At 45.0% G+C, this 144,179-nt stretch overlaps 2 protein-coding genes and 1 long non-coding RNA gene across 9 annotated transcripts in view; 2 read left to right on the forward strand and 1 right to left on the reverse strand.

Moving 5' to 3' along the window:
• Positions 1 to 10,089: 10,089 nt before the first annotated feature.
• On the reverse strand, positions 10,090 to 73,162 carry CCDC158 (coiled-coil domain containing 158). Of its 7 annotated transcripts, none has more exons than XM_081960349.1 (26): positions 72,981 to 73,162; positions 65,628 to 65,664; positions 64,554 to 64,669; positions 63,522 to 63,769; positions 60,197 to 60,306; positions 57,147 to 57,474; positions 55,764 to 55,840; positions 53,831 to 53,941; positions 51,237 to 51,351; positions 50,586 to 50,705; positions 46,001 to 46,198; positions 42,272 to 42,754; positions 40,906 to 41,095; positions 37,703 to 37,861; positions 35,469 to 35,581; positions 32,542 to 32,700; positions 31,298 to 31,390; positions 28,873 to 28,989; positions 26,325 to 26,473; positions 21,509 to 21,559; positions 19,909 to 19,968; positions 18,906 to 18,973; positions 17,255 to 17,455; positions 16,171 to 16,194; positions 12,621 to 12,722; positions 10,090 to 10,271 (listed from the first exon to the last, which is right to left on the reverse strand). In XM_081960349.1, the coding sequence occupies exons 2-26, from the start codon at positions 65,651 to 65,653 to the stop codon at positions 10,195 to 10,197; spliced, it is 3,495 nt and encodes a 1,164-aa protein (XP_081816475.1). In that variant the 5' UTR covers positions 65,654 to 65,664; positions 72,981 to 73,162; the 3' UTR covers positions 10,090 to 10,194. The 7 variants fall into 7 exon arrangements, with proteins under 7 accessions (XP_081816475.1, XP_081816476.1, XP_081816477.1 ...); XM_081960350.1 differs by lacking the exon at positions 72,981 to 73,162 and adding an exon at positions 70,619 to 70,648; XM_081960351.1 differs by lacking the exon at positions 72,981 to 73,162 and adding an exon at positions 70,254 to 70,530 and having other exon boundaries at positions 37,709 to 37,861.
• On the forward strand, positions 19,690 to 49,278 carry LOC309395858. Its single transcript, XR_014175994.1, has 3 exons — positions 19,690 to 19,945; positions 47,502 to 47,610; positions 49,009 to 49,278. It is a non-coding gene; the product is annotated as an uncharacterized lncRNA (long non-coding RNA).
• A 29,317-nt stretch (positions 73,163 to 102,479) lies between the features above and the next one.
• Positions 102,480 to 144,179, forward strand: part of SHROOM3 (shroom family member 3) — a 191,286-nt gene continuing 149,586 nt past the window's right edge. The window contains exon 1 of the mRNA XM_081960338.1: positions 102,480 to 102,627. The gene's annotated coding sequence lies outside the window, so the exon portion shown is untranslated. The remainder of the gene's footprint in view (positions 102,628 to 144,179) is intronic.

The raw sequence follows: 144,179 nt of genomic DNA on the forward strand, positions 1-144,179 counted from the left end.
CTATTTAATCTGCAAAACGCAACATCAAAGTTTCATTTCCCCCCTCCCACCTCAAGCACAAAGTCCAATAGTGGTTTCCAAGTAGAAGATAACTGGCCTTTATATTTTGGGTACTAAAAAGGGGGTGGTCTTGATTTAAGTGCATTTTACCTGGGAGACCCTCCCTCTAAGTATCGCTGGAGGACACATATATCTGAAACTCGCTTGATTTTGGAAAAAGCTGCCCTTTACCACGTCTGTCCTGTGCCCAGCACAGTCTTAGGCATGATATTGATTCATTAAAATAGAACATATATAAAAGGCAGAAAATTCGGCTGCCACTGTTTTAATACTATTTTTTTACAACTGGGTTGCCAGTTCCTGGTTTTCTTATTGAAAAGGTTAGGTGGGATGACGATTAGGCAAAAACACTGTAATAAAGTTAAATAACTTTATTACAATTACACAAATACTATCATAAAGTTAAAGTTAACCTGGATGTATTTTTAAAATACCAAGTTTCTAAAAAAAATAACCTGGCTAATGCAATTATCTATACAAGGATTGTTAGTTTACGGTTAATAATTATAATGGATCCTTGCCCCCTGGAAAATACAAAGGAAAACAAATCTTCCTTTAGTTCATTGTAAGAAAAAAAGTTAAATTGATCCTAAAAATATTGTGACTTGCAATTTGGAAAAAAACCCTAAGATTCTGTACATGTATTTAGTAACTATATGATCTTCATACTTGTTATTTAAATTGACATGAATGGGAACTAACTCGCATACTTCCTGGGAATTGCTTTTTTTTATATAAAAAAAAATACAATTGCCAAACTCTAAACTAGGCCTTACTTGAAATTCCTGATTAGGAATTTCCCTCAAATATTGGAAGACTCCTATTCTGTCACCCCTAGTCCTTACAATAATACAATACAATACAATACAATAGTAGAGTTGGAAGGGACCTTGGAGGCCTTCTAGTCCAACCCCCTGCCTAGGCAGGAAACCCTATACTGTTTCAGACAGATGGCTATCCAACATCTTCTTAAAGACTTCCAGTGTTGGGGCATTCACAACTTCTGGAGGCAACTTCTGTTCCACTGATTAATTGTTCTCACTGTGAGGAAATTTCTCCTCAGTTCTAAGTTGCTTCTCTCCTTGATTAGTTTCCACCCATTGCTTCTTGTTCTACCCTCAGGTGCCTTGGAGAATAGTTTGACTCCCTCTTCTTTGTGGCAACCCCTGAGATATTGGAACAATGCTATCATGTCTCCCCTAGTCTATCTTTCTCTTAAGCTAGACATACCCAGTTCCTGCAACCATTCTTCCTATGTTTTAGTCTCCAGTCCCCTAATCATCTTTGTTGCTCTTCTCTGCACTCTTTCTAGAGTTTCCACATCTTTTTTACATCGTGGCGACCAGAACTGAATGCAGTATTCCAAGTGTGGCCTTACCAAGGCATTATAAAGTGGTATTAACACGTCACGTGATCTTGATTCTATCCCTCTGTTGATGCAGCCTAGAACTGTGTTGGCTTTTTTGGCAGCTGCTGCACACTGCTGGCTCATATTTAAATGGTTGTCCACTAGAACTCCAAGATCCCTCTCACAGTTACTACCACTGAGCAAGGTACCACCTATACCAGTGATGGCGAACCTTTTTTTGCTCCCGTGCCATAAGTGGGGGGAGCGCAGGGGGGTCGAGTGCAGGCGTGCCGCACACATAATGCAACGCGCGACCCCCCCCCACTGCGCATGCGCGCACAACGCGCGACCCCCCCATTTTTACATGGTTTTTTTGCCCTCCCCAGGCTCCAGGGGCTTTATAGGAGCCTGGGGAGGGCGAAAAGAGCCTCCCCCGACCCCCCGGAGGCCCTCTGGAGGCTTCAGGGACTGTCCGGAGGCTTCCCTGAAGCCTTTGGAACGCTTAAAACGACCCTCCGAACAAACCGGAAGTGACTTCCGGGTTGCTCGGAGGGTGGTTTTAAGCACTCCGAAGGCTTCAGGGACGGTCCCTGAAGCCTCCGGGGGGGCGGGGGAGGCCCTTTTTGCCCTCCCCAGGCTCCTATAAAGCCTCGCGTGCCCTGACAAATGGCTCCGCGTGCCACTTGTGGCACGCGTGCCATAGGTTCGCCATCACGGACCTATACTGTACCTGTGCATTCCGTTTTTGTTGCCTAAATGTAGAACCTTACTCTTTTCACCATTGAATTTCATTTTATTAGATAGTGCCCAATGTTCAAGTTTGTCATGATCCTTCTGTATCTTAAGTCTATCTTCTGGAGTGTTGGCTATTCCTGCCAGCTTGGTGTCATCTGCAAATTTGATGAGTTCCCCATTTATTCCCTCATCCAAATCATTGATGAAGATGTTGAAGAGTACTGGGCCTAAAACAGAGCCTTGGGGTACTCCACTGCATACTTCCCTCCATGTAGATGCAGTTCCATTGAGGACTACACGTTGAGTGCGGTTGGTCAGCCAGTTACGTATCCATCTGGTGGTGATGCTGTCTAACCCACATTCTTCTACTTTATCTAGTAGTAGGTTATGGTCTACCTTATCAAAAGCCTTACTGAAGTCCAAGTAAACTATATCAACGGCATTCCTCTGGTCCACTAATTTTGTCACATTATCAAAGAATGTAATAAGATTAGATCATCTGGCATGATCTGTTTTTGACAAACAGAAACTCTATGTGCCCAATTACTCTATGTGCCCAATTCCTGCAACTGTCCTTCATACGATTTAACTGCCTTTGTTGCTCTTTGCACTTCTAATGTCACTAGTAACGGTTTTAATATATTAACATGTATTAACATTTTTTTTAAAATTAGGGTTGAATGCTAACAATCCCTTTAAATATAAAATAGAAGGGCCAGAACTGAAAAAGAATTCTGTTTATATGTTTATTGGTTACCAAAATGTCAAGAAGGGGTCAGTTTTGTGTTTGATCAGTCCCTACACAGCCCGGTTTTGCTCCCAGGAGGTTGCAGGGGGGGGCTACTAGGCCCAAAAGGGGCGCGGGGAGGGGGAAGTGCTGCCGGTCACACTCCCTGGTGACACCCACCATGGCCACGCCCACCCAGCTGGTCAGTAGGATAGAGAACCACTTGTTAAATTATTTGACTCCCACCACTGTATTAACTGTATTTGTTTAGCTGATTTAGGCAGACCCTAATATATCTTTCATTTGAACAGCTCAAAGCCTGGTTCCTAGGGAAATGATTCTTGTACTGTACTTTACAACAGGTCGGGAACTTACTCTCAGCTTTGATAATACAGAATTTAGCAGGGAGCAGCAGAACGGAAGCTCAACCTTTGTCTCAGAATGGTGCACACACACTTATGATCACATAAGCCAGGGGAGGCGAACCTTTTCGGCGGTTGAGTGCCCTAAACAGAACACGCGTGAGCATGCCAGAATGCTGCAAGCCCGAAGACCAGCTGGCCGGCATGCTTGCAGTCCCCGGAAACCAGAAGAGCAGCATGTCCACAGAGAGGGCTCTGCGTGCCACCTCCGGCGTGCGTGCCGTACGTTCGCCATCGCGGACATAAGGCAAGTTTATCTAAAATATAGCAAAAAGTACATAAATAACCTCCACAAAAATCCTTTTCTTTGGATGTTGATTAGAATGCCTTCTTATTCCCAGGGGTGAATCTCACACTCTTTTCTAAACTGAGAACCAAGTGCATGGAACATTTCTAGCTACGTATGAAATGTATTTAGAAGTGAGGCAGAGCTAGGGGCATGCTTGTTGAGGTCGGTCAATGGAAGCTCTAAAGCAGGGGTGTCAAACTCAAGCTTCAATCTGGCCCACGGAAATAGCAAAGGACTGGAGACCCTAGACAGATGGCAGTCCAGTCTCTTCTTGGAAGCCTCCAGTGATGAAGCTCCCACAACCTCCGAAGGCAACTTCTGTTCCATCGGTTGATTGTTCTCACGGTCAGGAAATTTATCCTTATTTCCAGGTTGAATCTCTCCTTGTTCAGTTTCCATCCATTATTCCTTGCCTGGTCTTCATGGAAAATAGCTTGATCCCCTCCTCTCTGTGGCAGCCCCTCAAATATTGGAAGGCTGCTATCATGTCTCCCCTGGTCCTTCTCTTCACTAGACCAGCCATGCCCAGTTCCTGAAACTGTTCATCTATATTTTAGCCTCCAGGCCCCCCTCATCGTCTTGGTTGCTATTCTCTGCCCCTTTTCTAGAGTCTCAACGTATTTTTTAATAGTGGGATAAGAGTGCTCAAAAAGGCACAAATGCTATTGTTAGCACGCAATGCCGTTTCCAGCTGCTGGATTCTTGTTCAACCAATGATTAATATAATGCTGAGAGAGCCAACCCGGTCAACAGTGAGGTCAAGGATCCCTGGTTTAGTTTGAACAAGATCTACTCTGCGCCATGGGGTCATTCTTTAACCAGGAAGGCTTCCCTTATTACTGAAAGGCCCCAGCAGGAGTGTCTGCTCTCTCTTTCATCAAGGCGATTTCTCTGTCAGAAGCCAAGTTCACACTTTTTGTGTGTGTTGGGAGTACATTATAGCAGGGGTGTCAAACTCAAGGCCTACGGGCCACCTCCAGCCAGCAGGGTGCTTAAATCTGGCCCGAGGGGCTGCCCTGGAAACAGAAGGACTGGCCAACGGGTGCCTTTGCTAGCAAAAACGGAGCTCAGGAGGGTTGTCCTCCCGGGCTTCATTTTCGCAGGCAGAGGGCTAGCGAAACAAACTAAAGCCGAAGCAAAAGGGGGAAAGTTTCCCCTTTTGCATTTGAGTATGCATGCACGAAGAGAGAAAGAAAAAGAAAGAATATGGGAAGAGAACAAGGAAGGAAAAAGAAAGAAAGAGGAGAAGGAAGAAGAAAGGAGAATGAAGAGAGAGGTAGGGAAGGAAGGAAGGAGATTATAATGAGAGGGGAAGGGCCAGTCAGTGGTGGTATGTACTGGTTCTCCGACTTACTCAAAGTTTCCACTACTGGTTCTCCAGAACACCACGTCTGATTTAGGACTACTTGTATAGACATCTGAAAGACAGAATCTGGGTTTGATGGGCCATCGTCGTTTTCCATTTGCCTCTTTCGTTACTAAAATAGCACAGCCCTTGCCGTTCAACATCTGCCTGCCACATATAAAGAATACTTAAATCGCTTAGGGAGATATTTTATAATCAGATCCATGCTGACGGGAGCCTTTCCAATCTGGATGGCCTATTTTCGGTATGAGTCATCGGAAATTGAAATAGCCCTGCTTAGTTCAGTTTCATGACGGAAAGCGGGTAGTGGGTTTCCACAGAGGGATGGAGGGCACCTTCTGAAGCAGCACCCATTTCATTTGAGCTCATTTCGAATCTGCGTCTCTCCGGTGCAGGAGGCTTGGAGTAAAATAGGCCTAAGGCGAACAGTGAAACCCTGAGACTTTCGGTCGGGGCATGCCGTAGCTCGCTCTGAAACGTTTGGCATTTTAAATTGTTATTAATCCTGCTTTCATCTTACCAAGCGATGAACTAATGCTCAGGATAAGAAGATTCCAATATTGCAAAGGGGAATACTGGACATTTTAAGCAGAATAAGAGTTGGGAAGGGACCTTGGAGGTCTTCTAGTCCAGCCCCCTTGTTGAAGGGGGAAAACATTACACCATTTCAGACAAAGGGTTGTCCAATGTCTTCTTACGAATTTCCACTAATGGAGCACCAACAAGTTCTGGAGGAAAGTTGTTCTACTGGTTAATTGTTTTCACTGTTAGGAAGTTTCTTCTTAGTTCTAGGTTGATTCTCTCCTTGATTAGTTTCCACCCATTGCTTCTTGTCCTGCCTTTAGGTGCTTTGGAAAATAGCTTGACTCCCTCTTCTTTGGGGCAGCCCCTCAAATACTGGAAGACTGCTATTATGTCACTCCTAGTCCTTCTTTTCATTAGACTAGACATGCCCAATTCCTGCAACTGTTCTTCATATATTTTAGCCTACAGTCTCCTAATCATCTTTGTTGCTCCTCTCTGCACTCTTTCTAGAGTCTCAACTAGAGGTGATATTCAGCTGGTTCGGACCAGTTCGCCCAAACTGATAGTGGCGAACTGTGGGCAGTGGTGGGTTCTGGACGGTACGCCCTGGTACGGGTGTACCGGCATGGTGCTGCGGAGGGCCCACCTGCCCACCCGTTCTCCTTACCTCTATTTGAGCCGACCAGAGCATATGTGCACGCTTACGAGGTGTACGGTGCCTGCGTGACGCTCTGCCGAGCAGCTGGAGCATCGCAGTGCAGTGGTGCACTGGTTGTGACGGGATCTGGAACCCACTACTGACTGTGGGGAGGCCACCCACTCGCTCCGACTTCAAACACCCTATGTAGCCTTGTTTTCAACACCACGTGCATACGGGCATAACGCATGTGCGAGCAAAGTGCATGCGCGGAAGGCACACGCACGATGCAAGCGGGCTCATAGTTGCAAACCAGTGGTAAACCTAAGTGATTCCCATCACTGGTCTCCACATCAATACAATAATACAATACAATACAATACAATAGCAGAGTTGGAAGGGACCTTGGAGGTCTTCTAGTCCAACCCCCTGCCTAGGCAGGAAACCCTATACCGTTTCAGACAGATGGCTATCCAACATCTCCTTAAAGACTTCCAGTGTTGGGGCATTCACAACTTCTGGAGGCAACTTCTGTTCCACTGATTAATTGTTCTAACGGTCAGGAAGTTTCTCCTCAGTTCTAAGTTGCTTCTCTCCTTGATTAGTTTCCACCCATTGCTTCTTGTTCTACCCTCAGGTGTCTTGGAGAATAGCTTGACTCCCTCTTCTTTGTGGCAACCGCTTAGATATTAGAACAATGCTATCATGTCTCCCCTAGTCTATCTTTCTCTTAAGCTAGACATACCCAGTTCCTGCAACCGTTCTTCCTATGTTTTAGTCTCCAGTCCCCTAATCATCTTTGTTGCTCTTCTCTGCACTCTTTCTAGAGTCTCCGCATCTTTTTTACATCGTGGCGACCAGAACTGAATGCAGGATTCCAAGTGTGGCCTTACCAAGGCTTTATAAAGTGGTATTAACACTTCACGTGATCTTGATTCTTTTTTTTATATCATGGCGTCCAAAATTGAATGCAACATTTCAAGCACGCATAAACACAGCAGAGACAGATGTCTGCAGGAGAGGCGTGCATATACTATATCAGACCGTGCTAAACATTTTTGGACTTATTTTTAAACTACTGATGCAAAGTTTCCTGCACTGGTGTTTGAACAGATGGCTGGGATTTCATTAGGCTGTTTTTGCATGACAAGCCAATCACAAAAATGGGGAGAGAATAACTGAATTTATAACTTATAACTATATTAATGTCACTTAGGTGACCATATCATTATTGCAAGGAAACTAGGATGAACATTGTTCTCCTGGCCTAGACCTGAACTATAAGGTGAGGCTCTGAAAAAGGACACTGTTTACCTTAGGTGAGGTTTATAAAAGCACCGAGAAAGCTAACTAAGAGTCCAAAGTCTGAATAAGTACTGAGTGTGCATGTGTATAGTAAGGAGGTCTTTCACAATGGAGAAAAAAAACACCCAGATCAAATGTAAACTTGGTGAGTGAAGCAACGAAGAATATTCCTAATCAGAGGTAAGGAAACTGCAGCTTGGATGATGTCACATTCAACCCTGTCATCTGCTAATTCTCCGTGTTGGCTGGGACCAGTGCCTGAAGTTCAGCATCTGGAGAGACACAAATTCCTTGCCCTGCTTCCAGTGGTGGGTTCCGTAGCCTGTTGCAACTGGTATGGTTGCAACGGGGCCCGGCATCCACCACATGAACGCACGCAGCACGCGCACATGCGTCCTTACCTCTTATGACACCTCCGCGACGCTCCAGCTGCTTGGCGAAGTGTCGCACAGGCGCCATGTGCTCCGTGCACAGAAGCACCGAAGAGCTCAAATACAGGTAAGGAGCTCGGGCGGGCAGGTGGACCTTCCGGAGCACCGTACCAAAACGGTACCCAGTGCTCCGGGCAGGCACAGGTACGCCTGTCCTGGGGCGTACCACCTGCAACCCACCACTGCCTTCTTCCTTGCAATTTTATGTTATTTCTGTAACAATGAATCAGTGGAACAACTTGCCTCCAGAAGTTGTGAATGCTCCAACACTGGAAGTTTTTAAGAAGATGTTGGATAACCAACGGGGACGACTGTCTAATTGTATTGTCATGCAATTTATTCATTTAATGATTTGGTCCCGGGAAATTTTAACGTGTCCATTGGCTCCCCTTTCATGCAGATCTGATCCTTTGCGACCGTCCCATGTTCCATTCAGGTTCAAATTGAAAATATTTCATGTACCTTCATGTAAACCTGAGATATTGGAACACTGGATAGCAGTGTTCCAATATCTCAGGATTTGCCGCAAAGAAGAGGGAGTCAAACTATTCTCCAAGGCACCTGAGGGTAGAACAAGAAGCAATGGGTGGAAACTAATCAAGGAGAGAAGCAACTTAGAACTAAGGAGAATTTTCCTGACAGTTAGAACAATTAATCAGCGGAACAGAAGTTGCCTCCAGAAGTTGTGAATGCTCCAACACTGGAAGTCTTTAAGAAGATGTTGGATAGCCATTTGTCTGAAACGGTATAGGGTTTCCTGCCTAGGCAGGGGTTGGACTAGAAGACCTCCAAGGTCCCTTCCAACTCTATTATTCTATTCTATCCACAACATAGAACAGGGGACTCCAAACCTGGCCACTTTAAGACTTGTGGACTTCAACTTGCAGGCCACAAGTCTTCAAGTTGTCAAGGCAGGACCCATCTGCTCCGGCTGGCTGATGAATTGTGGGAGCGCGTCCTCACATGTGCAAACCTGTAGGGAAAGTAAGTGAATCCCACCCCTGCTCCAACATATCTGTCGTATTGTGGTGACCAGAACTGGACACAGTATTCCAAATGTGATCTCAGCATTGCAAGCGGTACTATGCCTTCATCACGAGATTTGGAAAATATCCCCCTTTTAATGTAACCTAGGACTGCAGAGTTGTATCACACCTGTTGGGCCTATGTAGAGAGTGAGTTTTGCACAACAGCAAAGCAAAGAGCTGTGCGCCGTTACCTCACTGACACTACAAAGATTGCAAATGGCTCCTCAAAGGCAGTTCGCGCAGCTGTTTTGCTTTCCTGAATGGCAACTCATGATATTGCAACCCCACGGGATGGTGTTGTGGCCCTCCGGTAGCCAGTGGAGCTGACAGCAGAATCTGAGGTTGGGGAGAAGCAGGGGCCAGTCCTGGAAGCTGGGGAAGGCTCTGACAAGGGCTCTGCGTCGGAGGTAGAAATGGGGCCAAGGCCATCTGGCAGTTCTCAGCTGCCTTCGGAGCTAGACAGCAGTGAGGCAGAGGAACAGCTGGAGCCTGTTCCCAGGCTTGTGCAGAGCTGCCAGAAGAAAAGAACAGCTAAGAAATCAGGGTCGACTTGAGAGTAAAGCCACAGGTGGACGGTGAATGGCCCCTCCCATAGGAAATAAAAGAGGAGCGAAAGGGGAGTGGGCTTTAGCAGGAAACAATTCGTTCGTTCATTCATTTGTTTCAGGAGTGTGAAGATCTGTCCGTGAATCTCAGAGACTCTGTGCCAAGTCTTTCCTTGAACAGCACTGCGTTTGGACAATATTTACCTGGCAGCTTTCCAAGCTAGATAAGGTCTGTGGTCATAAATCCACCTTTGAAAGACTGTTTGCCAGGCCTTGGCTGAATGCGAATGAGAGGAATTCACATGAGTTTAATAAAAGGGATTTTGTCGGGGACCAGGAATCTGCTTCGTGCGTTTTGGGGAAGCCTAGATCAGAACATGATCAGAACAGATGGAATGACAACCCAGAGTATCTGCCTCTTCACTGCACACGGCCCTCTGCTAAACTGGATCCCTGCACCTGCTGGAATCTGGCCACGGATCAGCTCCTGCCTTTCAGAGCCGATGCATTTAAGCCAAACTGGAAATTCCTGAAAGAATAAAAGTGCATCCTGGCACAGGGCGAATTCTCTCAGGGCCTTTGGGCCATTTCCTGGTCATGGAGAAGTTGACAGCCTTGGTCTGGGGTTTTTTTTTTCCTTCCTAAGCCAAAGGACAGATTACAAAACTATGTCAACTTTTATTATTAACAAGAACTGGAGGCTTAGAATACATTCGACTCGGCGAGATGCAATCTGGATACCTCTTTTGAGGGATTGAAAACCGTGCCCGGTGTATTCATTTGGAGAGCTTCTTCTCTTTTTCCTTGGCTTGCTCTATTTTCTTTTCCTGACATCTGATCATAGTGGACATTGCTAGAAGAAAAGGGACAGGGTTGTTTACACCACATTGGTCTGGAAGACAAATGGCATCTCTTTCGCGTCGCAGGTTCTGTAAAAATGGCTCCTGGGCTGGTTAAGGAGCCAGGTTACAAACCAGGAGTCAGTGAGTTCTAGTCCCGCCTTAGGTATGAAAGCCAGTTGAGTGAATTTGGGTAAATCCCCAGGAGACTTGAGTTCTAGTCCTGCCTTAGGCATGAAAACCATTTGAGTGACTTTGGGCCAATTTCCAGGAGATTGTGAGTTATGGTCCTGCCTTAGGCATGAAAGCTCGCTGGGTGACTTTCGGCCAATCAATAGGAGACTGGGAATTCTAGTCCCGTTTTAGGCATGAAAGCCTGCTATGTGACTTTGGGCCAATCACCAGGAGACTGGGAATTCTAGTCCTGCCTTAGGCATGAAAGCTCGCTGTGTGACTTTGGGCCAATCAACAGGAGACTGGGAATTCTAGTCCCGCCTTAGGCATGAAATTCAAATGAGTGACTTTGGGCCAATTTCCAGGAGACTATGAGTTCTAGTCCTGCCTTAGGCATGAAAGCCGGCTGGGTGACTTTGGGGCCAGTCTCTTTCTCTTAGCCCTACCCATTTCACAATTGTTGTTACAAAAATAGGTGGAAAAAGTAGCATTAGGTATGTTCACCCCCTTGAGTTATTTATAAAAATAATAAAGGGGGAGGGGGATACACATAGATAAATAAAAATAAAAGGCCAGCGCCCTCTGCAGGATCTCCTCTCATCCAGAGCATCCTTCTTCCAGATGTAAGAACTAACCTTCCTCCATTTAACATTCAGGAAGCTTTTAAAAATGTGCTTTTTTCAGGAAGCAGCATGGGACTCAAGCAATAAGGGGTTAAAGGCACCTGAGCACACCATGCTTTAATATTTGTGATACCAGAACTGTTGATTGAATTTTGCCATGTAATACGCTGATGTTTTGATAGCTGTGTTATGCCTTTGCATGATGAGCTTGTAAGATGCTTTAAATCAGGGATGTCAAACCCAAGGCCCGTGGGGCGGATCTGGCACACGGGCCGCTTAGAATTGGCCCACGGGGCGGCCCTGGAAACGACAAAGGACAGGCCCGCAATGCCTCTGCCAGCAAAAACACGTTTTCACTGGCAGAAGATTGCAGGAGGCAGTCGCAGCCGAAAACGGAGCTTGGGACCCCGTTTTTGCTGGCAGAGGGCTTGGGCCACAGGCGCCCCTGACATAAGTGACCTCAAGCTGGCCACGCCCAACCTGCCAAGCCCCCCCCCCCCCGGGGTGGGTTCCTGCTTCTTCTACTGCCAGTTTGCTGAGGGACGCACTTCGGGCATGCATACGCTTTGGGCGCATGCGCCGTAGGTGAAATGTGCACGTGCAGAGGCAAAAAACAAGATGGCAGCAGCTATGGCATTGCTGATAGAATTGGTTTGGGGGCATGGCCAGCCATGTTACTACCGACTCAGCTGAACCGGTCTGAACCAGTAGTAACCCACCTCTGCCCCCCCCGCCCCCAAGGTCAAACACAACTCTGATGCGGCCCTCAATGAAATCAAGTTTGACACCCCTGTTTAATTTAAATCCAACGAGAGAAATGGCAGAAAAGGACTTGTGATATATAAATACATTTCTGAAGTAGACTTTTGTCAGCTACAGACAGAGGCCAGAGTGGTCCCTTTTAGCAGAGGTCAAGAATAGCCATTTGAGGAGGTGGCCGGATACTCTTTTGTAGTGTAAAAGCACCATGGATACTACAATTGAGCCCAATATTTTGGTTGCTAAGTGAGACATTTGTTAAATAAAGTTTGCCCCATTTCATGACTTTTCTTGCCACGGTTGTTAAGCGAATCACTGCAGTTGTTAAGTTAGAAACACAGTTGTTAAGTGAATCTGGCTTCCCCAGTTGATCTTGTTTGTCAGAAGGTCGCAAAAAGGGGATCACATGATCCTGGGACATTGCAACCGTCACAAATATGAATCAGTTGCCAAGCATCCGAATTTTGATCATGTGACTATGGGAATGCTGCAACCGTCTAAGTATGAAAAACGGTGTGAAGTCACTGTTCTCAGTGCTGTTGCAAATGCAAACGGTCACTAAACTAATGGTTGTAAGTCGAGAACTACCTGCATTAGTTAGGGCCAGCCTTCCCCAGGGTAATTGTGTCTAGTGAAAGCGGCTGCAAAAGGACATTCTCCAGAAAGTGGCGCAATTTCCATTTATCTTTTCTCACGAAGCCAATCAAGACGTTTCTAAACTCCTCAAGGGGTGATTTCCCGCGTCACAATACCAAAAGGACCTCACAACATCGTAAATGTGCAAGGACAAAGCTCCAATGCCCCTACCTTGGTTTTTCAACTGCATGGTTTCCACGAGGTTTTGTAGATTCTCCATCTTATTCTGTAATTTCCTGCAAGCATTTTCTCTGGATTCCCCCGTTTGAATCGCTAGGGATAAAATAGCCAGTCATGTAAACTATCGCAGATATTAAAAAAGTACACACATCCAGAGCAGTGGTGAAATTCAATTTTTTTTACTACCGGTTCTGTGGGCGTGGCTTGGTGGGTGTGGTATGGTGGGCGTGGCAGGGGAAGGATACTGAAAAAATTTCCATTCCCACCCAACTCTGGGGCCAGCCAGAAGTGGTATTTGCTGGTTCTCCAAACTACTCAAAATTTCCGCTACCGGTTCTCCAGAACCTGTCAGAACCTGCTGGATTTCACCCCTGATCCAGAGGCAGGACTGCCAGCGATAAAGGAAAAGGCCCCAGTCAGCTCATACAGTTCAGTGTATTATGAGCAACACGTTATTGACGCTGCTCAATGGTTGTTGGGTTGATCTACAACAGGGATGTCAAACCAGTGATGGTATTCAGCCGGTTCGGACCGGTTCAGGTAGGCCCGTCCACCTGCCACGGTGCTATGTCATCCTATTTAGCCATGTTTTCTAAGTCGCACACATGCGTGCAAGCCACGCGCATGAGCAAAGCGCATGCGCGGACGGCTGCCCGCATGCTCACAGTTCCTGTGTGCGGCGAACCGGTGGTAAAATTATGTGAAACCCACCTCTGTGTCAAACTGGGTGTCTTCGAGGGCTGGATCAGCATTGAAGTTCTCTGCGGGCCAGCCAGGTGTGGGGGCGGCAGAGAGACGGGATGGACGCCTCCTGCAGCACCCTGCTGGCCAAACCAGCGTGCAGGGGGGGACTGTGCGCGGCCCTCCCGCGGTCCATTTTGGGCCAGCAGAGTGCTGCAGGAAGCTGTGGAGGCCGAAAATGGGCTGCCGGGGGCTGCATACGATCCCCCCCTCCCGTGCCCTGATTTGGCCAGTAGAAGCACCACTGGCCAGTCTTTTGATATTGCCAGACTGGCCCTGTGGACCAGATCTAGGCACCCCGCGGGCCAGTTCCGGCCCTCCGTTTGACACCTCTGATCTACAACATTACATTATCATTTACAAAGCCGTGATTGCTTCAGAGCCAAACTAAATTGCTGGGACTGGCAGAGCTGCTCACGAAAACAAAGTTCATGGATTCTGAATACATAGTCCCCGACTTATGACCGCAATAGGGATCAGAATTGCCACTGCTAAACAAGGCGGTTGTTAAGCGAGCCACACCTAATTTTACTCGTTTTTTTTTTTTTTGCCAAAGTTGTTGGGAACCGTCGTTCGCAGTTAAGCGAGGAAGCGTCAAGCAAATCACTGCAGGCGTTAAGTGAGTCACACAGTCCTTAAGCGAATCTGGCTTCCTCCATTGACTTGGCTTGTCGAAAGCCGGCTGGGAAAGCTGCAAACGGAGATCGTGGGACTCCAGGATGCCGCAACCGTCACAGATAGATGCTGGTTGCCAAGGCGGCTGAATTTTGACCGTGGGAATGCTTACCATGGTTGTAAGCACGAAGACCGGTCCTAAATCATTTTTTTTTCCAGACTGCCATTGTAATTTTGAAAGGTCTGTAAACGGGTGGTTGTAAACCGAGGACTATCTAAATGCATTGCTCCTTCCATGAAAAAGGAGTGTGAACATTTCCACTGCCCCTTTAAGGACTGAGGCTGCTTCATGTTATCCGCTAAGGGAGAAGAAGGCAACGTAAGCAGTGATGCTTGTCTCTGTCCATCTGTCTGTCATTGTGGGTGCTTCATCCCTGGAGGTTTTTAAGAAGAGACTGGAGAGCCACCTGTCTGAAATGGCATAGGGTCTCCTGCTTGAGCAGGGGGCTGGACTAGAACACCTCCAAGGTCCCTTCGAGCTCTGTTCTGATTCTTTTTATGCAGACCAGTGTTTCTCACCCTTGGCTGCTTGAAGATGGGTGGATGTCAACTCCCAGAATTCCCAGCTGGCTGGGGAATTCTGGGAGTTGAAGTCCACCCATCTTCAAGCGGCAGAGGTTGAGAAAAACAGTAGCCAAAGCTCCCCTTATCATGTGTACTCAAATTTGCATTGCTTCTTCTTTTAACCAAAGAACGTAGGCAAAACAGCTAGGTCTACATGAAGGTACATGAAATATTTTCAATTTGAACCCGAATGGAACACGGGATGGCCGCAAAGGATCAGATCTGCATGAAAGGGGAGCCAACGGACACGTTAAAATTTCCCGGGACTAAATCCCTTTCATTAAATGAATAAATTCCATGACAAAACAATTAGACAGTCTCTCCCCCCACCCACGCCTTCGTTTTTGCGAAAAATGCCCCATTCTTTGCCGGTTTTTTGCAAAGACAGGGGCATTTTTCCCTTCCCCCAGCCCTGCTGAAGCCTGCAGAGTGCTTCTGGAGGCTGGGGGAAGGCAAAAACGCCCCCGTTTTTTTGCGAAAAATGGCCCATCTCTGCAACCTCTCTGGGAGTGACATCCGCACACCATTTATGAAAAAGGGAGGGGGAGGGAAATTACATTTTTTTCAATGAAGATTGTTCTGGGCATGTGCAGAACAGAAAATAAAGATGGCGGCGCCCAGTATAGAACCGGTACAGTCAAATGTCTGGCCGCATTACTACCCCCCCCCCCCCATTTGACTTTGTGCCTATAGTCAAAAGGCCATAAACATGAACCAGTTGCCAAGCATCTGAATTTTGATCACATGACCCTGGGGAGGCCGCAACGGTCGTAACTGTGAAAAACGGTCGTAAGCCCACTTTTTCAGGGCTGTTCTAACATTGGTCAGCACATGAACCGTTGTAAGTCGAGGACCACCTGATCAAAATTCAGATGCTTAGCAGCTGCCTCGTATTTATGACGGTCGCAGTGTCCCAAGATCCCCTTTTGCGGGGAAGCCACTTAACAATCGTGTTACTCACTTAGCAGTTGCAGTGATCCACTTAACAGCTGTGGCAAGAAAGGATGTAAAATGGGGCAAAACTCACTTAACCGCTGTCTCACTTAGCAACATAAATTGTGGGCTCAACTGTAGACAGAGGTGGGTTGCTACCGGTTCGGCCCACTTCATCCCAACCGGTAGTGGAATTCAAGCCTGGGTCGCAGAACCGGCTGCGACCCAGGCCTGACACGCCCCGGAATTGGTTCCCTCGCTGCCGCTTGGGTGCCGCCATTTTGGATTTTAGTGACTTTGCGTACGCCGTTCACTGTAAATTGTTCTGTGCATGGGCGCAGAACAATTTACATTGAACAGTGCACATCTGGCACATATTGTGCGCGAGTTGTGAACTGGCAGTAACGCCGTCAGCAAGCCACCTCTAATTATAGTTGTAAGTCCAGGACTATGTATATTTTGTTTGCCTTGTTGTGTTGTACCAACCTGGACTATACCATATTTATTTTCTCATTATTTCTGGGCATCGGGAAAGGGAAAACATGCCAATTTTTCAGTACTGAAACAGCTTTATCAGTCACCAGCAATGCAGTGGGAAGTTAGGTGAAAAAAATACGAATATACTTACAAGTAGAGGTGCTGAAAGAAACACCTGTTTGAAAAGAAAAGAAAACCACCGTGTGATGTTTCCATTGACAGAAAAAAAAACCATATTCACAGCACTAAAAACTGCTCCTTCATTCCTCCCTCTATGAATTCTTACGCATATTAATTACAACATGGTATAAACCAGTGGTGGGATTCATTTTTTTTTTTACTATCGGTTCTGTGGGCGTGACTTGGTGGGTGTGGCAGGGGAAGGATACTGTAAAATCTCCATTTCCTCCCGATCTGCTGGGACTCGGGAGGCAGAGAAGAGATGGGGCAGGGCCAGCCAGAGGAGGTATTTACCAGTTCTCCAAACTACTCAAAATTTCCGCTACCGGTTCTCTAGAACCTGCTAAATACCACCTCTGGTATAAACCCAGGGATGAAATTCAGCAGGTTCTGACAGGTTCTGGAGAACCAATAGTGGAAATTTTGAGTAGTTCGGAGAACCGGCAAATACCATCTCTGGCTGGCCCTAGACTGGGGTGGAAATGAAGATTTTACAGTGTCCTTCTCCTGGAGTGGGGAGAGAATGGAGATTTTACAGTATCCTTCCCCTGCCATGCCCACCAAGCCACACCCACAGAACTGGCATTAAAAGAAAATTGAATTTCATCACTGTATAAACCAGTCTTTTTAAAAATTTGGCAGCTTTTAAACTTGTGGACTTCAACTCCCTGAATTCCCTATCCACCCGACACAACAATCAAATCAAACCACTTGATGGGCTCCATATCACTCTGGGCTCCCCAGGGCTGTTGAACAAAACCATAGAGTCTTTTGAAAGAGTGTCACAGCGTGGACCAGTCTTATTCCCGCAGGGTAGATACTCTACAGGGAGGGAGCCACCACAGAGAAGTCCCTTCTTCTTAGTCCCACTAGATTAGGGGTCCCCAACAAGTGGGCCGTGGCCTACTACCAGGCCGTGACCTAATTGCCACCGGGACATGTCAGGGGCCGGTGCCCACACGCCCATATGAGTATTATCGGGGGCGCTCACGGTCTCACACAGGAAGAGCTGATGGTGTCCATAAAGATCCTTTGTGATTACTTTGCAGACTTACTTCGACTGGTGGTCGTAGTTGTGGCTTCTGGGGGGGAGGTGTTCTTCTTCAGACTGGACCGTCGTTCGAAGCAAGGTGCAGGAGCCGCCTTAAGGTCATCCAAAGGAGCCGTTAGCAAGGAGTGCACAGGAGACCTATCTTTGTATCGGTCCTCAAAAGAGGGTTTCTTGGAAGAGGTATAGCGAGCGGAGAGTTGGGACACTACAGGGAGCAAAGACAAGGGGCGTTAAAAGCAACCTGGAGAGAAGCAACTTAGAACTGAGGAGAAATGTCCTGACAGTTAGAACAATTAATCAGTGGAATAACTTGCCTCCAGAGGTTCTGAATGCCCCAACACTGGAGGCTTTTAAGATGTTGGATAACCATTTGTCTGAAGTGCTGTAGGGTTTCCTGCCCAAACAGGGGGTTGGACTAGAAGATCTCCAAGGTCCCTTCCAACTCTGTTTTTCTATTCTGTTCTGTTCTGTTCTGTTCTGTTCTATTCTATTCTATTCTATTCTATTCTATTCTAACAATTTGTCTGAAGTGGTGTAGGGTCTCCTGCCTAAGCAGGGGGTTGGACTAGAAGACCTCCGAGGTCCCTTCCAACTCTGTTATTCTATTCTATTCTATTCTATTCTATTCTATTCTATTCTATTCTAAAAGGGAGTGTTTCAAGAGACCCCAAGGTGTGTTTTTTTGCCTTCTTTTTCTTTTACAAACGTGAGCCACGATTTCCCATGCTGACATTGTACTTCCGTAAGAAAATGTCTGCGGAGATTCTCAGCCGTCCAGTTCATGGTTGTCCCAAAGATGCTTTTTCAGGAGGCAACTGGACTTTTTTATTTTTTTTAAAGACGTTTCGCTTCTCATCCAAGAAGCTTCTTCATCTCTGACTGGATGGTGCGGAATGGAAGGATTTATACTCCTTGCAGACTGCTGGTCATTTGCATCCATTTAGAGGGTCGTTGAAGCCCTTGGAGGTTTATCTCTGTCCTCAGGGTCCCCTGAGGGGTGCAAATGGTTCCTGCAGTCTGCAATTTCTTTCCCCTCTGGAAATCCCTTCTTCCTCCCACACCATTCCAAGGGTCTTCATCCCAAATTGTATAGCTAAAAGTCTGTAGAGATTCTCAGCCATCCAGGACATGGTTGTCCCAAAGGGGCTTTTTCAAGAGGCAACTGGATTTTCTGGTTTTTTTTTTCTTGTGAAGACCTTTAGCTCCTCATCCAAGAAGCTTCTTCAGCTCTGACTGGATGGTGGGGAATGGAAGGATTTATACACCTTGCAGACAGCTGGTCATTTGCATCCTTTTAGAGCAGGGATGTCCAAACTTGGCAACTTTAAGACTTGTGGACTTCAACTCCCAGAATTCCCCAGCCAGCTCTGCTGGCTGGGGAATTCTGGGAATTGAAGTCCACAAGTCTTAAAGTTGCCAAGTTTGGACACCCCTGTTTTAGAGGATCGTTGAGGCCACTTGGAGGTTTATCTCTGTCCTCAGGGTCACCTGAGTGGTGCTCTGGGCCCTGAGAAGTGCTACTCAGGTGATCCTGAGGACACAGATTAACCTCCAAGTTCCCACCTGCGATTTCCACTCCCAGTTTGGGTGAACTGGTTCGAACTGGTTGAATAGCACCTCTGGTTCCCTCATTTAATGTCCAAGAGGAAGCTCACCACTGGATGTAAAAGGGAAAGTTGATTCTTGACCTTCAAGATCTGCAGTATGTAAGGTTAAGGCATCCCTGTGAATAAAACAAAAAAGAAATCCCAGTTGTCTCTCTGTTACTCAAGAGCCACATACGAGATGTGGAATACGGCCCAACATTATAATCAAAATAAATAATTGGAGGTAGTCCCCGGCTTACAACCATTTGAAGTTACAACGGCACTGAAAAAAAGTGAGGAAAGGGAAGGGGAGCACATTCATGGAATACTTTCGGCTAGAGTCGGATCTCAGATTACCGCAGCAGACTTCGGAGGGGTGCACCTCATTGGAGAATGTGATTTATGATACAGACTGAGGGGAGGGAAGGAACAGGGGTAAAGTTCAGCCATAATTCAAATGAGGCTCAGATCTGACTGCAATAGGTATTGCCAAAATGGTGCTCCTAATAAATGACTGTTTTTCTTTTGAAACTTGGCTCAAGGCTCATGAATCAATTAGGGCATCTTTCGGAAACCTGACAGCAATGGTCGTAAATAGGAAAAAACAGTCATAAGACACTTTTTTCTGTGCCATTTTAACTTTGGTCACTAAATGAATGGTTGTAAGTCGAGGAGTCGACGGAAGGGTGCACCTCATTAGGGAATGTGATTTATGATGCAGACTGAGGGGAGGGAAGGAATAGGGGTAAACTTCAGCTATAATTCAAATAAGGCTAAGATCTGACTGTAAAAAGATCTTGCCAAAATAAATCTCCTAATAAATGACTAATTTTCTTTTGAAGTTTGGCCCGAGACTCATGAATCAATTAGGGCATTTTTTGGAAACCTGACAGCACCCTCTTTCCAATCAACCCCCAGCCTCCATTTTGTCTCCTGGGCCTTTCTCCTGGCTTCAAACTGTACCAGATGGACGTTTCTTCCAACAACGAGGTAGCCATGTTAGAATTCTACCCTTAAGGACAAGGCGATGCCTTTGCCATGTCAAAGGACCAAATCAAGCATCACTTCTCACCTGCTATATGCTTCTTGCCCCCTGGTCACCTCTGAAGGTAAGTCTCTGACCGCAGACTCCCTGTATCGAGAGACAGAACTCTGTGAAAGCCATCAAAGAAGGTTATTATTGATGAAATCAACGTATGATAACGATGACAAAACAATCAAAGAAGCTCCTTTGAGGAAAATGAGGATGTTCATGGAATCCCAGGACTGGTCCAGTCTCCTGGTTGTAAAAAAAAATCTGAACCAAACCAAGCCAGTTTCTGAAAGAATCTTGCTTAGAATGTCTTTAACCAAGACAGTTTCCTTTCCCTAATTATTTCTTTAACCAGCAGGGACCAGATGCTAAAAGCACTGCACAGCAAGATGTTTCTGAATTTTCCATTTTAGAATAAAATAGACTTGGTAGTGGAGAATTTTATAATTTTTTGTCTTTGCCTGGGGAATGATGCTTCCTTAAAATGGATCATTTTGGGGGAAATATTTCTGGAACAAGCTTTCCTTTCATTGGGGGAGAAATTCTACTATCTTAGAAAGAGTGTGAGATGTATCCAGTGGTGGTTTCTTACTGGTTTGGCCCAGTTCGGCTGAACTGGTAGTGGTTTGGTGGCCTGGGTCGTTGGAACCGGCAGTGACCCAAGTCTACCACACCCACAAACTCCAGTTGGCGCCATTGGCATTGCCATCTTGTTTTTTGGCTCTGCGCATGCGCAGAATTTTTTTTTATTGTACTGTGTATGCACGACTATTGTACATGAAGCACATACGCAACTTGCCCACAACTGAACCAGCAGTAGTGGCTGCCGAAACCCACACCTGGATGTATCTATAACTGTGACAAAAGAACATTCAAAGCTCAAGGTTGAACTGTGGGGTCCTAGGTGCTCTCTGTCTGTCACTTTCAGAAGTTTTATTACCAAACTAGGTAACATCCTCAGGGCTAGCTGAGTTTGGTAATGAAATGTCTGCAAGAAAACCATCATGCTCAGAGAGCACCAAGGAAGCCACAGTATCCAGAACTGTAATCTTAACGTGGGACAAGGGAAGGCTAAAGAGAATGTTTTTTTTTTTAAATTGTCTCTCTAACTGCATTCTGGATAGGTCATGAAGGTTCAAAGATGCTTGATACACCCATAAAAATACATAAAAAATATGCAGTGCTAAAAGGTAAAGGTTCCCCTTGCACATATGTGCTAGTCGTTCCCGACTCTATGGGGCGGTGCTCATCTCTGTTTCAAAGCCGAAGAGCCAGCGCTGTCCGGAGACATCTCCGTGGTCATGTGGCCGGCATGAATGTTTAATCAGGTGAATGGAACGCTGTTACCTTCCCACCAAAGGTGGCTCCTATTTTTCTACTTGCATTTTTACGTGCTTCAAACTGCTAAATTGACAGAAGCTGGGACAAGTAACAGGAGCTCACTCCGTTATGCGGCACTAGGGATTTGAACCGCTGAACTGCTGACTTCTGATCGACAAGCTCAGCATCTTAGCCACCGCCTCCCTTTACGCAGTGCTAGAAATAATAATAATAGAAACACCCACACACACACACATTTTCTCCTATCGGGCTCAATTAGAATATTTTGATCTTCCAGGTCAAAATTTCAGAGCCTCACCTGCAGGGGCCATATGATCTTCTGTCCATGTTTTCTCTGCTAGGGAATTCTCTGAATGGGGCGGTAAAAATGCAGGCACCAAGTAATACATCATATTATTTACACAGTTTTTGGGTAGTCACAGGGGTGGGTTCCTGCCAGTTCTAACCTCTTCTATAGAAGAGGTTCCACAAATCTACAATGCTGTTTAGAACCGGTTCCAGTTCCCTTCCCCCGCCCGTCCACACATCATCAAGATGAAGAGCGAAAGGAGGAATTCTGGGAGTTGAAGTCCACAAGTCTTAAAGCTGTTAAGTTTGAACACCCCTGGTGTATTTTTCTTAAGGGTTAGGGGTGCAAAGGTCTTGTAACTTGACAGCTTTAAGACTTGCACACTTCAATGCCAGAGTTCCTGAGCCAACGTGACTGGTGGAGGAATTCTGGGAGTTGAAGTCCATAAGTCTTAAAGCTGTCAAGTTTGAACACCCCTGGGGTTCTTTTTCTAAAGGGTTAGCGGTGCCAGGGTCTTGTAACTTGACAGCTTTAAGACTTGCATACTTCAAATGCCAGAGTTCCTGAGCCAACATTTTGGTTGCTAAGCAAGAGCGTTGTTAAATGAGTTCCACCACATTTTACAAGTTGGGCCATGCCCACCCAGTCACATGTCTGCCAACTCCTCCCACCCGGTCACATGGCCAGCAAGCCACTCCGACCCAGTCACATGGCTGGCAAGCCACTCCCACAAAGCAGGCCACACCTACAGAAGAGGTTCTAAAAAAAATTGAAACCCACCACTGGGTAGTCATTAACGGTCTTAGGCAAAGTGGGATTCCTGATTGGGAAAAGAAACATGGCTGAGTGGCAGCTTCATTAGAGCATAGTGTATCAAGATGTCGGTTAGCAAAAACGAAACTGGCATAAAGCGGGGCAAGTGAAGGAAAGTGATGGGTGGACTCCTTTGGCTTTGTTTTCCCTTCCCCCAAACTCGTCCAATAGTGGGGCAAAGCCCACCAGCCAATCACCGTATTCTTCTTTGCATGGCATAGAGATGGGCAAGGACAGACACGTGCATGGAACAAGAGGCTTAGCCACACCTCAAATTTTCCAAGGAGATGGAGGCAGATGGCGAGGTGATCAATGCTCATGAAGTGACAGTGTTCTTCTTTTTCTAATGTTATTAACCAGTGGAACAGCTTTGCCTTCAGAAACGTGGGCACTCCATCACTGGAGGTTTTTTAAGAAGAGACTGGACAGTCACTTGTCTGAGATGGTACAGGTTCTCCTGCTTGAGAAGGGGGCTGGACTAGAAGACCTCCGAGGTTCCTTCCAGCTCTAATCTATTCTGTTCTGTTCTGTTCCACTCCACTCCATTCCATTCTCTATTCTATTCTATGCCATTCCACTCCATTCTCTATTCTATTCTATTCCATTCCACTCCACTCCATTCTATTCCACTTCACTCCATTCTCTATTCTATTCTATTCTATTCTATTCTATTCTATTCTATTCTATTCTACTCCACTCCACTATCTATTCTATTCCATTCCATTCCATTCCACTCCACTCCACTCTCTATTCCATTCCACTCCACTCCACTCCACTCCACTATCTATTCTATTCTATTCTATTCTATTCTATTCTATTCTATTCCATTCCATTCCATTCCATTCCACTCCACTCCACTCTCTATTCCATTCCACTCCACTCCATTATCTATTCTATTCTATTTTATTCCATTCCATTCTTCTAAGTTTGCAGATTTTTTTTTTAAAAAGCATGCAAATTAAAGAGGCAAGAAGAAAACCAAAAAGAAAGAGAAAGACAGGAAGCAAGATTTTTTTAAAAAAAGAACAAGTAAAGAAGAAAGAAATAGAATGACTTCTGACTTCCTTTGCTACTGATATAAATAAAAGAGACTACATCAAGCTCTTCCTCTAAAATAGCTACATTATTACCATCATCCCATAGAACTCTAATTATCAAATCCTCAAATCCAAAATTTCATTTCTCCCATTTTTCGCAAACATTTTTCCTTTTGTTCTGTTTTTAGTTTGTTTTGCTAGCCCTCTGCCTGGGCTCCGTTTTTGCTGGCAGAGACAGGAGGCTGTCGCGGCCAAAAATGGCCCCTCCCGAGCTCCGTTTTTGCTGGCAGAAGCACGGCGGGCTGGTCCTTCCCTCTTTCCCTACGGGCCAGATTTAAGCACCCCGGGGGCCAGATTCAGCCCATGGGCCTTGAGTCTGATGCCCCTGCTCTAAAGTTAATTCAAAAACGGTCCAAGCTCCAGCTGATGTCACAGATGTACAATGACGCAAAAGGGAACAATCAATAACAAGCAAGAGCCTTCTCCAATTAAAAAGACTTGGAGGGGGGGATTGGAACTTTGATGTTATATATGTTGTGGGCACCACGATTACTTTATGCACAAAAACGGAAGGACATTTTGATTCCCACCTTGGACGAATGGCTGCAAGAGTTGACGGGAGTTAGCAAAAATGACTACATTGATTGCTTTGATCAAAGAACAAAACACAATTGTTAGATACTAGCTTCAGCTATAATGGTTTCCACCAAGGTCCTCTGTTCCGGCGGGAACAGAGGTTTAATCTCATTCGTTGAAGGGTCTGACAGCTCCTTATAAAAGGGCTGCTGTCAGACTGAACTTTCGCTGGATTGTTCTTACTTGTTGTGTTATAATAAAGAGCTGTTGTTACTGTTAGCCTGTGTGTGCCTGTCCATTACCCAATCTAACAACAATTATTTTAGTTTCCATTTGGAAACCACTTCTGGACTTTGTGCTCGAGGTGGGTGGGGGGAATGAAAGTTGGATTTGGGGGTTTACTGATTAGATAGGTTTGTCGTTACAGAAATGGCTAGTTTCTATTATTATGTAAAAGTAAAAAGTGAAAAGATAGTTGGAAGTCAATGCCTTTTCTTTGTCCCCCCCCCTCTTTTCTACACTTTTCCCCTCCTCTATTTTTCCTATTATTTTCTTTTGGAATCTTGCATTTTATATTATAAAATATTGTGCTTGCTTCGGCAACACATATACTAAAATTGGAAGGATACAGAGAAGATTAGCATAATACAAATTAATAAAAAGATCCTTCCTCAATTATTGCTGCAAGAGGGAAAAAAAACTGAATAGCAAGGACCAATAGCATCTGGAAGTAGGCCACGTAGACAAAAGGCAAATAATAGGTTGAAATGACTTCCCACAGCTATAAAAATGGAAACACAAGACTCCTTGTCAACAGGAGTAGAACACCTGTAATATATGCACAGGTAGCAGAATTTGCATCTTTTCTCGGTTTAGCTTGACTTTCTGTGTGGTGCAGGTGCTTTGTCTCTGAATTCATTGCTATGGCTTCCGGCAAGGCATAATGGAAAATATAAGTTCAACCTCCTATTCTATTCCAGGGGTGTCCAACCTTGGCAGTTTCTGGTCTTCATCCCCTAGAATTCCCCAGTCATCATGGGAATTCTGGGAGTTGAAGTCCACAGGTCTTAAAGTTGCCAATGTTGGATAATCCTGCCCTACTCCATGGTCTGCTACTACTCATCTGAGAAGTTTAAACAAACTGTTCCATGAAACCACCCTTATCGTCAGTATGATAATATGAATTTCTCCTATATTGGATCACACCATGCCTTCACCTAGCCAGATTTCTGTTCAATGTGGAAAGTAGATCGCACAGTTTTGAGAGTTTCTCAGCACTGACACCAAAATTCCTTCAAAGGGAGATCTTGGTTATTAAACCTTGTTTGTGCGCTTGTGAATATACAGTACCTTTCTCTCCCTCCCTCCCTCCATCCACCCACCCATCCATCCTGGTAGGATGTAACACCTAGCTATCTTGATTTATCTCAGAAGGCTATGCAAGCTTGGATCTGGTTAATACAGGCAGTCCTCGACTTGCGACCACAAGAGAGCCCCGAATTTCTGTTGCTAAGTGAGTCATTTGTTAAGTGGCTTTGGGGCCATTTTATGAGCCTTTTTTTTTGGTCATATTTGTTAAGTGAATCATTGCAGTTGTTAAATTAGTAACACGGTGTGTTAAGTCAATCTGATTCCCCCGTTGACTTTAGCACTAGCAATAGCACTTGGACTTATATGCCACTTCTCAGTGCTTTTACAGCCCTCTCTAAGCAGTTTACAGAGTCAGCATCTTGCCTCCCCCAACAATCTGGGTCCTCATTTTACCCACCTCGGAAGGGTGGAAGGCTGAGTCAACCTTGAGCCTGGTGAGATTTGAACTGCCAAATTGCAGGCAGTCAGCAGAAGTAGCCTGCAGTACTGCACTCTCACCACTGCGCCACCTTGGCTCTCGACTTCGCTTGTCAGGCGGTCATAAAAAATGATCGTATGGGATGCTGCAACCGTCATAAATATGAGTCAGTTGCCAAGCACCTGAATTTTGATCACATGACTATAGGGATGCCGCAACAGTTATAAGTATGAAAAATGGTTATCGGTCACTTTTTCCAGTGTCGTAACTTTCAACGGTCACTAAATGAACTGTTGTAAGCCGAGGACTACCTGTACTTGGCTGAGAGACCCATGAAAAATACTAGGGCATTGCAAAAACATCCCAATGGCAAGTCATCCTTCAACTGTTGCTAAGAAGAACAACATGGGCGTGTCCAGGAAGTAAAGACAGACCGAGCTCAATTTGGAAAATTTAATCTCAATGGATTCACACAAACTCAGCATAGGTGAGATGTCCATTGATGTCTGTGATTATCTTTGGCAAAGGATATCCCCTTTGCCTATAGACCACTCATTTCCAAAATGAGAATCCTAAACACAGAAGTTACCAATATTTTGCATATCCTTACAGCGTACTGCTCAACTCAGGATCGCTGTCACTTTCTGTTTTGGGGAGAATTGCAGAAGGTATTTCATCAATGGTACTCCGTAGCTCTTGAAGGAGTTGTTTCAAATCTCGCAGCGGATCCTCCTTGGCGTACTTAAGCTTGGATGGCATCTGTATGGAAAGATGGGTTTTGAAAAGACTCGTGAGGACTGGTGAAACACACAAGTACAAAGGCCCTCTTCCCTAAAGCACTATTGTCAGGTTTCCGAAAGATGCCCTGATTGATTCATGAGCCTCGAGCCAAGTTTCGAAAGAAAACCAGTCATTTATTAGAAGCACCATTTCGGCAATACCCTAATGCAGTCAGATCTAAGCCTCATTTGAATTATGGTGGAACTTTACTCCTGTTCCTTCCCTCCCCTCGGTCTGTGTCATAAATCACATTCTCCAACGAGATGCCCCCTCCCAAGCCTGCTGTAGTAACTTAAGATCTGACTCTAGCCGAAGGTATGCGTGCAATGCGCTTCCCTCCCCCCCCCCTTTCCTCACCATGGCAACTTTATGAGTTGACAACTATTTCCCCTGATAGTGACAAGAAAAAGTTTAGGGTTTCATCAAGTATTTTCTATAGGAATCTGGAGATCTGACCAACTATGTAGTTGCATATCCTGTTTCCCCAAAAATAAGACCTCCATGGATAATAAACTCCATCGGGCTTTTGAGCGCATGCGCTAAAATAAGCCCTCCCCTAAAATATTTGCATGCATGCACAGCCAGTCCCTGATATTTCCTGGAGGGGGAGAGGGGGGACATGCCCCACACACCCCACGGGCACCTGCCATCCAGAACGGCCTCATGGAGGCAGGTCCTGCAAACCCTTCTCTTAGTTGTGGCCGCAAAAAGAGCAGCAGGCCCAGTGATGGTAGGGCTGGCAAGAGCGTGCCAGAAACAGAGACAGAACTTCTGGCCCTCTCTGGATCAGCTGATCTGCAGGCCGGGGACCGAGGTTAAGGGGCCTCCTGCACCTCAAAAATAATAAGACCTCCCCAAAAATAAGGCCAAGCACTTATTTTGGGGGTCAAAGCACGGTACTATTTATCCCCTTAGGAACTCCAAGTTCATAGTAGCACAGATCTAAAGAAGATAATTCCCTGTTTATAATTACAGGTAGTCCTCAATGTATAGGGTTTCCTGCCTAGGCAGGGGGTTGGACTAGAAGACCTCCCTTCCAACTCTACTATTGTATTGTATTGTATGACCACAACTGAGCCCAGCATTTCTGTTGCTAAAAAGTCAGAAATTTGTTAAGTGAGTTTTGTCCCATTTTACGACGTTTCTCGGCCATATTCATTAAGTTAGAATTACTGAAGCAGTTAAATTAATAACATGGTTGCTAAGTGAATCTGGGCTTCCCCATTGCCTTTGCTTGTCAGAAGGTCACAAAATGGGATCGCATGACTCCGGGACACTGCAACCATCGTAAGTATGAATCAGTGGTCCGAAATCTGAAATCTGATCACATGACCATGAGGCCATGGTCGTAAGTGTGAAAAATGAGGCCATGGTCGTAAGTGTGAAAAATGAGGCCATGGTCGTAAGTGTGAAAAATGGTCACAAGTCACTTTTCTTTAGTGCCGTTGTAACTTTGAGTGGTCCCTTCGTGAACTGTGGTAAGTCAACGACTATAAAAGTGGTAGTATCTTTTGTATAGTCTATAGATGGTTTTTGTGTCTGTATTTCTTCTAATGGCTGATTTGTCAGACTTAAAACCTGTACTTAACATCTGCAATGAGTCACTTAACAACTGCAGCTTAAGAAAAGTCATTAAATGGGGCAAAATTTGTGTAGCAAATACTTCGCTTAGCAACAGAAAAGGTACTTTCCTAAGAAAAAAGGGAGCACATTCCAGAAAGAGGAAGGTGGGGGAGAGACAAGAGGCAGCCCAGACCAGAGCTGGATAGGAAACGGAGGAATAGAGTTAAGATGGCTGCCATAATGTGTCCGGAAATGGGATTCAGCCAGTTCGGACAGGTTCATGCGAACTGGATGCTAATTTTACATCTAGTTTGCTGAACTGGTAGTTGCAAGGACTGGCTGGCCACGCCCCTCCCGCCCCTCCCAGGAGTCTCCACACGGCTCGCTTTGGATGCCAGATAAATGCAGGGCCTGCATGGAGGGTCTTTGAGGGTGAAAAACAGGCCTCCCGGAAGTTCCAGAAATGGACCCGTTTCTGGCTTCCGGAGCCTAGGGGAGGCCATTTTCACCCTCCCGGAACTCAAGGGAAGCCTCCGGAGCCTGGGGAGGCTGAAAAACGAGCCTCCCAAAAGTTTCTAAATGGGCCCGTTTCCAGGCTCTGGAGCGCCTCTGGGGCCTGGGAGAGGCCGTTTTGACCCTCCTAGACGCTCGAGGGAAGCCTCCAGAGTGTGTGGAGGGCGAAACTCCCCCCCCCCCCATGGTGCAGGAGGCCGAGTAGGTCACGCCCACCCAGCAACTGGGCAGAGAACCGGTTGCTACCATTTTTGAATCCCACCCCTGAATGTTTCATCTTCCAGAGCAGACACAGTACTTACATGAGAGATGTGGCCTGCGAACGTTTGACATGACGGTGCGCTGGATGAGTGAGGCAAGGATGAATAGCGCTGCTTCAGTGAGGAGGAACCCACAGCGTGCCCTGGTCCCTGCAGCTCCTTGGGGAGAGGAGATGTTTATGAATAGCAATAGCAACAGCACTTAGACTTTATTATTATTATTATTCTCATTTTTGTTTTTATTATATAAAATGCAAAGAAGTAAAGAACATAAGAAAAGGGGGCGTGAGATAGAAGAGGGAAGAGAAAAAGAAAGCAAAGCGGGCATTGACATCCAGCTCTTCCTAGCACAGTACACGGTAAACACATTCCAGCCTCAACGTTTTTGCTTTAACCCATTCATATATAACTAGCCATTTCTATAACACCCAATCTTTCTAATCAACAAAACCAAGATCAAAGTTTCATATATGTGTGTGTGTGTGTGTGTGTGTGTGTGTGTGTGTGTGTATTTGTGTTACAACCCCTGGTATGCCCAAATATGGGAGGGAGCTCACTCCTCCCTCTTTCTGTCCTTTCGCTCATCACAGAAAACCATCCAGGCAGAAAACCCATATTTTTATTTTTAATGTTGCCTTTTTATATTTGTGTTGTACGCAGTAAGGGTATGGCTAGCTGATGAGAGCTAAATAGCTTGAAATGGATCCATACTAGTCTCCCTTTATTTATTTATCAGCACAAATATAAAAAAAGGCAACATTAAAAATAAAAATATGGGTTTCTGCCTGCATGGTTTTCTGTGATGAGCCGAAGGACAGAAAGAGGGAGGAGTGAGCTCCCTCCCATATTTGGGCATACCAGGGGTTGTAACACAAATACATACCTATTTCCCTGGCTTAGCTGATAAAGGAGGAGAGCCTGTGGTGTAGTGGCTAACAAATCTGCCTAATATGTAACACATCCCAGGTTCAAATCCCAGTAAGGGTATGGCTAGCTGATCTCCCTTTATTTATTTATCAGCACAAATACAACACACACACACACACACACACACACACACACTTCTTTCAGTAAGGCCAAAGGATTTGAAAGAATACCATAAATCTTGTGAATAAACATGGTGACAGCTCACAAAGATTACTAGGTGCAAATAGAAATACACATTATTTCCACAGCAAGGAAGATAAAGCAGGAATGGCTAAGTTGATTGTTTTATTTAAAGAGGAAAATAGGGTCTTTTGGGGGTATCACTTCTGGAATTTATATTTGGGAAGAATAGCATTTAGATTTATATACCGCTTCTGGTAGCAGATTTTTAAATTATTTTTTCCCTTCTACAACACCTTACTGTCATTATAACAACATTGTTATGTCATCATATCTGTGCATGTATATTATATTTCACTTCTATATTTACACACCTTTATACACAGTTCTATATATATATTTATATATATTGTTTTTCGGCTTAATTAATTTTATTCTTGTTTTGCAGTCATTTGTACCAATTGTTCCAAATTTCATAATATTCTGACTCTTCTTTACCTTTTAATTTCAGTGTTAATTTGTCCATCTCTGCACAATCCAAAGGTTTTTTTTTATCACTAATTCATCTGAGGGGGTATTATTTTGTTTCCAGCATTGGGCAAATGCTATTCTAGCTGCAGTTAGCAGATGTGTTAATATGTACTTAATTTTCTTTGTATATTTCCCTTTCATAATCAAAGGGAGAGTTATATACCGCTTCATGGTGCTCTACAGCCCAACAATTTGGGTCCCCATTTTACTGACCTCGGAAAGATGGAAGGCTGAGTCAATCTTGAGCTGATCAGGATCGAACTCCTGGCAGTTGAAATGCAGAGTTAACCTGCAATACTGCATTCTAATCACTATGCCATCCCTCTTATATTATAGCATAGGATAGGATAAGGTAGGGTAGATCAAACTCCTGGCAACGGGCAGAGTCAGCCTGCAATACCGCATTCTAACCACTGCGCCACCACGAAATATTGAATAAGTGCAATATTACTACTATATTTGTGCAATATTTGTGTGGGGAGTACCAAAGCACTTCTGGATTGGAAGGAAGGATTAGCCAGTGATATGATCCTTGCCCAGGGGGATGCCCAGCTGGGCGCTCTTTTCATCTCCCTGTTAAATTGCCTTCTGAAGTGGTACCCATTTAGCTACTTGCAGTCACCCACTTCTGAATTGCTGGTTTGGCAGGAGCTGGAGGGAGAGTGACCGTCATAAATACGAATCAGCTGACAAGCACCTGAAGTTTGATCACATGATCATGGGGATTCTGCGTGGAGGGGGAGGGCGTAAGTGTGAAAAACGGTCATAAGTCACTTTTTTCCGGTGCCGTCGTAACCCCAAAACATCACTAAACAAACTGTTCTAAGTCAAGGACTACCTGTAACGGTTCTGACATATTTCGAAAGTATCGGTGAAGCAGAAGACTTACTTTCACGTCTAACGTGTGCTGAAGCTTGTAGCGCATAACTTCTTGTTCCTGCCGCTGAATAATGCACTGGCACTCTGCAAACTGTAGAGACGCCTGGATAAAATCGGGAGGGAGTTATTTACTATTTGGGACATGATTTACGTCCAGTATTATCAGTCGCATTTAAGCCCGTTTCCAGCTGTCTAGAAGAGTTTTTGAGAAAACAAGGAACTCTACTTGGGAATCCAACTATGTCTTCTGTGGTTTCTAGCTCTCTCTCAAACAGACGGCAAATTCCATCCCATTTATTTAAGCACCTTGTACCAATTCCGCAACATTAATAGCGGTATATTTTAATATTAGAATAGGGTGCACACATGAAGATGGTTCAGCGGCCTTTTCCCTTTAATTTATCGTTCACTTTATTGTCATTGCACATTGTACAACGGAATTAAATGCCACCTTCAGTGTGCATTAGAAACTGTAAAAATAAAAATACAAACATTTAACTATGCCTTCTGTACATTAGAACATTACACGTAGCTTCGGATGGTCTTCCCTAGCTTGCACATGACAGTTAGAACCAGGAGTTTTCACCCGGTTTTTGCCCCCCCCCCCGAAGCAATAAGCAGACCAAAATCAGGCAAAAATGATTCATTTTGGGGGCAAGAACCGGCCGTTTCCATCCAGTTTTTGGCCTCCTTCCCCACCCACCTCTCCCCGAAGCAATAAGCAGACCAAAACCTGAAGGGCAGGCAGCCTTTGGCAGAGGCAGGAGGAGGTAGTGGATGCATGTGGCGAAGGCGAGGCAGAGAGAGTGTCCGAGCAGGCAGACCGGTTCCAGGGTGTGGCTAGTCAGCCGTCACTATTGTTTCTGCGAGCCAGGCCGGCATACCACTATTGGTTCAGCCGAACTGGTCCAAACTGGTAGGAACCCTCCTCTGCCCTAGTCCTTCTTTTCATTAACTAGACATACCCAGTTCATGCAATATGTTTTAGCCTCCAGTCCCCTAATCCTCTTTGTTGCTCTTCTCTGCACTCTTTCTAGAGTCTCCACATCTTTTCTACATTGTGGCGACCAAAACTGAATTCAGTATTCCAAGTGTGGCCTTACCAAGTGGTATTAACCCTTCACCTGATCTTGATTCTATCCCTCTGTTTTTATTAAAAAATAACTTCTCTCGGGGGCCGTGGTAATTTCAAACAGTCACTAAATGAATGGTTGTAAGCCGAAGACTGTACGTCGATGGGTTAAGGAAACTTACTTTATCTAGAGCGGTTTCCATTGTCACCAGTTTGTCTTTCAAACGCTTGTCCTGGGACTTTAGGATTTCCAACTCTCCAGCCAATTTGTTGTTTAAAGCAGCCATGGAGCTCAGCTCTTGGCTTAATCGGTTCCTATCTTCTTTCAAGTAATGTTTTTCCTGTAGAGGCAAAATAAGGGGGTGGGGGGGTGGGGGTGGGGAGACACAAAGCCAGGTTTCAAATTTTTTAACAAGGGACAGCATCTACCACACTGCTTTTGATTTCAAACTGTAGGAAGTTAGCACCCTCCCCTCTCTTAGGAAAATGAGATTTTAGGAAATATGAAAAGGGCAGAATATTTCCCCTAAAAGGGAGGTAGAAACTCAGCATCACCAACCCCCCCCCCCCCCCCCCCCGGCCTTTGTCAATGGGCCATTAAGGCCTGAGCCAGTCTGTTCTACATAACAAAGATCTACCTCCTTCAGGCGGAGCCATAATAGGAATCCCCAAAGCCTTTTCATTACATCATCACCCAGCAAGGTTCAACCAAGCCTGGGACTCAGGACAACCTACAGAGTTGCCCCTGCATGGCCCCATGGGAGTCAGACAACCAATCAGAATACAAGGTCCAATTCAAAAGCCCAGAGAGGGCATAAAACTCAGGAACTCTCAGCATCTCTTCTCTTTTTTTTCTCCTTCACCTGACATCTTCAAGCCACGTGATCCTGTCCACCATTAAACCATCTTTCCAAGCAGCCTCCGTGTTTCCAGTGTCTTTTTCCCCACTTGGAGTTGAACCCAGAGGAACATTTGTTCCAACAAAACGATAAAGTATCACAAAAAATGTCCACAAAAAAATTGACAAGAGGGTGGCAACAGAAGTGCGAACAAAGATCCCTTTCTTTTTGATGTGTGCGGTGCCAATTTTGATTTTTTTTAACCTCGTAAATATCCCCAATCTTGAAGGACTTAGATCAGGGGTGTCCAAACTTGGGTACTTTAAGACTTGTGGACTTCAACTCCCAGAATTCCCCAGCCAGCCATGGCTGGCTGGGGAATTCTGGGAGTTGAAGTCCACAAGTCTTAAAGTTCCCAAGTTTGGACACCCCTGACTTAAATTAAGTGGTGATGAAATGGGCACTTGACTTTTGCTCTGTGGGGATCCGGAGAAACCGCCTTGCGTTTTGTGATTGAAAGCTATTTTCAGAGATGAAATATATGAAGAGGGTGCTTCTTAAAGAGTTTGCTCCAATTATCCTTTTTCCCATTCTGGAATAATGCCATTACCCCCAGTAAAAATAGCCAGATTGTAGTTTTACAGAAGCACCTCAATGGGAGCAGCTCCAAACTGGGGTTTTGAATCACAAACGGACAATTACAAATTGCTCCATTAATCCCAAAATATTTATTTGGCTTTCTCCTGCCTTTATTATGTTTATAAATAGCTCAAGGCAGCAAACATATCTTATGCTCCTCCTCCTCTTCTTCCCCCACAACAACAACCCTGTGAGGTGGGTTAGACTGAGAGAGAGTAACTAGTCCAAATTTACCTCCCTGGCTTTCATGCCTAAACTGGGACTAGAACTCACTGTCCTCCTGGTGATTGGCCCAAAGTCACCCAGCTGGCTTTCATGCCTAAGGTGGGACTAGAACTCACAGTCTCCTCGTGATTTGCCCAGTCATCCGGCTGGCTCTCATGCCTAAACTGGGACTAGAACTCACTGTCCTCCTGGTGATTGGCCCAAAGTCACCCAGCTGGTTTTCATGCCTAAAGTGGGACTAGAACTCACTGTCCTCCTGGTGATCAGCCCAAAGTCACTCAGCTGGCTTTCATCCCTAAGGTGGGACTAGAACTCACAGTCTTCTAGTTTTTGGCTGAAAGTCACCTAGCTGGCATTCATGCCTAAAGCAGGACTAGAACTCACTGTCCTCCTGGTGATTGGACCAAAGTCACCCAGCCAGTTTTCCTGCCTAAAGCAGAACTAAAACTCACTGTGGTGATTGGCCCAAAGTCCCCCAAGAGACTTTCATGCCTAAAATGGGACTAGAACTCACAGTCTCCAGCAACCAGGCAGAGAACTGGTTGCAAACGTTTTTCAATCCCACCCGATTCAAAGGCTTGTAAAAATGTTACGCTTCAAATCTTCGGTTAAGTCTCGGGGGTCCATGGCCGTAGTCCGTGGACACAATAGGTATTCAAAGGGGGGCCGTGGTGAAGAAGAGATTCAGAACCACTCATTGAGGTCTTTAGGGAAAAGCTATATTCACTGCATAGGGCCGTGATGGCATGCGTGCGCTGGTCAGCTGATTTCAGCCTTGATTTTCGGCCATTTTTCTCCCTCTGGAGGCTTCAGGGAAGCCGCCTGAAGCCTCCGGAGGGAGAAAAACGGCCCAACGGGCAACCCAGAAGTCCGTTCCCGAACTTCCGGTTTGCGCGTTGGGCTGTTTTTTATCCTCTGGAGGCTTCAGGAGGTAGAAAAACGGCCCAACACGCAAACTGGAAAGTCGAAAAATAGGCTGTTTCCAGCCTCTGGGGGCAGGAGAGGCTGTTTTCGCCCTCCCCAAGCTCCTAGAAAGCCTGGGGAGGGCAAAAAACAGGTCCACTGTGCCATCACATGCCAAAAGCGGGGGGAGGGCGGGGATTCACGCACATGCATTGGGGGGGTTGCGTGTGCATGTGTGTGTGGGAGGGCGCATAGAATTATGGGCGTGGGAACACGCACGCATGACCCCCCCTCGCACTTTTGGCACACAATGGCAAAAAGGTTAGCCATCCCTGGCATAGAGGCTGTGTTAAATACTCCTGGCAATTAACTAAGCGCTCGATATGTTTCATCCTTTCAATCATATTGTACACAAATTTGCACCCGTAGCCATCTTTCAACGTTTGGCTTGAAGATTGGACTGGGCTACGTTTATCGCAGTTCAATAATTCAGCAATTTGGACCTTAGTTGCATTCGTCATGGCTTCCTCCAGGAATTTAATCTTGCTCTGCAAGGCATCGATCTGGCCTCGTTTGGCTGTAATTTGCTTCTGCATCCCCATCGCGACTTTCATGGCTGTCAAAGAGAAGACGTCCAAGGCGTTAGTGGAACTTTGACTGTTCTTGGCGCGATCATGTTTCACGAAGGAAGGCGAATGTACGCGTCCCAGGATAAAGGTGCAGGACACAGTCTGGGTCGGTCACTTAATGTCTTAAGTGAGACATTGGTTAGGTAAGTTTTGCCCCATTTACTGTATTTTTCAGAGTATAAGACGCACCTTTCCCCCCCTAAAAGAGGGTGAAAATTTGGGTGTGTCTTATACACTGAATGTAGCCCCACCCACCCACCGCCCCCCACCCTTTGGCCTCTGCCTCCCAGCAATTTACCTCTTTGCAGCAAATGGGGAAAATGGGGCTTGCGGAGGCTGCAATAGGCTATCACAACCCCTGCAGCCTGAAACAGCTGATGATTGGGAAAAATTGAAAGTGAAACTTGCTGTTTGCTCCAGGAGGCAAATTGCTGGGAGGCAGAGGCAGATTTTTTCTTCTTCTAATCAGGCTAAACTGAAACAGGCTGTTTGCTGCAAAGAGGTAAGTCAATAACTATAAATGCCTTTAGAATGTTCAAATTATTAGACTTATTTTTTTAAAGACTGCATTATTGTTGTTCTAGACAGCTTAACAAAATGAGGAAGCTTTTTAAAAGAAATGCTTGATCTGAAGAGGCCCTGTGCTATTGTATTTTCTTTTAAATAGCAGAGAATAACTATACTTCCAGAAAGCACATCAATTTTAACAGCATCTGTACAAGTATAGTCTGAAATGTAACACCACAAACAGTGTATATTTTCTGTACTGTTTGCTGTTTGTTGCAAGGAGGCAAAATGCTGGGAGGCAGAGGCAGATATTTTTCCCTTGCTTTCCTCCCCCAAAGCTAGGCGCCTCTTATACTTTGGTGCGTCTGATACTCCGAAAAATACGGTAACCTCCTTTCTTGCCTCAGTTGTTAAGTGAATTGCTGCAGTTGATAATTTTTAACCCAATTGTTCATTCTGGCTACCCTAATGGCTTTGCTTGCCAGAAGGTTCGAGAAAAGGGATCACGTAACCTTGGGACACAGCGACGGTCACAAATGCGAACCAGTGCCAAGTGTCTGAATTTCGATCACATGATCGTGGGGAGGCTGCCAAGGTCATAACTGTGTAAACACGGTCCTATGTCAGTGCTGTTCTAACTTTGAACCGTCACTAAATGAACTGTTATAAGTCGAAGATTAACTGTACAGGCCTACTACACATGGGTAAATGTCCTTAGACAATAATCAGTGCTGTGGGAATTAGGGTTAGGGTTAGGGTTGATGGCCCAAGGGAGAAAACCATCTTTGTATCTAAATATATAAATCTTTCCATTCCCTATTGTGGCCCGCCAGGGGCCAGAGGAGCTGGCAGCAGATTCGGACAGTGAGGAGGTTGGGGAGGAACCTGGGCCAGTCCTGGAGTCTGGGGAAGGATCGGACGAGGGCTCTGTATCGGAGGCAGAGAGGAGGCCAGAGCCATATGCCAGTTTTCAGCTGCCTTCGGAGTCAGACATCAGTGAGGCAGAAGAACAGCTGGAGCCTGTTCCCAGTGTGCGCATGCGCAGAGCTGCCAGACAAAGGGAACAGCTAAAGAACGGCCGTCAACTTGGGAGTAAGGCCACAGGTGGACAATGAATGGCCCCTCCCAGAGGAAACAAAAGAGGAGTGAAGGGGAGTGGAGTTTGCAGGAGACCATTAGTTCATTCCTGCATTCTTGCCAAGTATTGCGGCATCTGAACGATATCGGCCTGGCCACTTTCCAAGCCTGATAAAAGTTGGTAATTGTGAACTATCTTGAAAGACTGTGGGAGAGGGAAGACTTTGCGGGAGTGGAATTCACTGTAAGTTAAATAAAATGGGTTTATCGGGACGAGGACTCGGCTTGGTGCTGCTGGGGAAGCCTAGGTCAGAAAATTCCCCATCATTCAGTCAGAGCCGAAGAAACTTCTTGGATGAGAAGCAAAACGTCTTCAAAGGAAAAAAAAACCAAGTCCAGTTGCCTCTTAAAGGAGCACCTTTGGGACAACCCTGGCCTGGACGATGGAGAATCTCCATGGACCTGACCTGAGAATCTCCTCCACGGACAAAGAAAAAAAGAATTCTATACAACGAAGCTCGCACCATTACCATGTCCATCAGAGCCCTCCATGGTCTTCAGAGTGGCCCTGGTTTGCTCCAGTTCCATCTGAGAAGATTTCAGCTGCATTTTCAATTTGCTCACAATGGTTTCCATGTCTTCGTTCTTCTCTTGGTAATTATTCTTGATTATTTCTGCTTCCTCTGCAGCGAAAGAGAAACAAACCGAATCAAATCACGCCGTTGCTTGGGTTATGCTCTATCCGTGGTAAATAAAACCCAGCACGAATTCAGTTCAGGAGCAGAGAGACTCGCTGGGATGTTGGTTGGAAGGGCCTCCTGGGACCAAAAAGGGGCTACAGGGGGGCACTGCGCTCCCCCCGCCCCTGCGCATGTGCGCACATCTCCCGCATGTGCGGCAGAGACCCCCAAAAACCAGCTGGCCGCCATGAGTGGTGCAGTTGAACTGGGCGACGGTTCATGTGCCCGCAGAAAGGGCTACATGTGCCAACTGTGGCATACGTGCCATGGGTTAGGCATCACACACCTATGTTGTTACAATGTACCTCTGCCAGCGACGTCCCCCTCCCCGCCAGCTCCATTTTTACTACCCCCCCCCCCAGGTCAAACACAACCCTCAAAGAAACTGAGTTTGACACATCTGATCTAGTGAATTGGGGAAGCAAAAGTTTGAAACAGTGAAGCTAATGTAGTGGGAGTATTTTATTTTTATTTCGTGCACTGGGACTGGATAAATTTGGGGTTGGGTGTGGGGATATGTGTATTTGAAAGAGCCAGTCCCTGGTTTAACTGTGACTTTGCTTTTACTTTTTACCTTTCAACTTTCTTTCTTCATCTCTGTCCTTGTTATATACAGTATAATAAGGATTTAACTTCTTAATGGGGCTTATTCTGAAAAAGGAAAGCCTTTAGCACAGGTCAGACGGCTGAAGGGAGACGGTATGCCTCTTGAGTGAACTGATGGTGGGCCCCTCCCTAACTGGTGATCTCCAGGAAGTGCAGGAAGGGTAGAGCAGGGTTATGAGAGAAGGATTTGCAGATGGAAATCCCAAGTCAATTATTTAGAAGATGTCAATCAAAGCAAGGAAAGAATGGACAGGAAAAGGGAATTTGAACCGATAAAGAGCTGCAAATGAGAGGAGAGAGGGGGGGGAGAGGGGGAGGGAGGGAGGGAGAGGGAGGGAGAGATCTCAACAATTTGATGTTTGATAAAATCAGAATTCCACACCCTGGTAACAGGACAATTTGATAACATTAGCAATAACACTTAGACCAGGTGTCGGCAACCTTAAACACTCAAAATGCCATAAAGGTCCTAACCAGAAGCCCCCCCCCTTCAATTCTGGAGCTGACTGGAAGTCTGGTTCCCCCACCATAGAGTCTCCTCCTAGCCTGGCATCCTTTTTCCTCTGCTTACCTGAAGTCTGGTTCCCCCCCCACCATAGAGTCTCCTCCTAGCGTGGCATCCTTTTTCCTCTGCTGACCGGAAGTCTGGTTCCCCCACCATAGAGTCTCCTCCTAGCGTGGCATCCTTTTTCCTCTGCTTACCCGAAGTCTGGTTTCCCCCCCCACCATAGATTCTCCTCCTAGCGTGGCATCCTTTTTCCTCTGCTGACCGGAAGTCTGGTTCCCCCACCATAGAGTCTCCTCCTAGCATGGCATCCGTTTTCCTCTGCTGACCGGAAGTCTGGTTCCCCCCCCATCATAGAGTCTCCTCCTAGCATGGCATTCTTTTTCCTCTGCTTACCAGAAGTCTGGTTTCCCCCCACCACCACCATAGAGTCTCCTCCTAGCGTGGCATCCTTTTTCCTCTGCTGCCCCGAAGTCTGGTTTCCCCCACCACCACCATAGAGTCTCCTCCTAGCGTGGCATCCTTTTTCCTCTGCTGACCCGAAGTCTGGTTCCCCCACCATAGAGTCTCCTCCTAGCGTGGCATCCTTTTTCCTCTGCTGCCCCGAAGTCTGGTTTCCCCCACCACCACCATAGAGTCTCCTCCTAGCTTGGCATCCTTTTTCCTCTGCTGACCCGAAGTCTGGTTCCCCCACCATAGAGTCTCCTCCTAGCGTGGCATCCTTTTTCCTCTGCTGCCCCGAAGTCTGGTTTCCCCCACCACCACCATAGAGTCTCCTCCTCGCGTGGCATCCTTTTTCCTCTGCTGACCCGAAGTCTGGTTTCCCCCCAGCATAGAGTCTCCTCCTAGTGCAGCGCCCCCTTTTCCTCTACCTGTCCTAACCGAAAGTCCCATCAATGGTGGAGCCAACCGGTGACAGGGAGCCGCAGCAGAGGGATGAAAGAGCCACATGCGGCTCCATACCACTCCATTTATAGCTTTTACAGTGCTCTCTGAGCGGTTTGCAATGTCAGCATATTGCCCCCAACAATCCGGGTCCTCATTTTATCAATCTCAGAAGGATGGAAGGCTTAGTCAAGCTCAGGATCGAACTCCAGACGGTGGGCCGAGTTAGCCTGCAATACCGCCTTCTAATCACTGCCAATTGGATGCCTCCACGAAAGCACAATTCCACAATTTTTTCTCCTGGGTTCACATTGACGTTTGGGAAATATAAACCCCACAATCCCAAGCACACCAGTGGTGCAATTCAGCCGGTTCAATCCGGTTCGGGCGAACTAGTAGCAGTGGTGTCGGGAGGCTCCACCCAACCTCCCGGACGTCATCATGTCCCGTTTTTGATAATCTGCGCATGTACGGTAGGTCCTGCCCGTGCGAGCTCCCATTTGCAAACCGGTAGCGAAAGTAAGTTGATTTTACCCCTGTAAGCACCCCTAGGGAGATGTTTCTCAACCCGGGGGTGGACTTTGACTCCCAGAATTCCCACAGCTGGCTCAAGAATTTGGGAGGCTGAAATCTGTACATCTTAAAGCTTGCTGAGGTTTGGAAACATTGGTCTCAGGAACAGAGGTGGGTATTCAGCAGGTTCTGACCAGTTCTCGAGAACCGGTAGTGGAAACTTTGAGTAGTTCGGAGAACCAGTAAATACCACCTCTGATTAGCCCCCCCACCCCCAATCTATTCTCTGCCTCCCGAGTCCCAGCTGATTGGGAGGAAATGGGGATTTTGCAGTATCCTTCCCCTGCCACGCCCACCAAGCCACGCCCACCAAGCCATGCTCACAGAACCGGTAGTAAAAAAAAAAATTGAATCCCACCGCTGCGCGGGGATCTGAGAATAAAGAACTCAAAGAAACAGAGGCGGAACGGGCGAATACCTGCGAGAGCACTGAGCTCAATGCGGTTGGCTTTGATTTCATTCACAAGTTCTTCTCGCTCCAGTTTCATCTCTTTCAATACCCGCAGCCTTTCCGAGCACACGTTCATCAGTTTCACCTTTTCTAATTCCATGTCGCTCAGGCTGGCCTCCAACTCACGAATATGGCTCTCCTTTTTGTCTTGTGAAACCTAGGTTGGGGGGGGAAAAAAACCCACGAAAGAAACCCAGGTCCTGTTAAGCTGATTGAGTGCTACAAAAAAAAAAGCCTATGCACGGGAATCAGCTTTCAAGGGGGGGGGGGTGTTTGGACTTAGTTTGCTTGCAATTATGTAGGGATTCTAGTCTGATCGCTCATTTCACTCTACCTCCAGATTCTGCCCTTCCTTTTCTCACATATCAGTATTTGTTCTGAATACCCTGTTTCCCCCCCAAAAAAAGACCTCCCCCAAAAATAAGACCTCCCCCAAAAATAAGACCTCCCCAAAAATAAGACCTCCCCAAAATGAGCCCCCCCAAAAAATAAGACCTCCCCCCAAAATAAGACCTCCCCCAAAATATTTAAATGTATACGCAGCTGGTCCCACCATTTCCTGGAGCAGGGAAAGGGGGAACATGCCCTACGCACCCCACATGCACCTGCCAACCACGCGGAATGGCCTCGCGGAGGCCACTCCCGCAAACCCTACCTCCTGCGCCCTTTCTCTTAGTGGTAGCCACAAAAAGAGCGGCAGGCCCAGCGACGCTAGGGCTGGCAAAAGTGTGCCAGAAACAGAGGCGGAACATCTGGCCCTCTCTGGATCAGCTGATCCGCGGGCCAAGGTTAAGGGGTGTCCTGCACCTCAAAAAGAATAAGATCTCCCTGAAAATAAGCGCTTATTTCGGGGGTCAGGGAAACACGGTAATTGCCAGGTGGCTGTTTTCAAGAATGAGAATAGTGAAAGGCTTACAGATAGTCCTCGACTTACAACAGTTCATTTAGTGACTGTTCAAAGTTACAACAGCCCTGAAAAAAGTGACGGGCAACCAGTTTTCCCAGGTAGGACCTTTGTGGCATCCCCGGGATTATGTGATCAAAATCCAGATCCTTGGCAATTGGTTCATACTTATGACCGTTGCTGTGTCCCCGGGGTTGTGTGATCCCCTTTTGCGATTTTCTGACAAGCCAAGTCAACGGGGATGCCCGATTCCCTTAACCACTGTGGTGTCAAGAAAGGTTGTAAAATGAGGCGACGGTGATTTAAAAACTGCCTCGCTTAGCAACAAGAAATGCCAGGCTTGATTATGGCCATAAGTCAAGGACTACCTGGGACCCAAAACAAAAATGCATCTTTTAAGAAGAGGCAATAGAGGAAAAAGTTAGGCACCTTCAGTTCTTGGAGTTCGACCTTCTTCTCGTTGACTTCTTTTATGAGCTGAGACTTCTCTGTCTCTATGGCGCCAGCGGTCCGGCCATGTTGGCTTACGACCTCAGTCATGCCCTCGATTTGCTTCTGGAGGATCTCGATCACCTTCTCCTTCTCCACCAGCTGCACCTTCAGGGACTCGCAGTCAGACTGCACGCTCCGCAACAGCTCGCTCTCATTCTTCAGCTGCTGGAACTCCTGCCGCTTGCTGTCCACCCGTCCCCGCAGCTTCTCGATCTCGCCGTTGGTGCGCTCGATGACTCTTTCCTTCTCCAGATGAGAACATTTGAGTTCAGCGATGACCCTCTCTGCAGAATCCAGGCTCAATTTCCGTTCGCCCAGCTCTTGGGCAGCTTTATGGAGCTTTTCCTTGGTTGAATTCAGCTGGGCCAAGATACAAGATTCCCTCTCTAGGCTGTCGTTCCTCTCTTTAATTGCGGACATCTGGAAAAGGAAAGATATACTGTTTTTCCCATGGCTTTCAACATATCGAAGGAGATTATTCCCAAATGGAACTAGGAAGGAGAACAGCTTAAGATGAACCTGGTGTAATGACTTAGGCTTCCCAAGAGCATGAAGCACATTTCTTGTCCTGAATAAAAACCTCTTTTATTAATTGACTGTGAATTCTGCTCATTCACATCCAGCAAAGTCTTTCAAGGGAGGATTTACGGTCACAGACCTTATCTGGCTTGGAGAGCTGCCAGGCCGATCTCTGCAAAACTTGGCAAGGAGTCTCGGAGAGTCACGAACCAATTACGCGAACTAATGGTCTCCTGCAAACTCCACTCCCCTTTCGTTTCTCTTTTTATTTCCTCTGGGAGGGCCATTCATCGTCTACATGTGACCTTACTTCCAAGTCGACCCCTGTTCTTGAGCTGTTCCCTTCGTCTGGCAGCTCTGTGCATGTGCACACTGGGAACAGGCCCCAGCTGTTTATCTGCCTCACTGATGTCTGACTCTGAAGGCAGCTGATAACTGGCATACGGCTCTGGCCCCCTCTCTGCCTCCGACACAGAGCCCTCGTCCGAACCATCCCCAGACTCCAGGACTGGCCCATCTTCCTCCTCAACCTCCTCACTGTCCGAATCTGCTGCCAGCTCTGCTGGCATGCCACAATTCCTGGTTTCTGCCCTATTATTCTGACCTAGGTTTCAAAAAATCACAAAGCAGACTCCTTGTCCCGACAAAACCCCTTTTTATTAAGCGAATGTGAATTCCTCTCATTCACATCCAGCAAAGTCCCGGCAAACAGTCTTTCAAGGGTGAATTGACAACCACAGACCTTATCAGGCTAATAATCAGGGGACTGGTAGCATCTTTTCCAACTCACAAAAACTCACTGATGTCTTTTAATAAACGTGTCTGGAGGACTCTTCCTGATTCTCCTATCATGCCAGCACAGGTAGTCCTCGACTTATAACCATTCATTTAGTGACCGTTCAAAGTTACGATGGTACGGAAAAAAAGGGACTTATGGCCGTTATTTCACCCTTATGACTGTGGCAGCATCCCTGTGGACACGTGATCAAAGGCGTGTGGCAACTGGTTTATATTTATGACGGTTACAGTGTCCCGGGGGAGGTGTCACACGATCCTCTTTTGCGACCTTCCCGCAAGCAAAGTCAAAGGGGAAGCCAGATTCACTTAACAACAATGCTATTCACTTAACACTGCAGTGATTTGCTTAACAACCATGGGGAGGAAGATCATAAAACGGGGAAAAACTCACTAAACAAATGTTTCAGCTAGCAACATTAGTTTTGGGCTCAATGATAAGTGCATGAGAAGTATTTTTGCTGTAAATGTAGAGAGATGCTGCCCACTGCAGGTCGTTGAGAATACAACTGCATGATGTGTTCCACCCAGTGGAAGTGGCCCTTTAAGGTAAAGGTTCCCCTCTCACATATGTGCTAGTCGTTCCCGACTCTAGGGGGCGGTGCTCATCTCCGTTTCAAAGCCGAAGAGCCAGCGCTGTCAAAAGACGTCTCCATGGTCATGTGACCGGCATGACTAAACGCCGAAGGAGCATGGAACGCTGTTCCCTTCCCACCAAAGGTGGTCCCTATTTTTTCTACTTGCATTTTTTACGTGCTGTCGAACTGGTAGGTTGGCAGAAGCTGGGACAAGTAACGGGAGCTCACTCCGTTACGCGGCGCTAGGGATTCGAACTGCCGACCTTTCTGATCGACAAGCTCAGCGTCCCTTTATAATGGGACAATCCTCTGCTTTTGCTTAGTCTTGTCTTGCTGCAAGTAGGACCCCTTCCAAAATTTCCTATTTCTTTCCTCCGTCTTCACAAGGACTTTCATTCCAAGACAAAGGAATCCTGGTTTGAACAGCAGCAATATTTAATAATAATAATAATAATAATAATAATAATAATAATAACAACAACAACAACAACAACAACAACAACAACAACAACAACAACAGAAGGCAGCAGCCCTCAACCATTTGGGCACGAGGGACTGGTTTTCACAGTTACGACCTTGGCAGCGTTTCCCCATGGCCACGTGATCAAAATTCAGATGCTTGGCAACTGGTTCGCATTTATGACCATCCCTGTGTCCCAAGGTCACACGATCCCCTTTCTCGAACTTCGGGCAAGCCATGTTCATGGGGAAACCAGATTCACTTAACAACTAAGGCAAGACAAGTGGTACTATGGGGCAAAACTCACTTAACAAATGTCTCACTTAACCACATAAGTTGTGGTCGTCAGTCAAGGACTACCTCTATTCGTATCCTTCTCATCTTCACTACTACCTGTTCTGACCTAGGCTTCCCCAAAAAGCATGAAGCAGATTCCTGGTCCTAGCAAAACCTCTTTTATTCAACGAATGTGAATTCCTCTCATTCCCCTTCAGCAAAGGCCTGGCAAACAGTCTTTCAAAGGTATATTTATGACTACAGACCTTATCTAGCTTGGAATGCTGCCATGTAAATATTTTCCAAAGGAGGTGCTGTGCAAGGAAAGACTGAGATTCACGGACAGATCTTCACACTCCTGAAACGAATCTAACGACTGACCGAATGAATTGTTTCCTGCAAAAGCCCTCTCCCCTTTCGCTCCTCTTTTATTTCCTATGGGAGGCGCCAATCACTTTCCACCGGTGACTTTACTCCCGAGTCGACCCTGATTTCTTAGCTGTTCTTTTCTTCTGGCAGCCCTGCGCATGCGCACACTGGGAACAGGCTCCAGCTGTTCCTCTGCCTCACTGCTGTCAAGCTCCGAAGGCAGTTGAGAACTGCCAGGCGGCCTTGCTCCTATCTCTGCCTCCGATGCAGAGCCCTCCTCCAAACCTTCCCCAGCCTCCAGGACTGGCCCATGTTCCTCCCCAACCTCCTTACTTTCCGACTCTGCTGGCCACTGGCTGCTAACAGGCCATACTACCTCCTCTGGGGCAAAACTCACTTAATGTCTCGCTTAGAACATAAATTGTGGCTGTAAGTCGAGGACTACCTGTATTACTAGTATCCTTCCCATCTTGTCTACTCCCTCCTCTTATTGGTGTCCTATGACGATTATTAATATCCGGTTGCTTTGCATGGATATACGGAGAACTTCTGCACCGGAGACAAAATTCCTTGTGTGCCTAATCACGTTTGGCCAAATTCTAGAAGTTTGGAAAATGCTCCAGATCTGGGATTCGTCCAGGTCTGATGGGAGCTTCCCCCTTTCCTGACCTGACGCTGAACTTGTCCTTCGCACTCCATCTGCAAGGACCGGACGATGGAGTCTAAGCGCTGCAGCTCCATGTTCTTGTTGTCCAGCTCCCTCCGCAGGTTGTCAATGGTGATGCTGCTGCCCGTGTCTCGATCCCAGAGCCTCTTGTTCTGCTCCTTTTCCAGATTCAGTTCTACGTCTCTCTTGTGGAGCTCAGCCTACAAGGCAAGGCAACCCATTAAGCAAGGCTTCACCGTTTCTGAACACGGAGGGGGGACGGGACATAAAACCCTTTCAATAAAGCCTGAAAGATGGGCAGGTAGTCCTCGGCTTACGACCCCGATTGAGCCCGACATTGCTGTTGCTAAACGAGATGTTTGCTTAGTGAGTTTTGTTCCATTGTACGACGTTCCTTGCCACAGTAGTTAAGCCCGTGATGGCGAACCTATGGGACGGGTGCCAGAGGTGGCATGCAGAGCCCCCTCTCTGTGGGCTGCTGGAAACGGCATGAAAACAGCCAAAGACGCCCCAAAAACGGTGTTTTGGGCTGTTTTCTGGCTGTTTTTGGCCATTTTTAGGCTGTTTTTTGGTGCTCTGGCGGAAGAACAAAAAACAGCCTGAAAACGCCCCCAAAATGGCCTGAAAACAGCCCAAAAAACGGCCCCCAAACCAGTCAAAAAACAGGCATGTGCGTGCCAGCCAGCTGGTCTTTGGGTTTCCAGCGCTCTGGCGCATGTGCATGCATGCGCAGTCTGGTTTGGGCACTCGGTGCTGAAAAGGTTCGCCATCACTGCGTTAAGCGAATCCACCGTCGTTAAATTAGTCACACAGTCGTTAAGTGAATCTGCCGTCCTGAAGTGCCAAAGTTCCTTTTTTTCAAAGAGGCCACTGGATTTTCTGGTGTTTTCTTTGAAGACGTTTCGCTTCTCATCCAAGAAGCTTCTTCAGCTCCGACGGGATGGTGGGGAATTCCAGTCAGAGCTGAAGAAGCTTCTTGGATGAGAAGCGAAACATCTTCAAAGAAAACACCAGAAAATCCAGTGGCCTCTTTGAAAAAAAGCACCTTTGGGGACAACCTGGAGGACTGAGAATCTCCATAGACATCTGCCGTTGTTAAATTAGCCACACGGTTGTTAAGTGAATCCGGCTTCCCCATTGACTTTGCTTGGCAGACCGCTGCCCCCGAAAAGTTAATCTCATGACCCCGGGACATTGCAACCGTCATAAATGTGAATCCGTTGCCAAACGTCTGGATTTTGATCACGTGACCACGGGGAAGTTGCAACGGTGGTAACCATGAAAAACGGTCCTCAGTCACTTTTTTCCCAGCACCGTCGCAACTGCGAACGGTCACTGACTGAACTGTCGTAAGTCGAGGACTATGTCAGGCCTGCAGCCATCGTTCCTTTTGGATCTTTGGCCTGCCACACTTTCTATTATTCTGCTATGCATTTTCTATTGTGGGGAAATGGGATTGTACGGAGTTAGATGATATGTAGCCATAACAAAATTCTTTTCTAGAAAGCCAAGGTCATCCTTTGTCTCTGCACCTCTGCACCTGACCGGAACTGGATGGGTGAAACTCCCAGCATGGGAGATTGGACCATGTGATGGAGTTGTGGGTGTGGAGGTAAGATCATGAACTTTCAACTAGGTGGGGAAAACCGGGAAGCTTTCAGATTCGGGTTTTCCCAGATGTGCCAACATGGCTCTCTTCATCAATTGGAACTTTGAGCAATACTTTGCTTTGGATTCTGATTTAATTTTGGATGCTATTTGCAATGCTGACAGACTATCTGCAATGCAGGAACAGCCAATCCTAAGCAAACTAAACATTTTCACGCTCAAGTTAAGCTCAGCCAATGAAATAAAGCTCAAAGGAAAAATCAGTATGATTTACAATCTACTGGTACTAAGCAAAATATCTGATTGCCTGCCTAGTCTGGGAGGTGGAAATTGTTTAGCTCAACGGTCACTAACTGGGGGTCTGTGGACCACTGGTGGTCCATGAGAAAATTTTGGTGGTCTGCAGAAAAATTATTTGCATTTTTTAATATTGCACTAAATCAGGGGTCCTCAAACTATGGCCCCTGCGCCGGATACGTGCAATGAATGTTTCTGTTGCTGCAGAGAGTCTCCCCTTCGGGGTCTTTTCCTGCAAGTCGGAGGGGGGCAGAAATTAGGGTCTGCTTCAGCCTCCTGGTGTAAGGTTTTGGGCAAGGGCTGGAGGGAAGCGCTACTGGTGGTGAAGAGCAGGAGGGCCTCATGGCCTGGAACTGGCTGACCATCTCAGCCCAGTGAGCCTCCAGGCGCCGGCGCCGGCACCTGGCCTTGCACTCCCACAGGTATTCCCTCTGCTTGGAAAGCTTATGCTCCTAGTCCTCAGTGAGGTGCTTCTGCTGAGCCTCTTCTCAGCCAGATCCAATTTGAACTGAGCTGTTTTGCCAACTCTTTCTTATGGTGGCTGCTTAGCTCCAGCAACTGCTTCCTGTTGGGGCCCCAAGGAGCCCGGGCGGGCAGGCGAGGAGTGGCTGGGAGGGGAGGGGCGAGTAGAGGCTGGCAAGGCAACCCTTGACGTGAGTGACATCGAGTTGGCCACACCCACCCAGTCACATGACCACCTAGCCACACCCACCCAGCCGGGCATTAGGCAGATCATATTAATGGTCCACGGGGTTTAAAATTATGAATTTAGTGGTCCCTGAGGTCCGAAAGGTTGGTGACCCCTGGTTTATCTGCGTAGTTCCAGAAACATCTCTTGGGATTAGATCCAAAATGTCTTTTTTCTCCCGAGGGTCCTCTTATCTCCAAATTGATGGTTCTGAAGCTATAACCTCAATATGGAATTGGATTGGATTGAACTGCATTGCTTAGATTAGTATGCCTTTTTCCATAGTGAAACTAAACAATGGTTAGCAGGGGAAAAAAGTAAGAAAAGATGTTTTCAGCGGGAAAAATGCAAAAGATGTAAAGATAACGGGTTCTTTTCTCTCTTGCTGCTCATCTCTTTTACCATCTTTCTTTTCAGGTCCCAAACTAGGCTTCTGCTTCAGACTGCTGGCTGACCTTCCTTCCTTCCTTCCTTCCTTCCTTCCTTCCTTCCTTCCTTCCTTCCTTCCTTCCTTCCTTCCTTCCTTCCTCCCTCCCTCCCTCCCTCCCTCCTTCCTCACTTTCTTCTTCCCTTCTTCCTTCCTTCCTTCCTTCCTTCCTTCCTTCCTTCCTTCCTTCCTTCCTTCCTTCCATCCATCTATGTCTCTATCTCTATCATCTCTATCTCTACCTCTATGTCTATCTCTATCTAACTACCTACCTACCCACCCACCTACCTATCTATTTTCCTATCACATGAGTATCTGTTGGATTGAATACAGTCCAAAATATAAACTTGAAATATTCTCAATATTTCTCTCATTGGACCTGACAGTGTATTTTAAGCCTTTTAAATGTGGTAGAAGAAATGTTTCCTGTGTGCAAGAAAATTATTTGTCTATCTATCTATCATCTACCTACCTACCTACCTACCTACCTACCTACCTACCTACCTACCTATACACATGCACACAAACACACACACACAAAATATAGTACACCCACCCACCCATCCATCCCCACACACAAAGTCATATATGAATATAAAGCATTGATCAACTCACAAAAAATAGATTTATTTAACAACAGTCTCTATAGAGATAAGTAAAGTACTTAACTAGCTACATCGTACTAAGAGGTGCCTTGGGTGAGATGGACAGCATACAAGTTTGATAAATAAATAAAAACAAAAGTATAATGAAGAACATGTACTCCATGCACATATGCCAGGGAAGAAAGGCAGAAGGTAGCAATTATAGATTCATAATCTCTTAGGCAACAAGCAATGTGACAAAGGAAGTGAGGGAGAATAAATTTGCAACTCTTTACCTACATCCAGGGGTGGGATTCAGCTGGTTCAGACCGGTTTGGATGAAGTGGATGCTAATTTTGCATCCAGTTCACCGAACCGGTTGTTGGAAGGACTGGCTGGCTCCGTCCACCCTGCCCTGGCTCCTCCTAGGAGTCTCCATGTGGTCCGTTAATCATGCCGAATAAGTACAGGATCCGCATGGAGGGTCTGGGAGGGCAAAAAACGGGCCTTCCGGAAGTTTCGGAAGTGCAGAAACGGTCTTGTTTCCGGCTTCCAGAGGGCCTCCAGAGTACAGGAGAGGAATTTTTTGCCCTTCCGGAGGCTCGAAGAAAGCCTCCAGAATCTGGGGAGGGTGAAAACTCCCCCCTGCCGTGGTGCAGGAGGCTGAGTAGGCCACGCCCACCATGGTGGCGTCCACCCAGCAACTAGGCAGAGAACTGGTTGCTAACATTTTTGAATCCCACCACTGCCTACACCCCACTGACACTTGGTCAGTAGGCTGAGAGGCGCTCAAGGGTCAGGGCCGCTGAAGTTGAAAGTATGAATGCATGGCATTATCACGAAGATGAGTTTGGTCATCTAATGGCCTGAGTTCTTCATAAAGTCATGGAATTTGACCGACTCAGCTAGATTACGAACCCCCGAGATTCACAAAAGGCTTTTTAAAAAAAATTGAAGCTGTGTGACCTGCGCCAGATTCCTACCAACAATTGCTGAACCTCATCATCTAAGTTTCCAGACTCTTGGCTGTATTGATCCCTTTCAATCTGAGCTTCAGTCATCTCAGAGTGAACCAGGTGCAGCTGCTTCTCCAGATCTTCTATCTAAAGCATTAACACAAAAACACACTCAGAAATGGCCCTCAAGGTGGGGGGGGGGCACAGAACGCAGGTGCCTAAGAGTCTCAAGTGTTTTCCTTTTTTAACTTCACTTTGTAGCCCGGCTCAAGAAGGTGGCAACGCTTCGCTGGCCTTGGTTGAGTTGCAAAAACTAAGCCTGGCCAGATCTAGTTAAGAGCTGGATGAGAAACCACCAGGAAAAAAATATCATAGAAGGCAGTGAAGTTAAAACCCACCCCTCTCCTAGAAAAATGAAATGTCCTGGGAAATATTGAAAAGGCAGAATATTATATATAAAGGCAGAGTCGGACGTGGCCACGGGAAAAGCCGCAACGGTCCTAAGTGTGGGAAACAGTCATAAGTCACTTTTTTTCAGGGCTGTTGTAACTTTGAACAGTCACTAAATGAACTGTTGTAAGTCGAGGACTACCTGTAGTCAGGAAATGAGCTGAGTTTACAATCGCCAAGGTAAATTTCCCCCCAAATTTCAAAGGTCGCCAACACTCTTAAGCTCACCTTATCCTGGGACATCCTCATGGCTTCCCGTAGCTCAGAGCGCAGTTGAGAAATTGTGCCTTCCAGCTGGCTGATTTGGCGCGTATACAAAGATTTCTGATTTTTGGCTTGTTCTCTGAGAATAAAGAGAGGGAATTAAACCCAAATGAGAATCCAAAATATTCAGGAGCAGACAGCGTAGTTATAAAGGTGAGAATAATGCTTGAAATCTAAGTAGACAATGAGACGTGACAAATCACTGCCCAAAGTGCAGTTTTGCAGTTATCATTACCTTATTTTAACAACCCCATAATCAGGGGTGGGATTCAGCCGGTTCAGACACCATAATCAGGGATGGAATTCAGCCGGTTCGGACCGGTTTGGACAACATAATCAGGGGTAGGATTCAGCCGGTTTGGACCGGTTCACACACCATAATCAGGGGTAGGATTCAGCCGGTTCAGACACCATAATCAGGGGTAGGATTCAGCCAGTTCGGACCGGTTTGGATACCATAATCAGGGGTAGGATTCAGCCGGTTTGGACCGGTTCAGACACCATAATCAGGGGTGGGATTCAGCTGGTTTGGACCGGTTTGGACACCATAATCAGGGGTAGGATTCAGCCGGTTCAGGCACCATAATCAGGGGTAGGATTCAGCCGGTTTGAACCGGTTCGGACACCATAATCAGGGGTAGGATTCAGCCGGTTTGGACCGGTTAGGACACCATAATCAGGGGTAGGATTCAGCTGGTTTGGACCGGTTCGGACACCATAATCAGGGGTAGGATTCAGCTGGTTCGGACTGGTTTGGACATCATAATCAGGGGTAGGATTCAGCCGATTTGGACCTGTTCGGGCAAACCGGATGTTAATTTTACATCTGGTTCACCGAACCAGTAGTTCCAAGAACTGGCTGGCCACGCCCACCCTGCTCCACCCCTCCCAGGAGTCTCCACATGGCCCGTTCCTCATGCCAGGTAAGTGCAGGGCCCGTGTGGAGGCTCTGGGAGAGTGAAAAACGGGCCTCCTGGAAGTCCAGAAACTGGTCCATTTCCGGCCTCCTGAGGGTCTCCTGAGCCCAGGGAGGCCGTTTTCATCCTCTCGGAGGCTCAAAGAACACGTCTGGAGCCTGGGGAGGGTGAAAATGTCCCTCCCGCTGTAGTGCAGAAGCCCGAGTAGGCCACGCCCACCATGGCCATGCCCACTCGGCAACCAGGCAGAGAACTGGTTGCTAAAAAAATTTAATCCCACCCGTGCCCATAATTCCTTGTGGGTGGAGTCTGGACAACTGAATGGAGCTAGTAGAGTGTTTTATTGGCCAGATGCTCTTCCTGTCGCCAATGTGGAGTTTTTGTTTGGCAGATATGTTCTCAGTGTGCCCAGAGAGAGAGTAATATCTGGCCTCTACCTAGGATTGAACTCACAGCCTCCTGATTGTGAGGCGAGAGCTACCCCTCTGGCCCACTGCAACGCTCCTGCAGTTTTGCAGCCATGGCAAATAAACACTATATGTGCAATTTGAAGAGCCAGATAAATGTTTGGGAAGGGCGGGGGGGGGGAAACAGGTTTGTCAATTCGTACAGGCCATTGTGCATTGGTCTTCTCTGCCTCCGAGGGCCAGGAGCATGAGACAAAAAACCAGAATGAAGGTCCTCATGCTCTATTTAAGGCTTTCTCTTTAATTCTTTGGCTGGAATTCCTGAACCTAGAGTTCCGATGGGTGTCTTACATTCTCAGCTGATGTCTATGGAGATTGTCAATCATCCAGGTCACAGTTGTCCCGAAGGTGTTTTTCCCAAAAAAAGGCAACTGGAGTTTCTTGGCTTTCTCCCTTTGAAAAAAATGTGTGAAGGTGTTCTGACTGAGGCTTCCCAAGAGCCTGAAGCAAACTCCTGGTCCCAACAAAGACCCATTTTATTAATTTCCTGTGAATTCTGCTCATTCCCATCCAGCAAAGACTTTCAAGGGAGGATTTACAGTCACAGACCTTATCAGGCTTGGAGAGCTGACAGGTTGATCTCTGCAAAACTTAGCAAGGAGCCTCGGAGAGTCACGAACCAATTAAGGGAACTTATGGTCTCCTGCAAACTCCACTCCCCTTTTGCTCCTCTTTTATTTCCTCTGGGAGGGGCCATTCATTGTCCACCTGTGGCCTTACTCCTATCGACCTCTGTTCTTTAGCTGTTCCCTTCGTCTGGCAACTCTGTGCATGCGCACACTGGGAACAGGCTCCAGCTGTTCTTCTGCCTCACTGATGTCTGACTCCGAAGGCAGCTGATAACTGGCATACGGCACAGAGCCCTCATCAGAGTCTTCCCCAGACTCCAGGACTGGCCCATCTTCCTCCCCGACCTCCTCACGGTCCAAATCTGTGGGCCCCAACAGAAGGAGCTTCTTGGATGAGAAGCAAAACGTTTTCAAATGAAAAAACAAACCAACAAACAAGAAAGTCCAGTTGCCTTTTGGAAATAGCACCTTTGGGGCATTTGCTTTAGATGTGCTGTCTGGGGAATTCTGGGAGTTGAAGTCCACAGGTCTTAAAAGTGGCGGAGTTTCATGAAACGCCGCTTGGGAACGTTTGCCGGGACGCCCTTCGGAAGAGTGTTACGTACTGAATGATTTCCATCTGGCTTTGAATATTGTTGGCGTGGCTGTGGGAAGCCTTCGCTGCCTCCCTCAGTACTTCCAGATCCTGCTCATGTTCACCGATCAGCCTCTCAACGCTGTTATTGAAACAAAACAAAACAAAACAAAACAAAACACACCATAAATAGCGATAAGGCATCTGTGGCCTCATGTGCCGATTATCTCTCGTCAAGCTTTAACAGGATCAAGTTAGAAATCTAGGATAAAACACGGCAAATCGGAAAAGAGTTTGCCGTGAGGATATATGTCCTCGACTTACAACAGTTCGTTTAGTGAACGTTTGAAGTTACGACACTGAAAAATGGGACTTTAAAAAAAATCATTTTTTAAAAAATACAAATAATACATAGACATATACATCTAAATACAAAAAGATAAAAGAAAAAAAAGAAAAGAAAAAGGGGAAAAAAATATTATAGTGCACGCCCATCCGCCAGAGACCCTGTTTTTTTCCCCGCTTTATATATGGGACATGACCATTTTTTATAGTTACAACCTTTGCGGCATCCCCGTGACCGTGTGTCCAAAATCCAGACGCTTGGCGATTGCTTCATATTTATGACCTTTGATTCGCTTAACCACTGGGTTACTAACTTATAAACCGCAGTGGTCCGGTTAACGGCGGTGGCAAGAAAAGCCGTAAAATGGGGCAAATCTCACTTTCACAAATGTCACATTTAACAACAGGAATCTTGGGCTCAATGGTGGTCGTATGTCGAGGACTAACTGCACTTCCCATTCAGGGTTGTTCTAATCTTGCTCCAATCTTGGCAATTTTAAGACTTGTGGACCTGGCTGGGGAATTCTGGGCATTGAAGTCCACAGGTCTTAAGAATTACTGAGCGAAAAATAGAACTCAAACCCGAAGCATTCTTACTAGGACTACTGGATCAAAAAAATGGACAAACAATCTCAATACATAATCATACATATACTCACAGCAGCCAGGATTGCCTTCGCACAAAATTGGGGAAAAAAACTAATACACCCTCAGACGAAACTACAATCAGGAAAATACTTGAGTGTGCAGAAATGGACAAAATGACAATAGAACTAAAAGAAAGAGAAGAATCGGACGTCTATAATGTTTGGAATAAAATATGCAAGTGGCTAGAAATCAAAAGCCAAAACAGGAAATAGAGAATACAAATAGATGGAGATACAAATAATGAATATTGCTGTAAGCGTTTATACTATGCTTGTTACATCATAGGACAAGGCTATAGTAATAGGAAGGCAATGCAGAAGGGAGAATTATAAAAGCTAGGCAGGAAAGCCGATATTGAAAGCTGTAAAATTACTCTATATTGTTATGTACGTTCCGTGTTTTGTTTTGTTTTATTGTGCTTTTTTTCCCTTGTTGTGTCTTTTTTACTGTTTTTAAAGATTAAAACATTCAATAAAAATTATTTAAAAAATAAATAAAGCTGCCATGGTTGGACACCCATTGTTCTAAACTCTTCCTTCTTCCTTTCTCTTGTAACAATGAATGGCTGATGTACATGCCTTCACTAGAACAATTATTTGGAAGCCGTCTCTTTGGGGAAATCTCTGGTTCTTAATTTTATTAAGCAGCCTAGGAATGGAATATCTTTTATGACACACCTTCCCCTGATTCCCCAAAATTTTTGATGAGGTTCTTCTTCATCTTTTATGGGGGGGGGGGGGGGGTAGTATGGCATAGCCGTGAGCAAACCGGCAGTGATGACTGCCAGAACTCACCCCTGCCTCTGTGCCATGCCCTGGGTCATCACACTGCCTTTCTTGGCAATGGAACGGCTGCGCCCCCATTGTGGTTGTAAGACAAGGACTGTAATCTGTAATCGGCTGTGGGAAACGTTTCTTGATGAGTGACACGCAAATAATCTGAAATGCCTTTAAAACGAAGAAACGGCCTACCTGTCCTGATGTTGCTGAAGCAAAATTTCAGTTTTCGACTGCGATTCTCTTTGCAACGTTTCTATTTGCTCTTCCAGCTGATAAAACATCACAAGTTGTGATTAGTTACAGATTATTCGAATGCAAGCAATTATATTGTGTAAACGACAAAGAATTTCCCTCAGTAGTCAGAGCACCGTGGCCATTTTATGAAACATGGTGCTAAGACAGATAAGGGGAAAAACCTCAAGTTTGTTGAGTATCTGTTTTTACACTTACATCTTCCACACACATATATATATATATATATAATGGCTCTGTGTGTGTGTGTGTGTGTGTGTGTGTGTGTGTGTGTGTGTGTGTGTTCTAGCATAACTCTGGAACTCCTTGAGCAATTTCAACTAAACTTGGTACGCAGATGACTTACTCTCTGGAAACAAATACTGTGGAGGTAAGATATCCTTAACATGCCTCAGGGTGTGTGTTCTGTTAAGATACAGTCTGTTGTGGCTTTAAATGGCTTCTACTGTACTGCCGTAAAATGGCTTCTACTGTACAGTGCAGTGGAGTTGTCATGGTAAGGGGGAAAATCCAACATTAGAAATTACGTTTGGTCCGGACATTTTCCCCCTATAAATAAATATCCGGACAACACCGGTTATCAATAATTTTCTTGATGAGTGACACAAAAATGATCTAAACATTTAAAATGAAGGAACAATTTAAAATGAAGACAATAATTTTCATTCTGCCTCAGTCAATATTGCCTTTATCCTACTGTGAGGGCTGATAACATGTTTTTGAGGAATTCCATCTACATTTCCATAAGATAGCATAAGACAGTCCTTTACTCCTCTTTCCTCGGACTACAAGTGGTCCTCGGATTACAACGGTTCACTCAGCGAGCGTTCAAAGTTACAATGGCACTTACAAAAAAGTGACTTATGGCCATTTTTCACACTTATGACCGTCGCAGCATCCCCATGGTCATCTGATCAAAATTCACGTGCTTGGAAACAGACTCATATTTATGACGGTTGCAGTGTCCCAGGATCATGCGATTCCCTTTTACGACCTTCTGACAAGCCAGGTCAATGGGGAAGCCAGATTCACTTAACAACCGTGTTCCTAACTTAACAACTGCAGGCGGTAAACGGGGCACAATTTCACTTAACTGCTGTCTCGCTTAGCAGCAGAAACGTTGGGCTCAATCGTGGTCATAAGCCGAGGGCAGTTTCCCAGCAGCCACAGTCATAAAATGGGACCAAATTCACTTAACGACTGTCTCGCATAGCAACATCAGTGTTCGGCACAGTTGTGGTCGTACGTCAAGGGCTACCTGTACATTTTTCAAATTTGGGGTGAAGATAAGCAACTGAAAAGGAGGGGGAAAAAATCACGTACTGGGACAAACTTGCTTTTCAAACGCAACACCTCCGTTTCGAAGTCCTGGAGAATCCTGGCGAAAGCAGTGGGCAAGTAGGAGACGCGGACACTGGCAGCGGTTTCATATCCATACATCTTCTGGTCCGGACTACCTTCATAGTGCAGGAGAAGACTGCGGAGCTGTTCGAACACATCGTCATGGCCCTGGACAACCTTTTTGAGATAGTCAATCTGGCTACTGGATTCCTTCAGCATCTCCTCCTGGAGCAGGCTGGCCGTCTGCAACTCATCCACCGTGGCCCTTAGCCGGCTATTGTGGCCTTCTTGCGAGTAAGATTCCTTCCGTCTGTTGATCAGGCAAGGGAGAATCCAACCCAAAGAAGAAAAAAGCAACAAAGATACAATACAATACAATAGTAGAGTTGGAAGGACCTTGGAGGTCTTCTAGTCCAACCCCCTGCCTAGGCAGGAAACCCTATACCGTTTCAGACAAATGGCTATCCAACATCTTCTTAAAGACTTCCAGTGTTGGGGCATTCACAACTTCTGGAGGCAAGCTGTTCCACGGATTAATTGTTCTAACTGTCAGGAAATTTCTCCTCAGTTCTAAGTTGCTTCTCTCCTTGATTAGTTTCCACCCATTGCTTCTTGTTCTACCCTCAGGTGCTTTGGGGAATAGCTCGACTCCCTCTTCTTTGTGGCAACCCCTGAGATATTGGAACACTGCTATCATGATTAGAGGGGGCTGGAGGTTAAAACCAGGGGTCGGTTCTGACCAGTTCGGGAGAACTGGTAGGGAAATTTTGAATATTTATTTATTTTTATTTATTTCTTAGATTTTTAGACCGCCCCTCTCCCAAAAAGGGACTCGGGGCGGTGTACAGTCAATATAATAAAATCATTCATAATAATTAAATACATTTAAACTACATTTAAGATACATTTGGAGGGGGAAATAGGCTGTACTAAGAAATAAATAATTCTAATCTTAAAACATCACAATTAAAACCCCAAACCCTAAAATAAAATAAATCCCTGGGAGGTAAAAACTAAGAAAGTGCCAGGCCAGCTGATTGAAACAGGTGAGTCTTTAACTTTTGCCGGAAGGAACGGAGGTCGGTGGTAGTTCGAATGTCTGGGGGGAGGTCATTCCAGAGGGTTGGGCCCATCACAGAGAAGGATCTACTCCTAGGTGTCGCCCGCTGGCATTGACTAGCAGACGGCACCAGGAGGAGCCCCTCTCTGTGTGAGCGGATAGGTCGCAGGGACGTGTGTGGTAGGATGCGATCCTGCAGGTAACTAGGTCCTCTGCCATGGAGCGCTTTAAAGATGGTGATCAATACCTTGAAACGCACCCGAAAGGCCACAGGTAGCCAGTGCAGCTCGCGCAGGAGAGGTGTTACGTGGGAGTAACGTGTACTTCCCATAATAACCCGCGCGGCTGCGTTCTGAACTAGCTGCAGTCTCCGGATGCGTCCCAAGGGAAGCCCTATGTAGAGGGCATTGCAGTAGTCCAGGCGAGACGTCACCAGCGCATGAGTTCCGAGAACCGGCAAATACCACCTCTGGCTGGCCCCGCCCCCATCTATTCTCTGCCCCCCCGAGTCCCAATTGATCGGCGTCCCAGCCGATCGGCTGGGTCAATTTCTGTTGCCCTGCACAGGAGAACGGAGCTGGAAAGCAGGTTAGTGGAGTGGGAAGGGAATGGGGATTTCCCAGTATCCTTCCCTTGGAACAGGGGTGAAATGCTACTGGTTGGTCACAGGAACCGGTAGCAAAAATTTCCAGGGTTCCAGCAGACTGGTAGTAAAAAAAAAAGCTTCCCATGATCGGGCAGCTCAGCTGTGAGGCATGCGATCCTCAGAAGCTTTTTTTTAATTTACTTTTTAAAAGCCTTTTCTCCCTGCCGGTTCGCCTGAAAGAAAGAACGAAAGAAAGAGAGAGAGGAAGGGAAGGGAGAAAGAAAGGGAAAGAAAAAGAAAGAAAGAGTGAGGTGTTAGAAGGAAAAAAATCAGGACTCCCTTTTCAGCCACTTTTCGCTTGGCAAAGAAGAAAAACACGCTTTAAATCAGGACTCTCCAAACTTAGCTGCATGGCTGGCTGGGGATTCTGGGAGTTGAAGCCCACAAGTCTTAATGTTGCAAACTTTGGAGACTCCTGCTTTAAATAGAAAAGCCTTTGGAAACTGCCCAGAAGGAGGTTTTTAATTGCAGAAGCGAAGTGACATTCAGCAGTTCGTTTCTGGGTCAGCTGCCAGAAGATTTACCTTGGTGCCTCTCCACCTCTCATATTTTTATCATATTTTTACCATATTTTTATTCCCATAACACCAGAAAAACAAACAAACACAATAGAATAATAAACCAACACCTTTTGCCATTCCTCTCCCCCCCTCTATTCCCCAGGTGGCTGCAGGAAAGAGGGAGGACTCTTAATGAGCTGCCTGGGCGTTCAGCCAAAAGCATTTCACACCTCCTAAAAGTGTAGCAAAGCTGAATCAACAAACCGGTCCACTGCCTGCCTAGAGGGAACCTTTGAGAAAATTCAAGACAATCTAGCTGATAGAAAACTCCTGCCTTCCACTAAATCAGTGGGTCTCAACCTTCCTAATGCCAAGACCCTTTAATACAGTTCCTCATGTTGTGGTGACCCCCAACCATAACATTATTTTATGTTTTCTGTATTTTTTCAAAAATATGTGTTTTCCAATGGTCTTAAGGCGACCCCTGTGAAAGGGTCGTTCGACCTCCAAAGGGCTCCCGACCCACAGGTTGAGAACCACTGCACTTAAAAGGATCAGTTCCAAAAAAATAGAAATCACATAGTGGCTAATGTGGCTTATTCAGTAAAGTTTGTATTCTTAGTAAAATAATATCCCAGGAGTTTCTTTTTTTCTGGATTAGCCAACTGGACATTTGACAGTGAGTTAGAAAGAAAGAAAGACTCATCTGCCTTTGAAATCATTTCCCACTTCAATCATTTTGGAGCCAACCCAGAAAAAGTAATCACCAAGAAATATTTACTTGGGATTGGTGACTCCGTTTGGTTCAGGCTATGAGGGGACTCACCTTAATTCACTTAGGGATTCTTTCTCTCTCATTGCATTTTCTAGACTGTTCTGCAACTCAATAATTGATTGCCGTAAAGCGAATTTCTGTTGCTCATGTTGTTCTGTATTCTACGAGAGATGAAATGAGATAATTAAATAAATGTTGGGAGAATAGGACAGAAGAAACCGCAGAGAGAGAAACAGGGGAGGCATTTTCTGGAACACAGCAATGGAAAGAAAGCGTTCCTTAGGGAACTAATTCACTTGGAGCTTTTCTGCTACAGATTAGTCCTTGAATTACAACCATTTGTTTAGTGACTGAGGTTACAGCGGCACTGCAGCTACTGAAATCTCTAAACTAGAAATGGTCCTGGCCTCCATTTATTGAGAAAGATATAATGTATTAAAGATCACGTGTATTGCAATATTGCAAAGCCAAAACTGAGAATCGCGTACCCAAATCCCTATTGTTCTGATTGAGGCTTCTCAAGAGCATGAAACAAACTCCATGTCCCAGCAAAAAAAAAAAAAAAACCCTTTTATTAATTGACTGTGAATTCTGCTCATTCACATCCAGCAAAGTCTTTCAAGGGAGGATTTACAGTCACAGACCTCATCTGGCTTGGAGAGCTGCCAGGCCGAGATCTGCAAAACTTGGCCAGGAGTCTTGGAGAGTCACGAACCAATTAAGCGAACTAATTGTCTCCTGCAAACTCCACTCCTCTTTTATTTCCTTTGGGAGGGGCCATTCATCTTCCACCTGTGGCCTTACTCCCAAGTCGACCTTTATTCTTTAGCTGTTCCCTTCGTCTGGCAGCTCTGCACATGCACACACTGGGAACAGGCTCCAGCTGTTCCTCTGCCTCACTGATGTCTGACTCTGAAGGCAGCTGATAACTGGCATACGGCCCTGGCCCCCTCTCTACCTCCAACACAGAGCCCTCATCCGAGCCTTCCCCAGACTCCAGGACTGGCCCAGGTTCCTCCCCAACCTTCCTCACTGTCCAACTCTGCTGCCAGCTCTGCTTGCCACTGGCGGGCCACAACACCTACATTCGACTTTTCTCTCTCTTAACTATCTCTCATTACCCACCCCAGTTTCATCAATCAAGTCCCGGCAAGGTATTTTCATAATGGTCAGACAAAGCGCAGTCTGGTATATGGCCCCCTCCTTTTCCCAGCTGGGTGACCTTGAGGCAGTGTCTCGAGCAGATACAAAGCTTACTTTCATTTCCCCAAGCAATTCCCCACTTCATTTTCCCTCTCTCCATTTCATGGCTGTCTGTCACTACATGGCAGCGAAGGCACGGGCAAACATAAAGTGGCAACTGACGTGACTCTTTTTTTAACCCCAAAACAAATCTATTAAGGAGGAAAGAGACATTTTGTTTTAATTGGCAGATTGCAAAGCTATCCATTTTCGAGCTGCAGTTTCTCCCCACAGTAGCAGAAGCAAAACAAAGAAGGTAAATTAAACATACGTGTGGCCTAATCTATATGCAGCACAATTCAGCTTTTACAATACAATACAATAGCAGAGTTGGAAGGGACCTTGGAGGTCTTCTAGTCCAACCCCCTGCCTAGGCAGGAAACCCTATACTGTTTCAGACAAATAGCTATCCAACATCTTCTTAAAGACTTCCAGTGTTGGAACATTCACAACTTCTGGAGGCAACTTCTGTTCCACTGATTAATTGTTCTAACTGTCAGGAAATTTCCCCTGAGTTCTAAGTTGCTTCTCTCCTTGATTAGTTTCCACCCATTGCTTCTTGTTCTACCCTCAGATGCTTTAGAGAATAGCTTGACTCCCTCTTCTTTGGGGCAACCCCTGAGATATTGGAAGACTGCTATCATGTCTCCCCTAGTCCTTCTTTTCATTAAACTAGACATATCTAGTTCCTGCAACCGTTCTTCATATGTTTTAGCCTCCTGTCCCCTAATCATCTTTGTTGCTCTTCTCTGCACTCTTTCTAGAGTCTCCACATCTTTTTTACATTGTGGCGACCAGAACTGAATGCAGTATTCCAAGTGTGGCCTTACCAAGGCATTATAAAGTGGTATTAACACTTCACGTGATCTTGATTCTATCCCTCTGTTGATGCAGCCTAGAACTGTGTTGGCTTTTCTGGCAGCTGCTGCACACGGCTGGCTTCTATTTAAATGGTTGTCCACTAGGACTCCAAGATCCCTCTCACAGTTACTACTATTGAGCGAGGTACCACCTATACTGTACCTGTGCATTTCGTTTTTGTTGCCTAAATGTAGAACCTTACTCTTTGCACCATTGAATTTCATTTTATTTTATTATTTGTTATTTTATTATTATTTATTATTTTATTATTTTATTGGCACGGATGTTAAACTGAAGTTACTTTTCTGTTTTTCCTGGTTCCCCCCCCCTTTTTTTTTTATAACATACTAAAGTTCCAGCCTGGACAATAACGTCTGTTGTCTCTAGTTGCCTGAGAATATTCAGTTACAGGACAGTAGTCCTCAACCTATGACCAGGGCCGGATTTTCCTATAGCAGGGGTGTCCAAACTTGGGAACTTTAAGACTTGTGGACTTCAACTGGCTGGCTGGGGAATTCTGGGAGTTGAAGTCCACAAGTCTTGAAGTTCCCAAGTTTGGACACCCCTGTCCTATAGGCTAACTAGGCTTCAGCCTAGGGCCTCAAGATCAAGAGGGGCCTATTATTTTTATTTATTATCCGTGCCACATTTTTTATAAAGGTTAGTACCAATTGCAACATGTTTCATTTAATATATTGATATATATCACAGTAATGATGTATTTTATTATCTCTCATGTAATTTACAAACTTAAAAATGGGAGGTGAAAGGGCCCCATAAGTGGAATAGCCTAGGGCCTCTTTTCATCTAAATCCGGCCCTGCCTGTGACCATAACTGAGCCCAAAATTTCTATCCCTAAAGTGAATTTTGCCCCATTTTACAACCTTCCTTGGCAAATCACTGAAGTTTTTTTAGTTAGTAACATGGTTGTTAAGTGAATCTGGCTTCCCCAGTAGCTTTGCTGGTCACAAGAGATCGCAAATGGAGGTCACATGACCCCACGACACTGCAACCGTCATAAATACATGTCAGTTGCCAAGCGTCTGAATTTTGAGCACGGGACTCGTTGCGATGGTCGTAAGTGTGAAAACAGATCGTAAGGCTTTTCAGTGCCATTGTAACTTCAGTCACGAAACAAATGGTCGTAAGTCGAATTACCTGTCTGGGTAATTATACAGAGTCGCCCCAAAGAGCGAGATGGGCAGCCTCTAAATTTAATCAACCGATAAAATTTTAGCATAAAGTAAAATTCAGGACAAACTTGATACATACTTCGCTTAGCTTCTTCTGCAAATCTCTCACTTGTTGCGCATATTCTTCCATGATGCTTTCCACCTGCTCTTTCCCCGAAAAGTTAACTGATTTTTTCGGGCTCACGATCTCCAGTTCATATTTGGAAGGAAGGCTCTTAGGAGGGCTGCTGTGTGAACTAGGAATACTGTACGAGGTGCTGTCCAGGACCGTACTGCCGTGCTTGCTTGAACTTAGCGAGGATTTGGAGTTGGCCATCTTGTGAGCCCCTAAAACACACATATGGACCAAGAATGTGGCAGCAGTTGAAGAAAACAAAGAATGATACAATGGTGGGGGAAATGCTAATCTCGATAAAATTCTCATTAACGGTCTTTATATTTTATCTTTTGTATTATTATTCTGTATGCTACTCAGAGTCGCTCCCACAGTCAGATCAATTTAATGAAGAAATTGTTGGAGGAAATGTCCTTCTGGGTTCAGCTCCAAGTGGGGAAAAAGACACTGAAAACATGGAGGCTGCTTGGAAAGATGGTTTATTGGTGGACAGGACTGCATGGCTTGAGCTCCTGAACAGAAAAGGGGGATCCCAGGCTTCCAGATGTTGGGTGAAGAAGAAAAGAGGCAGAGATGCTGAAAGATGCGATGTAGCCATAACAAAATTCTTTCTAGATTGCCAAGGTCATCCTTTGTCTTTGCACCTCTGCACCTGACCGGAACTGGATGGGTGGAAGCTGCCAGCATGGCAGTGGGAGATTGGACCATGGGATGGACTTGTGGGTGTGGGGAAAAGATCTTGAACTTTCAACTGGGTGGGGAAAACTGGGCAGCTTTCAAATTCGGGTTTTCCCAGATGTGCCAACATGGCTCTCTTAATCAATTGGAACTTTTGAGCAATACTTTGCCTTGGACTCTGATTTACTTTTGGATGCTATTTGGAACCCTAACATGCTTTAGGGAAGTCAGACCTTAACCACAGCGATCTGAAAATATTTGTGTTTACCTGCAGCAAAAAGGCCAAGTATAATTTGCATACATGCTAATTAAACGTACCTGCGGCACTGGAAGGAGAAGACATTCCTTCTCGACGTGCAGTGGATTCCGAAGAGAACTTGGTTGCTTCTTCCTGAAGCTTCAGGGTTTCTTGTGATTTTTTCTGTAATGCTTCCCTGTACAATTAAGTGGTACATCGTCAATGCAATCGGTACTGGATTCTAGCCACTGAGCCACCGCGAGACGTGCTATGTTCATGCAAATTCCAATTCTGAATGAATCCTTCTGAACAATTTCCAAATTGGGCACAGCCCTAGTATATACTGTAGTTAACAGTGATGTGCGGTGAGGTTTATAGCTGGTGAGGCAGCAATTTTTTTAGACTTGTGGACTTCAACTCCCAGAATTCCACAGTCAGGCATGCTCAGTTGCGACCTGCCGCCCTCCGCCCTGGGATTCGGCCACGGCACTGCCTGCCAGAGCTGCGCGGAATTCGGGGCGCGCTTGTCGGGCGAGGGCAGCGCAGGTGGGGAGCGGACAGAGCGGAGGAAGCCTCTCCCCTCCCGCTTCCCGCGCCCGAAAGAACAAAGGGAACCTCTGCCGCCGCCCGGGCAATCTGTCCGGCCTCTCTCGTGGCGGCTCTCTGGTGCCGAGCTTGGGAGTCCCTGGAGGAGCTGGCGGGGGCTGCAAGCACCACAGGCTGGACTGGAGCCTCGAGTCTAGGGCAGCGAGTCATTCGATAGGAAACTTGCCTCTTGGAAGGAATGACTTGGCTTGGCTCCTGCTTTGTCTCTCCTGCCTCTTCGCTTCTCCGTTCGGTCGTTGGTCAGCAGATCGAAAACGGGAGCCAAGCTGGGTCATTCCTCCCAAAAGGCAAGTTTCCCATCGAATGACTCACTGCCCTGATGATGAGAGGTTAGCTGTGCCTCACTTGCCTCACCTGACTGCACGTCACTAGTAGTTAACACATTTCCTAAATGTAAAGTGAAAAGCATCAATGCCTTTTACACTTAAAACATGTTCAGAGGTTTTGTATTGTCCAGAGAAATGCTAACAACACTTATTTAGAGAAAATATTTTATTATTATAGTATCCCAATTGAAATGTCTGTAATAGTATAAAAGCAGGTACTACCTTAGCTCATTAATATTCTTACTCATTCTTTTAAAGCCTGCAAAAAAACAACAATTATTTTATTGCAATATTATAAATCAACTTCATAAATGTTTTGACAAATCATGTCAATAAAAAGACATTACAAAATACTTGTCGTTTATATTAGATTGTTAGGGGCAATATTGTAACAATGCAAGTCACACCAAGTGTTGGGGCTTCCAAGTGCATATAAAAGTTATGTTTACCCTATGCTCCAGTCAATTAGCAATCGCAATAAGTTTATCAGTCCTGCTGTCAAGCGAAACCAAGCATTTAATAGTTTGCGCCATACCATGTGCACGAATCAAACAAGTGGCAAGAAAGTAGGGGCAGCCAGGCACAATACAGGCTATGTAGACAGGAAACACAGGGTCAATCAAAAAGGACTCAAATGTCCATGCACCAGTGCACAGAGCATGGGGAATAAACAGGGTGATTTAGAAATTCAAGTAAACGAGGACAGATACGATATTGTTGCCATTATAGAAACTTGGTGGGATGAAACCCACAAATGGAACATACAGCTAGAAGGATTTAAATTATTTAAAAGAAATAGACCAAGTAAAAGAGGTGATGGAGTTGCACTATTTATGAGAAATAACGACATCTCTACAGAAATAGAGCACAAGGATGAAAATTATCTTGAATGTATTTGGGTCAATATTAAAAGGAGGGGGAATGACATTGCCATAGGTCTATACTATAGGCCACCCAACCAAACAGATGAAGTAGATGAACTTTTTGCTAATCAGCTCACTGAGGTATGTAGGAAGCACACAGTAGTAGGTTTCAAAATTCTTTAGAACCTCTTCTGTAGGTGTGGCCTGCTTTGTGGGAGTGGCTTGCCGGCCATGTGACCGGGTGTGAGTGGCTCGCCAGCCATGTGACTGGGTAGGAGTGGCTTGCCAGCCATGTGACTAGGTAGGCGTGGCCAACTTGTAAAATGTGGTGAAACTCACTTAACATCGCTCTTGCTTAGCAACCAAAATGTTGGCTTAGAAACTCTGGCATTCGAAGCACAGAAGTCTTAAAGCTGTCAAGTTACAAGACCCTTGCACCCCTAACCCTTTAGAAAAAAAAACCCAGGGGTGTTCAAACTTGACAGCTTTAAGACTTGTGGACTTCAACTCCCAGAATTCCTTCTCCAGTCATGTTGTCTCAGGAACTCTGGCATTGAAGTGTGCAAGTCTTAAAGCTGTCAAGTTACAAGACCCTTGCACCCTTAACCCTTTAGAAAAAAAAACCCCAAGGGTGTTCAAACTTGACAGCTTTAAGACTTGTGGACTTCAACTCCCAGAATTCCTTCTCCAGTCATGTTGTCTCAGGAACTCTGGCATTGAAGTGTGCAAGTCTTAAAGCTGTCAAGTTACAAGACCCTTGCACCCTTAACCCTTTAGAAAAAAAAAACCCCAAGGGTGTTCAAACTTGACAGCTTTAAGACTTGTGGACTTCAACTCCCAGAATTCCTCCTTTCACTCTTCATCTTGATGATGTATGTACGGGCAGTGGGGGGGAGGGAGCTGGTTCTAAACAGCACTGTAGATTTGTGGAACCTCTTCTATAGAAGAGGTTAGAACTGGCAGGAACCCACCCCTGGAAGCACATCACAATAGTAATGGGGGATTTTAACTATCCTGACATCAACTGGGAAACTAACTCTGCACCAAGTGGAAAATCCAACAGGTTCATAACAAACCTAGCAGACAATTGTGTTTCCCAAAAAGTAGAGAAGGGAACAAGGGGATCAGCTATATTGGACTTAATTCTCACTAACAGAGAGGAAATGATAGAAGGTGTTGAAGCTACAGGAATCTTGGGGGGCAAGTGATCATGCAATATCTCTCTGGGCTTTTGTCCCCAACAATCTGGCTCCTCACTTGACTGACCTTGGAAGGATGGAAGACTGAGCCAACCTTGAGCCCCATCAGGATCAAACTCCTGACAGTGGGCAGAGTCAGCCTGCAATCCTGCATTCTAACCACTGCGCCACCACAGCAACTAAGTGTGCAAAAAGACAATGTCAACTATCTTCTTTTAACGACCCCATAATCCCTTGCGGGGTGGAATCTGGGCAACTGAATGGAGCTAGGAGAGTGTTTTAATGGCCTGATGCCTTTCCTGTCGCCAATGCGGAGTTTTGCAGATATATATTCAGCAGATATATTCTCAGGGTGCCCAGAGAGAGAAATATCTGCCACTACCTAGGATCGAACTAACACCCTCCTGATTGTGAGGCAAGAGCTCTACCTCTAGGCCACTGTACCACTCCTAAAAAGACAATGCAAATGCCTTAATTAAATAACAATAATTTAAAAAATTATCTATCATAATCTGTGCTTTCAGCAAATTGCAATCTTTTTTTGCTTGCGGAGGATTTCTGAAGCGATAGCAATAGCACTTAAGACTTATATACCGCTTCATAGTGCTTTTACAGCCCTCTCTAAGTGGTTTACAGAGTCAGCAACCTGCCTCCCCCAACAATCTGGGTCCTCATTTTACCCACCTTGGAAGGAGGGAAGGCTAAGTCAACCTTGAGCCTGGTGAGATTCGAACTGCTGAACTGCAGCTAGCAGTCAGCTGAAGTAGCCTGCAGTACTGCACTCTAACCACAAGCACAACGAAGCAAAACATGATAATACAAAGTAAACCTGTAATCCAAAGGCATCACTGGAAATTTACAAGAATTCCTTACACTTTTAAGCATCTCTGTGTTATAGTAGAACAATCATTAACCATTAAACTTTCAAGCAACCTTTTAATCATTAATGTGCAATAGAAGACCCGTTGGCCTTCTTTTCCTAGCTTATGTACACTTATATATATATGAATATTCACATCATTGCCTAGGGTTACTTCAGCGACTGGGGTGTTGTGCGTCAGTAAATGAATATAGGTAGTCCTTGACTTACAACAGTTCATTTAGTGACTCTTCCAAGTTACAATGGCACTGAAAAAAAATGACTTATGATCAATTTTCACACTTACGACCGTTGCCGCTTCCTCCTGGTCACGTGATCGAAATCCAGAAGCTTGGCAACTGACTCATATTTATGATGGTTGCAGTGTCCCAGAGTCACGCCATCCCCTTTTGCGACCTTCTGACCAGCAAAGTCGATGGGGAAGCCAGATTCACTTAAGGACCGTGTCATTACCTTAATAACCGCAGTGATTCACTTTACAACTGCGGCAAGAAAGGTCGTAAAATGGGGCAAATTCATTGAACCACGGTCCTGCTTAGCAACAGAAACGTTGGGCTCCATTGTGGTCGTAAGTCGAGGACTACCTGCACATATCCTACTTATAAAAGCCAGGAGATAAGAAACAAGAAAGTTGCCGAGGTTTTTTTTTTAATGTATTTGTAAGCACCCCGAATCTATGGGAATGGAGGCTATAATAAATTTAAATAAATCATCAACAACAACAACAACAATAATAATAATAATAATAATAGTTGAAAATGGTAACTGAACAATAGGAGGTGAATGTTGAAAGTGGCTGTGGTTGGTTAAGGGGGAGAAAAGGTTATCCCTGGAGTTCATATCTAAGGAGGTAGCAGAAATGGCTGAGTTTTTGGCCAACTGATTAGCTGCTATCTGGATGTATGAACAGGTTTGTCTTATCATTTGAAGGCATTTTCTAATTTCAGAAAGTCATTTTTCAAGGCATCACCTATTAACAATGAATTAACAATGAATTCAGAACCTGTCCTGAAGTGGAATCATCTTGGGTGCTAGAGAGAAGGCTGGCAATGATTCAAGAGTCCCCTTTGCATTTATTTATTTATTTTACTTTATTTATTACATTTCTATGCCGTTCTTCTCCCCTATAAGGTGGCTCCAGGCAGCTATTGTCCCTCACAATTTTAATCTCACAGGGCACTCACTTTTGTTCTGCTCAGTTCTTTAGCTTCACACCACAGGCCGAACCGTTAGTTAACCACATAAACTGGGATCCAAACTCAGCTACACCAAAGTGACACTGGCTAATTTGTGAATCACTCAACGCCTCTGAGACATTCAGTTATTCATAACAGGAGCTTAGAACTTAGATAAGAGAACTAAGAGGAAAAGAAACTTATTCTGGTGTTAAGAATATTCTTATTTGTGTGTTTTTCATCAATTGGCGTGGTTATTCAGCCTTTTGGCTTGCCTGGGCTGCACTGGGCCGCATATAAACTATAGTTGATGTATATAAATAGCAAACTTCCTTCATTTATTTATTTAATACAATCATATGGGGCCATACTGCTAGCTGTTTGGGGCCAAATGTACCCCATGGGCTGTAAGTTGGACACACCTGCTTTAGAAGGTCTTCGTAGTCTAAAAATGAGAAGACGGAGCAATATCTAGATTAAGGGATCCATTTAGGATTCATCTAAGGATATAATTACACCTTAGTTTTTCTCTTTTCCCCAGATATTTTTTTTCTCCTTCACGATCTCTTTGTACTCCTCATTGAAATGATGAGCACAAATTTTTTTTTTTCACCATACCATCTGTGACATATATTAATTTTCGCTCGGCTCGTGCTGCTTTTCTCTCATTCAAATGTGTTGGCTTATTGATAGAAATATATATATAGATCTCGTACAAAATCCCGACTTACGGAGAGCGATCTGTCGGACTCCCCCTTTCAAATCCCAGTCAGGAGCCCTTCGGGGCTTCCCCGGCTAAGACGGCTGGGCGCCTGGAAAGCTTCACCCATCTGCTGGGCCTGGATGGCACCCGTGGGGGTCCAACCCCTTCAAAGGGCTCGAACGGTCCCTGATCCTGGGGGGTGGCTTGGACTACCCATGGCACCCAGGTGAGGCTGGCTCGCCCCACCTTGAGAGCATCTCCCTTCAACACAGCCCAGAGGTTTGGCAGCCTCGAAGGCACAAGGATCCTGGGGGACGCTGGGGAGAGCCTGCTCCCCCGAGGCCCAAGGTGTGTCCCACCTGCTGCAGGTTGCCCCGCCCCCTGGCAACTCACCTGGGAAGGACCAGTGGGCTGAGAAATAGACTGGACAGATCACCAGCGGCCTGCGGAACCACAGTGGCCTCTGCTGTTGGGAGGTGATACTGCAGGGGCTGGGATGGAGGGCCAAGAATAGCCTGGAGAAACGGTTTACAGATTAATAGAGTTGGAAGTGACCTTGTAGGTCATCTAGCCCAACCCCCTGCTCAAGCAGGAGACACTACACACCATTTCTGACAAATCCAATCACTTCTTGAAAGTCTCAAGTGATGAAGCTCCCACAACTTCCGAAGGCAACTTCTGTTCCATGGGTGGATTGTTCTCACTGTCAGGAAATTCCTCCTAATTTCTAGGTTGAATCTCTCCTTGGTCAGTTTCCATCCGTTGTTTCTTGTCTGGCCTTCAGGTGCTTTGGAAAATAGTTTGACCTCCTCCTCTGTGACACCCTCCTACAGGTGGTCCTCGGCTTACGACCACAATGGAGCCCACCATCTAGGTTGCTAAGTGAGAAATAGGTTAAGAGACGTTTTGTCCCTTTTGACGATCTTTCTTCTTGCCACATTTGTTGAATGAATTGCTGCAGTTTTTGTTTCAACAACGACATTGGCCAAAATATGCTTGGATCCAGGGATTTTCTCCCTCAATACAATACAATACAATAGTAGAGTTGGAAGGGACCTTGGAGGTCTTCTAGTCCAACCCCCTGCCTAGGCAGGAAACCCTATACCGTTTCAGACAGATGGCTATCCAACATCTTCTTAAAGACTTCCAGTGTTGGGGCATTCACAACCTCTGGAGGCAAGCTGTTCCACTGATTAATTGTTCTAACTGTCAGGAAGTTTATCCTCAGTTCTAAGTTGCTTCTCTCCTTGATTAGTTTCCACCCATTGCTTCTTGTTCTACCCTCAGGTGTCTTGGAGAATAGCTTGACTCCCTCTTCTTTGTGGCAACCGCTTAGATATTAGAACACTGCTATCATGTCTCCCCTAGTCCTTCTTTCTCTAAAGCTAGACATACCCAGTTCCTGCAACCGTTCTTCATATGTTTTAGACTCCAGTCCCCTAATTCTCTTTGTTGCTCTTCTCTGCACTCTTTCTAGAGTCTCCACATCTTTTTTACATCGTGGCGACCAGAACTGAATGCAGGATTCCAAGTGTGGCCTTACCAAGGCTTTATAAAGTGGTATTAACACTTCACGTGATCTTGATTCTATCCCTCTGTTGATGCAGCCTAGAACTGTGTTGGCTTTTTTGGCAGCTGCTGCACACGGCTGGCTCCTATTTAAATGGTTGTCCACTAGAACTCCAAGATCCCTCTCACAGTTACTACTATTGAGCACGGTACCACCTATACTGTACCTGTGCATTCCTCATATAAGTATGAGGGAGAAATTAGGCTTGCAAGGTGTACGGATTCTATTCGAGCCTAGCTCAAGACAGCTACTTCAATGCTTCTCAACACAGGCAGCTTTAATTCATTTATTTCAAATGCATTTATTTATATAACGTCTTTATTGTTTTTAGGAAATAACTCCCTCCTCCTCCTATTTTCCCCAGAACAACAACCCTGTGGGGTGGGGTGGGCTGAGAGAAGGACTGGCCCAAAGTCACAAAGCGAGCTTTCTTGTCTAAGACGGGACTAGAACTCACCATCTCCTGGTGATTGGTGATTCATTTTAATCACCCCTCTGGAATGCAATTTTCTCTCATGAAAACTACATTCATCTTCTTTTTTTAAAAAATCCATCTTTTGGGCCAATCATCAGGAGACAAGAAATTCTAGTTCTGTCTTAGGCATGAAAACCAGCTGGATGACTTTGAGCTAGTCACTCTGCCTTAGCCCAACTCACCTGTTGTAGGAAAAAATAGGTGGAGGAAAGTGTTTGGGATACCTTCGCTGCCTTGAGTTATTTGTAAAGAATAATGAAAGCGGGACAACCAACAAATAAACCAATTTACACCATAACTTCTTCTGTTGATTCTATTCACATGCACTTGTGTATCAGGTTGCAAAGCGGCTGCTGATAGGTTGAGTGGGTTTTCATCCCATCCTTATCCCTACGTACTTATTTGCTAAAATATTACAACTGTTTTTATCCCATTCTTCTAAATCTCTCTGCTTCACTTTGATCCTAAGGTTTACATCTAAACACAGACTTCTCTCCTGTAACATTCCGCGATGCAACAGCCCTGTTTCTGCAAACTGGCTAAAGAAGAGAGAAGATTTTTTTCCCCACAACAAAATAATTGTGTGCGAGGAAGCACACAATTATTGTGCTGCATTAGAATCTGGGGGCTCCCCAAAGTTTAAACAAAGCCAGACATTGTGAAGCAAAGAAAACCCCCACACAGCCCGTCCCAAGCAATGAGACACCTACCTCTGACGCGCCACTGACGAAATTCTGTTTTTATGTCGTACTTTGCAAATATAAGCACTTCTCGTGCCAGTTCTGCTGTGGAACTGGCTCATGCAGTGACCTTGCTGTGTGCATCCAAGGGGAGAAGGGGACTTCGACGGGTGCCCTGGGGTTCATGCTTCACTCTTCTTTATGCACATAGCACACTGGGAAGCACTGAACGCCAAAGAGAGCTGGTGAGGTGCAAAACCGCGGGATCAGTAGCAGCCGGTGTCCTGCCTTTGTCTGGTGGGGTCACCTAGGCAACAAGCTCCACCTCTGATAAGAGCTATGTGCTTGTGTGGGAACCACACTCAACAACTTCGGGTGTCCGCTTTCGCTACCAAAGAGGGCCTGTTCAACTGCTGTAGAAAAAGGACCCATCCTTGCTTTTTGTCATGCTTCACAAGCCGTGCCACAAACCTTGTAGATCGGGGTGTCCAACTTTGGCAGTTTTAAAGACCTGTGGACTTCAACTCCCAGAATTGCCCAGCTCTTTAAGACCTGTGGACTTCAACTCCCAGAATTCCCCAGCTCTTTATGACCTGTGAACTTCAACTCCCAGAATTCCCCAGCTCTTTAAGACCTGGGGACTTCAACTCCCAGAATTCCTCAGCTCTTTAAGACCTGGGGACTTCAACTCCCAGAATTCCCCAGCTCTTTATGAACTGTGGACTTCAACTCCCAGAATTCCTCAGCTTTTTAAGACCTGTGGACTTCAACTCCTAGAATTCCCCAGCTCTTTAAGACCTGGGGACTTCGACTCCCAGAATTGCCCAGCTTTTTAAGACCTGTGGACTTCAACTCCCAGAATTCCCCAGCTCTTTAAGACCTGGGGACTTCAACTCCCAGAATTCCTCAGCTCTTTAAGACCTGTGGACTTCAACTCCCAGAATTCCCCAGCTCTTTATGACCCGTGGACTTCAACTCCCAGAATTCCTCAGCTTCAAATCTGGGAGCTGAAGTCTACAGATGTTAAAGCTGCCAAGGTTGGACAAATTGTTATAGGTGATCTTCCCTACTGGTGAGTCTGAATCTAGAAGTTCATGAGAAAAAGGAAAAAACGTTTCAGCCACATAATAGAATTCCCTGGGGAAATTCCAGCTCACAATACTGTAATACTGTATTCCTGGATAATTTTGTGGCCCGCAAGCACAGCTGGCGGCAGATTCGGACAGTAAGGAGGTTGGGGAGGAACATGGGCCAGTCCTGGAGTCTGGGGAAGGCTCTGATGAGGGCTCTATGTCGGAGGCAGAGAGGAGGCCAGGGCTGTCTGACAGTTATCAGCTGCCTTCAGAGTCAGACATCAGTGAGGCAGAAGAACAGCTGGAGCCTGTTCCCAGTGTGCGCATGCACAGAGTTGCCAGGCGAAGGGAACGGCTAAAGAACAGGGGTTGACTTGGGAGTAAGGCCACAGGTGGACGATGAATGGTCCCTCCCAGAGGAAATAAAAGAGGAGCGAAAGGGGAATGGAGTTTGCAGGAGACCATTAGTTCACGGAGCAACATAAATGTTGGGCTCAATTGTGGTTAAACCTCAAGGACTAGCTGTATAGTATTTTTTTCTTATGAATGTGGGCAGCCAAAAATGTACCTGCTATCACCAGTTGAATTAAGATATAATGGAACTATTACTTCCCATAATATGGGATTAGGATGTTAGACTGAATTTGCCTTTCCTTTTGACTCAACATTTCTTATATTTGGGTTGTGATCAGCTACAATTCCAAAATACTTTACAAGTATAACATTATCAAAACCAAGCACCATTTATCCTGTAACTGTGCACTTGATGTCATTCTTGCCTGTGAAGAACCTTATCTTTTATTAAATTTCATTCCATTTATCTTGTAACTGTGGGTTTGATCTCTCTTTTGTTGGTGGAGAAACCTAATTTGTTTTTGTTTTTTTTATTAAATTTTGTTCTGTTATTTTCTGCAGGCTGTCAGATTACTGTTGAATTTTGTTCCTGCCTTTTAGAGCATTGTTATTTTTATGCTGATAAAAGACCATTTTAAATTTTAAGATGCTCCCCTCAGAAAATTCATCCTGGACAAAGCCTGTCTAGGAGGCCACGGAGTGTCAACGACAACCTGACAACAGTTAATCCATCAATCCTCAGAAAATGAATAATAAGGGGGGGGGGAAATGTATTGAGTTGAGCCAAAGAGCCACATGCCGGGGAGGGGGTTTCTAATGAAAATGAAAATAAAAAGAATATTTGTGGAAGAATTGTGTACAGGTACATATCTATAGTATGTGTGACAGTAGCTTGCGTGAGACAAAAGTCAGTATATTGAGATATGAGAATAATTTTATTAATGGGGTGCCTTATTTTACAAGGAATTTAATTTGAATTTGTAAGTCTTTCCTTACTTAGTTCCTGCCTCCCTCCCTCCTTCCTTCCCACCTCTCTCTCCCTCCCTCCCTTCCTTCCCACCTCTCTCTCTCCCTCCCTCCCTTCCTTCCCACCTCTCTCTCTCCCTCCCTCCCTCCCTTCTTTCCCAACTCTCTCTCTCCCTCCCTCCCTTCTTTCCCAACTCTCTCTCTCACTCACTCCCTACCTTCCCACTTCTCTCTCTCCCTCCCTCCCTTCTTTCCCAACTCTCTCTCCCTCCCTCCCTTCTTTCCCAACTCTCTCTCCCTCCCTCCTTTCTTTCCCAACTCTCTCCCTCCCTCCCTCCCTTCCCACTTCTCTCTCCCTCCTTCCCTTCCTTCCCACTTTTCTCTCTCCCTCCCTCCCTCCCTTCTTCCCCAACTCTCTCTCCCTTCCTCCCTTCCCATCTCTCTCTCTCTCCCCCAACTCTCCCCTCTCTCTCCTCTCTTCCCCTCCCACCCTGTCTGGCTGTGTGTACACTCACAAACAAATATCAAATAAATCTTTTCAATGTCATCTTTTATCTTCGCCAGGAGTAAGAAAACGCCCAATCCTGACCTGGAAATTATTGTGGAAACTTCTTGTTATGCCCGCCATCTTCTTCCTGTTCTTTTAACTATTTACTGATCCCGAAGAATACCTGTAAGAAACAGGTGGTTTTATTCATTGTCTTTTCCCCTTAGATTATGGATTTTTTTTTATAGCAATCATCACTTTGTCGAAAAGAATTTTAAATCATCCTGACATAATGAACTTCTGCTAACTGATCCAGCCCAAACTGGTAATCAGGTCAGAGAATAATGTACCCAAGTGCATTCTAGATCTCTGAAACAGATATTATGGATTAAAACATTTCACAGAATCTGGTTTTCTGTTGACCCCTAGAGGTCTTTTCTTTTAATTACATTAAATGTCTAGAAGCTGGACTGCGCTTAAAATATAGTTTTCCCCACGAGATGTAATAAATACATATCAGCAGACACGTTGTACAATCTATTTTGATATCAGAATGAATTTGTCTTATTTGGAATGTTGTTTTCATCTTCCATTTGTTTCTCTCTCCTTTCTTTGAAAATGCTGGGTATTTGGTAGCTGGACTGGATTATAAATTAAGAACCTGGAGTATTTCATTCTGTAACTATGAGATCTAATGCAGTTGAGCGTTCTTGGTATGTTTTCACTTTTGCATTTTGAAAAAAAAATGATTCTGAAGAAAGTTGAAAAGACAGATAGGTTGTTTATTTTTGATTTGGTGCAATAAGCAAATCTTTTCACAATGTTCTTTTCATGCTGGTATCCACCTATCATGGTATGAAGTCAGACAAACATAACATTAAGGGTTTAAGTCTGTTCTACAGGCTGGCCTACACATTCTCTTAATTTAATATATTTAATAGAGTAACAGAGTTGGAAGGGACCTTGGAGGTCTTCTAGTCCAATCTCTGCTCAAGCAGGGCACCCTACACCATTCCAGACAAGTGTTTGGCCAATATTTTCTTAAAAACCTCCAGTGTTGGGGCATTCACAACTTCTGGAGTCAAGTTGTTCCACAGGTTAATTGTTCTCACTGTCAGGAAATTTCTCCTTCGTTCTAGGTTACTTTTCTCCTTGATTAGTTTCCATTCATTGTTTCTTGTCTTGCCTTCTGGGGGCTTTGGAAAATAGGTTGATATTCCCCCGTCTTCTTTGTGGCAGCCCCTCAAATATTGGAATGCTGCTATCGTGTTGTCTCTAGTGGGCATCAAATTATTCTGGAGGCCATCCGAGATTTGAAGTTTGTAGAGTTTCATTTCCAGCACAGCCGTTGTGTGGAAATGACCGCTATCAACTTTATATTGCATACACTTTTAGTCAATTGCAGCTAGCAGCTTCTGGAGTCCTTAACAAATCACTCCTCTCTCTCTCTCTCTCTCTGTTGCTGCCTCTCTGGGCTGAACGCTCTCCTTCAACAACAGAAGGCTTGAGAACAGAGGCAGCGGAGTGGGAAAAGCTGAAAAGAGCGAAGCTATCTCCTTCACATTTTGCAAGGGATTAATTTCACCTGCCTTTCCTGTTTTCCTGGCACAGTCTCCTTCCCCCTTTATAAATTCAACTGGGCAAGTCGTTCGACATCCAAACTCTACAGAGCAAGTGGAAAAGAAGGAAGGAAGGAAGGAAGGAAGGAAGGAAGGAAGAAAGAAGGAAAGAAAGAAAGAAAGAAAGAAAGAAAGAAGGAAGAAAAAAGGAAGGAAAGTCTGGGCTTTGCTCCCCCTCCCACCCTCCTTTTCTGTCCTGCTGCTTCTGACAAGCCACAAAACAGTGAAGTTAGTAGAAAAAGCCTGTTGAAGAACAGCAGAAGATGCTTTCATTCTTCAGATGCAATGAACTGAGGAAAAACCAGCCATTGTAATGGTAAATTGCCGAGGGACTGGGAGAGAGGGCCGATCATCAATCAAAGACGAAGCACTGGGAGCTCATTTAAAGAGTTTGCTCCTCAACAGATTGAAATGTCTTACTTTCTCTCTATCTCCTTGGTCCTTTTCTTTCTTTCTTTCGCTTTCTTCCCGGTCCTGACGCCGTGAAGAAGGCCCAGCTTGGGGCAATGTTCACGGGAAGAGATTTTCAGAGAGAAAGGTTTTGCAGAGGGAGGTGAAATGCGTTGCGTTGAAAACATCTCCTAAAGTTGGACTGGTTTGACTTAAGGTGGCCGAATGTTCTCCTGAAGAATTCTCTGTGTAGCACCGTGGACTACTGGGCCACCAGGGAAATGGACCTGTCTTTCTTGGTGATCCTTACAGCCTACGATCTGGCAGAGGGTGAGATCAGTCATCACGAATGTGGAGGTTTTCCATCTTTGATGCTCTTGTTCCCAAACTCTACGGGTTACTGAGGGTGTGTTCAGAGGGCACTTGGAAAGACCAAGTTATGAGGTTCACGATGTTGGACAATGTAAACAGAAGTGTCATTTCTTCTTCAGAAGCTAACTCAACCCATAAGGGGAGATACCTTTACTTGGAAGTATTACTCCATGGAGGAGCTCCATGGGGATTTACACTGAAAGGTGGACTGGAGCATAAAGAACCATTAATCATCTCCAAGGTAACTCTGTTTATTTGATTTAAATAAGAGTTTAAGAGGAATTTAAAGCAGATTTAACAGCTAGGATTTCTTTCAAGAGTACCAGGTGAAGCAAAGCATTGATTCCAGGAAAGAATGAGGAAGGAGTGAGTCTTTGTCTTGGGATTTGAAGGTTGTTCAACATTTTAGGCCATTGTGAAGCCAAAGGGGGGGGGGGAGGGCACGTATTTGGCACACCAATAAGTACTGTTTTATATAGATCCTTCGAAAGAGCAAATTTCAAAGATATGGAGACATACATTAATGACTTAAACAATTTTTCGCTTCTCAAGGTGGATCCTGTAACTTCTGGGCTGATTTGTAACCAATAACAATTAAGATGCTTGGATTTAACATGATTTAGGCTAATTCGTTTCAGGAGGATTAAAGTTATTTACACCTCCTGATTCAGGTTATTTAAATCGATTGGGTGCTTAAAATTACATATTTCAGCTGAAAAGTTTAATAATGCTCCAGTAAAGGTTGCAAAAAATAGACCCAATCATCTATATATTTTGTTCCTTTTAGTTCATACATTCTTCATTTTTTTAAAAAATGTAAATGTTTTATTTGCATTAAATGTTAGTTGCAAATATAAGAATCTGCTAGACTTGTGCTGGCTACATAAAATTTTTATTTGAATCAGTATGAATCAACTGACAAGCATCTTATAAGCCATCAGGTTTCACTGAACATTTTGCAAAAGGGATAAAGAGTTTTCCAAGTAAAAAAACTTTCACATTTGTTGCGCCATTCCAAGTTTTTTTTAAAAAAATCTTAAGCTAAAAGGGGTAATTTGTTGTTTTCTGAACTTTGCATTTCAGAGCTGAAACTTTATCTCCACAATGTGCTCCATAATTTTTCCTTAACGATTTGTTCGCTAAGTCACTATCCAATTTATACGTTAAACTAAAGCTAAATACCACTTCATGGTTTCACATTGTGTGCATGTGAAATTATTTTTAGAATCCGTTTGGCATTTTTTTTAAGGTAAACAAAAGCAAATCCCTTTTCAATGAGTCTGATAGGCCTCTGGAACAGGAAAAACGATCAAGTGGGAATGTGGTAAATTATTGTTTGTATTAATTTATTTCCCCACAAAAGGTATTTATTTATTTATTTATTTTATTAAATTTATAGACCGCCCCCTCTCCCCGAAGGGACTCGGGGCGGTGTACAGACACCACATTAAAACCTAATATAAAATAGATACACTATAAACAACACTATAAAGTTACAGGTAGGTAACTTTTGAGACTCAAGCTTTGAGGACTGTAGTTGAGTTCCTTAGATTTATAATACAAAATGTTAATTATGATTTTTTTTTCTAAATAACTTCAATTACCAAAGAGGTATAAAAGTATTTAAAGAATGAACAAAAGATTTCTAACATATCAACTATCTAGTAATTTCCCTTATTTTTTCAGGATTTTGTAAATTTGGGAAAGTCTAAAGAAAATATTTGGGTTTTGTTTAAACTACATTTAGTTGTTTTTAGCTTACTTGGGAAATTGGGTGCCAGACCAACAGTTGTAGAAGCTTCTCAAAATTGCTGGGCTATTTCTCAGTAAATAAAGATGAGGGATATACTTACTCTGTAATATTAGCCTTGGATTTCATTTCACTTTCTTCATTTAAGGAGGTGAAAAGTACTAAAAGAAAAGCATCTAAAATGAATTCCTTTCAAACACCAGTAGAACATATATACAGGTAATCCTCGACTTGCAACAGTTCATTTAGGGACTGAAATTACAACAGCACTGAAACTGTGTTTCATACTTACAACCATTGCAATATCCCCATAGTCATGTATCTCCAATTTATGACGGTCGCAATGTCCCGGGGTCACGTGATCACCTTTTGCGACCTTCTGACAAGCAAAGTCAATAGGGAAGCCAGATTCACTTAACAACTGTGTTACTAACTTAATAACTGTAATGATTCAACTCTACAACTGTGCCAAGGATGGTCGTAACCAGGGGTGGGTTCCTGCCAGTTCTAACCTCTTCTATAGAAGAGGTTCCACAAATCTACAGTGCCATTTAGAACCGGTTCCAGCTCCCTCCCCCCGCCCGTCCACACATCATCAAGATGAAGAGCGAGAGGAGGAATTCTGGGAGTTGAAGTCCACAAGTCTTAAAGCTGTCAAGTTTGAACACCCCTGTGCTTTTTTTTCTCTAAAGGGTTAGGGGTGCAAGGGTCTTGTAACTTGACAACTTTAAGACTTGCACACTTCAATGCCAGAGTTTCTGAGCCAACATGACCGGAGGAGGAATTCTGGGAGTTGAAGTCCACAAGTCTTAAAGCTGTCAAGTTTGAACACCCCGGGGTTTTTTTCTAAAGGGTTAGGGGTGCAAGGGTCTTGTAATTTGACAGTTTTAAGACTTGCACACTTCAATGCCAGAGTTCCTGAGCCAACATGACTGGAGGAGGAATTCTGGGAGTTGAAGTCCACAAGTCTTAAAGCTGTCAAGTTTGAACACCCCTGGGGTTTTTTCTCTCTAAAGGGTTAGGGGTGCAAGGGTCTTGTAACTTGACAGCTTTAAGACTTCCGTGCTTCAAATGCCAGAGTTTCTGAGCCAACATTTTGATTGCTAAGCAAGAGCGTTGTTAAGTGAGTTTCACCACATTTTACAAGTTGGCCACGCCCACCCAGTCACATGGCCAGCAAGCCACTCCCACTCAGTCACATGGCCGGCAAGCCACTCCCACAAAGCAGGCCACACCTACAGAATTTGAAACCCACCACTGGTCGTAACATAGGGTAGAATTCACTTAACAACTGCCTTGCTTAGCAACATAAATTTTAGGTTCGCCTGTGGCTGTAAGTTGAAAACAACCTACGGTATAGCAAAAGGCCACGTTCCTGTTTTTTTTCTATTTCTTCAGCCTTTTTTTTAAAAAATCCCAAATTAATTAAGGAGGAACATGTGGAATAATCGTCCTTGTGTTTTGACTGACAGCTCAAGGAGCTGTCATCTTCCTGGAAGCAGCTTTCATAGCTATGATGTGAAGATTAGAATCTTCTTTGTTTGTATTTCTCTTTTGAAGTTAAGCCAATTTGGTTTTTATATTGAGGATAATCCTGGCACATAGAAGATTCGGCAATGTTTATATTTTATTGGAACGAGATAGTTCAGAATGAGTGGGAATCCTGTCGCAGCACCTTTTATGATCCATTAAAGCAGACATATCTTGGAATTGCAGCTGCTTCAATGAGTTATAGTCCTGCAAGTTTTTAAAGAACCTCTTTCTAAACAAATGAGAAACATTGAGTTTGCCTTCCAACATTTTACAAAATGCTTCTCCTGAATTGTATTCAAAGCATAGAATTGCAGGACTGTGTTTATGATACAGAGGTAGTGTACAGCTGGTTCTTACCAGTTCGGGCGAACCAGTAGCGGCTGCTGTTGCAGGCTCCGCCCACATGCCCCAACATAATCCGTGACCTTCTGCGCATGCGCTCACATTTGCGAACCAGTAGTGAAGGTAAGTGAATCCCACCACTGGTATGATATCTAGATGTATTTTTTTTAGACTATTTTGCTATGCAGGTGGTCTTCAACTTACCACCATTTGTTTAGTGACTGTTTGAAGTTACATCAGCACTGAAAGAAAATGACTTACGACCGTTTTCCACATTTACAACCATTGCAGCATCCCTGTGGTCATGTGATCAAAATCCAGATGCTTGGCAACCGTCTCGTATTTATAACAATTGCAGTGTCACAGGGTCATGTGATCTAAGCTTGCTGGTTTCCCTGTAGACGTTTCATGACCCAACTAGGTAACATCATCAGTGCGGGCGTCAGCAATGATCTTGCCTGGTTTGGAAATGAAACATCTGCAAGAAAACCATCCATCTCAAAGAGCATCTTCTCTTCCAACTCTCTTACACTGTTAAATGTATGAGATTACAAATTCTACCTTGTTTCCCCGAAAATGAGACAGGGTCTTATTTTCTTTTGACCCCCGAAATAAGAACTTGGCCTTATTTTCAGGGAAGTCTTATTATTTTTGAGGTGCAGGAGGTGGCAAGTGTGGTCACCTCATGGCTGCTGCTGTGTTGCAATATTTTTGGGGAGGGCTTCTTTTCGGGGGAGGGGTTATTTTAGCGCATGCGCTCAAAAGCCCAATTGGGCTTATTATCCAGGGAGGTCTTATTTTCGGAAAAACAGGGTAGCTGCCCTAGGGAGGAATAGAAGAAGGAAACAAGAGGATTATATACCCACTCCTTATTCTTCATGCCTTAATTGCTGGCTACATGGGGTGGGGTGGGGGACCAGAATTGAGTAACTGAACTGCAGTTTAATATGGGAAGTTTTTGCCAGCAAGTCTAAGTAAACTCTGGTTCCAGGGGGAAAAAAAACATAGTAAATTGCAGTCACGTGACTTCCAGAAGATGCAAATGGCCATAAATACAGACCAGTTGCCAAGCATCCAAAATTTGATCATGTGACCGCACCGGTGGAAGCGGGGGAGGGGGGTTTCCTGGCCATTGGGACTTTGAATCTGGGTTGTAAGTACCTTTTTCAAAGTCCATTGTAACTTCGAGCAGTTGCTAAGTGACCAATCGTAGGGGGGGGGGCAATTCTGTTGGCGAGCTTAATCCAAAGAGATATTGACTGTTCTTCCATAAAGCAATACAAAATGTATTTATTTGTTTGTTTTTATCACCTTAATGGACCCTGGACAGGATACAACAGGATTTTAAAAATGGCATTAAAAAAAAAACTCCCTCTATAAATAATGGAAATCAAACATAACACAAGCTGCGATGAAAACCAGGGATACTGCCAAATGCAGCGAGATATTCCATGACTTTGAAGAGGAACATTTACCGGCATACAGTAATAAACTTCAAGGACTAAAAAACATTTACAAGGGAGGAAACCACATTATGCCTTTAAAAATAAAAGGCTTATTACAGCTAATACAACTCATTCAAGCAACAACAATGGGACTGTGGGATTTGGTTTCTACAACAACCAATTCCCTTAATGTCAGACATGCTTGAAGTGTGTTTTACATCATCATCGTGAGTTCAGTTTCTGGCTTTTTTCCCCTTTTTTAGCCAATTCTGCAGTGTTATTTCAAGAACACCTAGAACGGTGATGGAGAAACTTTTCGGCACCGGGCGCCCAAATCTTTCCGGCACTGAGTGCCATGCCGTGCATGTGTGTGCATGTGTGCGCATGTCTGCGTGCCGGAGCACTAGAAATCTGAAAACCAGATGACCAGTGCATACACATACCTGTTTTTGTTACCATTTTCAGGCCGTTATTTGGGCCATTTTTAGGCCATTTTTGGCCTGAAAAATGCCCAAAAAACAGCCCGGAAAACAACCTGTTTTGGGGCTGTTTTTCGGGCCATTTTCAGGGCGTTTTCTGGTGCTCCGGTACCTGTGAAGACTGGCTGGCCGGCATGCATGTGCGTGCTGGAAACCAGAAGAGCAGCTGGCCACTGCTTGCCACCTCTGGCACGCTTGCCATAGTTTCGCCATCACAGATCTAGAATATCATACGCCTGCTATTGAAAGCACTTTATTTTTGAAACACTTTATTCCTCATTGGATGAGGAGCGGTGTCACATTAAGCCATGGTTTGCTTTGCATACTTCCCCGTTTCCCTGAAAATAAGACCTCCCCACACAATAAGCCCAATCGGACTTTTGAGCGCATGCACTAAAATAAGCCCTCCCCTGAATATATTGCAACACAGCAGCAACCATGAGGTGACCACGCTCACCGCCTCCTGCACCTCAAAAATAATAAGACCTTTCCGAAAATAAGACCAAGTGCTTATTTCGTGGTGTCAAAAGAAAATAAGACCCTGTCTGGGGCTCCAGGGTGCTGCCTGAGTTCACCCATACAGATAGTCCTCAATTTCCAACCATTCATTTAGTGATGGTTCAAAGTTGCAACGGCACTGGAAAAAGTGACTTATGACGGGTTCTCACATTTAAGATCGTTGCAACAGCCCCATGGTCATCTGATCAAAATTGGGGGTGCTTGACCATTGGCATGTATTTATGATGGTTGCCGTGTCCTGGGGTCATGTGGTCACCTTTTGCAAGCTTCCGACAAGCAAAGTCAATCGGGGAAGACAGGTTCACTTAATGACTACTTGAATTACTTAGCAACTGTAGTGATTCACTTAACAACGCGCGCGCGCTCACATTGCTACCGAACTGGTAGCAAAGGTAAGTGGATTTCACCCCTGCTCTAAATTCAGTTTATTCGACACCTCAGCAAGAAATACATTAAATCACACAAGAAGAAGAGTGTGAGAATTTCAGAGAGGAACATGTTAAAATATTTAATTTAGTAGCTGGAACAATGAAGCCTATAATGGGCTCGAACACACAGTTGTAGTTGATTCAGTGGTGGGTTCCTGGTGGTACGGCCCAGTACGGGCGTACTGGTAGTAGCCGGGCGCAGCGGCCACCGTACCAGCACCAGCTCGTTTGGCCCACCCTCCCCCCCCCCGTGTTCCATAGCTGTTTATAATGCGACCGGCCAATTGTGCACCTGCACGACCACCGCCCCTGAGTTGATTGGTTGGAGAGTGTGGACTCATGCAGATGAGGCAATCTGCACCCTGATTGGTTGCTGTGGATGTAAAGGGGGCGTTTCCCCTTTTTCCCGCCTTTTTCTTTTGTGTACTCTGTTTGCTATCTGAATTTTTTACCTCATGAGTTTCCTGTGCTCCTGACTATTTTGACTGTTATAAATACAAATGTGAAATATATTTATTTATATACAACTACACGTTTGTGTCAGTGTGTCTGACTTCATTTGGACAGCTGCTGCCCAATTCCTTGACAGAACAACTGTGTGATTGATATTTTGTATAACTGAAGAAGCCGTGGGGTCCATTTCAGAGGAGATTTGCTACAAAATCCTATTTAAAAAATCACATTCCTGCCATCTTCTTAGCTCTTCGTCTTGGAAACGTGTAATGCCGGACTGGCTACATTGTCAATCCAGCACAGTGTCATTTCAGGCCTTATGATCATCCCTTGGTAATCAGTTGGCCCGAAAGCCACTTCCAGTTTCCAGCAGAAATATCACTCTGCCTCCAAGGCACCCATAAGATAAACTTCACTTTGGCATCTTGTTAAAAAAAAAAAAAGCAGGGCTTTTTGTGTTAAAATAGATAATGCGATCTAAAGTTAAGCAATTTGCAAACTAGGCGTAATGATTTTTCCAACTGTATTAAGAGGTGCCTGCCTTGAGCTTTAGATCGCAACAAATTGTTATTTCCAAAAATGTTTTTATACATGGATTTTTAAAAAAGGTTTGCAGTTCCCCCATGCAATAATATATATGGTAATAGAAGTGGACTCCAGGACTCTGTCTTTCAATAATCTCTCTCTCTCTCTCTCTCTCTCTCTCTCTCTCTCTCTCTCTCTCTCTCTCTCTCTCTCTCTCTCTCATATCTATCCATCCATCCATTGTCCATCTGTCCGTCTGTCCGTCTGTCCGTCTGTCCGTCTGTCCGTCTGTCTGTCTATCTATCTATCTATCTATCTATCTATCTATCTATCTATCTATCAATCAATCAATCAATCAATCATAGCTATCATATCTATTTATCCATCATTTTTCTATCTATCTATCTATCTATCCATCCATCCATCATCTATCTATCCATCATCTACTACTCTCTCTCTCTACCTACCTACCTATCTATCTCTCTCATCTATCTATCCATCCATCCATCCATCCATCCATCCATCCATCCATCCATCCACATCAGCACTAATACATACATACACATATTACATACTGTATAAAAATAAAAGAGAATTCGAACAGTTGGTTCTGCAATTATAATCCCAATGTCCAGGTTGGTAATGTGCCAATGTTATAAACTGGCTGGGGTATTCTGGGAGTTGAAGTCCACAAGTCTTAAAGTTCTCAAGTTTGGACACCCCTGCTTTAAGCCAATTACCAGGAGACAGTGAGTTCTAGTCCCACCTTAGGCACGAAACCAGGTGGGTCATTTTGGCCCAATCACCAGGAGACTGTGAGTTCTAGTCCCACTTTAGGCATGAAAGCCAGCTGGGTGACTTTGGGCCAGTCACATTCTCTGTCCAACTGACCTCATAGTGGGGTTGTTCTGGGGAAAAATAGAAATATGATATAGTTATTGCTTTGGGGTATTTGTAAAAACAACAAAGGTGGGATACAAATAAATAATATTAAAGGGTCTTCTTCAATCCGGCTGTTGGAGAGGCTCTGGCATGGAAGCTGCGTCTTCTATATGCTGGATACAGTGCTTCTATCCGTCTTAAATACTTCTGAACTTTGGCTCTTGGGTGTTATTTTTGGATTTTGGCATGAATCCAGGTGACATACTCATCAGATGGGAACTCCATATGAGCTGCTGATAGATTGTCCCGAATCCAATCATGTCAGGAACAAGACTAAAACTCATGTCACTCAGCCCATAGAGAATTGTTGGCATCCCACTTCATCAGTTTATCCATTTAATTTTTGTTGGAATAGAATTCTTTATTGGCCAAGTGTTTTTGGACACACAAGGGATTTGTCTTGGGTGCATATGCTCTCAGTGTACATAAAAGAAAAGATACATTCGTCACGAATCATAAGGTACAACACTTAATGAGTGTCATAGGGTTTAGCAGAGTGATGGCATATTTGTTTAGCAGAGTGATGGCATATTTGTTTAGCAGAGTGATGGCATATTTGTTTAGCAGAGTGATTGCATATTTGTTTAGCAGAGTGATGGCATATTTGTTTAGCAGAGTGATGGCATATTTGTTTAGCAGAGTGATTGCATATTTGTTTAGCAGAGTGATGGCATATTTGTTTAGCAGAGTGATGGCATTCGGGGAAAAACTGTCTTTGTGTCTAGTTGTCTTGTGTGAAGTGCCCTATAGCGTCGTTTTGAGGGTAGGAATTGAAACAATTTATGGCCAGGATGCGAGGGATCTGTAAATATTTTCACAGCTCTATTTTTGACTCGTGCAGTGTGTACAGGTCCTCAATGGAAGGCAGGTTGGTAGCAATTATTTTTTCTGCAATTCTAATTATCCTCTGAAGTCTGTAACTGTCTTGTTGGGTTGCAGAACCAAACCAGACAGTTATAGAGGTGCAGATGACAGACTCAATAATTCATTGTTTAATTCAAGGGTGTCCAACCTTGGCAACTTTACGACTTTCTGGCTGGGGAATTCTGGGAGTTGAAGTCCACAAATCTTAAAATTGCTAAGATTGGACAATTGGTTTAATTGCACTTTTAACTTTAGCAAAAGAGCTCAAAAGGCTGATTGCTCTTTTTGAAGTGCAACTGCTTAAAGGAATTGCACTGCTATGGGACAACCTATTTTTGTTTTGAAGCTGAAGCATTGCACAGCCTTAAGAAATAAAAAATATCCACCACTTGTTCTGTAATTCAATATAGCTAAAGGTAAAAGTTCCCCTCGCACATATGTGCTAGTCATTCCTGACTGTAGGGGGCAGTGCTCATCTCTGTTTCAAAGCAGAAGAGCCAGCGCTGTCCGAAGACATCTCCGTGGTCATGTGGCTGGCATGACTAAACGCCAAAGGCTCACAGAAAGCTGTTACCTTCCCACCAAAGGTGGTTCCTATTTTTCTACTTGCATCTTTACATGCTTTTGAACTGCTAGGTTGGCAGAAGCTGGGACAAGTAACAAAAGCTCACTCCGTTACACGGCACTAGGGATTCGAACCGCCAAATGCCGACTTTCTGATCAACAAGCTCAGCATCTTAGCCACTGAGCCTCCACGTCCCTGTAATTCAATATACCCTCAAGTTATTTAGCAATTTCTATACTTCTGAGAATTAAAGAATTCAAATGCCATGGCTTGTGGGGGGGGGATATAGAGTGTTGAGGAACATGTGGGGATGATCATGAAGTCAGCTTGACTGCCATGATCTCGAGCAGGAATGTCCACCCTTGACAAGTTTAAGACTTGTGGACATTAACTCCCAGAATTCCCCAGCCTTCATGTCAGGCTAGGGAATTCTGGGAGTTAAAGTCCACAGGTTTGAAAGTTATCAATGTTGAACACCCGTGTTCTACAAAATGTCATTTCTGGGTTAAATTTGCAGAAAAAGGATGGCTCTAGACAGCAATTCATCCGGGGGAACCAACCAGCTGTCATTTTCTTGATTCCAAGAATACCATTCCTGCTGTGTTCTAAAAATAGCCTTCCTCTAATGGGCAAAGAGCCTATAAAGCTATTTAGCAACTGAGGGACTCCATTAGAGATCCTGCAGTGACCAAAATAAAAGATCTGCATCATGGTAATTAGCTAAAGAGTGAATGCTATTTTCCGGCTCCCTTGATAACATCTCCAAGAAGGGTTCTGCTGGGAATTGTAGTTCAACCGCATTTCTGTAAGAAAGGTGGAAGGAAACCTTGCAATCCTTCATTTGCTTTTAGCAATGTAGTAGAACTGCAGGAAAAAAACAATGGCTACCAACCTGCCTTCCATTGAGGACGTGTACACACTGCACGAGTCAAAAAGAGGGCAGTGAAAATATTTACAAACCTCTCACATCCTGGACATAAATTGTTTCAACTCCTACTCTCAAAATGACGCTATAGGGCACTGCACACCAGAACAACTAGACACAAGGACAGTTTTTCCCTGAACGCCATCACTCTGCTAAACAAATAATTCCCTCCACACTGTCAAACTATTTACTAAGTCTGCATTACTATTGCTATTAATCTTCTCATCGTTCCTATCACCCGTCTCCTCCCACTTATGACTGCAGGACTGTAACTTTGTTGCTTGTATCCTTACGATTTATATTGATTATTTCCTAATATGATTTGATTGCTTATTTGTACCCTATGACTATCATTAAGTGTTGTACCTTATGATTCGTGACAAATGTATCTTGTCTTTCTATGTACACTGAGAGCATATTCCTTGTGTGTCCAATCACACTTGACCAATAAAGAATTCTATTCATCTATCTATCTATCTATCTATCTATCTATCTATCTATCTATCTATCTATCTACCTACCTACCTACCTACCTACCTACCTACCTACCTACCTACCTACCTACCTATCATTCCATGCTGCATTGAATACAGGTAGTTCTTGATTTGCAACCACAATTGAGCCCAAAATTTCCATTGTTAAGCAAAGAAATGATTAAATAAGTTTTAATCATTTTGTGCCCTTTTGTACCACAGTTTTTAAGCAAATCACTAAAGTGGTTAAGTCAGGGGTGTCCAAACATGGGAACTTTAAGACTTGTGGACTTCAACTCCCAGAATTCCCCAGCCAGCATGACTGGCTGGGGAATTCTGGGAGTTGAAGTCCACAAGTCTTAAAGTTCCCAAGTTTGGACACCCCTGGGTTAACAGAATCATACAGCCATTCGGTGACTCTGGCTATCCCTTTGCTCCAGAGTCTTACGGAGTTGGTTGGCTCTCTAAAATTGATAAATAAGTAGAGAAAGTAAATAAATGCAAACTGTAGAAAAGGAGAGGTTTTCGCATTTATATGTTCATTATCAGTATTAAATTAACTGTCCTGGGATAGGACAGAGAGCCCTTGACTTTTAACTATTTGTTAATTGATCATTCAAAGTCACAACAGAAAAAAAGTGACTTTTTTCCACACTTACGCACATTGCAGCATCTCTATTGTCACGTGATCAAAATTTAAGGCGCTTGGCCACAGTCTCATGTTTACGACGGCTGCAGCGTCATGCAACCACCATTTGCAAACTCCTGGCTAGCAAAGTCAATGGGGAAGCCAGATTCACTTCACAACCGTGTTACTAGCTTAACAAATGGCAATGATTCACTTAACCACGGGGGCAAGGAAGGTTGTAAAATGGGTCAAAACTCACTTCACAACTGTCTCACATTTTGGGGCTCAATTGTGGTTGTACGTTAAGGACTACCTGTACAGGAATGTTGTGTGATATATAGATTGCAGAATGCCTCTAAAAGCAACACATGTAGCTAGTTGGATTAAGTACTAACAGAAATTCTTAAACTCAACATAAGGGGGCAGTCAAGTTCTGCAGCAGGGATGTTTAATGTCTGGTGCTGGACTAAAGCATAAAAGCGGGCAAGATTTTCCATTTGTTCTACTCCTTGAACACACCTGCCTCTGTGATTTCAAAACCACATCATCCAAAGGTTTCCCTTCCTTTCCTTTTCCAAACCTTTTTTTTGGGGGGGGGGGCACATGGCATTTTTTTTTACAGGTGTCATGCTTTGTAGATCACAGTTTCTTTGTGGCTTAGTGTTGTTAGAAGAAATGTCCTTCTGGGTTCAGTCCCAAGTGGGGAGAAAGACACTGGATGCATGGAAGTTGCTTGGAAAGAAGGTTTATTGATGGTGGACAGGATCACATGCTTTGAAGATCTTGAAGAAAAAAAAGGGAAGAGATCAGTGGTGGGATTAAAAAAAATGTTTACTACCAGTTCTGTGGGCGTGGCTTGGTGGGCGTGGCTTGGTGGGTGTGACAGGGGAAGGATTCTGTAAAATCTCCATTCCCTCCCCACTCCAGGGGAAGGATACTGCAAAATCTCCATTCTCTTCCCACTCCAGGGGAAGGATACTGCAAAATCTCCATTCTCTTCCCACTCCAGGGGAAGGATACTGCAAAATCTCCATTCCCTCCCCACTCCAGGGGAAGGATACTGCAAAATCCCCATTCCCTCTCCACTCCAGGGGAAGGATACTGCAAAATCTCCATTCCCTCCCCACTCCAGGGGAAGGATACTGCAAAATCCCCATTCCCTCTCCACTCCAGGGGAAGGATACTGCAAAATCTCCATTCCCTCCCCACTCCAGGGGAAGGATACTGCAAAATCCCCATTCCCTCTCCACTCCAGGGGAAGGATACTGCAAAATCTCCATTCCCTCCCCACTCCAGGGGAAGGATACTGCAAAATCCCCATTCCCTCTCCACTCCAGGGGAAGGATACTGCAAAATCCCCATTCCCTCTCCACTCCAGGGGAAGGATACTGCAAAATCTCCATTCCCTCCCCACTCCAGGGGAAGGATACTGCAAAATCTCCATTCTCTTCCCACTCCAGGGGAAGGATACTGCAAAATCCCCATTCCCTCTCCACTTCAGGGGAAGGATACTGCAAAATTTCCATTCCCTCCCCACTCCAGGGGAAGGATACTGCAAAATCCCCATTCCCTCCCCACTCCAGGGGAAGGATACTGCAAAATCCCCATTCTCTTCCCACTCCAGGGGAAGGATACTGCAAAATCCCCATTCCCTCTCCACTCCAGGGGAAGGGTACTGCAAAATCTCCATTCCCTCCCCACTCCAGGGGAAGGATACTGCAAAATCTCCATTCTCTTCCCACTCCAGGGGAAGGATACTGCAAAATCCCCATTCCCTCTCCACTTCAGGGGAAGGATACTGCAAAATCTCCATTCTCTTCCCACTCCAGGGGAAGGATACTGTAAAATCCCCATTTCCTCCAGATCAGCTGGGACTCGGGAGGCAGAGAATAGATGCGGGCGGGGCCAGTCAGAGGTGGTATTTTTACTGGTTCTCCAAACTACTGAGATCTGTGGATTTCAACTCCCAGAATTCCCCAGCCAGCAATGAGTGAGGTATGAGGTGTGAAAAAGTCCTTCGCAACTTTTTTCCGAATGCGATTCTAGGAAGAGTGCAGAGAAGAGCAACAAAGATGATTAGGGGACTGGAGGCTGAAACATAGGTACAACCGTTGTACGAAGACATAAGCTGAGGACCACAGGCATGTTCCATAAAAGTGATTAGAGCAATTACTCTAACAATGAAGTAAATAGCAATTAATTCCATGTTTTTTTTCTATTCTGCTTTTGTCATTTAGTAAGGAAGCACAGGTTAACGAGTCAAGCCTATTCTTTGCGTGCAAACATTTCTGAGTGCCAATGGGATTTGGCATTTCTCATTAGATGGGAAAATTCTCCGCCTCAGACAGTTGCTGCCAGTCCCAGGACAGCTATACAATAGTGTGACAATAATAAAAAACTAGTTTCTTGTGCTCTAATATGAAAATAAATCCCTGCAGGACCAAATGGAGGTCAACACGTCCTCCATTAGCGTCTGCTTGTTTCAGACTTTCTGCTGTTGGGGAGTTTTGTGTTTCGCCATCTGGAAGCAAAGATCTTTGGTAAATGAAGCAGAGAACAATCAAAGATGTTTCACTGTTACGTTTGCGTTGTCTAAACTTTCGGCTATCTAGTTTGACAGCTGGGCTGAATGGCGCATGCACTCTTGACCTCCCGAGGCTGCGGCTGCTGGGCTAAAATGCTATGCAGAGACACTTTCCTGGGTTTATTGGATGCATTTTATGCTTTTATTTCCCCCCCCCGTCTGTTTCTGATGCATTTACTTAAATAAAGGGGAAAAGATAAAAAGAGGGAGGGAGGGATGAAAGTTGTATGAGAAAAAAGGAGGGACGTTGTATGGGAAGGAAGGCTGAGGAAAAAGGAGAAGGGAGGAAGGAGGAAGGTTGTATGAGAAAAGAAGGAAGGAAGAAAGGAAGGAGGGAAGGAAGGAAGGAAAGTTGTATGGGAAGGAAGATTGAGGAAAAAGGAAAAGGAAGGAAGATTGTATAAGGAAAAGAAGGAAGGAAGGTTGTATGGGAAGGAAGGATGAGAAAAAAGGAGAAGGAAGGTTGTATGAGAAAAAAGAAAAGGGGGAGGGAGGAAAGGAGGAAGGAAGGAAAGAAGGAAGGAAGGAAGGAAGGAAGGAAGGAAGGAAGGAAGGAAGGAAGGAAGGACTTGAACATGGCAGGGCCAACTCTGGTGAAGGAGATAAAGGGGTGAAGTTGGGAATTTTGTCTCTGAAGGAATCTGTTTCTGAATCTTTCAAATCATCTCCTTTTTATGACTCTTCTGCCTAGCCCACACCTCTGTCTCACCAACACAGTTCCTTTTACAGATGGATGGATGGAAGGAAGGAAGGAAGGAAGGAAGGAAGAGGGAAGGAGAAAGAATAGGGAGGGAGGGAGGGAAGGAAGGAAGAGGAATAGAGGGAAGGAAGGATGGAAAGAAGGAAGGAAGGAAGGAGAAAGAATAGGGAGGGAAGAAAGGAAGAGGAATAGAGAGAAGGAAGGAAGGAAGGAAGGAAGGAAGGAAGGAAGGAAGGAAGGAAGGAAGGAAGGAGCATATGAACATTTTACCCAACAGCTTCAGTAAACAGTGGCCATATTTCCCTCTGATCTGCCTACAAGAAGCTCATTGCATTTCCTGAAGAAATCTCTGCCGCTTAATGCAGCCACACGCCTCCCCCGCTTTCCCGCTTTCACGTGGGACTGTCCATTGAGGGCCTAAGAGGACACGTGTGTGTGGCTCATAAAAAAACGATCCTCAAACAAGAAATAACAGTACAAGCAGCCACCGCCTCCCCGGCTCCCCTTTGGGCTGAGGGCCAGGTGTGACCTCTGCCACCCAGCAGCTTTTACTGGGCTGTTGCTCTTCGTTGCCTGCCCCGTTCTCAATGGAGGCACTTATACTTCACATCTTTTGTTAGCGTTCTTTCTATATGGCCCCTGGCTTTATGGGAAGGGATGGTAAAAAAAACAACAACACCCTGCCCCTTTTCTCAGCAAGAAGTGACTCGGTTCTCTAAAAGCAGCTCTTTAAAGGCAGCCTATAGAGGTGGTGATTTGCGACCCGGGACCAGGCATTTTCACTTCACAGAATCATAGAGTCACAGGGCTGGAAGGGACCTTGGAGGATTTCTAGTTTAGTAGTGTCAAACTCAATGAGTGCCAAATCTGGGTTGTGTTTGACCTCGGAGGGCCGGTGGGCCGGTGGGCCGGTGGGTGGCCGTAACACGGGACCCGTGCTGGGGGCACCTGTAGTGGCCAAGTGCTAATGTAGAACTTCCTTGAGACCTTCTGTCGTTCTCATTATAATCTCCCTTGAAGGAAGTGTAGGAAGTTAGCACCCACCCCTCTCCTAGAAGAATGAAATATTCTAGGAAATATTGAAAAGACAGAATATTATATTTCCCTGGATCAGAAATGGAGAAACATGTTTTTAGGCAGGAAACAGACTCACTCTTAATAGCCCCCACTTTGTCAATGGGCCATTAAAAAAGCCTGGGCCAGCCTATTTTACGTAACAAAGATCTCCCCTCTTCAGCTCCAGGGTGATGGGATTAAGGCATGATAGTATTAGCCCTTTTCCCCTTCTCACCGCAGGGCACCTGGGAAGAAGCGATGCTCAACCAAACTTGGACTCAAAGCACAACCTAAAAAGTTGCCCCTGCATGGCCCCCAGGGGAGTCCGACAACCAATCGGAATACATTTCTTACACAGGAACAGGAAACAGGGAGGTGGGGCCGAACAGAGAGAATAAAGCCAGGAACTTTCAGCTTCTTCTCTCTCTTTTCTTCTTCACCCAACATCTTGAGGCATGTGATCACCTTTTCTGTTCAGGAACTCAAGCCACGTGGTCCTGTCCACCATTAAAACCATCTTTCCAAGCATCCTCCATGTTTCCAGTGTCTTTTTCCCCACTTGGAGCTGAACCCAGAAAGACATTTCCTCCAACAGAAGGAAGGAAGGAAGGAAAGAGGGAAGGAAGGAAGGAAGGAAGGAAGGAAGGAAGGAAGGAAGGAAGGAAGGAAGGAAGGAAGGGAGGGAGGGAGGGAGGAAGGAAGGAATGTGGTCATAAGTTGAGGACTACCTGTACTTTGACAAGCATCTTACTTAACAACGGGAATTCTTCTCTCCGTTCTGGTCATAAGTCAAGGAAAACCATTACATTTAACCCAAACAGACATCTCAAAGACCAATTGTACTTTCTGGACTTTGGGATTTTCCCAGGCGGGGTCCTCAGAGAGGCTTCCTCCTGCACAAAACAGTTGAAGCTTGCCTCTCAGAGATGAGTGGGGGAAATCTTCCCATTCCTCCTGATTCTTTCAGATCAGATTTTGCAGCCCGGTAGTGCATAAAAACGGAAGCCGGCCATTTGGCACACAGTGGCAGAACAGCAAATGGTTCCGCATTGCAACAAGAATGCCGTGACAATAAAGGAGACAGTTAACCATTTGCCGCTGTTGCCCAATGCTCAACACCAATGCTTGGTTGAAGAGGTGAAATATCTCCCCAGGACTTCATGAATGCCTTCATCTTGGTTTCCTAGCAACAAAGCAGAAATTGTTTTCTATTTTTCAACTTCTGAAATGTTCTTTGGATTTTTCCCAGTCCATATTACAATTACTTGGAGTCCTAGTGGACAACCATTTAAATATGAGCCAGCAGTGTGCAGCAGCTGCCAAAAAAGCCAACACAGTTCTAGGCTGCATCAACAGAGGGATAGAATGAAGATCACGTGAAGTGTTAATACCACTTTATAATGCCTTGGTAAGGCCACACTTGGAATACTGCATTCAGTTCTGGTCGCCACGATGTAAAAAAGATGTGGAGACTCTAGAAAGAGTGCAGAGAAGAGCAACAAAGAGGATTAGGGGACTGGAGACTAAAACATATGAAGAACGGTTGCAGGAACTGGGTATGTTTAGCTTAAGAGAAAGAAGGACTAGGGGAGACATGATAGCATTGTTCCAATATCTCAGAGGTTGCCACAAAGAAGAGGGAGTCAAACTATTCTCCAAGGCACCTGAGGGTAGAACAAGAAGCAATGGGTGGAAACTAATCAAGGAGAGAAGCAACTTAGAACTGAGGAGAAATTTCCTGACAGTGAGAACAATTAATCAGTGGAACAGCTTGCCTCCAGAAGTTGTGAATGCCCCAACACTGGAAGTCTTTAAGAAGATGTTGGATAGCTATTTGTCTGAAACGGTATAGGGTTTCCTGCCTAGGCAGGGGGTTGGACTAGAAGACCTCCAAGATCCCTTCCAACTCTACTATTGTATTGTATTGTATTGTATTATGGGATTCTCAACTTTAAGACTTGTGGACTTCAACTCTCAGAATTCCTCAGCTAGCTTTCTGGGAATTCTGGGAGTTAAAGTCCACAAGCAAACCTGGCTGAGGAATTCTGGGAATTGAAGTCCACAAGCAAACCTGGCTGAGGAATTCTGGGAGTTGGTGTCCACAAGCAAAGCTGGCTGAGGAATTCTGGGAGTTGAAGTCCACAAGCAAACCTGGCTGAGGAATTCTGGGAGTTGAAGTCCACAAGCAAACCTGGCTGAGGAATTCTGGGAATTGAAGTCCACAAGCAAACCTGGCTGAGGAATTCTAGGAGTTGAAGTCCACAAGCAAACCTGGCTGGGGAATTCTGGGAGTTGAATTCCAGAAGCAAACCTGGCTGAGGAATTCTGGGAATTGAAGTCCACAGGCTGAGGAATTCTGGGAGTTGAAGTCCACAAGTCTTAAAGCTCTAGCAGGCTTCATTCCAAGTTCTAGCTAGGACATTTTCAATATGCCACAATACTTTCATAATGTTATTACCTAATTGGGTACATCGAGATGAAAAATACAGATAGCCCTTGACTTACGACCACAATTGAGGCCAACATTCCTGTTGCTAAGTGAAACGTTCGCTCAGTGAATTTTGCCCGTCTTTACGACTTCTCTTGCTGCGGTTGTTAAGTGCATCACTGCAGTTGTTAAGTTAGTAACACGGTTGTTAAGTGAATCTGGCTCCCCCATTGACTTTGCCGGTCAGAAGATCGCAGAAGCGGATCACATGACCCCAAGGCACTGCAACCGTCATAGATATGAGTCAATTGTCAAGCCTCTGAATTTTGATCATGTGGCCAGAGGGGATGCTGCAACGGTCCTAAGTGTGAGAAATGGTCATAAGTCACCTTTTTCAGTGCCTTCAAACGGTCACTAACTGAACTGTTGTAAGTCGAGGATGACCTGTATCTGTGCTAGGACTCAAATGTGCTTCTTGAGATATGGAAACATTGCCGAACGTGATTTGAATGGCAGCCAGTCCGATCAAAAGTACAGCTAGGTCAGATCCATGATCAGGTATAAGATCTGATTACTACGCTACCTTCGGTTGTTTGCAGAGTGTAACTCCCGGGTCACTTACAGGCCGTTGTAAAGGCGATGAAAACCCAGGCCAGGCCTCAGTGTTTGCTCCTCAAACACAGCAGAAAATAACGTCCACATCTTTCGCTTTCTTTGTTGAAGGGTTCAAGGAAACAGAAATATAATCGGGCTCAAATATCAGGCATCCTTTCAGACTTCAATGCCTTGGACTCGGCAGGGCCCTCGGCACCGAAAAATAGAAGTTCACAAGAGCCCAAAACAGGGGTGTCTCTCTGCAGAGGTCAAAACAAGGGCCCGTGTAATTAAAACCCTACCCTAAAGTGCAACAACGATGAATACCTGTAGCTCAGGTGTAAGGGGAAGGGGAAGACTTCGAGCTTGTGGGTTGGTTTCCAAACATTTCGTTATCATGTTAGGTAGCATCTTCAGGGGAGTTTAGGGCAGGGACCGGCAACCTTAAACACTCAAAGAGCAGGGATGAAATCCAGCAGGTTCTGACAGGTTCTGGGGAACCGGTAGCGGAAATTTTGAGTAGTTCAGAGAACCGGCAAGTGCTACATCTGGCTGGCCCCAGAGTGGGGAGGGAATGGAGATTTTGCAGTAACCTTTGCAGTGGGGGGGGGAGGTGTTTTCGCTCTCCCCAGGCTCCGGGGGCTTTATTTGAGCCTCCGGGAGGGCGAATATGGCCTCCATCTGGCTATGGAGGCCCTCTGGAGGCCGGAAATGGGCCCATTTCTGGACTTCCAGAACTTCCGGGAGGCCCATTTTTCGCCCTCCCAGAGCCTCCGCGCACTTACCTGGCATCCAAAACGGGCCGCATGAAGACTCCTGTTAGGGATGGGCGTGGCCAGCCAGTCCTTGCAACTGCTGGTTTGGCGAACCAGATGTAAAATTAGCATCCAGTTCACTCGAATGGGTCCGAACTGACTTAATCACACACCCATGGTTGTTTTTGACCTTGGCGGACTGGGTGTGGCTGGGATGGCATTTGGGGGTTCGCCAAACTGAGCAGAACCCTAGCTAGAAGATCGCGAACCCCCAGCAGCCCACGTCTGTGTACGGAAGGCTGGAGGGTGAGCTGCTCCAGATGCCTTAACCAACTGATGACTCAAAGTTCCATTGGGACACATAACCGGATACTTTAGCTCTTACAACTGGTATTTGTTCTGATCAATGAACTCTGGACACTTTCCAGAACATCATATCCTAAATGCTCTCCGTATTTCGTTTCAACAATCTCCCTTTACACTGCATTTACCTGCTTGGCGAGCTAATAATTTCAGAGGCCTCATGTTTCTAACATTTCTGAATACAGGTAGTCCTCGGCTTACGACCACAAGAGAGCCCCAAATTTCTGTTGCTCAGTGAGATCTTTGTTAAGTGAGGTTTGCCCCATTTTACGACCTCTCTTGTTCAGTTACTCACTTTACAGTCGATAAGTTAGTAACATGGTTGTTAGGTGAATCTTGCTCGTAAAAAGGGACCCTGGGATACTGCAACTGTCATAAATATATGCCAGTTGCCAAGGGCCTGAATTTGAATATAACGACCACTTGCAATGGTTGTGTGAAAAGTGATGAGTCATTTCCCCCCCCAGTTCCATTGTAACTTCAAATGGTTGCTAAATGAACCGTTGTAACTTGAGGACTACCTGTTATCACTCAACATACTTTGAGGTCCCCAATGAAATATAGGAACCTGAACATCCCAAGGACTAGACATTTCCTACAACTAGACTTCCCTTTGCAGGTAGTCCTCCACCTACAACTGTTTGCTTAGTGACTGTTCAAACTTACAATGATACTGAAAAAAGCGACTTATGACATGTTTTTTACATGCCCAGGGTCACGTGAGCTATGCTGGCTGGGGGATTCTGGGAGTTGAGGTCCACGCATTTTAAAGTGATCAAAGTTGAGAAACACTACCCTGGCAATACAGGTAGTCCTTAACTTACGACCACAGTTGAGCCCAAAATTTATGTTGTTAACTGAGACATTCGTTAAGTGAGTCTTGCCCCATTTTATGACTTTTCTGGCCACCGTTGTTAAGTGAATCACTGCAGTGGTTAAGTTAGTCACAAGGTTGTTAAGGGAATTTGGCTTCCCCACTGACTTTGCTTGCCAGAAGGTTGCAGAAGGTTTAACAGATTTAACAGTTTAACAGAGTTGGGAGGGACCTGGTAGGTCATTTAGCCCAACCCTCCTGCCTACACCAGTGATGGCGAACCTTTTTTGGCTCCAGGGCCAAAAGCGGGGGGAGCGCAGGGGGAGTCATGCAAGGGCATGCCATACCCATAATATTATGCGCCCCTCCCCACTTTCAGTGTGGTTTTTTCACCCTCCCCAGGCTCCAGAGGCTTTCTAGGAGTCTGGGGAGGGTGAAAACAGCCCCCCCCCCCCGACGCCCTCTGGAGGCCTCAGGAGCTTACGTGAAGCCTCCGGAGGGCGAAAAATGGACCTACGGGGAACCCAGAAGTTTGGGAATTGTATCTTCCAGTTTGTCTGTAGGGCCAATTTTCAACCTCAGGAGCCTTCAGGGACCTTCAGGAGGCTTCCCTGAAGGCTCCGGAGGACGAAAAATGGACCTAAAAGTAAACCCGGAAGTTCGGGAATTGTGACTTCCGGTTTGTCCGTAAGGCCGATTTTTGACCTCTGAAGTCTTCAGGGAAGCCTCCTGAAGGCACCTGAAGGTTTGGAGGGCGAAGAATGGACCTACAGGGAACCCAGAAGTTCGGGAATTGTATCTTCCGGTTTGTCTGTAGGGCCAATTTTCGACCTCAGGAGCCTTCAGGGACCTTCAGGAGGCTTCCCTGAAGGCTCCGGAGGGCGAAAAATGGACCTACAAGTAAACCCGGAAGTTCGGGAATTGTGACTTCCGGTTTGTCCATAGGGCTGATTTGTGACGTCAGGAGCTTTCAGGGAAGCCTCCGGAGGGTGAAAAACGGTCCTATGAGCAAACCGGAAGTCCGTTCCTGAATTTCTGGCTTGCCCGTAGGGCCGTGCCCTAACAAATGGCTCTGCGTGCCACCTGTGGCACGCATGCCACAGGTTCGCCATCACGTCCCTACACCATTTCTGACAAATGGCAGTCCAATCTCTTCTTGAAAGCCTCCAGTGATGAGGACCCCACAACTTCCGAAGGGGATCACATGACCCTGGGACAGTGCGACCCTCATAATGTGAATCAGTTATCAAGCTGCCAATCATGCGACGGTGGGGATATTGCGACGGTCCTAAGTGTGAAAAACGATCACGAATATTTTTTTTCCAGTGCCGCTGTAACTTCAAACAGTTACTAAGTGAGCTGCTGTAAGTCGAGGGCTACTTGCATCTTACAACATCTCCGGTTGCCATGAAAGCAACCTCGATTTTACTGCTCCGCTCGCCTATCTTTAGAAACACAGTCACGTATAATATTTGCCTTTCCGTCATTTTATGGGCCGATGACAATGCATTTCATACAGGATTCTAGTTTCTGCTCTCGTTTACAGGATTCCTACCACACCTGAAATGCAAATATTTCATCCAGGTGCCTTTACAACAACACATGCTTTTATTTAAAAAAGAAAAACCCAGAATGCCGGATGAATAGACCAACATGGGCTGGTCAAATTAACCCCGTAAAAATTCTTCAGAGGCCAGCTCTGTGAAATAATAGCTGGGGCTTTAATTCCCTGCCCTCCTTAAGGATAAAAAAATAGCTAATAATAGCTAATCCATCCACCTCAATGGGGTATGATGTATTGAGTATACCACACCTCCTTTATTAGACACGTGGGTTTTTCTGAACTCATGGTTCTTCTTTTTTTCCAGAGGAATTTCATTTCTTCAACTTCTTCATTTGAATAATTAAAACTGCCAAAACATCTTATACAATACAATAGCAGAGTTGGAAGGGACCTTGGAGGTCTTCTAGTCCAACCCCCTGCCTAGGCAGGAAACCCTATACCGTTCCAGACAAATGGCCATCCAACATCTTCTTAAAGACTTCCAGTGTTGGGGCATTCACAACTTCTGGAGGCAACTTCTGTTCCACTGATTAATTGTTCTAACTGTCAGGAAATTTTTCCTCAGTTCTAAGTTGCTTCTCTCCTTGATTAGTTTCCACCCATTGCTTCTTGTTCTACCCTCAGGTGCCTTGGAGAATAGTTTGAAGCATTGAAATGGAGGGCGGAAAAAAACTTATGTAAATAACTAGAATTATGCAAAGCAGTTCAGTTGGAAAGGCCAAAATCTGACAACCGAAACTTACTTTAGCATTGGGGTTCTCCATTGTATCTAATGCATGCGTAGAAGCGTTGAGGCGGGTGGGCGGGGCCTCCTACCACCATTACCACCAGGAAAAAACCCAGCACAGCTAGTCCTCAACTTATGACGGTTCCCTTAGTGACCATTTGAACTTACAACAGGACTGAAAGAAGTGACTTATGATTATTTTTCACACTTAACGACCATTGTAGCATCTTACGGCGTGTCACGTTTTTCAATTTTCAATTTCCAAACATTAGTTGTAAAGATATTTTGGTTTTTTTCAGATGTGCTTGGTAAGTTAACTATGTAAATATCATAACTTTTTAACATTTTGTTTGTTTCATTCCCCAGGGTCAGATTATCAAAATTTGGACCTTTGATAACTGGCTCATATTTATGATGGTTGCAATGTCCCAGCTTCAGGTGACCCCTTTTTGTGACCTTCCGACAAGCAAAGTCAATGGGGAAGCCAGATTCACTTAACAACTGTATCCCTAACTTAACAGCTGCAGTGATTCACTTAACAACTGGGTCAAGAAAGTTCGCAAAATGGGGCAAAATTCACAACTGTTGCGCTCAGCAACAGAAATTTGAGGCTAAATCATGGTTGTAAGTTGAGGATTGCCTGTATTAGAGCGTCTTGTAGATTTCCGATGGAAACCTGTGAATGCATCTGCAGATACCAACCAAGGTCCTTGTTTTCTTCAAGGTGAGAAGATGTCGGTAGCAAGAGGCATGTTGAAATCATCTCTCTAATTTGTCTCTTTTCTCTCCACCTGTCCTGTCCTAGATTGAAAAAGGAGGAAAAGCAGATTTATTGAACGCCCGTCTGCAACCCGGAGATGAAGTGATCCTCATCAATGAAGTCTATCTAAGCAGCTCCAGGCAGAAAGCTATCTCCTTAGTGAAAGGATCTTGGAAAACACTAAAGCTAGTTGTCCGCAGGTACGTGTAACCAAGCCATACAGGAAGTGTAATGAGTAGTTGTACCCCTGGCAATTTTCCTCTGTTGCATTTACAAAAGAGGCTTGTTTTGAAGAATGTTGTGAGAAGGGCTGAATTAAGAATGAGAAGAACTCAAGTTCTAGGGCAATAATTTGAATGGATTGAAAATGAAGACGGTTAAAAGTAAAGGGAAGGAATATAAAGCTGGCTTGTTTGACCAGGGTTGAAATAGATATGTCTATTTCATAGATAGATCTCTGTTGTTGTCTATTTATGGTGACTGCCAGTGAACTTTTACTGACTAGGACTGAACAAAGAGGTTGTGATGATTTATTTATAGCTAACAGGTGCGAGATGGATGAAAAAGATCCTTTATTGTAGTTAAAGAGAAAATGATAAGATAAATAAGGAAAATTGTTTACATTTGTTGCAATAAAGGGAGAAGCCATTCCTTTATGTATTTCTTTTCTTTTTCTTTACTATATTTGTATTTATAAGACAGGTAGTCCTTGACTTACAAAAGTTCTTTTAGTGACCATTCAAAGTTACACCAGCACTGAAAAAGTAACCTATCATTGCACCATCCCCTTAGTCACACGATCAAAATTCAGACACGCTTAGCAACTGACTCATATTTATGGCGTTCAGTGTCCCCTGGGTCATGTGATCCTCTTTTGCCACCTTCTGACGAGCAAAGTCAATGGGGAAGCTAGATTCACTTAGTGACCGTGTGATTAATTGAAGAACTGCAGTGATTCACTGAACCAACGAAGTGAGAAAAGTTGTAAAGTGGAGCAAACTCGCTTAACAGAGTTCTCACTTAGCAACAAAAATTTCCAGCTCAATTGCAGTCAGAGTTGGAAGGGACCTTGGAGGTCTTCTAGTCCAACCCCCCCCCCCCGTATCAAGCAGGAGACCCTCCACCATTTCGAACACGGTTTATTGTTGGATGTTATATCCCTGCAGTCTAGCGAGAGGATCGGTTTGTAAGCTTTTTCTCTCTCGTTCCCCCATTTCTTTTATTTAAAAAAATGGTTTGCACTTTGCAGTCTATTTTAAAAGCCAACTCTCTTCTGCCTATCCTTTGTATTTCAAAGCTGGAATTCTGCCCGCCCCGAGTGGGCTTTTTCTGGGGCGCAATGCTTCCCGAACACTTTATCAAACTTGAGAATCAGGTCAAAATACAAAGTCAGATCCATCCGTGTCATTGTAATCCCAAGTGTTCATTCAGCATTCCGTTTTGCAATCCTCTTTTCAATGAAAAACAACTCCTGTGTTTTCCCCAAAGTAAAACAGGGTCTTGGTTTTTTTTTTTTTTGACCCCTGAAATAAGTGCTTGGCCTTATTGTCAGGAAGGTCTTTTTTTTTTAGTATTTTTTTTTTCATTTTCATAAGATATAATCACATGTGTACTATTACATAGCCAACATCGTTTTGTATTATTAAATATCAATTCATCCAGGGACGTACGGTCAGGGGAGGCAGGGGAGGCAGAGCCTCACCTCTCTTCATGAAATAATAGTATATAATATTATATACTATATATATATAATATTATAATATTATATACATCCGTCTGGCCGTGCCCGGGAGCTGCGGAGGCAGAAATGTTGTCGGCGCTCCCGGATGACGAAGCCACGAAAGCGACTGGGGGAAGGTTCTCCCCAGTCGCTTTCGTGGCTTCGTCATCCGGGAGCACCGACAACATTTCTACCTCCGCAGCTCCCGGGCGCGGCCAGACGGATGTAGCCAGAGCGACACCGAGGCGGTCCGGGCGGATGAAAGAGCGAGCGAGGCAGCCTGATCCTCAGTCGCTCGCCCGCCAGACTGCCTCGGCGCCACTCTGGCTACCTCCGTCCATCCACGCGCGCAAGCTGCGGAGGCAGAAATGTTGTCGGCGCTCCCGGATGACGAAGCCACGAAAGCGACTGGGGAACGACGAGAACCTTCCTGCCTCTGCTGGATTTCGCGTGCTCCTTGCGACTGCAATATGCAGTCGCGAGGAGCGCGCAAAGTCCAGCAGAAGCAGGAAGGTTCTCGTCGTTCCCCAGTCACTTTCGAGGACTGCGGAGCGTGAGCCGGCAGAGCACGCTCAGGAAGGCGGGGAATGGGATCATGTGTGCTGGAGGCTGAGGCAGCCTGAGCCTCCAGCACACGTGGTCCCATTCCCCGCCTTCCTGATGACGTCACCAGCCTCACCAGCCATAAACCTCACCGCACGTCACTGAATTCATCTTACCATCAAGCGAAGCACAATTATTAGCTCTTCTGCTCTCCATACACCATATATCCTCCTCTTCCCTCCTCCTTGCCCTCTCTCCTATCCCTTCTCTTCTTCTCTTACCTCTCTCCTTTTCTTCCCACTCTTCGCCTCATTTACGTGGCATATTTCAGCTACTGAGCAAACTCCATTTTATGTTGATGGCATTTATAGTTCCTTTTCGATATACATATTTAATTTTAAACATATATTCTCCTCCTTTCTTAAACAAAAAAATAGAACAAAAAAAGTATACATATATAGTTATTGTACTTTTAAACACACACATACCCAGCCTAATTTTGGTCAAGATGTAGACCTGGTTACCGTTCCCAGCTATTCTCATCATTATCTTTATATAATTATACATCCTTATGCATCTTACTATTTTTGAGGTGCAGAAAATGCAGCTATAGACTACGGGCGGGCAGGCCAAACAAGCCACTGTACCGGTACGCTCTCTGCTGCTCCAGGCCACTACCGGTACCGCCGTACCGGTCAGGACCAGCAGCAACTCACCCCTGGAGGGCTTATTTTAGGCATGCGCTCAAAAGTCCAATTGGGCTTATTATCCGGGGAGATCTCATTTTCAGGGAAACAGTGTAGTGGTCTTTGTTCAAAGCAAAGAGGCATTTTTGGGAGTCCCGTTTGACTATGTCAAAGCATTGGAGACCCATAGTGTGTGATATCTTTTCCCCAAATCTTAATTCTAACCACTGGTGTATTGTAGTTTTGGAAGACATGTCCTTCTGGGGTCCGTTCCAAGTGGGGAAAAAGACTTCATGGAAGTTGCTTGGAAAGAAGGTTTATTGATGATGGACAGGATCACATGCCTTGAAGATCTTGGGCGAAGAAAACGGGAAGAAATCAGGAGTGAAATCCTCCCGGTTCGGCTCGGTTCGGCCCAACCGGTAGGGACGATTGTAAAAGATAGTAAAAAGAAAAGAAAAAAAAGAAAAAAAGCTTCAAAGGATCATGCGAACCAGCAGGGGAAAAAATGTTTTCAAAAGTGAAAAAAGTTGGCCACGCCAACCCAGTCACATGACCCTCCACCACCAAGCCACGCCCACAGATCCGGTGTGGGAGGGGATTTAGATTTCACCACTGGAAGAAATGCTGAGAGTGCCTGGGTTTTATACCCACTCTGGGCTTTTGAATTTGAACTTGTATTCTGATTGGTTGTCAGACTCCCATGGGGCCATGCAGGGGCAACTTTGTAGGTTGTGTTTTGAGTCCCAAGCTTGGTTGAGCCTTGCTGGGTGATGTAATCTTCCCAGGTCCCATATGGTGAGTTCTGTTGATAGATGGGTAGAGGGCTAATCCTACCTTTGTTGGATCTTGGGTGAGGGCATTTGCCTATGAATAGACCCAGCTATCTCTTTATCTCTTAAGTGCGGACATCTGCTGTGGGGTATTGAGGAGGGTGGGGACTATTAAGAGTGAGTCTGCTTCCTGCCTTAAAAAAACATGTTTCTCCATTTCTCATCCAGGAAAATATAATATTCTGCCTTTTTAATATTTCCTAGAATATTTCATTTTTCTAGGTGAAGGGTGGGTGCTAACTTCCTACAGTAGAATGAAAATGCCATGGTAGTTTAACAGATTAAAGAGTTGGAAGGGACCTTGTAGGTCATCTAGTCCAACCCCCCACCCCACCCAAGCAAGAGCCCCTACACCATTTCTGACAGATGGCAGTCCAGTCTCTTCTTGAAAGCTTCCAGTGATGAAACTCCCACAACTTCCGAAGGCAAATTCTGTTCCATTGATGGATTGTTCTCACTCTCAGGAAATATCTTATTTTCAGGTTGAATCTCTCCTTATTCAGTTTCCATTCATTATTCCATTATTATAGTTGTCTCTGACTGTACAATTTTAAAAGCCTGTCTCCTTTTTGATGGTTTAAAATGCATGGCCATAGAGCTGCCACCTTGATAATTTTTGTCTCTCCGTGGGATCTCTGAATTAATTTTTTCCGTTCATTGCAACTGTGAAAAATCAGCTTAAGAAGTATCTTGACTACTTCCAAAATCTCTGGAGTCCAATAGGAGAAAGGATAAAAAATTTTCAATGTTCATTGCCAAATAGAGAACTTCTTGAACAGATTCCGTTCATATCACAAGTTTAACTATAGGTATTTATCCGAATAACACAGTTGGAAGGACCCTTGGAGGTCTTCTAGTCTAACCCCCTGCTCAAGCAAAAGATCCTATACCATTTCAGACAAATGATTGTCTAATCTCTTTTTGAAAACGTCTAGTGAGGGAACACCCATAACTTCTGGAGCTAATCTGTTCCAGTGATTAATTGTTTGGTCACTTCTCTCCTTGCTTAGTTTCCATCCATTGCTTCTTGCCCTGGCTTCAGGTGCTTTGGTGAATAGCTTGACTCCCTCTTCTTTGTGGCAGCCCCTTAAATATTGGAAAACTGCTTTCATGTCACCCCAAGTTCTTTTCTCCCCCACTAGACTAGACATACCCAATTCCTGCAACTGTTCTTTGTATGTTTTAGCCCCCAGACCCCTAATCATCTCTTATTTATTCAACTTATTGAAAGATCTAGCATCTGCCTTCCCCCAAGGTAAAACCTCATTAGTTTTAATGATTATTTGGCTTATGGTCCAATAGTGTTATGCCAGCCCAGTTCATTTAATCAGCATATGATTTATTGTGTTTTGTGAACCCCAAAAATGGGTTAATCCAGGCGCCTGTTTATTTTTATCTATTTGCAGACAAATTGACAGCTTTTGGAAACTGCCCCGATCATTTAATCTCTAGATGAGGGGGAGGATCCAGAGATCCAGCCACAAAATTAGCAATTAATAATGTAAACAGAGAAATTGTACAGCTGTACCAAGCATTGGATTATACAATTTATGTTGACTCCTGGCGGGTAGAGTTTCAGCAATCCATAAAGAGAAAGAGGTAAAATCCCAGGGGTTCCAAGAAAATCTCACTCCTCTGCAGTTATTTTGTATTTATAGTGTGGATGTTCACAACCAGTTAAATGCTTTCATCTTTCTATGTCACTCATAGTTGCTGCTGTGAGGTGCGTAGCCATACTTATGTGGCCTTAATCCCTCTTAACAAGAGGCTTCTTAAAGCTTTGAAGAATGTTATTTGCTTGCTTGTTGATTCATCTCAAAAGCATCACGATTCAAATAAGGCATATTATGTGATATAAAAAAATTAAATATAACACACAAGATTGAAATATGCACAAGTGTAAGAATTTTGTGAGAAGGAACAAAAGAAAAAAAATGGGGGGTGGTGGAGAAAGCAATCGAATTCTAGGACATTATTTGCAAGGCAATATCAAGATTGTTAGAAGTCAAACGGAAGGAATAAAAAGTCGGTTTATTTGATCACGGTTAAACAAATATAAAAGGGACGCTCAGTGGCTAAGATGCTGAGCTTGTCGATCAGAAAGGCCAGCAGTTCAGCAGTTCGAATCCCTGGCGCCACATAACGGAGTGAGCTCCCATTACTTGTCCCAGCTTCTGCCAACCTAGCAGTTCGAAAGCATGTAAAAAATGCAAGTAGAAAAAATAGGAACCATCTTTGGTGGGAAGGAAACAGCGTTCCGTGCACCTCCAGCATTTAGTCATGCTGGCCACATGACCACGGAGATGTCTTTGGACAGCGCTGGCTCTTCAGATTTGAAACACTGGCTCCTAGAGTCGGGAATGACTAGCACATATGTGCGAGGGGGAATCTTTACCTTTACGTGTTATAAAAATTTCAATATACAAGATTGAAATATGTACAAGTATAAGAATTTTGTGAGAAGGAACAAAAGAAAAAAAAAATGAAAAAAAAGCAATTGAATTTTTTGAACATTATTTGCAAGCCAATATCAAGATTATTAGAAGTAAAATGGAAGGAATAAAAAGTCGGTTTATTTGACCGGGGTTAAAACAAATGTTTTGTTATCTCTAGTAACCTTTTTGCAACATCAGGACTGAAACGACAATGCTTTTAAGTATGAGATTTCTAGATTTGTAGATAAGGTTTATAGATAAGAGATTATTTCTTATATTTTAAGAGAGAAGTTAATAACATTTTTATCCTTTTGATCAAGGGGGAAGTCATTTCTTTATATATTTCTGTTTCTTTACTACAGATAATCATCAACATATAAACATTCATTTGGTGACCCTTCAAAGCTACGATAGCATTGAAAAATGGGATAGGACTGTGTTTCACACTTATGACCATTGCTATATCTCCATAGTTATGTGATCAAAATTCAGATGTCTGGCAATTGGCATGCATTTGGTTTGTCTGGCAAGTTATTCGTGGCAATTGCAGTGCCCTGGGGTCATGCGATCAGCTTTTGTGACCTTTTGACAAGCCAAATTAACGGGGAAGCCAGATTCACTTAACAACCGTATTCCTAGCTTATCAACTGCAGTGATTCCCTTAACAACTGTGTCAAGATAGGTGGTCAAATGAGGCAAATTTCATTGTCTTGCTTTGCAATGGCCATTTTGGCGGTCCGTTGTGGCTGTAAGTCAAGGACTACCTGAAAAAAGCTGAGAAAAGAGTTTCGGCCTTGAGCCATACCATAGACAGAGAAAAATGCAGATGTGACAGAGTAATTTCTAGGCAGAAATAAGGATCCTACAAGCAAAATCTAGTGAAAGTGTTCTGACTTAGGCTTCCCCAAAAAGCACAAGGCAGAGTCCTGGTCCTGACAAAACCCCTTTTATTAAACGAATGTGAATTCCTCTCATTCACATTCAGCAAGGCCTGGCAAATAGTCTTTCAAAGGAATATTTATGATTACAGACCTTATCTAGCTTGGAAAGCGGCCATGTAAACATTTTCCAAAGGAGGTGCTGTGCAAGGAAAGACTGAGATTCACGGACAGATCTTCACACTCCTGAAACGAATCTAACGACTGACCGAATGAATTGTTTCCTGCAAAAGCCCTCTCCCCTTTCGCTCCTCTTTTATTTCCTATGGGAGGCGCCAATCACTTTCCACCGGTGACTTTACTCCCGAGTCGACCCTGATTTCTTAGCTGTTCTTTTCTTCTGGCAGCCCTGCGCATGCGCACACTGGGAACAGGCTCCAGCTGTTCCTCTGCCTCACTGCTGTCTTGCTCCGTAGGCACCTGATCACTGCCAGACGGCCTCGGCCCCGTCTCTGCCTCCAACGCAGAGCCCTCGTCCGAGCCTTCCCCAGACTCCAGGACTGGCCCATGTTCCTCCCCTACCTCCTTACTGTCCGATTCTACTGCTGGCTTCGTTGGCTGCTGGGGGGCCACCAGAGAAAGAGAAATACCAATAGACTTATATACCGCTTCATCATGCTTTACAAGCCTCTCTAAGCAGTTTACAGAGTCAGCATGTTGCTGCCAACAATCTGGTTTTTTAAAAATGTTTATGACATTTTTTAAAATTTATGATATAACGTACAAAAAAATACAAAAGCAAAAAGGAGGAAATACAGGGAAGGAAAAAATGTGGAAAAGGAAAGGGGGGAAAGAAAGAAAAACCATTGACTTCCAACTCCCTTTGGTACAGTAGACTAGGCTAATAACATAAAACCACAACTTTTCAGTTTTACATGGTAGTTTAAACTAGCCATTTCCGCAACACCCTATCTATCTAATCTGTAAAGCCCGAAATCAAAGTTTCAATTTTTTCTACCTCAAGCACAAAGTCCAGAAGTGGTTTCCAGGTAGAAACAAAGATATTTGTGGGTGGGTTTTTTCCCCTTACAATATAATACAATAGTAGAGTTGGAAGGGACCTTGGAGGTCTTCTAGTCCAACCCCCTGCCTAGGCAGGAAACCCTACATCACTTCAGACAAATGGCTATCCAACATCTTCTTAAAGACTTCCAGTGTTGGGGCATTCACAACTTCTGGACGCAAGCTGTTCCACTGATTAATTGTTCTAACTGTCAGGAAGTTTCTCCTCAGTTCTAAGTTGCTTCTCTCCTTGATTAGTTTCCACCCATTGCTTCTTGTTCTGTCCTCAGGTGCCTTGATCAAAGCAAGTCACTTTTGTAGCCATTCGTCCATTGTCCGGGTCGAAGTGTCCTTCCATTTTTGAGAGTAAAGCAATTGTGCTGCCGTCAACATATACAGTATCCAAGTTACAATTCCCCCCCCCACCCCAAGTCTTTAACAATCTGGATCCTCATTTTACCGACCTCGGAAGGACGGAAGGCTGAGTCAACTTGAGCCGTTGAAAATCGAACTGCTGGCAGTCGGCAAAGGTAGCCTACAATACGGCGCCAAAACCAAAGAGCAGATCCTAGCATGGCTGCTCTGTCCGCTGACTAATGAGCTAAAGTTATTCAGTTTCTTAAGCCTCCCATGTGTTATAGGGAAGTACACTCAGATCTCCCTTCCTGACGCTGCCTTCACAAATAGCCATTTTCTCCCAGTCTTATCCTTTGGACCTCCTTGCCAAGAACCAAAGAAAGAATTGAAAGTTTTTTTTTTTTTTGAAGCACCTGCGGGTTCCCGGAGAAATCAGAAAGTTCAAGGACTCCTTGTACTACCAGTGAACGCCGAGGGACTAGTTATCTTACTACATCTTAACACAGTAGGCATGTTATATGGTTGGCCAACCCGATGTGCGTGGCTGGCCTTTCCCAATTTAGATTCCAGGAGGAGAACTCTCAGATTCAGTGCAATACACCAGGAGTGTCAAACTCAATTTCATTGAAGGGCTGTGGTTGACCTCGGGGGGGGGGGGGATTGGATGGATGTGGCCAATTGGGTGAGCGTGGCCAGCTTGATGTCATTCACTGGGTGTGGCCGAATGGGTAGGTGTGGCCAGCCGGACGCCATTCCCCAAACTGCTGGCAAGTTTCTGTTCTGACCTAGGCTTCCCAAAAGCACGAAGCTCGTCTCCTCGTCTGGATAAAACCCCTTTTATTTAGTTTAAAGTGAATTCCTCTCCAGCAAAGTTTGGGCCAACAATCCTTCAAGAGATTTCACAACTACAGGCCTTGATCGGGCTTGGAGAGCTGCCAGGCGAACATCTTCCAAACGCCACTCTGTAGCAGACAATACTTGGCAAGAACGGATTTTCACTCTAATGAATGGGACTAATTGCCTCCTGCAAACTCCACTCCCCTTTTGTTCCTCTTTTATCCAGACGAGGAGATGGCTTTGTGCTTATTCCCGATGGGAGGGTCCATTCACCGTCCACCTGTGCGTTTATTCCCGAGTCGGCCCTAGTTCCTTAGTTGTTCCCTTCTCCTGGCAGTTCTGTGCATGCATACATCAGGAACAGGCTCCCTCTGTTCTTCTGCCCCATTGATGTCCGACTCCGAAGGCAGCTGATAACTGTCAGACGGCCCTGGCTCCATCTCTGCTTCCGACAGAGAGCCCTCATCAGAGCCTTCCCCAGACTCCAGGACTGGCCCATGTTCCTCCCCAACCTCCTCACTGTCTGAGTCTACCACCAGCTCCATTGGCTGCTGGCAGGCCACAACAGTTTGCTCTTTACATTGGGTAGATCGGGTCGAAGCCATGCTGGCCCGATGTTTCCTCTTCACACTGGATAGACCAGGCTGAAGTGACGCAGGCCAGCCCCTTACGTTTTCCAAGATGGCATCTCAGGCTGGATCCGACCACATCGTGGGCCAGATCTGGCCTGCGGGCCTTGGGTTTGACACTCCTGTTTGGTTTCTCTCCGTCTGCCTACTGATCTCCTTTTTTAACCTGCTGGTTTGGATTGGAGAATCTGAGAATGGAAAAGTTGGAAGGCATTTTGTTTCATGTAAGGTAGTCCTCGACTTACAACCATTCATTTAGTGACCGAAATTACAACGGCACTGATAATGTGACCGTTCCCCATCCACTTCTGAGCATTGCAGCTTCTCCATCGCGGCATCGGCGTATGACCAAAACCGAGGCTAAAATTTATGTTGCTGAGACAGTTAAGTGAGTTTTGTCCCATTCTATGACCTTTCCTGCCACAGTTGTTAAGTGAATCACTGCAGTTGTTAAGTTAGTATCACAGTTACTGGCTTACTCGTTGAATTTGCTTTTCCAGAAGGTCGCAAAAGGGGGACACTGCAATCGTCATAAATATGAATCAGTAGCCAAGCGTCTGAATTTTAATCACATGACCACGGGGGGAATGCCGCTAAGGTCGTCAGCGTGAAAAATGGCCACGTCAGTTATTTTAGTTCTGTTGTAATTTTGAGTGGTCATTAAACAAATGGTTGCAAATCAAGGACTATGCTGTTTTTAGATTTCAATATTTTACCTGTGTATCACCCAGAGTCCCTATATGAGGCAGGTGGGCATTTTTTGAAAATTAGATAGACAGAGAGATAGATGGATGGCAGTGGTGGGTTCCGGATCCCGTTGCAACCGGTACGGCCTCCTCCACATGAATGCGCAAGTATGCGTGCACACTTGCAGCACGCGCATGCATCTTACCATCCAGCGACGCCTCTGCGAGCCTCTGCAATGCTCCAGCTGCTCGGTGGAGCATCGCACAAGCGCTGTACGTGTCATGCGGGTGCGCAGAAATGCCGAAGAGTTTAAAGCCCTCCAGAGCATGGTACCGGAACGGTACCCGGTGCGCCGGGCAGGCTCCGGTACGCCAGTATTGGGGTGTACCGCCTGCAACCCACCACTGATGGATAGATAGAGATATAGAGATATAGAGATTAGATAGATAGATGGATAGATAGATAGATAGACAGACAGACAGACAGACAGACAGACAGACAGACAGACAGACATGGAGATATGGATGGATGGATGGATGGATGGATGGATGGATGGATGGATGGATAGATGATAGATAGATAGATAGATAGATAGATAGATAGATAGACAGACAGATAGACAGATAGACAGACAGACAGACAGACAGAGATAGAGATATGGATGCATGGATAGAAGATAGATGATAGATAGATGATAGATAGATAGATAGATAGATAGATAGATAGATAGATAGATAGATAGATAGATAGATAGATAGATAGATAGATAGACAGAGATAGAGATAGAGATATGGATGGATGGATGGATGGATAGATGATAAATAGATAGATAGATGATAGATAGACAGACAGACAGACAGACAAACAGACAGAGATAGATAGATAGATAGATGATAGATAGATAGATAGATAGATAGATAGATAGATAGATAGAGATATGGATGGATGGATGGATAGATGATAGATAGACAGATAAACAGGCAGACAGGCAGACAGATAAGATCGAGATAGACAGAGATAGAGATAGATATATGGATGGATGGATAGATGACAGAGAGATAGAGATAGATTAGATAGATAAATAGATAGATAGATAGATAGATAGATAGATAGATAGATAGATAGATAGATAGATAGACAAATAGATAGATGATTGCTAAATAGAGAGGTGATAGATTACAGCAAGGGGGAAGAGAAATAGATGATAAATAAATATAATAGATGATAGATAGATGATAGATAGATAGATAGATAGATAGATAGATAGATAGATAGATAGATAAACAGACAGACAGACAGAGATAGAGATATGGATGGATGGATGGATAGATAGATAACAGACAGACAGCTAGAGAGAGAGAGGCAGCTAGAGAGAGAGATATATGATTGGTAAATAGAGGGGATAGATTACAGCGAGGGGGGAAGAGAAATAGATGATAGATAAATAGAGATGAGAGATGTGTGTGTGTGAGAGAGAGAGAGAGAGAGAGAGAGAGAGAGAGAGAGAGAGAAATAGATGATAAATAGATGACAGATAAATAGAGAGATGAGAGAGAGAGAGAAATAGATGATAGATAACTAGAGAGACGATAGATGATATAGATAGATAGATGATAGATAGATAGATAGATAGATAGATAGATAGATAGATAGATAGATAGATAGATAGATAGATAGATAGATTTGTTCTTCAGGAGCCACAAAGCCAATAGCAGTTTTATTTTTAATTTTTAAATCCCTCTCTCTCCCTCTCCCTTCAACCTCCCCTCCCCTCCATTTCTTACCGCATTAATGTCATTTCATGCAAGCTTTGGCTCAGAGCATACAGGAATTAAATCCAGTCAATCCCGCTTTTGTGAATGAAATCAATTAGCAGATGGATTTGGTTCCAGTGATTATGAATAAAATCGCTGCCACGGACATCTTGCTTAAGCAGCAGTTGCTAATGTTCTGCTTGAGATAGGTTTGTGCAATCATTAATCATCTCTTCTCTTTGGATAAGGCTACCGGCAAAACGAATCAGACTGAAGGCATTTGAGACATAGGATTCTGACCTTGTCAGGTCTGATGTGAATCATTTTTTTTCTTTTTCTTTTTCTCCCTTCCATGGAAGATTTAGATGGATTGATGTAAAGAGAGCTTGTATCTGAAAGCTTTTAGGCCAATCCATCCAAACAATACAGCTTTTTTTTTCCAAAAGCAAACTGGAAGGCCTACAAAAAAACACAATAAAAAATCAAGCAATAAAATTAAATCGAAACTTTTAAGCGTTCCAAAATACAGAATTAGACTTTGTTAAAAGACAGTTTGGAAAAGTTGTGGTAGATTTAATTGTCAGCTTCTTTGGCAGCTGTCTTAAATGTCTTCCCAGGAATGACGTTGATAGAGGTTTTTTGAGATGAAAGAGGGAGGGAGGGAGGGAGGGAGAGAAGGAGGGAGGGAGAAGGACTCCTGAAATTTAATTTTTCTTTATTATTCTCTAAGAGTTTTCCAGAATAAGACAGGGAAAGAAAAACATTTAAAGAAAGATAAAGAAAGGAAGGAAAAGAAAATGGAAGGAGGGAAGGATGAGAAAAAATAGAAGGAAGAAAGTTGAATAGGAAGGAAAGAAAAAAGAGAAAGAAAAGTGTTGTATGAGAATGAAGGAAGGAAGGAAGGAAGGAAGGAAGGAAAAAAGGAAAAAAAGGAAAGAAAAGTGTTGTATGAGAAGGAAGGAAGGAAAAAGAGAAAGAAGTATTGTATGGGAAGGAAGGAAGGAGAAAAAGAGAGAAGGAAGTTGTATGAGAAGGAAGGAAGGAGGGAGAGAGGGAAGGAAGGATGAGGAAAAGAGAACAAAGGAAGTTGAGAAAGAAAGAAGAAGGAAGGAAGAGAAAGAAAGAAGTTGTAAGAAAGAAGGAAGGAGGGAGAGAGGGAAGGAAGGATGAGGAAAAAGAGAACAAATCAAGTTGAGAAAGAAAGAAGAAGGAAGGAAGAGAAAGAAAGAAGTTGTATGAGAAAGAAGGAAGAAAGGAAGGAAGGAAAAAAGAGAAAGAAGGAAGTTGTATGAGAAGGAAGGAAGATGAAATGTGAATCGCAATGCAAAACTGCAAACTATACAAACATGGTGCATAGAAAAACAAAGTGTTATTGTATTAAACATCACATAAATCCCAGCTATTCGGTCGACATGTTTCTGCCATCAATACTACACACCCGTCACGTACTTCAGTTCAGTTAACCGTCATCTTTTGAGTAGTAAGCAGGGTTGCTGTTTCCAAGCCGTCTACTCATTGGAAAATAACATTTATATTTATTCATCCATCCATTCATTCATTTTCCACAGCTGCCCAACTCATCCAAGTGACTCTGGGCATCTTACCGTTCTAAAATGATAAATACCATTAAAACAATGTTTAGAAAAAAACCATGAAAACAAAAATAAATAAATACTGACGCTATTGTATCAAGTGGTGAAATTTGCTGTCATTCTCAAAATAGAGTTAGGACTCCTCTTGATTTGATTTGATTTGATTTAGAAGTTAGAACAATTAATCAGTGGAACAGCTTGCCTCTAGAAGTTGTGAATGCCCCAACACTGGAAGTCTTTAAGAAGATGTTGGATATCCATCTGTCTGAAACGGTATAGGGTTTCCTGCCTATGCAGGAGGTTGGACTAGAAGACCTCCAAGGTCCCTTCCAACTCTACTATTGTATTTGTATTGTATTGATTTGTCATTTGCTTAGGAAACCAATAGGCTACTTCCTTAACAGCCCTGGGACGGATTCAAAAACCCAATTAAGCATAATAAGAACATCATTAAAAGAACGGCATTTAAAAAGTTGAAACCAACCAACCAGCAAATCATCTTGATTTGCTAAAATTGAACAGAGCAGAATAACAGGTTTGGAAAGGGCCTTGGAGGTCATCTAGTCCAACCACCCTGCTCAAGCAGGAGACTCTATACCAGGTCATCTATACCAGGGATGACTAACCTTTTCCGGAGCAAGTCCCCGAACCCCCAAAATGCAATGTGCCTATGGCCCGGTGCATGCTCCCTGCCCCTGCATCCATGCGCACCACACATGCCCCCCACATATAGGTGTGCTCCCCCATGCGCCCCACCCTTGCACACAATTTGCACGCACGGTCCCCCCACACGCACCCACCCTCCACGCATGCTGTATGGCCCCACGCACATGTGCGCCCCCTGCACCCTCCACACTCCTTTTATCCCTGCACATGCATGCAAAGTCCCCCCACATGTGGCATCCCTCCACGCATGCACACCACACATGCGCACACCCGACGCATGTGCCCCACCCCTGCGCATGCTGGTGGGGTGCGCATGCGCAGTGGAGCTCAGCTAGGGCGACGGCTCGCATGCCCACGCGGCCCATTTCAAACAATCTCTTCTTGTAAACCTCCAATGTTGCAGAATCCACAACTTCTGGACGCAAATTGTTCCACTGATTAATTGTTCTCACTGTCAGGAAATTTCTTCTCCTTAGTTCTAGGTTCCTTCTCTCCTTGATTAGTTTCCATCCGTAGCTTCTTGTCCTGCCTTTGGGTCAGGGGTGGGTTCCTGCCAGTTCTAACCTCTTCTATAGAAGAAGGTTCCACAAATCTACAGTGCCGTTTAGAACCGGTTCCAGCTCCCTCTCCCCGCCTGTCCGCACATCATCAAGATGAAGAGCGAGAGGAGGAATTCTGGGAGTTGAAGTCCACAAGTCTTAAAGCTGTCAGGTTTGAACACCCCTGGGGTTTTTTTTCCCTAAAGGGTTAGGGGTGAAAGGGTCTTGTAACTTGACAGCTTTAAGACTTGCACACTTCAATGCCAGAGTTCCTGAGTCAACATGACTGGAGGAGGAATTCTGGGAGTTGAAGTCCACAAGTCTTAAAGCTATCAAGTTTAAACATCTCTGGGGTTTTTTTTTCTAAAGGGTTAGGGGTGCAAGGGTCTTGTAACTTGACAGCTTTACGACTTGCGTGCTTCAAATGCCAGAGTTCCTGAGCCAACATTTTGGTTGCTAAGCAAGAGCGTTGTTAAGTGAGTTTCACCCCATTTTACAAGTTGGCCACGCCCACCCAGTCACATGGCTGGCAAGCCACTCCCACCTGGTCACATGGCTGGTAAGCCACTCCCATAAAGCAGGCCACACCTACAGAAGAGGTTCTAAAAAAAATTGAAACCCACCACTGCTTTGGGTGCTTTGGGTGCTTTGGAGAATAGGTTGACCCAGTGGTGAACTTCATTTTTTTTTTACTACTGGTTCTGTGGGTGTGGCAGGGGAAGGATACTGCAAAATCCCCATTCCCACCCTACCCTACTCTGGGGCCAGCCAGAGGTGGTATTTGCCAGTTCTCCGAACTACTCAAAATTTCCGCTGCCGGTTCTCCAGAACTTGTCAGAACTTGCTGAATTTCATCCTTAGGTTGACCCCCCTCTTCTTTGTGGCAACCCCTGAGATATTGGAAGACTGCTATCATGTCTCCCCTAGTCCTTCTTTTCATCAGACTAGACCTACCCAGTTCCTGCAACCGTTCTTCACATGTTTTAGCCTCCAGTCCCCTCATCCTCTTGGTTGCTCTTCCCTGCACTCTTTCCAGAGCCTCAACATTTTTAATTGTTGTTTTGCGGTGACCAAAACTGGATGCAGTATTCCACAGGTGGTCTTCCCACGGCTTTCTAAAGCGGTCCTCCAACGAAACAAGCCAACCAAACAGGAAATCACCTGTCTTTAAGGTGATTTTCATGAGATAATATTCTTGGCAGGGTGTTGAGCCGCTTTGAAAAAGTCCCGCCATCTTTCCTTTCGGCGGTGATGCAAGTCAGTTCCCTTCACGCACAGAGAGAGTCAGGGAGTGGCTCACACTGATTTCTTTTCTTTTTTCAACCCCCTCCCCTTTCTCTCCCATTCTCCCCTGACATCACCATCCCCTCTCCAGTCCTGGTCAGCCGAGGCTGGCTGGTAATTGGCAGGTAAAAGAAAAGTAATTTGAGCTCTGAGCTATGCTGAGCCTCCAATTTGGCTGCTCTCCAAGCGCGGAGTGTCTGCAGAAATCCACCTGCCTTTTTGGACTGCAAGCTGTTTAGGAAGCAGCCACCCGGGGAGCTAAGTTTTTCTCCCTTTTTTGGGCCATAAACCGGCTTGAAACAACCACACGTCTGACCCACTCCTGTGTCCTCTTCCAACAACTCTGCTAAAACCCACAAGGATGTGACCGAGACGTTTGTAAGGTAAGGAATCTTGGATTCATGAAGCAGCCGTCCCGGGAAAAGAGGAAAATCTTGGCTACTTAAAACTTGTGGACTTCCGGCTCCCAGAATTCCCCAGCCAGCAGAGAATTCTGGGAGTTGAAGTCCAGAAGTCTTAAAAGTTGTCAAGATTGGATACTTTTGGCTCAACGTTTTAAACTGAGCAGGAAGAATAGGAAAATATCTTAGGCCAGGGGTGTCCAAACTTGGGAACTTTAAGACTTGTGGACTTCAACTCCCAGAATTCTCCAGCCAATTCCCAAGTTCCCAAGTTTGGACACCCCTGCTGTAGAGAATCTGTACACCTTGCAAGCCTAATTTCTCCCTCATACTTATAGGCTCACCAATTGCCCTTGATCCCATGGAGACAGGGGGGGACGACGGACTTTTTTCAAACTTTGTGCAGCTGTTTGTAGTGTTGGTTTAGAGAAGAAAGTTTGGTCCTTGTGAATTTCATGTCTTGGAGATTGGAAAAAGAGAGCCTATATAGAGCATTAAAAACTATTTGCCACCGTGGTAGCAGATATTAATTTTAACACGGAGGTTATTAGGCCTGTGAGTCACACCTCCGCATATCAGCTGTTTTCAGAGTCTGTCAGTGAAGTGCCTAACTTGCAAGTTCAAAATTAAGATTATTGGTGTTTTCTTTCTTCTTCTTGAATCTTTCTAACGTTAGGAAAGAATGGGAAACCTCGCCTGTTTATTTGCTAATTGGTTTTGAAATGCAGTTAACGTAGAGGCAAGTTAGCAGATAACAATTCGTAGATTTAATCCCATCTAAGCCCTCGTTGATTTTAACAGCATTACGGCAGGCATCTAAGAAAAGATTTAAAGGATTCACTTCTGCCTGGCCACAATTGTTTAAAATATTTTTCTTCCTTACCTGGAAATATTGGTTGGATGGGAATGAAATATAGTGTGGGGAGAGGGGGGAGGGCTTACTATCTCCCCACTTTTGCGTACGATCACAGCTACTAAATTAATCACGGCTGCATCTCAGCTTGAATAGTTACACTCTTCAATTCAACCGATACGTACACAAACAGTCGCATTAAATCCTTGAACAGAATTTAATCATCTCAGGCAACATAAGTTCCATTTTTTTTGTTTGCTTTTCCAAACCCACTTTTTGTTCTCTTTTTTTTTCCTGGCTTCATTTATTTTTAAAAGGGAAGAGTACCTGAAAGTTCAACATGTTTCACAGTCGCAGTACAAATTGTGCTCCAGAGGGCATAAAGTTTTGATTGTAGTTACTCAGCGAGAAGTGGGATGGAATGCTTGCTTTTGTCGCCTTCCATTATTCAGAAATGACGTCACGACTGAAAATGCCTTACAAGTAAAGCACTTGAGCGCACAAATTAATAATGTTGCCAAAACTGGAGTATGGTATTCAATTACCTTCTGTGCTTGTGTGTGATTAAAAGGGGAAGCAGTTCGTCTGGACAGAATAATATACATTTTAAGAGATACCAATCCATGCAGTAGTTACAGCTATCTTCCACAGGGGGCAGCACCTCCCTGATGTCTGGTCTCAAAAATGCTAGGTGAGGTTGATCTGAATGAGAATTTGGATGGGGCACCATCAGGAAATCTCAGGGAGTTTGAGGAAATAAATAAAACAAACACCTGGGGAGGGAAACCATACAAAAGCTCTTCTGCGTTTTGTCCAGAAAACAAAATGGACCCCATCATATAATTAGTAAAAATTGACTTGAAGGTGGTTTTATTTCTATCATTCTGAGATGAAAATGTTTGCAAAATCTGATTTTGGAGTTTCGTGGTACTGATTTCTGATGGGGCGCCGTGCTTCAGAGGCTTAAAATTTCCCTCTGTTACTGTATGATATTAATCTATTCGTAAAAGGATTAGCTAATGTTGAAGGTTAAAGCTTTGATGTTAAGGTGAGTGGGACATTATGGCACAATTAATAAATGGGTGATGCATGATAGAAGGATGCTGCATCTGTTTTCATAACTCTTAAAATTCTTTTCTTTTTATGTTGCCTTTGGTGAGATGGGGTGGCTATGCAAATTTGCCGAAGAAATAAATACATTCGCTTGAAAATGAGAGAAGAAAAGGTGCCAAGTGATGAGAAAATTAAGGTGGAGGTAGCCCTCAAATTATGACCACAATGGATCCCAAAATTTCTGTCACTAAGCGAGAACAGCTATGAGAAAATTAAGGTGGAGGTAGCCCTCAAATTATGACCACAATGGATCCCAAAATTTCTGTCACTAAGCGAGAACAGCTATGAGAAAATTAAGGTGGAGGTAGCCCTCAAATTATGACCACAACGGATCCCAAAATTTCTGTCACTAAGCGAGAACAGCTATGAGAAAATTAAGGTGGAGGTAGCCCTCAAATTATGACCACAACGGATCCCAAAATTTCTGTCACTAAGCGAGAACAGCTATGAGAAAATTAAGGTGGAGGTAGCCCTCAAATTATGACCACAATGGATCCCAAAATTTCTGTCACTAAGCGAGAACAGCTATGAGAAAATTAAGGTGGAGGTAGCCCTCAAATTATGACCACAACGGATCCCAAAATTTCTGTCACTAAGCGAGAACAGCTATGAGAAAATTAAGGTGGAGGTAGCCCTCAAATTATGACCACAACAGATCCCAAAATTTCTGTCACTAAGCGAGAACAGCGTTTAAGTGAGTTTTGCCCCATTTTACGACCTTTCTTGCCGCCGTTGTTAAGTGACTCGCTGCAGTTGTTCAGTTAGTAACACGGTTGTGAAGCGATCCTGCCTTCCCGGTTGACTTTGCTTCTTCAGGAGGTCGCCAAAGATGATCACACAACCCCCGGGGACGCTGCCAGCGTCATAAATACGAGTCATTTGCCAGGCGTCTCTATTTTGATTGCGGTCGTAAGTGTGAAAATGGTCACCAAGACACTTTTTTTCAGTGCGGTGGTAACATCGAATGAATGGTTGCAACCGAAGGACTGCTTGTAATTCTGTGAACAAATGGAATAATTGCCAGGAAATTCCACATATATGCCAGGACCTTCTAGCACCAGGAGGGCAAACCTATGGCACACATGCCACATCGTGGCAGACAGAGCCTCCCGCTGGCCAGCTGGTCTTCAGGTTTCCTGGTGCATGCGTGGGAGGGGCCATGTGGGAGATGCACATGTACATGCGTGGGAGGGGGCAGGGCGCATGTGCAGAGCCCCGTTTTGGCTTCTAGGTTGGTACTGGAGGCCTTCCAGGGCCTGGAAATCCTCTGGCACCAACCTGGAAGCCAAAAATGGGTGGGTGGGCCCTCATGCGCAGGGCACGCAGGGTGGGTGGGCTGTCGCGCGCGCATTGTATTATTGGTTTCGGCATACTATGACAAAAAAAGGGTTAGCCGTCACTGTTCTAGCCGAATTATCACTTACCCACTGCAGTTATTCACTTAACAACTGTGGCAAGAAAGATTGTAAAATGGGGCCAACCCATTTAGCAACTGTCTCGTTTAGCAACAGAAGATATGGTCGTAAGTGGAGGACTACCTCTAACACAGTTTTCCGGAATGAAATGAGGACATAAATCAGAATTGCCCTGATCTGTCTGACATTCATGCAATTATTTGAATTGGTGATACATTTGCACAGAATTTCAACTCTTCTAATTGCTAGTTATTACAAAAGAAAATAGCTGAAGGCGATCATAGTATATATTATAGCTACTATTACATTACATTATACATAGTATATTTTAATAGCTACAGATACTTGTGGCTTTTAAAATCTCGAGGGGGGAAAATGGCTAGCATTGCACTCCTATTTTTTCAAGATATTTTTATCTGATTTATTATTGAATTTATGCCCAATGTTGTGCATATATGAACCCTGAAGGCAGATTGTTGTTGTTAGTTGCAAAGTCGTGCCCGACCCATCACAACTCCATGGACAATGTCCTCCAGGCCTTCCTGTCCTCTACCATCCTCTGGAGTCCATTTAAGCTCACACCGACTGCTTTGGTGACTCCATCCAGCCACCTCCTTCTCTGCCGTCCCCTTCTTCTTTTGCCCTCCGTCTTTCCCAGCATTCGGCTGTATGTATTTATTAATCATTTTTTATTGCCGCCCATCCCATACAATCGGACTCTGGGTGGTGTGCACCACAATTGAATAAAACAGGAACTAGGCTTTAAAAAAAAAACCACCCATCACTATCAAAAGATAAAAAAGAGGTGATTAAAATAGGAATATTATCAAAAGTTTTAAAATATACAAAGTGCATAAGAGAAAGTCTTCCAATATCTCAGGGGCTGCCACAAAGAAGAGGGAGTCAAACTATTCTCCAAAGCACCTGAGGGCAGAACAAGAAGCAATGGGTGGAAACTAATCAGGGAGAGAAGCAACTTAGAACTGAGGAGAAATTTCCTGACAGTGAGAACAATTAATCAGTGGAACTGCTTGCTTCTAGAAGTTGTGAATGCTCCAACACTGGAAGTCTTTAAGAAGATGTTGGATAGCCATTTGTCTGGAACAGTATAGGGTTTCCTGCCTAGGCAGGGGGTTGGACTAGAAGACCTCCAAAGTCCCTTCCAACTCTGTAATTCTATTCTATTCTATTCTAAAGCAAGAACACAAATCACAGGGGAGACTTCTCAGAGTGTTTAAAAGACTCACAGACCTAATGACGTCTTGAGAGACTTCTTAAAGGAGGGATCCCCAACCTTGTCAACTTTAAGACTAGTGGACTTCAACTCCCAGAATTCCTCAGCCTGTTTTGCCGACTGAGGAATTCTGGGAGTCAAAGTCCACAAGTCTTAAAAGTTGCCAAGGTTGAGAAACACTAATTCAGGGGCCTCCAACCTTGGCAACTGTAAGACGTGTGGACTTCAACTCCCAGAATTCCTCAGTCTTCAGGGCCTTGCCAAAGGGTATCAAAGTGAGGGCCAATCTTATTTCTGCAGGGATGACATTCCCCAGGGAGGGAGCCACCACCCTTCTTCTTGGTCTCACTAGAGCGATCCCCTTTGGAAAAGCATCCCTTGCCTCCTTCCTCTGGTAGGTTGGGTAGATGTAACGTGGAGAAGACGGCCCTCCAAATAAAACAGTTAAGGTTTTAATAAGATTAAAAAAAACATGACAATGTTAGCCTCGCCTTCTTAAGGACACGATGTCATGATAATATTATAATCAGGATTGGATTATTCTCCGAAGGACCAAAAGTCAGGGCAAGAATGAGCTCATTCAAGAGAGATCATCTAAGTCAGTGCTTCTCAACCTTGGCCCACCTGAAGATGCGTACACTGGACGTCCATTTATCTGGAATGCTGTAAGATCTCCTGCCTTGAGTAGGGGACCAGACTAGAAGATCTCCAAGGTCCCTTCCGGCCCTATGATTCCAGGTCAAGGATGTCAAGGATGAAAATTAATCATCCGAGGAAGAGCAATTCCTCCTGTCCTTCTACTTTCCTGGAGCCCAATGTGGTTTTTTTTTTTGCAGCAGGCACGAGAAAGCTCAGCTCTGCTCCAACTGTACCGTTCCACCTCCACCCAGATTAGCGTTGGAGAAGATTATGTCCTTATCACACAGGTTAAATCAGACTGCTTATCAAGCTGGGGATTACGGACTTTGAATTACAACTTCATTTATTTCCAGTTACCATAGTGAAAGGGTTTTCCTAGATTAGGTGAGGTAAACCCTAACCCTAGTATTAATTGCTAGGAGTCAAATTAAAACAAAATTATTCCTCAGTCCTTGAGAAGTATGCTTGCGTAACTAATATTGTTCCTAGTCAGAGTGGGATTCAGCCGGTTCGGGCCAGTTCAAACGAACCGGTTGTTAAACTGCTGGCTGGCCTCACCCCTTTCTGCTCCACCCCTTCCAGGAGTCTCCCCCTCATGCCCTGTTCTGGCTCCCAGATAAGTGCAGGGAGGTCTAGTAGCCCCAAAAAGGGGTACGGTGGAGGGTGTACGGCCTGGCCCCTCGCAGCCCATTTTTGCTCCCAGGAAGCTGCAGGGAGACCTACTAGGCCCAAAAGAGGGGGCGTGGCATGCAGCGCAGCTCCCTCGCAGCCCATTTTTGCTTCCAGAAAGCTGCTACTATGGCCAAAAGTGGGCACGGGGGGGGGGTACAAGAGGCTGAGTGCTGCCTGCCAGGCCCCCTGTCCATTCCCACCATGGCCACTCCCACCCAGCTGGTCATTAGGGGGAGAGAACCGGTTGTGAATCCCACCTCTGTTCCAAGTTACTGTGAGTCCCGTTAAGGAAAAGGATGAATGGTTCCCTCAGATCTCTAACCCACAAACCTCACCTGCCTGCAGGAAGACCAACCACCAAGGACTCTTCGGGACATGGCGTGGGGTGAGTCTCAGCAGATTTTTAGACAGGTGGGATTGGCCAACAGTCAAGTGGCATGACTAACCTGTAGCAGGTGCGAAGCAGGAGGAAGTTCACAATGCCTCCTTTGTGCCTGCTACCAGAATGCTGACCTTTCCGAGAAAGGATATTACATTTTTTTCTGAAAAATCATTAAACCCGTGTTTCAGAAATAGCCTAGCTCAGGGGTCTCCAACCTTCACAACTTTGAAGACTTGTGGACTTCAACTCCGTGGCCAGTCGAGGAATTCTGGGAGTTGAAGTCCACGAGTCTTCAACGTTGCCAAGGTTGGACATCCCTGGCCCCAGCTGATATCCTCTGGGTATGGAATAGAGGCCTAAGGTGAAACAGGGAATTCCACAGTGCATCCAACGCTGATGGAATTAGCGGTATTTAGTTATGGTGGCGCAGTTGTTGGAGTGCGGTACTGCAGGCTCCTTCTGCTGACTGCCGGCTGCCTGCAATTTGGCAGTTCTAATCTCACCAGGCTCAAGGTTGGTTCAGTCTTCCCTCCTTCCGAGGTGGGTAAAACGAGGACCCAGCTTGTTGGAGGCAATATGCTGACATCTAAATCTATTGCTATTTATTTGGCAGAAACTGGCTCTTTATCTGCACTTGTTTGACAGCGTTGTGGTCCACAGGCGGCCTGCGGAGCTGGCAGAACAGACATTTTGTACTACAATACATGGCTGGTGCACATTCAAAATGGTGCTAAGGTTGTGTTTGCATGCTTACAACCCAACAAACAGGGGCAGACATATTTCGCCTGTCTGCAACTCATTAAAGCAGCTGCATCTTTTCTTTTCTTTCTTTCTTTATAAAGTTCATATGAGGGCTAACTCCAAGGCCCAGGCTTCGTCTCTCTCTTTCTGATAGCTCCATTCCCTCTTCTCCCTCGGATATCTCAGGTTGCTTTGATGCTGACCAGAGTTAGCACCTCCGAGCTGTTAGTAACTTGGCGGCCTGGGTCGCAGGAACTGGCAGCAACCCAGGCCTTCTACGCCCCGAAACTGGTTCTCTCAGAGGTGCCAAAGGGATTGCCATCTTGTTTTTGCCTTCTGCGCATGCTCAGAGGAACCCACCCCTGATTCTGACCCTGATTTCCAAGCCGCCTCGTCATCTGATTCGGCTGCTGGAGACAGGCCACAATAGTTTGGTTGACACCATACTTCGGTTGATTCACTGTTCTAAAGTACAACTATCCCCTCAGCAGATGTGTTAGACTTCAGATTCACGTTAGAAGTGATGAATATGTCCCCGTTCTTCTCTTTAGTCCTGATTAATAAGAGAGGCTCCACGGATTGGTGATTTCAAAGAAGGACTTTCAGAATATATGGCGACGTTTCTAGGAAGAAGCATATTTATAGAGGAGGCACTTGACAAGGGATGACAATTACGGGTCATTAGAGTCCTTTGCAAGGTCTCTCTACTCTGGTGGGAAATCACAGCCATGCGGAAGTCGGCACCACCACTGTAGATACAAGGTAAAGGTAAAGGTTTCCCTTCCAGTCGTGTCGAACTTTGGGGTATGGCCAGGGGTGGATTTCAAATTTTTTTAGAACCTCTTCTGTAGGTGTGGCCTGCTTTGTGGGAGTGGCTTGCCAGCCATGTGACCGGGTGGGAGTGGCTTGCCAGCCACGTGACCAAGTGGGAGTGGCTTGGCAATCATGTGACTGGGTGGGCGTGGCCAACTTGCAAAATGTGGTGAAACTCACTTAACAACGCTCTTGCTTAGCAACCAAAATGTTGGCTCAGAAACTCTGGCATTTGAAGCACGCAAGTCTTAAAGCTGTCAAGTTACAAGACCCTTGCACCCTTAACCCTTTAGAAAAAAAAAACGCAGGGGTGTTCAAACTTGACAGCTTTAAGACTTGTGGACTTCAACTCCCAGAATTCCTCCTCCAGTCATGTTGGCTCAGGAACTCTGGCATTGAAGTGTGCAAGTCTTAAAGCTGTCAAGTTACAAGACCCTTGCACCCCTAACCCTTTAGAAAAAAAACCCGGGGTGTTCAGACTTGACAGCTTTAAGACTTTAAGGTTTAGATAGGACTCTTAGAGGCGGGCGGGGCAATTGGTGGGCCAGCCAATCAGTGAGCGGCAGGCAGGGCAAGGGTGGTGTGGACGGGCGGGGGGAAGGAGCTGGAACCGGTTCTAAACGGCACGGTAGATTTGTGGAACCTCTTCTATAGAAGAGGTTAGAACTGGCAGGAACCCACCCCTGGGTGTGGCGCTCATATTCCGTTTCTGGGCTGAAGAAGCCAGCGTTGTCTGAAGACATTTTCTGTGGCTATGTGGCCAGCGTGGGTGTACGTCAAAGGCACACGGAACGCTGTTACCTTCCCAGTGGTACTTATTCATCTACTCACCTTTGCATGCTTTCGAACTGCGAGGTGGGCAGGAGATGGAGCAAGGAACGGGAGCTCACCCACATTGCATGGCGCTCGGGTCTCAAACACGGGCTGTCAGTTTTCCAGCTGATAACCCCAGCGCCTTTAACTGCTGGGCCACCGTGCTCTCTTCCCCTGTGCATAAATGGCTGACGGGTGAGATTGATTAGCACAGGCGGTCCTCGACTTGCAGCAGCTCATTTAGTGACCGTTCCAAGTCACAGCGGCCCTGAAAAAAGTGACTTAGGACCGTTCGTCACACTTTCTATCATTGCAGCATCCCCGTGGTCACATGATCAAAATTCAGACACATGGCAACTGACTTGTATTTATGACGGCTGCAGAGTCCCGGGGTCATGTGATCGGCTTTTGCGGCTTTCTGACAAGCAAAACTCCATGGGGAAAGCCGGATTCACTTAACGACCCTGTTGCTAACTCAGCAACTGGAACGATTCACTTAATGACAGTGGAAAGAAAAATGATTCACTTGGGAACATAAAGAGAAGAGCTACTGAGAGTGCTTGGGCTTTATGCCCTCTCTGGGCTTTTGAATTGGAGCTTGTGTTCTGATTGGTTGTCAGACTCCCATGGGGCCATGCAGGGGCAACTCCGTAGGCTATCCTGAGTCCCAGGCTTGGTTGACTCTTGCTGGGTGATGATGTAATGAAAGGGCTTTAGGATTCCTATTATGGCTCTGCCCGAAGGAGGTAGATGGCTAACCTTTTTGGCACAAAGCGCCAAAAGTGCATGCACACATGCGCACACCCATAATGCAATGCGTGTGCGACCCCCCCATGTGCGCCCCACCCTGCACATGCACACATGACCCCACACACATGCCCTGCCCTGTGCATGTTACCCCCTTGCATGCGCATGTATCTCCCACGCATGCACTCGCGACCTCCTGTATGCGCATGTGACCCCCCTGCATGTGCCCCGACCCCTGTGCATGCACATGTGAGTCCCACACATTTGTCCTGCGCCCTGCATGGCGCAGCGGAGCTGAGCTGGGGCAACAGCTCGCGTGCCCGCAGAAAGGCTTGCTATAGGTTCGCCATCATGGTTATATAGAATAGACTGGCTCAGGCCTTAATGTCCCATTGACAAAGATGGGGGCAGCTGAGTTTCTGTCTCCCTTTTAGAGGAAATATTTCCTAAAATATCTCATTTTCCCAGGAGAGGGGTGGGTGCTAACTTCCCGCAGTGTCTTCCCTCCGTGTCTGACTATCTGCCTCCCCCTCCCCAAAAATAATTCTTTATTCCCCCCACTCCCACCTGATGGGGGATTCAAAAGAGACAAAGGCTGTGCTTCCCCTAGACCAGCCCACAGCCCCATAGAGCGAGCACTGCCTTGTCTGGAGACCCGGGAATAGGTCCCGTCTGGGGTTCGTCTGGGAGGAGGAGGGGGGCTGTTTGTCGCTTGCCAAAGTTGGTGGAATTCGAAGAATGCCAGCGGCATGCTTGAACGGACAGCTTTAGAGTCCGGCAGTTGGAATGAACGCCATCTCCCTCCAGTTCCATAGCAACCCACTGACCAAGAATAAGCCTCTTTTTTAAAAATATATTATTATTAAAATCTCTCATCTCCCCTCTCCTGTGCCCACATGCCGTCTGGAATAGAGGTCTGAGTGAGCCCATGCTCAGAGAGATAGAGAGATAGATATACATAGGTGAATTGTTTTCTGATTTGGGGACAGTTTCCATGGGGTTATTCACTTGCTTTGTCCTTCCTGCACAATTGTTCGTATACATGTGTACACCTCTCTGTTTCTGGGGGGGAGGGGAGGGGAAGAGGAGTCTTTTTAGGGCTTTTTTTTAAAAAAAAAAATTAGAACTGCATGCAGCTGTCTGTGTGAGAAGATTCAACCTGTCCCTTGTAATGAAGAAAAGCTGTTCTTGTCTTTCTGTTTAAGTGTCTGTTTTTCAAAGTTTTGTTTAATTTAATTTAATTTTAAAAAAATTTTTTAAATCAGAATAAAGCTGGGAGGGATCTGAAGGTCCTCTAGTCCAACCTCCTGCTCAAACAGGAGATGCCATTTCATTTCAGAGAAGTGGCTGTTCTATATTTGTTTTGTTTTGTTTTGTTTTGTTTTGTAACTTAACTTAACTTAACAACTTTACTTTACTTTACTTTTACTTTTTTACTTCCCTACTCGTATTGTATGGGCTTCTTTTTTATAAACTGCTTGGAATAGCCTTTTCATTAGAAGATGGGACAGACCCTTTAGGGAACAAAATAAATGTAATCCATGTATGCTTTCTTAATATATATACCATATTTAAATCATGAAGTGTTCATATCCTTCTTTTTGGAGCTACTTTGGGCTGCTCATAATGTGGAAATCTCAAAATAGCTGCCATCTGGATTGCAGAATATAAAATAACAAGGTTGGAAGGGACCTTGGAAGTCTTCTCAAGAAAGAAACCCATACCATTCTGGACAAATAGCTCTCCAATCTCTTCTTAACAATCTCCAGTGATGGAGCACCCACAACTTCTGGAAGCAAGTTGTTCCACTGATTAATTGTTCTCACCGTCAGGAAATTCCTCCTTAGTTCTAAGTTGCTTCTCTCCTTGATTAGTTTCCACCCATTGCTCCTTGTCCTGCCCTCAGGTGCCTTGGAGAATAGACTGACTCCCTCTTCTTTGTGGCAGCCCCTGAATTATAGGAACACTGCTATCATGTCTCCCCTTGTCCTTCTTTTCATTAAACTAGACATCCCCAGTTCCTGCAACCGTTCTTCATATGTTTTAGCCTCCAGTCCCCTAATCCTCTTTGTTGTTCTTCTCTGCCCTCTTTCTAGAGTCTCCACATCCTTATTTGTATCGTTGCAACCAACCTGGACACAGTATTCCAAGTGTGGCCTTAGCAAAGCAATATAAAGCGATACTATCACTTCATGTGATCTTGACACCATTTCTCTGTTGATACAGAGAGGACTAGCAGCATCTTGCTTGAGTTAGGCCTGTTTCTCTTAATCTAAGCCCTGTTGAGGATAAACCTATTGAAAAGAAGGGAGGGAGAGAGGAAGGAAAGGAAGGGAAGGGAAAGGATGGGAAAGGACAGGAGAGGATAGAACAGGAAAGGACAGGACAGAAAAGGAAAGGAACATATTTTTAAAATAAGGCTGAAAATGCTTCCCCACTTATTGGTTGATTTTTGAAAGATCATTTTCTTTATGAAACCAACTTATACGGCTACACGGATCTCTCACGTCTGAAGTTTGAGGAGTCCCAGACATCAAAGGATCATCTGAAATTGCAGATACGGAACCAAATCTGCTTTGGTCCTCGGGAAGCCCAGCAGATAATTTTAGTGCAAGATGATATTGCTGTAAGAAAGATATGGGGAGATACCTTCACCTGAGGGCTGTCAGGTTTCCTGAAGGCAAATGGCTGCTATCTCAGGTTCCTGGGAATAATTTGGCCTGCAGGCAGCTGGGAAAGCGAAGCAAATTGGTTGGGGTTTTCAACGGGCAGGTATCATTTACCTGTCCTAGGCAACCTGTGGAAAAAATTGTTGTCATGGCAGAGAAAGAAATGGGGAATCTGTCTTCTCGGCCCTAACAGGCAAGAGTCTCAAAATTACTTCTTTTATTGAAAGAAAATAGTCTTTGAAGAAAGAGTGACTTGGTCAGTTAACCAAGTTAATACTTCCAGGAGCAAAAATCATTTTTAGTTTTAGCATTGAGCTTTTGTTCTGAGTCATCCTTCATCCTTTTTGTCCTCATCTCCGCTTCTCAATGAAGCAAAGAAAGTGTTCTGGACGAGGCTTCCCAAGAGCATGAAGCAAACTCCTGCTCGCCACAAAAAAAAAAAGAACCCTTTTATTAATTGACTGTGAATTCTGCTCATTCCCATCCAGCAAAATCTTTCGAGGGAGGATTTACAGTAACAGACCTTATCTGGCTTGGAGAGCTGCCAGGCCGATCTCTGCAAAACCTGGGCAAAGAGTCTCGGAGTTGCCTCCAGAAGCTGTGAGTGCTCCAACACTGGAAGTTTTTAAGAAGACATTGGATAACCATTTGTCCGAAATGATGTAGGTTTTCCTGTCTGAGCAGGTGCGGGTTGGACTAGAAGACCTCCAAGGTCCCTTCCAACTCTGTTATTGTATTCTATTCTAAATTGGGGATGGTCAGTCTAGAGAAAAGAAGGACTAGGGATGACATGATAGCAGTATTCCAGTATTTGAGGGGCTGCCACAAAGAAGAGGGGGGTCAACTTATTTTCCAAAGCAACAGAAGACAAGAGGTTGCTTCTCTCCTGGATTAGTTTCCATCCATTGTTTCTTGTCTTGCCTTTGGGGGCTTTGGAGAATAGCTTGACTCTCTCTTCTTTGTGGCAGCTCCTCAGATACTGGAATACTGCTATCATGTCCCCGCTAGTCTTTCTTTTCTCTAGACTAGCCAAACGCAAATCCTGCAGACGCCGAACAATAGTTCTGTTGGAATCCATCTGGGTTCAGTTCCAAGTGAGGAAAAAGACACTGGGTTCATGGAGACTGCTTGGAAAGATGGTTTTAATGGTGGACAGGATAATATGGTTTGAGGTCCTGGGCAAAAAGGTAGTGTGTGTGTGTGTGTGTGTGTGTGTGTGTGTGTGTGTGTGTGTGAGAGAGAGAGAGAGAGAGAGAGAGAGAGAGAGAGAGAGAGAGAGAGAGAGAGAGAGGGAGAGAGAGAGAGAGAGAGAGACCCTCTGTTGGGCTTTGAATTTGAGCTTGTATTCTGATTGGTTGCCAGACTCCCATGGGGCCATGCAGGGCAACTCTGTAGACCAGGGGTGTCCAAACTTGCGAACTTTAAGACTTGTGGACTTCAACTACCAGAAGTTGAAGGGGAATTCTGGGAGTTGAAGTCCACAAGTCTTAAAGTTCCCAAGTTTGGACACCCCTGCTGTAGACTGTCCTGAGTCCCAAGCTTTGTTGACTCTTGCTAGATGATGATATAATGAAAGGACTTTGGGATTCCTATTATGGCTCTGCCTGAAGGAGGTAGATCTTTGTTATGTAGAATAGACTGGCCCAGTCCTTAATGGTCCATTGACAAAGGTGTGGGTGTGGGTGTGGGTGAATTTCTGCCTCCCTTTTAGGGGAAATATTCTGCCCTTTTAATATTGAAAGGACTTTGGGATTCCTATTATGGCTCTGCCTGTAGGAGGTAGATCTTTGTTATGTAGAATAGACTGGCTCAGGCCTTAATGGCCCATTGACAAAGGTGTGTGTGTGTGTGTGAATTTCTGCCTCCCTTTTAGGGGAAATATTCTGCCTTTTTAATATTTCTAAAAATATTTCATTTTTCCAGGAGAGGGGTGGGTGCTAACTTCCTACAGTTCCTTCCCTGAACTAAAGATAGTAGAACACATCCAAAAGTTGCTACTCTCAGTGAGAAAATAGGATGTTATGGTTCCGAAACCTTGATTTTCTGTTGGCTGTGTGTTTGTTGTAACTTAATGCCACGGGAGGAATTCGCTCTGCGCTTTGGTCTTTCATCGTTATATCTACAAACCTCATTTGAAATGGCAAATAATTCATAATCCCCAGGGTCAGAGGGCACTTTTTCAGTCTGGATTTGTGGAGTGGGCTGTGAAGTCACCCACGGGGTGGTGTGTGGGAGAAAACTTTGTTTATTTTAGAGGTGGATTGCTCTTGAGGTCTCTGTATTTTCCCAGGCCCAGTTTCAGAAGAGCAAAAACAGAGTTTATTTTCATATGCTTTTTATCAGTCCTAGATTAATGCTGTTCATTATTAAGGGTGTTTTCACTGGCTCCGAACTCCACCGAAAGTTGTGTCAAGAAAAAGCGTGCGCATACGTTTTCTCTCTCTCTTTTTTCCCCCCGATCTGCTTTCCCTCATTGTTACGACCCGCTTCCTGCTCACCGTTAAGAGACATAGCTGACTGATGAATTTAAATTCTTCCAGGGCATAATCCAAAGCCTGTTTCTGGAAGCTTTCAATTAATTGCTTGATAGAGCTAAAAGAGACATTTTTGCATTGGAGAATGTTGTGTGACCTGATGGGCTGCTGAGGTCGAGGGTTAATGTTATTCCTTTGTGGCCTCTCCACATTATACAACGTCAATTTTGATACTAAGCAAAAATGTACAAAATCCCGCTATAACCTTAGCTCTTGGGCAATGTTTCCCTATCCCTATCCCTACTCTACTCTACTCTACTCTACTCTACTCTACTCTACTCTACTCTACTCTACTCTACTCTACTCTTATCCTATCCTATCCCTATCCCTATCCCTATCCCTATCCCTATCCCTATTCTATTCTATTCTATTCCATTCCATTCCATTCCATTCCATTCCACTCTACTCTACTCTACTCTACTCTTATCCTATCCCTATCCTATGCCTATCCTATGCCTATCCTATACCTATTCTACTCTACTCTACTCTACTCTACTCTTATCCTATCCTATCCTATCCCTATCCCTATCCTATCCCTATCCCTATCCTATCCCTATCCTATCCCTATCCCTATCCCTATGCCTATGCCTATGCCTATCCCTATTCTATTCTATTCTACTCTACTCTACTCTTATCCTATCCCTATCCTATCCCTATCCCTATCCTATCCCTTTCCCTATTCCTATCCCTATCCCTATCCCTATCCCTATCCCTATCCCTATCCCTATCCTATCCCTATCCCTATCCCTATCCCTATCCCTATCCCTATTCCTTTCCCTATTCCTATCCCTATCCCTATCCCTATCCTATCCCTTTCCCTATTCCTATCCCTATCCCTATCCCTATCCTATCCCTTTCCCTATTCCTATCCCTATCCCTATCCTATCCTATCCCTATCCCTATCCCTATCCCTATCCCTATCCCTATCCTATCCTATCCTATCCTATCCTATCCTATTCTATTCTACTCTACTCTACTCTTATCCTATCCCTATCCTATCCCTATCCTATCCCTTTCCCTATTCCTATCCCTATCCTATCCTATCCTATCCTATTCTATTCTATTCTACTCTACTCTACTCTTATCCTATCCCTATCCTATCCCTATCCTATCCCTTTCCCTATCCCTATCCCTATCCCTATCATATCCTATCCTATCCTATCCTATTCTATTCTACTCTACTCTACTCTTCTCCTATCCTATCCTATTGTTTTTGCAGGTAAAACTAAGCAATTAAGAACAGAAAAACAAACCTAATTCCAGTGAGATGCTGAAGGCCAACGTGGGTGACTTCTTTTGATCCTAAGGAATTATAAACGATAAATGTGGTCAGGCCCAAGCATATTTCGGAACTCCTTTTTCCCCGCTTGTCAATTATTCTGATTATCTCATCAAGAATATCTCTGATGAATAGCTGCATCATCAGAAACAACAGATCTAACCTTGCATTAAATCATCCTCTCTGGCAATTTTCCAAGGTCGCATCCTCCCAAATTCCTATACCGAGAGAGTTTGCACAATAATTAGCAGTGGACAAATAGTTTTAGAGCACCCAACGAATTTTCCATTGCTCCCTCTAACCACAATCCGGGGGTAGGGGGGTGTTAAACCTTAAAATGTTTTAAGCAGAATGAATTTTAAAGAAATATATGCGGAAGGCAGATTAGGGCAGCGTTTTCCAAACTTGGCAATTTGAAAATGTGTCGATCACAACAGTAGAAGGTCACACGTCTTCAGGTTGCCAAATTTCAGACTCGGGATTAGAGAGTGAAAAGATTTTAGAAAGCTTTTCATTACTGCAAAGTTAGGTTGGCGTCGTTTTACGGATGCCAGTTCCGTTGCAAAAACCTAGTTCTGAAATACAGGTAGTCCTCGGCTCACGACCACGACTGAGCCCCACATTTCTGTTGCTCAGTGAGACAGTTGTTAATTGAGCTTTGCCCCATTTCACGACCTTTCTTGCCACAGTTGTTAAGTGAATCACTGCAGTTGTTAAGTTAGTAACATGGTTGTTAAGCGAATCCGGCTTCCCCATTAACTTTGCTTGTCAGAAGTTTGCAAAAGTGATCCCGAGACCGTCATAAATACGAGTCAGTTGCCAAGCGTCCGAATTATGATCACGTCACCATGGGGATGGTGCAGCAGTCATAAGTGTGAAAAATGGTCATGTCGCTTTTTTCAGTGCTGTTGTAACTTCGAACTGCCACTAAATTGAGGACTTCCTGTATTATAAATCAAAATATAGCAAAGTATAGTAAATAAAGTTCATTTAGTGATGGTTTGACGTTACAACAGCACTGAAAAAAGAAAATTATGACCATTATAATATGAGTATTATTATCTGTAGTAGCACTGGCAATGGCAGATACTCAGCCAATAATATTCACATCACACTCATACGTTATTGTAGTAGTTCCTCTCCAGCAGGGGTGGGTTCCTGCCAGTTCTAACTTCTTCTATAGAAGAGGTTCCACAAATCTACCGTGCCGTTTAGAACCGGTTCCAGCTCCCTCCCACTGCCCATATGCACATCATCAAGATGAAGAGCGAGAGGAGGAATTCTGGGAGTCGAAGTCCACAAGTCTTAAAACTGTCAAGTTTGAACACCCCTGGGAGTTTTTTTTTCTAAAGGGTTAGGGGTACAAGGGTCTTGTAACTTGACAGCTTTAAGACTTGCACACTTCAATGCCAGAGTTCCTGAGCCAATATGACTGGAGGAGGAATTCTGGGAGTTGAAGTCCACAAGTCTTAAAACTGTCAAGTTTGAACACCCCTGGGAGTTTTTTTTTCTAAAGGGTTAGGGGTACAAGGGTCTTGTAACTTGACAGCTTTAAGACTTGCACACTTCAATGCCAGAGTTCCTGAGCCAATATGACTGGAGGAGGAATTCTGGGAGTTGAAGTCCACAAGTCTTAAAGCTCTCAAGTTTGAACACCCCTGGGGGGTTTTTTCTGAAGGGTTAGGGGTGCAAGGGTCTGGTAACTTGACAGCTTTAAGACTTGCGGACTTCAATGCCAGAGTTCCTGAGCCAACATGACTGGAGGAGGAATGCTGGGAGTTGAAGTCCACAAGCCAAAAATATAACACGTGTGCACGCTCATCTGGGATGCAACCTGGAAGAGGAGCTGCCCAGGGATCATGTGTGCCCTGGAAAATGAATTTCTGGTTTTTGGCGCATGCATGCACCCCAGCCAGCTATTCTTCCAGTTACTGGCGCGCATGCATGCATGACAATCAGCTGGCTGGCATGCATGCACACACCAGAAAATGGAAGACTTGCTCTTCCTGTTTCTGGCACTGCCTGCACGCATGAAGGTAAGCTGATCACCATGCATGCACGCGTGCCAGAAACCCAGAAGTGGAACGGGGAATGCCCCGTATGCCAGCCATCATTGCTTGGCGTGCCATTTCTGGCACACACGCCATAGGTTTGCCATCACGGGTGTAGGATCTCCTGCTTGAGCAACGGGTTGGACTAGAAGACCTCCAAGGTCCCTTCCAAGTTTTTTATTCTGTTAATAGACTCCTGGTGGCATCTAGCGAGCAGATGTCTAATCTCCCTTCAGGATCTTGCTGTGTTTTGGCAGTAGGTAGATGGAGTTTTCTCTTAAGGATCAAAGGGAGGTTCCTCATCTGTTTAAAACGTCAACAGATTGGGAGGGGGGGGAAACAGTGGAGAAAATGGTCCTTAAACAAAACAAAACAAAAATGGCTAGTTCCCACAAAATAATTCTCTTCAACCTCTCCTCTATCATCAAAGGGCTGTTTTGGCGCAGTGGTTAGAATGCAGTATTGCAGGTTAACTCACTGCTCACGCCAGGAGTTCGATTATCACCGGCTGAAAGTTGACTCAGCCTTCCATCCTTCCGAGGTGGGTAAAATGAGGACCCAGATTGTAGGACGCAAGAGGCTGACTCTGTAAACCGCTTCGAGAAGGCTGTAGAGCACCGGGAAGTGGTATATAAGTCTAAGTGCTACCGGTTCTTTCGGGGGCGCCATAGATGCCGCCATCTTGCGTTTCGCTTCTGCGCATGTACGTCTAGCGAGCATCAAGTGCGTCCCTGAGCGAAGCGGCAGAAACAGAAGTCGGAGTCTCACTCCTGGAACCATGGTGGTGCAGGACTGCAGTATTGCAGGCTAATTCTGCCGACCGCCAGCAGTTCGATCCTGACCGGCTCAAGGTTGACTCAGCCTTCCATCCTTCCGAGGTCGGTAAAACGAAGACCCAGATTGTTGGCGGCAATAAGGCTGACTCTGTAAACACTTCACAGCGTAAAGCACTGTAAAGTGGTATATAAGTCTAAGTGCGACGGCCATTTGCCGTTCAATCCTAATCGACGCATTTAATTATCCGAGTTTCATCACATCCGAGCGGTGAAAAGAATGCGAAGCCCTGGGAATCGTATGTCTTTAATCTGTTGGCTTAAAAGCTGTCCCTACAGGAAGCATCAAACGGCTATTTCAATGCCGGATCGGAATGTCTTTACCTTTTTTTTTCTCCACTCAAAGTGCTGATAGGATTTCAGGTTTCCTGTCTGGAAACCCACAGAGGAAGTCTTGTTCCCCAAGAGACAGGCCCCGGTTTTTATTTCCCTTCTCCTGCTCATTAACATTTTTTCCACTCGTAATGAATCCAGAAAAGTATGCAGGCCTCCATCTTGGGTGACCCTCCTGGGTGTGTAGGTGTCTATGTGTGGGTTAAAAGCAGCCCGTGTGGTTATTAAAGAAAACAATAAACGGCTTGAAGAGTCGAAAGGGCTCTCTCGGCTGCCGAGTATCCTGGGCGATCTTATCTTTTTAATGAAAATAATTCAGCTTCACCTTCTTCCAAGCAGCCTGTCGACATTTTTTCCCCCCTGTGGTATTTGCTCGGAGTGATTAACTCCAGGAGTGGAATTCCGCCCACGCCGTTCTCCAAACAGGCCAAATTCTGCGAAATTTGATTCAGTTATATTTCAGCACCGAATACAGGTCATCCTTACGTTAACAACCATTCATGTTCAGACAGTGAGGAGGTTGGGGAGGAAGATGGGCCAGTCCTGGAGTCTGGGGAAGGCTCTGATGAGGGCTCTGTGTCGGAGGCAGAGAGGGGGCCAGGGCCGTATGCCAGTTATCAGCTGCCTTCTGAGTCAGACATCAGTGAGACAGAAGAACAGCTGGAGCCTGTTCCCAGTGTGCGCATGCACAGAGTTGCCATACGAAGGGAACAGATAAAGAACAGGGGTCGACTTGGGAGTAAGGCCACAGGTGGATGATGAATGGCCCCTCCCAGAGGAAATAAAAGGGGAGCGAAAGGGGAGTGGAGTTTGCAGGAGACCATTAGTTCGCTTAATTGGTTCGTGACTCTATGAGACCCCTTGTTAAGTTCTGCAGAGATCGGCCTGGCAGCTCTCCAAGCCAGAGAAGGTCTGTGACTGTAAATCCTCCCTTAAAAGACTTTGCTGGATGGGAAGAAATCAGTCAATTAATAAAAGGGTTTTTTGTCGGGACAAGGAGTTTGCTTCAGCCTCTTGAGAAGCCTCGGTCAGAACAGTTCATTTAGTGACTTTTGAAAATTATAATAGCATGCAAAAACATGACTTATGACTGTTTTCCATACTTGCCAACTGACTCAGGTTTATGACGGTTCCAGTGTCCCGGGGGCATACGATCACCTTTTGCGACCTTCCAACGAGCAAAGTCAACGGGGAAGCCAGATTCACTTAACAACTGTGTGACAACTGCAGGGATTCGCTTAACATCTGTGGCAAGGAAGGTCATAAAATGGGGCAAAGCTCACTCATAACTGCCTGGCTTCGCGATGAAAATTTGAGGATCAATTGTGGGGTCCTCGGTGCTCTCTGAGTTTGGTGGTTTTCTTACAGACGTTTCATTACCCGACTAGGTAACATCATCAGTTATAGAAGGGAGTGGGGTGTGTGGAGAGGAGAAGGAGAAGAAGGAGAGGGCGAGGAAGAAGGAGAAGAACTATGGGGTCCTCGGTGCTCTCTGAGTTTGGTTGTTTTCTTGCAGCTGTTTCATCACCCAACTAGGTAACATCATCAGTGCTAGAAGGGAACGGGGTTTGTAGAGATGAGGAGGAGGGGGAGGGGGAGAAAGGAATGGGGAGGAAGAGGAGGAGAAGAGGAGGATGAAGTGCTCTCTAAGCTTGGTTGTTCTCTTACAGACGAATACTACCTGCATTTCCCTCAGGTACCAAACTGGACTAGCACTGATGAAGTTACCTAGTTGGGTCACGAAACGTCTGCAAACGAACAACCAAGCTTAGAGAGCCCCAAGGACTCCCCAGTGCAGAGGTGGACTGTCCTTCCCTTCCTCTGACCTGCACCCTGGAATTATGGGGTCCCAGTTGACAGCTCCTTGAACTTACAAGGACACTCTCAACACACACCTTGCAAACGACGTAGACCTCATGTTTGCACAGCCGGCCCTTTTTTTAGCAACTCCTGCAAAGGAAAGGGAAACCTGCTGCATTTTGTGGGATTTTCCTTTCAAATGTTGCGATAGGGACTTTGAAACTGACCGGTTTCAAAGCCTGCGCGGGAAGCTTTAATTCCTTAAAATTTCCCCAAGCATAAGGACGAAGATATTCCAGACCGCTCGTGTCTCACTGGACCTTCCCACAAACGCCATTTTCTTGGGAATTCGGCCACCTGCTTGCGCACTGTGTTTAAAGAAGCATTCTTTTCCACTCAGGGTGTATGCTTGTGCGTGTGTGTGTGTGTGTGTGTGTGTGTGTGCGTGCGCGCGCGCGCGCACCCTTGGTCTTGTTGCTTTGACACTGGGGCCTTGTTGCCTGTGAAGAGCGACGTAGGTTACCGCCGTCCTGGCTCTTTCCCTGCTCCTTCCTTTTGCTCTGCTAACGCCATTCTTGGAAAGTTTCTGCAATCTCCCGGGAGATAAAAACACCAATTATTTTGGCCTGAATAACTTCTGAAAACCATTCAGGACGGTTTTGTGATGAAGGTTGCCAAGGGCTGAACGGGGAATGGTCTGCCAGGGCTTCACTTTGTGCAAACTGGCATGGAGGATGGAAAAAATCCAGGGAGCAAATGTGTGATAGAATAGAAGAATAGGGACTGGAATCGAATGGAATGGAATGCAATAGAATAGAATAGAATAGAATCTGGAATAGAATAGAATAGAATCTGGAATAGAATAGAATAGAATCTGGAATAGAATCTGGAATAGAATAGAATCTGGAATAGAATCTGGAATAGAATCTGGAACAGAAAAGAATCTAGAATAGAATCTGGAATAGAATAGACTAGAATCTGGAATAGAATCTGGAATAGAATAGAATAGAATAGAATTCCTCGTTGGCCAAGTATGATTGGACACACAAGGAATTTGTCTTTGGTGCATATGCTCTCACTGTACATAAGGAGAATAAAATACATTCATCAAGAAAAAAAAAACCTTTAGTGATAGTCAAGATTACTAATAAGCTATCAAATCGTACTAGGAAATAATAAAAGCAATATAAATTGAAAGATACAAGCAACATGGCTATAGTCATAAATGGGGAGAGATAGATACTGGGAAGGAAGATAACAACAACAACAACAATAATACCTTGTTTCCCTGAAAATAAGATCTCCCCAGATAATAAGCCCAATCGGGCTTTTGAGCAAGTGCGCTAAAATAAGCCCTCCCCTGAAAATAAGCCCTCCCCAAAAATATTGCAACACAGCAGCAGCCATGAGGTGACCACACTCACCGCCTCCTGCACCTCAAAAATAATAAGACCTCCCCGAAAATAAGGCCAAGTGCTTATTTCGGGATGCCAAAACAAAATAAGACCCTGTCTTATTTTCGGGAAAACATGGTAGTAGTACAGTATTATTACAATACAATACAATACAATACAATACAATACAATACAATACAATACAATAATACAATACAATACAATAATACAATACAATACAATACAAATACAACACAACACAATAGTAAAACAGATGGCCGATGTCCATCGCTCAGCTTTCGGTTTCTGACGATAGGCATAAAGCAATAAAAAAGCACTGTATGATTCACACACTCAACGAGTTAAAAACAAAAAGATTGTGACTTTACGACCTGGTGTTACCACCGTGTAACAATGGGGTTCTTTATAATATTTGGAAATCTTCTGAGCAAATGCCATTCGGCCTCGCTGGATTTTGTGTGCCGAAGGTAAACATCATAATAAAATAAATGAGGATAGAACAGCCCTTCCTTATTTCACACCATTGTCCTCGTACTTTCTGACCCAGCAATTAACTCGCAATAAATCACCTCCGACACACAAGGGCAGGTCTAACAATAGAGTAACAATTAGCACCCAAACTGGCAGTTACAGAATTCCAGGTATAAAGTTTTTTTCCCATTGAAATCGGATACAGGTAGCCCTCGGCTTACAACATTTATTTAAGGACCATTTGAAGTTGCAATGGCACTGGAAAAAGGGACTTTTGACCAGTTTTCACACTTACGACCGTTGCCGCATCCCCAGGATCACATGATCAAAATTCAGATGTTTGACAGCTGGCATGTATTATGATGGTTTCGTGTTCCAGGCCCTTTTGCGACCATTTGACGAGCTTTCCGGCAGGCGTATGCACACCAGCTCCCCTGTTCCTCAGGTTTCTGGCACCCATGCGCTCCCATTTTGCCACTCGGGGCAGAAAAGTTTCACCAACACTGCTCTATATTATCATTTTGAGGGTAAAAATTGAAGCAATACAATACAATACAATAGCAGAGTTGGAAGGGACCTTGGAGGTCTTCTAGTCCAACCCCCTGCCTAGGCAGGAAACCTTATACGGTTTCAGACAAATGGTTATCCAACATCTTCTTAAAGACTTCCAGTGTTGGGGCATTCACAATGTCTGGAGGCAATTTCTGTTCCTCTGATTAATTGTTCTGACTGTCAGGAAGTTTCTCCTCAGTTCTAAGTTGCTTCTCTCCTTGATTAGTTTCCACCCATTGCTTCTTGTCCTGCCCTCAGGTGCCTTGGAGAATTGCTTGACTCCCTCTTCTTTGTGGCAACCCCTGAGATATTGGAAGACTGCTATCATGTCTCCCCTAGTCCTTCTTTCTCTTAAGGTAAACATACCCAGTTCCTGCAACCATTCTTCATATGTTTTAGCCTCCAGTCCCCTAATCCTCTTTGTTGCTCTTCTCTGCACTCTTTCTAGAGTCTCCACATCTTTTCTACATCGTGGCGACCAAAACTGGATGCAGGATTCCAAGTGTGGCCTTACCAAGGCCTTATAAAGTGGTATTAACCCTTCACGTGATCTTGATTCTATCCCTCTCTTGATGCAGCCTAGAACTGTGTTGGCTTTTTGGGCAGCTGCTGCACATGTCTGGCTCGTGTTTAAATGATTAAGCAATTTATGTCCAGGATATAAGGGGTCTGTAGGTAGGTTGGGCTCCCAAACCAGTGGTGGGTTGCAGGCGGTACACCCCAGTATGGGCATACCGGTGCCTGCCAGGAGCACCGGATACCGTTCCAGTATGGTGCTCCGGAGGGCCCACCCAAGCTCTTTACCTGTATTTGAGCTCTTCGGCGCTTGCACACATGTGCACTGAGCATACGGCGCCTGTGCGATGCTCCGCCGAGCAGCTGGAGCGTCGCGGAGGTAAGAACGCGTGTGTGTGCTGCGTGTTGCAACGGGATCCGGAACCCACCCCTGTCCCAAACGTTAAATCTTCTAAAAATTTGTCTTTTGTGAATAGTTGGTACTTTATGGTCCATTATAACTGATGCCAGCATAGTGGACATTGGATGCAGAGAGAATGACACCTCTCAAGTATACAAATTCTGCATAATCTGCATTTTGAAGCCCCCCCCTCCCCCGGATGGATAGGATGTTAGGAGGACATTTGTCCTTGCTTAAGTCAGTGACGTGCGGTGAGGTTTATGACTGGTGAGGCACTGACTCAGTGCTGAGTTTCAAATATTTTTAGACTTGTGGACTTCAACTCCCAGAATTCCACAGCCAGGCGTGCTCAGTTCCAATTTAAAGCGACAGCATTTGTTTTTCTCCTTTGCTCCTTTCTTTTTCTTTTTCTTCTCCTTCCCCTCCTTCCTCCCTCTCTCCCTTCCTCCCCCTCTCTCAAACACACACACACACACACACACACACACACACACACACACACACACACACACAGAAGTTGGATTGGACTATCTCTCCTACCCCTTCCCTCTCTCACTCACTCTCAAACAAACCC

Source organism: Natrix helvetica, assembly GCF_964273705.1.
Source record: "Natrix helvetica genome assembly, chromosome: 7".
In the NCBI taxonomy this organism is placed as follows: Eukaryota; Metazoa; Chordata; class Lepidosauria; order Squamata; family Natricidae; genus Natrix; species Natrix helvetica.

Coding starts and splice junctions, on each gene's coding strand:
- CCDC158 (XM_081960349.1), bottom strand. CDS start 65,653: ATGAGTAAGAATATTAATGAGCTAAG. Junction 18,974..19,908: donor GGGCAAGAAGCATATAGCAG/GTGAGAAGTGAT, acceptor TTTTATTCACAG/GGATGCCTTAACCTTACATA. Junction 12,723..16,170: donor TTCTTTCAGCACCTCTACTT/GTAAGTATATTC, acceptor TTTTATCCCTAG/CGATTCAAACGGGGGAATCC.